Below are 133,803 nucleotides of genomic sequence, written 5' to 3' on the forward strand. Positions count from 1 at the left end.
AATTTTTTTTATAGATAAATCAAAATCGTGCATAAATGAACTCGGTGGTGATGAAAATGAGTTGACGCTCAAGTTGAAATTGGTTTGTGGGTTAACTGAAGTGTGGACATTGGACTCGAGGATTTTTCAAGTAATTAAATTTCATGGCCTGGTTGAAGCCTTAAATCAACATCAGTAACGACAATTCCACTCAACCAAACATTAGCAGACAAATGTGTCTCATCAATTCATATGTGTAACTTGTTTTCAGTCCACAAAATGTGGCGCTATTTATGTTGTTTGGTGAAATAGAATTTCTTTCATTATCTTTTAATTAATTATTTCATTATGATGAGATGGTGTGGTTGCTTTTATATATATATATATATATTTCTCCACATCAAAATATTAACTCAGTTTGTTTAATTAGTTGTTTGCAGCCATTGGGATTTTCTATTTTTTTGGTGGCCACTGGATTTTTATTTTTAATTTAAAGACATAGTTCTGAAACATGGTACAATTTAACATTGTGCATGTGATAATGTTTTTTAAAGAGAAGATGCGATGCCTAGGTTGGGCTTAATGATCATCTGTAATAATATTTAATATTGATAAAACTAATCGCATGCAACCATAATTAATCTTTGATGTTCAAAGCTGAAGGGTGTCTGTCTTGGTTTGGCTTTGCAATCCACATGTGCCATTGTTCTTTCCTTGCCCCAGTCCAAAGAAGCTGAAGAGAAGAGGGTTAAGAGGCCCCACTTCGTCCAAGATTCTTTTGCCACGATTTCTTTAATTCCTATTCCTTACCCTACTCAATAATACCCTGGGTTGCGAGATTGAGATTGTCCATTCGAAAATAGCCACGTGGTTTTGTTTATGGGGATGTAAACTACAGAATATTAGACAAAAAACAAAAAAATTACAGAACACGAGAAAAAAAAAATCTACAAAGAGAGGATTATTTTTTTTATTATGTAATTTATTAATTATAAAATATTTCATTTGGGTTGCAAATATGATTACTATAAGTGAGCTCCTAGATTTTATCTCCCTTTGCCTCTACTTTTTCATGCAAGTAAAGAAAATGAAACGTTGCAGGTGAACGGATATACGAGAAGCAATTATCTCTCTTTCATGATAAGTGCTTGTTTAATTAATTTAAAACCAAATCTTTACTCCATCTCACCAGTATTTCTTGCTCTTAAATTAACTGAAAATAAACCTAATAAAGACTTGAGCTTTACAAACTCAACTCCCTCATAAACCAGAAAAAGAAATGAATAAGATCAATGTAACAATCTAATTATATAAAAATATAATTACTGAAATGTTGAAAGATACTGTGGATGATTATTTTGTTGAAGTATACATACGCCAATAGTGATGAAAGTTGTTGATATCAATAATTGAAGTTGCAAGTGTAGTAGGTAGGCAGGACTACATTTAATAAAAATGAAAGTGGACAAAATGAAAACTATGCGAGTGTGAACGAATAAGAAATTTCATTTCAATGGGCACTTTGTTGTCCTTGGATGATCATTACTATTCGAGTTAGTTGCTATAATTAAAAAAAAAAAAATGTAAAATCATGTGAGACTGAAGAACGGGTCACCACGCCATCGATCGTGTTGGTATTAATTAGTAGACTGGTGAAATACCACCGCATTTTCTTCAATTTTAGGGCCTTTCACGCCTCCTTTGGTTAGGTAAATATGGGAAAGAAACACACAAGTGCACATTCATATTGTGGTGTCTGATGAGACTTCTAGTGGGTTCCTAACCCAAGTGGCAGAGCAAGCAGGAAATGAAGGATTATGATTATCCAAATGCAAACAAAAGGAGTCACGAGAACTTGAAGGAAATAGTTGAAAAGAATCCAACCATCCAATCACAAAATTTAGCTCTGACGTCCTTTTTTTTTTGTATTATGGACTTCAAGCAACATTTCTCCTTACTTCATCTCCGAGCTTCATTAAATTATCAAAGTCTCATCTCCGAACATCTCAACCGCTGATAAAAACTTCAATAGTTCTTTCCCATTATCATACGATAGTGAGCTATTAATAATTTTATTAATTGATCTTCTCGTTGGGCGACAAAGGGAGAGTTTGCTTTTTGGAATGAAATCGTCTCCTGCCACCGTACGTCATCTGACTCACATTCCAATTTCTCTTTTTTCACGTGGCTTGCCCTTCTCTTTCTCCTAATTTTGTTTACACAGTTAGTTTCTCATAAATCTATTTTTATGAGATTAAAAGAGTATTTTTCATTACATAACTCATGAAATCTTGAAATGTTGGTTGTTGTTATGGTGATGGTAGGGATCGTGACTGTCACATAAAAATTAGGAATCTCACTAAAACCTAGTTAATTACAGTGTGAATGCATCAGTGTCTGGCTATAATAAATATTGGGCACATGCATGACATGCTCTCCCAATTCAATTGCTATGCCTATCTTCAGATCTACGACGTCACAGTCCAGTCCACTAATTAATCAGTTCTTGCAATTTTTCAATGAGATTTTCTTTTGAATTTGTCAATCCACCAAAAGAATAAAGTCAAAGCATACAAGAAATCTGTCGCCATTTTATATTTGCTTAATTAAAAAGAAAATTTAGGCTATAGACAGCTGGAATTTTGGTCCTTTACTTCATAGAATCATATAAGCTGGCCTAAATATTTTAAAAAAATAATTTTATTTTATAAATAATAAAGAAATAGAAAGAAAACCTTTTCCAGAAACGTTTTCAGAAAGTCATTAGAGATAATCCAGTTTCCGGGAGTGTGGAAACCCTCCAGTGTATTGGATATTTAAAAAATTACCATACTTATGAAAACTACGGTTATTAAAGCATACGTTAAATCCTTAATCACACAAATTAAAAAATTAAAATTAATCTTAATTAAAAAAACCTTAATCTAATTCCATTGCGACCTCTTTTCCTTCCCTCTCTATATATCTTTTCTTCTCTTGTTTTACAGCTAAACCGAAACCCAAGCTGAAGTGGCAAGGCCAAGAAAATCCGAAAACAAGAAAACAAATTTGCCGACCCTTTTTCCCTCTCTCTTTCTCGCCGGAGCATAGAACGAAACGGAGAGATAAATTTCTTTGCAGCGATCCGGCTTTTATCTTGGATGGCTACCTCCCATTTCGTAGTGTTTTATAGTGTCTTGGTTTGAGAGAAGCCGGAAAGTGAAAAAGATGCGGAAGCGGAGATGGAGGGCGGTGCTGGTTTTGCGGAAGTTTCTAACGTGTGCTATATGCGTAATAACGATGACGGCTTTGCTCTCTGTACATGTGCAGGTATTCTCTTCCTCCAGAGCTCCTGACTTACCTGATCCGTACAAGCTCCCCACTACTACCACTCAGGTATGTAATTGTTTTCTCCCGCTCCTCTTTTATTCTCTTATTCTAAAGAATTTAGATTAGGGTTTATTCTGTGTCTTGCTTCAGAAACTTAAACCTGTTTCTTGTTTCCGCCGCTTGATTCATTGTGCCTGAATTTTCTTTTTTTAAAGATTTTTTTTTTTGCTACGGTTTTAGAGGTTTATTCATTTTATTTCTTTTTTTTATTTTTGACTCTTGAATTTGTTAACAATTCTTTTTATTGAAGAAAAGAACAATTAGCTTTCACATGTTGTTGTCATTTATTATTTTGCCTTTCAGTTCTTCCTGTTAAGTTTTATTCACATTTTCCGTTATTCTTTTTCTTTTTTTTTATTTTTATTTCACTGGTAGGATTTCATTTCATCAGTATATTTTGGTCTGGTCTTTGGGGCTGTGTTAATATGGAATTTTTGTTTTTCCCCTCCCTCTTTAATTTTGCTTATCTTTTTTTTTTTTTTTTCTTGAATTTGTGCATTTAATTTTTCCCATTTGACAATTTTTTTAGCAGCTTGATGTCAATAAATACTCAAGATTGGGCATTGAGCAAGAACAAAGCTGGAGCAGAGAGCAAACTCCACCCCATTTGTCCAAACCACCTCTTCCTTCTCACAAGGTCTTTACATCCTTCTACTTTTGCATCTTTCAGTTGATTTCTATGTACAGTGTAGAGTTATTATTATTATTATTATTATTAAATGACTAAGAAAACAAAGGCAATGCTGACAACAAAGGAAATAGTTCTACTTCTTATTACCTTTTCTCTATCAGTCTATCACTGCCATTTTACTACATATGGAGGCCTGCGCTTAGAGTACCATAGATCTAGGTTTATGTTTTGATACAAAGCAGTCATGCATCTTTCATGTTTTCACTCCTTTAGACTTGACAGTTGGATGGTGCTAGGGGGAATTTGGATTCCAAGCTATGGAAGCCTCCAGCAAATCGTGATTATTGGCCATGTGTAGAGCCTGGTCCTAACTATACATGTGAGTTCTGTTGCAAATTCAAATCTTTTTTGTTCTGCTGAATCTTTATACACTGATTTTTTCCAATTTTCTATTGTCTCTCAGCACCTGGGGAGTCAGAAGGTTACCTTCTAGTTCATACAAATGGTGGGCTCAACCAGATGCGAGCTGGGGTCTGCATTTATTTTCTTTTCACGTGAAATTATATATTGATACTTGTTACTATCCTTGCCAGCTGCAGATTTATTAAGCCAAAAAAATTTCTAGTTGTTTAAATCTTCTAGAGTGATAATTGTTGGGTCTGTTTAAATTTGTAATTCATCTTATGTTCTTTTAAGATAAAGAAGCTGTTATTATGGTTCTATGTTGCCTTTAGTGAGTCTCATGCAGCATCCTTCATCATTAAGAGAATCTTTCCTCAGTTATCGTACCCATCGCAATACTGATTCAAGTCTTATGCTTTTGTCTGATTTGTTTTGGTTCATTTTATCTTTTAATATTAATGTGAAAATGAAAATTTTAATTTATTAATGTCTATTTGGATGTTTTGATTGATTATTAGTTAACGAAATTATATAATATTCTGTTATTTCTATTTGAGCATTAGAGCAGTGTCATTGTTGAATTGCAGATTTGTGATATGGTAGCTGTTGCCCGAATAATAAATGCCACTCTTGTTGTTCCTGAATTGGACAAAAGGTCATTTTGGCAAGACACCAGGTAATTTCTATTCTATGAAAATTTTATATTATCAATGTGGCTCAGTTATTCGTGGTGCCATAATTTGTTTAGTGTTTGGTCTGCAGCAACTTTTCGGATGTTTTTGATGAAGATCATTTTATCAATGCTCTAGCCAGTGATGTAAAAGTCATAAAAAGGCTGCCTAAGGAAATGTCTAGTGTTTCTAAAATAGTTAAGCATTTTAGAAGCTGGTCTGGTATGGACTACTACGAAGGGGAGATAGCAAGCATGTGGGAAGATTATCAGGTATATGTGTTGAATGTTTCATTTCCTTTTGTTTTCTGATTCCTAGGGTATTTCTGAATGTAATATTTCATCATTAATTTTCTGGCAGGTTATTCGAGCTGCTAAGTCTGACTCTCGCCTGGCAAACAACAATCTCCCTCCAGATATTCAGAAGCTGCGTTGCCGTGCTTGTTATCAAGCCCTCCGTTTTGCACCTCGAATTGAAGAGATGGGAAAAGTAAAGAACTAATTTGCTTATGTTGATTCTAGACACTGGAGTGACTATTTCTCACAGCTTCTGCTACTGCTGTCAATAATATTTTAGTTACATTTGTGTTTTAGATGTTGGTGGAGCGGATGAGGTTATATGGTCCATACATTGCTTTACATTTGCGATATGAAAAGGACATGCTTGCCTTTAGTGGATGTACACATGGTTTATCTAGTGCTGAAGCTGATGAATTGAAGAAGATCAGGTACTATATATTTATGCCTTATGTTCTGCTACAGAGAATTCAATATTCAGGCTTTTTAGATATTTAACTTTATCTGTTACTTGCAGAGAAGAAACTGCATACTGGAAAGTAAAGCAGATTGATTCTAGGGAGCAGAGATCCAAAGGTTATTGCCCTCTAATTCCAAAAGAGGTTGCTATGTTTCTCACTGCACTGGGATACCCCTCAAACACCCCAATATACATTGCCGCAGGAGAGATATATGGAGGTGATTCTCACATGGTCGACCTGCAATCCCGCTATCCCATTTTAATGAGCAAGGTATGCACATGTAGGTAACTTTATATATTTTCTTGTTTTTCTATGTTCAAATAATTATTTGGCTCATATGTGATGACACATATTGTTTTGACTTTTGGGTGGAGATGGGTGAGAAATGCTACATGTTGACTCAATCGACCAAGTCTATCTCAAACTTGTTGGGCCCCTGCATGGATCCTTTTTGTACATTTAGCTGTTACATTTTAAGAAGGAAATGGTTTGATGACTAGCAATTTAATTAACATCTGCTGATCAATTTTTCCTGCTGATCATTTTGCAGGAAAAATTGGCTTCTGCTGAGGAGCTTGAACCATTTACTAATCATGCATCTCAAATGGCTGCGCTCGACTATATTGTTTCCATTGAAAGTGATGTGTTTATTCCATCATACTCTGGAAACATGGCAAGGGCAGTGGAAGGTCACCGTCGTTTTCTGGGACATAGAAAAACAATTTCTCCTGATAGGTATGAGAATTTCCCTTTTTTTCTCCCATATTTTAAAGTCTTCTTATCGAGTTTATTTCCAGCAGTTACTATGGTTCGAGTTGTTGCTGAATATCATCTGTTTGCCCATCAGGAAACAACTTGTTCGTTTGTTTGACAAAATTGAACGGGGAAAACTGAAAGAAGGTGAAAGTTTATCAAAGAATATCATTGAAATCCACAAAAGACGGTATGCATTTTGTGTATTTTACAATAATAACATGAGTGAGCTTCTGGTTCTTTGGGTAGTATGCAGTGACTGACATTAATAGTTCAGATTAGAAAATTGTGCGTGTTGAAATTTAACATGGTCAATTGTTTTTATTTTGAACCAGGACAAACTTTTTGGTTCTGAATTAGGTTATTTTGTATTTCATTAGCAATCTGTTATTTACTGTGATCTAGTGTCAAGTTTTTAGATGTTGGTTGGATGGAGGCCTTAGGTTGGAATAGATCTTCTTCCCTATCAGTACTTGAATTCCACTGTGCTAGTAAACACCACCATGCCACAACCACAAAGCCAATGGTAGGTGGGGGAGAGTTTTCTTCTCTTCTAACCTACCTACCTACTACTGCTATTAGTTCTTTTTCCTTACATAGTACTTGAATTCTTCTTCTAACCTACTAAGTACCATTGTGCCACAACCCACAAGGCCAATGGTAGGCAGGAAAGAGTTTTCTTCTTCTTCTTCTTCTTCTAACCTATTCAGTATGGGAATTCCTTGTCCTTCCTTTGCACATTCTACAAGGCCAGTGGTAGGCAAGAGAGAGGTTTGCTTAATTCCTTGTCCTTCCTTGGCACAGCCCACAAGGCCAATGGTAGGTGTGAGAGAGTTTTTCTCAATTCCTTTGTGCTTCCTTGGCACAGCCCACAAGGCCGATGATAGGTGGGAGAGAGTTTTGCTCAATAAGTTGGATTTCTGGGTATTTTCCAGGGCCATGGTCATGGTTATTCAACATATATTATGTAGACTCAAAAATTGCTGTGGGAGTAAGAAGTTATGAAGAGCTCATTTTCCATTTTCTTCTTCTTTTGTTTAATTAACTTTCATTAACCAATGACCTACCGAGCACTTGAATTCTGTGACCTTCATTTGTTGGAGGGCTAGTAATTGCAACTGTGCCATAACCCTCAGGGCCAATGATAGGCGAGAGAGAGTTTTGCTCAACAAGTTAGATTTCAGGGTATCTTCCAGGGCCACTCATAGTTATTCAACATTTATCATATAGAATTCATAAGTGCTATGGGAGTATGAAATTATGAAGATTGAAGAGCTTGCTTTTCTATTTTACCAATTTATAAATTTGTTGAATCACAAATTTCCAAAGTCCGACTTCTTTTCTATATTGGTTGCACAGGCAAGGATCACCAAGGAGGAGAAAAGGTCCCATCTCAGGAACAAAGGGCATGGATAGGTTTCGTTCTGAAGAAGCCTTTTATGTAAATCCCTTGCCTGATTGTTTGTGTCAGAGGCATTCACCGAATCTGAACATCTCTCTCGTGATCAAATAGTTTGGGTGCGGAAGAATAATTCCCTTTGGGAAAAAGTCCCTGTGATGGCAGGATACTGACAGTTTGACGAGTCAGCATCTGTAGAAGCTTTTACAAACTGGTTGTGCCATTAAGAGTTAGGGATGCAGATTCTGTAACCTTGAGTTTAGATGAAGGGATGAAATATTGGAGATTTAGATGAAAGATTATTTGCAGAATGCAGTTGGCTGCAAGGAGGAATGGGGAATACCTGTAAACAGGACTTGCTTCTATCAAGGAATATTGCAAGTGCTTGGACATTACTGGCAAAAATTTCATTTACTGGCGTTTGGGATTTCATTGGGGATGCGATGCTTGTGTTACTGCTAATCTCAGAAATGATGTTTCTTCTTTTTCCCCACTTTATTTTTTTTAATTCTTTTTTGATGTATCTATTCTATTGATGGTCATTCAATGCAATAAAATGAAAAAATTACTTGCCTTTCCTCCTCGCATAAAAATGTAGGGGAATCTGCCCTGGACTTAAATGATCAAGAATTTCTGTTCCTGTTGCTGCATTGTATCTTTAATACGGTATGAGAATCAGCAAGCTAGCTAATAGTTAGGTAGTTTATTCAAGAAATTTGAGATTGAATTTCACTTCAACTCAAAATGTATAACCTACCCTTTGAAAAAGGGAAATAAGAAGCTTGCTAATGTTATTAAAAAAGAGTTGAGATAGTGTGTGTTTGGAGGCGTTGCAAACCTTTCCACAATATGGCATGGATATACGATCAGAATTCTCACCAGAACGGATTAATCAATCGGGATTATTATCCATTTCCAATCCCTGAATGGGTGGGTGGGTGGGTGGGTGGGTTGGTGAGTCACTATCGTAATTCGAGATCGCTTCTATAAAACGATAGGATATCTCGCTTCTCATGAAACAAACATGCACAATCTCCACTCGTATTGCCACGTAAGCCCCTGTTATATCCTCTTCCCTCTTCTCGTTGTTTCTGTTTTCTTTTTCAAGTTGTGAAGAACGGAGGGCGGAGCTGAGGCAACTATGGGGGTTTCCTTCCTCTCAACTCTCCCTTCTCTGGTTCATCTCTCTCCTCTAAGCAACTCCAATACTGGCACTCACATATACCCTTCTCCTCGTGCTGTAAGTTCACTCATATCTTCGTTTTCGTTTACATAGAAAATGGTAGTTTGTATATAGGCATAGCATTGTAAGCGTAAACCAGCATTTGTTTTTGTTTTTGCACTTCAAATCAACAGGTTCCTATACGCTGCAATAAAATTGAAACTGATGTCACTGGTGGCGATAATGTTTTCCGGCGAAGAGACGTTTTGAAATGCTTTGGAGCTGCCATTAGCATGGTAAGAGAAAACCTGAAGTGGTCGCTGAATGCATACTTTTAGTTGCGAATGTGAAAAATATGTGCTATATTATTTGAAAGGAAAATTTGAATTAGGCATTTCGAGATATGATAATCTGTGATTTCGAATGATGTGATGATGAGTTTCTACCAGTTTTGATGTTATCTTAGGAATTAATAGCAATCTCAGGATCATTTGTTGAAATGGCTAGCGCTGCTGATTTGATCCAACGCAGACAACGTTCTGAGTTTCAGTGTAAGTCCTCTTGAACTCTGTAAAAGAAAAATTCCATACTAGAACTTGCTAGTATCTGCTGAATTGAAGTTTTTTCTTTCTCACAGCAAGTGTTAAGGAGACCCTTTACACAGCTATAAAGGTAAATCTAACCGTGATGCATTAATGTTTTTCATCACAATCAGCTGTCAAGTTCTTTACCAAGAACATATATATGCCATCCTGCATTGTTTTTGTTGTGTTGTTATCACTTGTCAATCTATATTCATTGCAGGGAAAACCCGAAGTTGTTCCATCAATTCTAACTCTGGCACTGAATGATGCCATGACTTATGATAAGGTCAGACCACAAACCTTACCTGTGAAAATGTTATCTGGATGTTATGGAACTCCTTTACATAGTCACGTCAGATTTTTGAATGGGAAAAATGGAAACAAATATACTGATCTCTTTCTGATTAAGTTTGTAGGCTACAAAATCTGGAGGCCCAAATGGTTCCGTACGTTTCAGGTATCCCCTATATGAAATATGCATGAATCTCATAACCATTATAGTCTACCATAATTAATTGAAATATGAAATTTAATTCTTTGCCTTCAGCCATGTTACGATAACATTTGGTCCATGCAAACTTGCTGTCAACAAAACCTCAAACCTCAAGGACAATATCTATGAAGAATTAACATAGAAAATTCTTTAGAAAGAAGCCCTGTTGCTATTTATCAAAAAAAAAAAAAAAAAAAAAAAGAAGCGCTGTGGCTGTAAATATATGATGATATGGGATTTTAAGTCTTCCTGGTTTTATAGCTTTTTGAAGCACATTAGCGACATGCCTATATTTTTTATTTATCACCTATCTACAACTAATTATTGTTTCTTGGATTTTTGATTGTTTTTGCCATTTGATGAACTATTTGCCTCCTCGCTGAACTGCTATCTTAATTTTTTTCTTCCTTCTATTTTTACTGCCTGAAGCTCAGAGATAAGCAGACCTGAAAACAAGGCACTCTCCACGGTTCTTGATTTATTAGAGGAAGCAAAGAAAGAGATAGATTCATATTCCAAGGGTGGACCGATCTCGTACGCAGATCTTATACAATATGCAGGTTACTACCTAGTTTGAACTATACTGCATATAATGGCCATTTCTTGAATGAGCTAAAGTATGCGGACAAATAGAATATGATTTATCAACAGGGAAGGGCCCTCACTCAATGTTCTTCATTCTGTGTAGCACAAAGTGCGATTAAGTATACGTTTCTAGCTTCTGCCATTCGCAAGTGTGGTGGTAATGAAGAGAAAGGGAACTTATTATACGCTGCATATGGTTCTAACGGGCAGGTTAGTCTTTCTAGTTTGGTTGCCTTGTAATGCACTTAATTGATCAGCACCTGGATTTATGATATATTTGAGCAATTATCCCTTTCATTTAGCTGCTTATTAAACTTTACCTGAAACAGTGGCCTCAATTTTTTTTTTTTTAAACGTTGAGTTATAGCTCATATTTGTTGGAGAAGAATTTATAGTTCACCAATGGCCTCTAGTGAAAGGGAGAAGCTTCATGATCATGGTCTATATAAAAATTCGTACAATGATTAACCCTAGAGAATCTATATAAATAAGGTTTTAATATTCTCTTATTCAATAGTGAAAAGCCAGACAAATTGTCTATGGATTTAGGCACAATTATTGTGTTTGTGTTTCTCTCTCTATTTGTCTTTTTTTTTTTTAACTCTGCGAGTGTGTTTATTGGTGTACTTCATATAAGAACATAGAATTTCTCAAAATGTAGATATGATATAGCAAAAAGATGTTATGCATGAAAATCTTGTTGAAACAGTGGGGCTTGTTTGATAAACAATTTGGACGGACGGATACCCAAGAGCCAGATCCAGAGGGAAGGATTCCCCAGTGGGAGAAAGCAACTGTACAGGAAATGAAAGACAAGTTCAAAGCTATTGGCTATGGTCCTCGCCAGGTATCTTCTTTTCTTCTTTACCTCAGCGGTTGCCCCTTTAGGCTTTTGTGCGTTAATAATTCCAAGTAGAAATTGCATATTATAGTTCAATAATCTAGTTCTCTCCTTCTATAATTGGCCAGCTAGCCGTTATGTCTGCATTCTTAGGTCCTGATCAAGCAGCTACTGAGGCCCTACTTGCTACTGATACGGAAGTTTTACCATGGGTTCAGAAGTACCAACGCAGCCGAGAAACAGTGTCTCAAACAGATTATGAGGCCAGTGTTTCAACTCAACTTGATCCGCTATCACATCTCTATATTGCATTTTTGTATTCTTATTGGAGTTTGGGAATTGAATCTTTTTCAGGTTGATCTGATAACCACTCTCACCAAATTAAGTTGCTTGGGCCAACAGATCAACTATGAAGCATACACATACCCTGTCCAAAAAATTGATGTGACCAAACTCAAATTATAGAGGAAGAAAAGCATTTTTAAAGAACCAGCAGCTATAACAATTCAAAAGTTATGATTTCTCGAGATTTTTTAGCAGAGGTTAAAACGATGGTCCTGTGTAGAGCAAAGCATGGATCCATGTAATATTATGCTGTGATTTACTAGTTGATAACTATCCTTTAGCAACCACGTCATTACTCAGCTATGTTACATTTTGCATAAGAAGATTGAAAATTTGCTTCTAAATTGATGGGACCAATGTGATATTTTTATCATCTACTATTGATTAATTTTCCACCACTGGCAGTGCAAAATTCATCTTTTTCCAAGACATAGAAATGGAGGGAAACTTTCTTGCTGTTTAATTCGTTGAAGCACAGTTAACTCGACGGAAGAAAACTCCAATTTTCTAAGTCAAGCACACCTCAAAGTTAAAGAGACTAGTACACTTATGCCTAAATCCTTGGAACGAAATGCCTGCCTTGTCATCAAGGGAGGTTGAGTAACATGCAGCAGACATTTAACAAGTTGAAATTTATCAAATAACATAAGTTCTAAAAAGCTTATGTTAGGGTTAAGGAACCCTAACAGAGAATTATAAGAGAAGTAGGGAAAATTAGAGAAGAGAGAGAGAGAGAGAGAGAGATAGTTGAGAGAGAATTGAGAATTATTATTTCTTTGGTAATTCTTGAATGGATCTACAAACTTAGCTTGTTTGAGAATTTATATCTCAACTCAGTAACTACTTTCTCTAAAGTCAAACATAGCCGTTACCAATTCTGTTACAGAATCAGTTATACACTCTAGCTTCCTTTCCCGCCAATATTCCCCTTCCTATTACTATTATACTTTCTTCTATAGTATGTAATAATACCCCTTCCTTCAGCACTTTCTTGTTCCCAAGAAAGTGGCTGTTCTGGAAATTGAGCAGTGATAAAACTTCTATCCTCCCAGGTGGCATCCTCTTTAGGCAATTGAAACCACTTAATAAGTCCTTGTTCCACATTCTGATCTCCCCTGGAAACCACTCTGGTCTGTAATACCTTCTCAGGAAAAACTACAAACTGATCTTCTTGCAGAATAGACAATTCAGAAATTGAAGTGATGCCCTCACCAATCGTTCTTTTCAACATTGAAACATGAAAAACGAGATGAATTGTAGAAGAAGATGGCAATTGTAACTTGTAAGCCACCTTGCCCATTCTAGCAATTACTTGAAATGGCCCATAAAACTTAGTAGATAATTTCAAATTCTGCCTCAGTGCTACTGAGGTTTGCCTATAAGGTTGCAATCTCAGATACACCCAATCTCCAACAGAAAATTCCCTTTCAGATCTGCCCTTGTCAGCTTGCTGCTTCATCCTGTTCTGAGCCTGTTGCAAATTGGCCTGGAGAAGAGAACTAAGCTCATGGATGAAGGTATTTACAGCTCCTACCTTCACACCATCAAAAGGAAACATATGTAACATCCTCATTGTAGCTAGTCCATACAATCTATTGTTCCGGTGACCAGTGTCGGTCCGGACAGCTAGAACGTTCGGAAAAATATTTAAACTAAAGTGAGGAACCAAAAATTAACTCAAATAATTAATAAAAAAAATTAATTAAAAAAATTTAGAAAAAATTATAAAATAATTCTTGGGACCCCAGAGAAGGGTCATTGAGGTTCTTATGACATTAGAATGCCAAGAAAATACTTAAAAAAATTTTTCAATCGGTAAAGACAATTTTGGCCCTTTAAGCCAAATGGAGGGCATTTTGGTCATTTCGTCTTCAGAGATAATTTTTTGGCCAACTTATCCAGTTAAATAAATAATTTATATAACATAAAAAAATGATTAAATATTGTTAAAATTTTAATTGAAATTAATTGGACAAGAAAAGGATGGAAAAATGAAAGAAATTGAAATTATGACATCATAAGGATGTCATTAAAAGTCTCCAATCCAATCAAGTGTTGACAGATGTCACCAAGGTATATAAAAGAGACTAAATGGGCAGAAAATGAAGAAGACAAATCAGACCTCCTCTCTCTTCTTCTCCTTAACGTAAAAACCTCTCCCACCATAGCCCTCCATAGCCAAGTTTTACCCAAGCTTGATTTCTTGGGTTTTCATCCATTAAAACCTAAATTTCCCAACACAAAAAATTGTTCTATCATCTTGGTGATCCGTTTGGGAGCAAAAAGAAAAGGAAAGGAAGAACTTTAGCTAATTGGAAAGCTCACTCCTTTAAGGTTAGTGACCTAACCATGAAATTTTCTTTAAATTCATGTTAAGAACTTTGAATATGTGTAAATTGCAAAGAAAAAAAATTGTTGAATACCATTTAGATGGAAACCCTAGATTTTTGGTAGCCATGGTTAGGGTTTGATTGTGTTGAGTTTAATGAAATTGAAAGACTATCATGGCTGCCCATAACATGTATTTACTAAGTGGATTGATGAAATGAAGTGAAAATGCATGTGGGGTAATGTTTGAGATGTTAGGGTTAGGGTTTGGGGTGGAAAAATGGGACTTTGATCATGTAGTGATGAAAGTGAGTTTTAATGGTCAATTAGTGACCATCTGATTATGTGTAAACAAGAAATGATGTGGTTTTATTAGTGGGAATGGCAGTTGGTGTGGCTGCCCATGGTGACCTGTAGAATTGGACATGAGTCCAGCAGGTTTGGGCAGCCATAACTTGAATTGTAGAGGTTCAATTGGTGCAAGGCTAATTGGAAATAAAACTAGACACATAATGGCACAACTTTGGTGAAGAAACCATGCCCATAAAACCAAACCAAGTGGACCAAAAGCTTGCCTTAATCCGGGTGACCTGCAGTCTGATTTTGCAGAATGACCAAATGAACAGTGATTGTTCATTTGGCCATAACTCAATGTAGAAGGGTCCAATTGACCTGCAATTTTACCATCAATAAGATGAGATATAGACCAACAACTTTCATGAAGAAACCTACCCCAAATTTTGACCAGAACCTATCTAAAAAGTGAGTTGCAGTCAGTGACCTGCAGTCTGATTCTGCAGAATGACCAAATGAACAGTGATACTCAATGTAGAAAGGTCCAATTGACCTGAAATTTTACCAGCAACAAGCTAAGATATAGACCAACAACTTTTATGAAGAAACCTACCCCAAATTATGACCAGAACCTATCCAACAAGTGAGTTTCAATCACTATTCACTGCACTGTAGATATGGTCAGCCCAGAAAAATTTCAATCCGGCCAGTTGTGGTTTTTGGACCATAACTTGAGCTACAAAACTCCAAATGGAGTGATTCAAAAAAGGAAATTCAACTAGACAAAATAAGGAACAACTTTCATGTTGATCATTTTGCCAAATTCCCACTGAAAAAATGACTAATGGAACAGTAAATATAAGGTATAAAAATTGAAAATTCTGCTCAATTAACTTTAAACTTAGAAATGGTATTGGCAACCAATACCAACAAATTTTGAATGCAAAATGTGGCATGTTGGAAGTATTAAAACCAATTTACCTATTGTCTATGCAAAAGTCAACATTTTGGTTGACTAATGAAGTGAATAGTAACACAAAAACTTGAAATTCAAAAATTGTAAAACTTAAAAATGTAATATGCCCTAGTATACCTAGCAAGATTGGTTTGGATAGCTTGGCATGCCAATAGGGTTCTGTTAGCAGTACTGCATATGGCTTCATGCCATTCTGTGTTTCATGGCTTTCCCATGCCATTCTGTGAAATAATAGCCTTTGGCTATGTTATTTGAGTTGATATGCTTGGGTTTTGACCCTGATAATTATTACAGCTTATTAGCTATTCTGTTGCACACCGGGAGACACAATGTGACCGATGGTATGATGGTCTGAGGTACTTAGTGCCCAGTGCCGGTTTACCCGTTTATCCAGTCCAGTCAACTAGTATGGGTTACTCGGGCAATGATAATAAACCGTATTAAATTTTAAGTGAATAATACTACAAACAATACCAGAAATTAAGTCTACCCAAAAAAATGAAATCATACACTCTGCATAATTATTTTATTCTATTTTATTTTATTTTAGATTGTCACCACTAAGCAGAATTGCTTAGCGCGTCGCTTTTGCCACGCGCAGGTACTGGAGACCTAGCTGGGGAGCCCAGCAGACATCAGAAGGGGTGAGTCCTCAGAGCTGCATCCGGGGTCCAGACTCACCTCACATCTGCACTGCATATGGTAGGACATTAGAACTATAGGTGGCCCTTTTGTATTTTTGCATTTTATATTAGTTTGGATTGTAACTATAAACTCCTATAATTATGTATTAATGTAAACATATGAAATTTCATATTATTGAGATTTTCTGTATTATGTATGTTGATAAATGAAATGTTGAGAATTATTTGTGAATATGCTTCAAGTGATGAAGTGAACAGAAAGGTTTTGAAAATAGTATTGTGATTTGAGATTGAGATTTTGAGATTGACTTGAATGTGTATAATGGAGTTTGGATTTGGAAATTATTTTGGAAGTGTTTTTAAACAGATTCAGAAGAACTGTTTTTCCAATTTACAGCCGGCACTCTGCCGGATTTTCTATAAAATTTGCGGATAAATTCAGATTTATCAAAATTGAAAATAAATGAATTATAAAGGGATAAATTGCAATAGAAACATAAATTGGTGCTCCGGCACACTGAGTGGCATAACTTGCTCGGCTACACTGTAGACGGGTAAGGGGTATCACAACATAGACAAGAATTGAGGGGCATACCCATATAGAGCCTCAAAAGGTGACATTCTGATGGCACTATGGAATGAAGAATTATACCACCACTCTGCTAGGGATAACCAGTCCACCCATGTTGCAGGTTTCCAGTGAACCATGCATCTTAAATAGGCTTCAATACACTGATTCACCCTTTCAGTTTGACCATCTGATTGAGGGTGATAAGCTAAACTCATAGCCAATTTAACCCCCAAACATTTGAATAATTCCTGCCAAAACAGACTTGTGAAGACTTTATCTCTGTCTGAAGTAATTACTTGAGGAACCCCATGAAGTTTAAAGACAGTATCCAGAAAAACATGAGCTACTGATGCTGCTGTATAAGGATGGGACAGAGAGATAAAGTGTGCCACCTTTGTCAATCTACAAACTACTACCAGAATAGTTTCTTTACCTCTTGACTTTGGGAGACCCTCAATAAAATCCATAGAAATTTCTTGCCAAGCTTGGGAAGGAATGGGAAGAGGCTGCAACTTCCCTAGATAAGGGCATGTTTCACCCTTACATTTTGCACATACATCACAAGACTTTACCCATTCCATCACTTCTTTCAACATACCAAGCCAAAAGAAATACCTCTTCAATCTCAAATAAGTGACATTAACCCCTAAATGGCCTCCCACAATAGAATTGTGATAAGTTTGCAATAAGGTATGCTTCAAAGTTGTAGAATTCCCTACATACAGCCTATGGTTGTAATATAGGACACCATTCTTCAACTGATAGCCTGCAACAGCATTAGGGTCCAAAGAGAGCTTCTGAATTAACTCTCTGACTTTATCATCCCCTCATAACTTTCCACCAATTGCTGCATCCAAGCAATAACTACCACAGATTGAATAACACAAGAATGGAAATCTGCAAGCCTCCTTGACAACCCATTTGCCACTTTATTTTCAATTCCCTTCCTATACAGTATCTTATAGTTCAACCCCAACAATTTAGAAATACCCTTCTATTGCAAATTAGTATGTAACCTCTGCTCAAGTAAGTATTTTATACTTTCATGATCAGTTTTAATAAAGAACTGACCCTGTTCTAGGTAATGTCTCCATTTACTCACTGCAAAAGTGATAGCTAGCAATTCCTTCTCATACACAGATAAAGCCTCACTCTTAGGCCCAAAAGCCTTAGAAATGAAGGCAATAGGATGCCCTTGTTGTTGCAACACCGTTACCATTCCCTAATTACTAGCATCTGTCTCAATTACAAATGGCTTAGAAAAATCTGGCAGAGCTAAAACTGGAGCTGTAGACATTAATTCCCTAAGCTTCTCAAAAGCCTTTTGAGCAATAGCATTCCAGTGAAATGAATCCTTCTTTAATAGATCAGTTAGAGGCTGACAAATAACCCCATAATTTTTGATAAATTTCCTATAATAGCCTGTAAGTCCCAAAAAACTCCTGAGATCCTTGACTGAAGTAGGAACAGGCCAGTTTACCATAGCAGCAACCTTTTTTGGATCAGTAGCAACCCCCTGTCTTGAGATGATATGCCCAAGATATTCAATTTTAGTTTGCCCAAAGAAACATTTAGATTGTTTAGCAAAAAGATGTTAGGCCTGTAGCACCTCAAACACTTGTCCCAAATGCTCCAAATGACTCTTCATATCCCTACTATAAACCAAGATATCATCAAAAAATACCAGTACAAATTTTCTTAAGAAAGGTTGGAAAATGTGATTCATTAAGGCCTGAAATGTAGCAGGGGCATTGTGAGCCCAAAGGCATCACTTTAAATTCAAAATGCTCATGGTGTGTCCTAAAAGCAGTCTTAGGAATATCATCCTCCTTCATCCTTATTTGATGGTAACCAGCCCTCAAATCTATCTATCTTAGAAAAGATCATGGCCCCATGCAATTCATCTAGCAAATCATCAATAATAGGGATTGGAAACTTATCCTTAACTGTCAAGTCATTAAGTCTCCTATAGTCAACACAAAATCTCCATGTCCCATCTTTCTTCCTCACTAAAAGAACAGGAGAAGAATAGGGGCTAGTGCTAGGTTGAATGATAGAAGAGGAGAGCATATCTTTTATCAATGTTTCAATCTCTGTCTTCTGGTAATGGGGGTATCTGTAAGGCCTAATATTAAAAGGCTGAGCATCATGCTGTAGAGGAGTAGCATGATTGTGACTTCTAAAAGGTGGTAACCCTTGAGGCTCTTAAAAAATGCCACTATATTTCTGGAGTAATTGTTGCAGTCTCTCATCACACCCAAAATTGGAAGTAGCTGATAGCAAGGAGTGGTCAGAATGCATAACACAGAACAAAAGAGTCTGAAAATCCTTACCATCTTTCCTCAATATATTGGCAAAATACCAAAGCCCAAACTGCAGCTTACCCTCTCCAATGCCATGCAAAACTACTGATCTTCCTTCCACAGTAATAGTAATTGTTGATGCCTCAAAGTCAAATAGTACTGGATTATGCTTCTTTAACCAATCCACTCCCAATATCATATCCAAACCCCCTAATTCTATAATCTTGAAATCAAAATTAAACTCATTATTGTCCATTTTCCATTTAAATTGCTGACATTGTAAATCACACCCTAACTTCCTCCCATCTACCATTGTAATAGCAGTGTATAGTGTTGAAACCAACTCCAATTTCAATTCTTTAGCTATTCTTTTGTCAAGGAAACTGGTGGTACTACCACTGTCAATTAATATCACCAATTGCCTATTTTTATGAAGCTCCAACATCCTTATTGTATCAATGCCATGACTACCTTCCAGTGCATGCACTGACAGAGTATTGTCTTCCATATTTTCCCTTTCCTCCATCTCCATTCCTGCTTCAAACCACTCCTCTTCACCTCCATCATGATCCTTCTCCACGGCACAAATTGCATTTAATGATTTCTGCTTACATTGATGCCCTGGAAAATACTTGTCCCCACATCTGTAACATGGTTTAGGCTGATTCTTAATAGGGTTTGAAAAAGAATTTGTTGGTTTATATACTGAAGATAAAGTAGAAATAGGTAGTGGATTGGGTGAGTTGGTACTGGACTGAGTTTTAATTATTGTAGGGCTAGGTTTGCCAAAATTTGGTGGTCTTGGAGGGTTTTGATAGGTCTGATATGGCTTGGCATATTGGTTTAGGTAATTAGTCTGATATGGAGTTAAAGGGACAGTAGATTGACTTCTAAAAGGTTTGGAAAAATTGCTTGTATTCTTAGGTTTTTTATTGACTTCCAACAATTGTTCTTGAAGCCTAGCTACTTCTATAGCCTGAGATAAGGAAACAGGTTTCATCATTCTAACAACCATCCTAATTTCATCCTTTAAACCCCCCATAAAAGCAAACAGAAAATAAGATTCACCTAATTCAGGCATTAATCTCTCAATTCTTATTCGTAATTCCTCAAATTCATCTTGATATTCCTCTAAAGATCCCTCCTGCCTTAGTTTTATAAAACCCTCTACTAAATCCTCTAGCCCTTCATCCCCAAATCTGCTGCAAATTCCCTTCTCAAATTCTTCCCAAGAATGTACTCCACCCCTATTCCAATTATGGAACCATGCATCAGCCCTATCCACCAAAAACAGGCTCGCTATTGGTACCTTTTGATCAATAGGAACCTTATAGATCTCAAAATATTTTTCACACCTTCTCAACCAAGCCCTAGGTTCTTTCCCATCAAAAGTAACCAACTCTATTTTGGGCAAAATCTATGGCGTACCTTCCATAAAAGAAAATTTTCCAAGGTTATTATAGTTACCTATATTGTGTAAATTCTAGATCCTTATAGGGTTAGGTAATAAACCCATCCCATTTCCCAAAATTGACTGAAATCCAACATTTTCAGATCTACTTCCACCTTCCCCAGAATTACTAACTTCCTTACTCCTTCCAGCACTCATGTAGGCTTGCAATTCTTCCAAGATAACATTCTGACCCTTAGTTTTCTTCATCATATCTTCTTTAAATTCCTTCAGATCTCCAGCAGTTCTTAAAGCCACTTCTTATAGGTTTCGAAAAACTTCTTGCAAATTCCTCACTTGTTCTTCCAGCTCAACAATCTTCACCATCTCAGGAGTCACTACAACTGATCTGGTCATATTTCCGACTTCCAGGAACCAATTACCCACTGATTCTTAGATCTGATTGCTCTGATACCAAATGTTAGGGTTAAGGAATCCTAACAGAGAATTATAAGAAAAGTAGGGAAAATTAGAGAAGAGAGAGAGAGAGAGAATTGAGAATTATTATTTTTTTGGTAATTCTTGAATGGATCTACAAGATTATCTTATTTGAGAATTTATATCTCAACTCAGTAACTACTTTCTCTAAAGTCAAACATAACAGTTATCAATTCTGTTACAAAATAAGTTATACACTCTAGCTTCCTTTCCCACCAATATTCTCCTTCCTATTATTATTATACTTTCTTCTTCCTATTATTATTATACTTTCTTCTATAGTATGTAACACTTTATTGGACATTAAAGTCAGCATCAAATGTGAAGTATCCATACGTAGATTATATAAAAAAAAGTTATTAAAATTATCATTGTTTTAAGAGTAATCTATTTTTGTCACTGGTTTCAACATCAGTTATTTTTATTACTAACCGACAGGATGTTTTATGTATTTAAAAAAAAAAAAATTGGGCGGTGAAGCAAGTCAAGTTTTGGTTTAATTCTACAATATCCGTACATTCACGGTGCGAAATAGTGGGGGTGACTGCCCGCTATTGCTACGCCATCACTCACCCCCATCACATGCAAACAATTGCAAAGCAGTGCAAGACATTTTCCTGCAGGACAAAAATGCTTATTCTTTTGTAATGACAAATTTTGACATTTTTCAGTTCTCTTTGTAGCCAAATGCATTAAAATGTAAAAATTTGTCAATAATTTTAGCTCCAAATATAGTTCCCAACTGAAAATCAAACAAAATAATCTACTCATCCTGTGGGAATTTAGGAGCTATACGTTCCAGCCCTCCAATGAACGGCCTCAGTGGCACAGGGATAACGACAGAACCATCTTTTTGTTGGTAGTTCTCCAACAAACATATTATCATCCGTGGAATAGCACAAGCTGTTGCATTTAATGTGTGAACAAACTTTGTTGGAGCAAGTTTGCCTTTACCCTTTTTAGGATTTGTTGATGATTCTGATGGACGATATCGAATTCCTAGTCGGCGACTTTGATAGTCTGTACAATTGGATGCACTTGATATCTGTTGGAGTAAATACTAATGTTAGAGAATTAGAAATTTCCAAAATTGCTTAATTGCAGACACAACCATTAAAGCAGAAACATATGCGAAGCAAAATCCATTAAATCAACAAGAAACAATTTCTTGAGGAGAAAGAAGTGGAACACATGATTCCATACCTCACCATACCGTCCTAAACCAGGCATCCAAGCCTCCACATCAAATTTTCGGTAAGCAGGTGCACCTAAATCTCCTGAAGCCATATCTATAGTTCTGCCCAAAAACCCAATGTTAAAACAGATAGAAACAAAAATAGTCTGACAAATTAATTGAGATTGGCAGGAGCACCCACTTATAATGTAACCCCAATGAAGAGAAGAGGTCTTCTTCAATTTTTATAAGTTCTTCATGATAAGATTCACTCTCTTCTGGTTGGCATAGAATGAACATCTCCACCTTGCTGAACTGGTGAACTCTATAAAGACCCCTGCCAAGAAATGCCATTTTTCCACCACTTTAATGCAACAAATTTTGAAGGATGGCATTGATTTTAATTTCCATGCGCAAGACTTCCAATGATCTTGAAGGAATGGACTGATCTTTTGAAGACTAGGATCAATAGTACAAATGGAGCATTTTCAGCGGCTCAAAAGACTTCCCAATACAGAAAAAATTCAAGAGATTGTGAAAGAAGAATCTCGAGCAATAGATTTTGTCACTTGTAATAGAAACTAAGAGTTTAAGACAGATGCCCAAAATATTACATCCGCAATGTTTGAAGATAACAATGATGAATGACCATGTGTCGGGTTTCTGAATGTAGGAATGCCACCACATGAGGCTGACATTCAATATTTAAACTACCTCAAAAACATTTGGGTGACATGAAAAGTCAAGTTGCACACATGTCAGGTTGATATACATCCAAAATGATTTATAGACTTGGAGGGATAAATTTTTGACAGGAGATTCTTCAAACAAAATTAGATAATGCTCAGACAAATACCTTGTTGCTGTGCCTGCAGCACCTGCCTCTGTACGGAAGCAATGGGAAAATGCCACGTACTTCAAAGGCAACATTGACTCAGCAAGGATAGAATCCATATGAATTCCTCCTACAGGAATCTCTGCAGTGCCAATCAGACATTGGTCACTACCCTCAACAGTGTAAACCTGTTAAGTATTACCAAATCATCATATTGCAGGAAATTTGAACAATCCAGAAGAAAAAAGAATTCATGAAATATCTGTTCGATTGGCTTTTCACCAATGAACCTAGACACTTGAGCGGTATAAAAGAATGAATTCATCAGTGAGGTAGAATCTAATGGCAAACCAGGCATATAATATCCAAATCATAATACCAAAATGTTTAAAGTAGATTAAAAGGCCACCAAAACCCAATGACTACAAACCTGGGTATTTTCTCCACGAGGCTGGAAGCCACATTTTTCAACAACAGAGGATCTTACAAGTTCAGGGGTTGTTAGAGGTGTAAAGCCCCTTTTCATGACTTCAGAGAGAGTCCAGTTAACGAGGGCCATCTCTAGCATAACTGCTTCATTCTTCAGATAATAGAATTTTGATCCACTAACCTGGACAGGCAAGCAAAGTATTAAATGCATGTGAAACAGAATCCATCCAGAGACTTAGTAGCTAAAACCAATGAAATTTTATTGAAGCTTTGATTCAGAGCAAAAGAAGTAAAAATCTTGTATGAGAATAAAGCTGCAACTTGCAATAAGCATTTGTCCAAGAACACCAAAATTGTGCTGCAGTCATCAATATGGTAAAAGCTCAATCATATTTTATGGTGATCTTATTTCAATTAAATGCCATTAACACTGAAGAACACCAATTAAACCATGTGAGGCTTAAGTCGGTCACTTTCTTGACCAATTAATATCAAACTCGTATTACTGTTCTGGTTAAAAAACAATTCAAGCCAACTTAATGCGAAAAATGGCAGTTGCAACAATGTCAACAGAAAGAACACAATATATGCCTAACTATATCATTAACTTTTATGTTACAATTATTAATAGTCCAGTAAATGCCTATAGGAAATGCTTTAATACCTTAAACTAAACAGAGTGAGTACCTCTGCAGCTGCATCAAACTCAAAGAGATCTAGTTCTTTCCCAAGCTGAAGGTGGTCTTTGACAGGGAAGCTAAATTCATGTGGGCTACCCACCTAGAAGCAGATAGAAAATGTAAAGAAGCTGCAGTAAAAAAAAACACAAGCACACACTTGGCTAACAAGAACTGAAATACAAAATTTTCAGGAACTAGTCCAAAGAATAGTATACCATCTTTCTCATTGTTGAACAATCTTCCTCTCCAATTGGAACATCAGGATGGGTCATGTTGGGTATACATTGTGCTTCCTGCTGAAGCTCATCGGAAAGTTTTAGCAGGTCTTCTTCCAAAGTAATGAGTCCATCCTTCAGATTCTTTCCTGAAAGCAAGAATAGATCAAGAATTATATCAACAGCACATTGCCCAATCGTGATTTTATAAAAACCAAAAGAACAATAGAAGGCATAATAAATTATTTCAACTGTACCTTCCTTTACGAGTTTTTGGCGCTCCAATGGCTCTAGCTTTCCTTTCATCTTGTTTGCTACAACATTCCTTTCCCCACGAAGCCGTTCAACTTCCTGCTATCTGGAAGTGACAATTAGATAAAACTGAGAAGCAAATTAATTTTTATCTAGTTAATTACCATTCTTCATATAATTTTTTTTTCTCCTTATTTTTATGCGAAACCAACATGCCTTTTGGCTCTAGTGCCCATTGGTGCAACAGACACTAGTTGACGAGAAAACCATAAGCAACGTGAACCTCTAAATTCAACTGTGTAGCATCAAGCTCATAGATTTGCAGGCTGCTCAAACTTATTTCCCATTTTTAAGAGCCAGCAGGGATGTAGCATACTGGAACATTCACCTAAAAGAGTATGCACTTGCCAAACAACAATGAGAAGCAGTTGCAAGCAGCCCTCTAAATGATTGGAAACTCCATTTCTAAACAATGTGTAATCAACATACAAATGGTAGGTCACAATTAAAACATGTCGTTGCGGAATCTACATTAAAACGGAAATCAAAACAAAGAAAGAAAGAAAGAAGCTGGACCATGGAATCTTTCAAACAGTGTATTCATCTAAATAAGAGCGACGGCAAAATTTCCAAACAATCATCAAAAAATTGCAGTGAAGAAACCAACTTTCTTAACAAAGAAAATTTTCCCAGAAGCCAAACAGGAAAAAAAAATCCAAGAAAATTTTGTAATTGTACATAAACAAAAAAGGAGGGAAATACGCCAAATCTGACCTTTTGGACAGCTAACATTTTCTCATACAGCTCAAGCACAAGTTCCAAATTAGCATTGGAGTTCCTGTTCTTTATGTTCAAAGCAACCGCATCCTTATTATCCCTTATCCACTTGAAATCAATTGCCGCCTTCCATTGTGGCTTCACCACTAAAATCCCCAACAAAAAAACAACAACTAAAATCACACTACGCCTTTCGACCTCGAAGAAAATGAAAAAGAAAATACAGAGGAAAATTGAGTCACCACTTCTATTTTCAACGCTCTCTGTGGAAGGCGCTGTCTGTTCAGCTGTTGAAGAGAATGCTTTGATTAGCAGTGTAAAAGGAGGTTTTTTTAGATAGTTAATACTACTACAACGGCGGGAAAGGGAATTTAGGGTTAGGGTTTTGGACAATGGCTTCCCAAAGATGAAACGTGAAGAAGATGAAGCAGGAATTACAGCCATCCTTAGGGTTTGTATGGTCGTCCCGCCAAAAAAACACTGCAAACCCATGTGGTGTTTAAGCTCCTTTCACCTCACTCTCTGTGTGGTCAGATTTTGAAGAAGAAGAAGAAGAGACGCTAATTTTTTTATAAAACAAATTAATTAATTTGGGTCCTCCCCCATGAGACGGCGTCGTTCTGGTACAATGCAGGCGCAGCCAGTTGAACGAAATTAGGAGGGATCGTGATGAATCATTAATCCGATTCGGACTGCAAAGCACACATCTCAGCCGTTAACCTGGCCATGAGAAAACACAACAAAACGGAGTGTTAACCGTCCGATTCCGTCCAGGTGAAAACACAGTGACAATCAATCGTGGCCGTCCGTTAATAAGTTGCTGTTTCAGTCCATGGATGATGAATTGCTCCTATAAATAGCGTCTAGAATTGGCCAAACTGCCCCTTAATAGCCTAACTTTTTGTTGGAGTTTTTGAGATTCTCTTTGGTTCGGCAAGGTACGCCATTCTATATTTTTTTCTTTCAATTCGTTTTTGAAAACTAGGGTTTTCTTTGATATTTTTACCCTTTCCACAATAATTTCGCTCTCTTAATCAATGACTTTGGGGTTCAAGTTGGATTTTTTGATCAAATTCTGCTAAACGAACCCTAGTATTTGTCACGGAGAAACCCTCAACTCTTCTTGACGGAGAAACCTGCTTATTTTACGCTTTTTTTCTTTTCTTCTTTGTTCTACCGAAGAATAATCTTGCTTCAGACCTGTTCTAGAATAGACTGTTTCTTGAGTTGGTTTGAGTTTTTTTGCATGTGAGGGAGATTCTCTAGTCTATGACTGTGTGGTGTTTGTTTTTCTAGTTTTTGTCTGATGGACCTCAGATCTGGCCTGGTTCCTTAAAGGGCTTATGTTCTCTGACATTACCCTCTTCGTTGAGTTTCAAGGTTTGTTATTATGTGGTTAAGATTTTTGAGTTTGGCGTCGGTGTTGCATTCTTGTGGAGTGCTGTCTTGTTTCTTGCCGGCGGACGGAGTGTGCTGTTTGTGCACTCGGTTTTTTCTCTGGACCTTGTATTTGCGCAAGTGTATAGTGTACCTTAGGGCTTACCCTTTATACTTGGGGCTAAGCAGTGGTTTCCCATGTCATTTACACCTGAAAATTGGTTAAAAAGTTTTACATGATAAACTTTGGCATTGGGTCTTTAATGCAAAGCTCCTTGTATAGAAATTGTGTAGGCTCATTATTTGAATTATAATTTTTTATAAATAAAATCTAATCGGCATCGTAATATCTATTGACAATATTCATGCAATTATAGATGGCACGTACTAAGCAAACTGCTCGTAAGTCCACTGGAGGCAAGGCTCCAAGGAAACAGCTTGCCACCAAGGTAACCTTTCTTCGTAATTCTTCAACTTTATGGCATTAAAACACAGTGTTTTTTGCGTTATTATTGTAGATTTTTTGTATTGTGAAGCAAAATTTTGTCCCTGGTGTTTTGTTTATAGGCAGCCCGCAAGTCAGCCCCGACCACGGGAGGTGTGAAAAAGCCCCACAGATACAGGCCTGGAACTGTTGCTCTTCGGTGTGTTTCAAATAACCATTTCATTCAATGCTTTTGCTTTTGTTTGAAATTCCTGACTTTGACATTATATGTACATGAATTTTCAGTGAAATCCGTAAGTACCAAAAGAGTACTGAACTCCTCATCAGGAAACTCCCATTCCAGAGGCTTGTCCGTGAAATTGCACAGGACTTCAAGGTTAGTGACATTGATTTGCATGCATTGCTGAAATAAAATTACCCTATTAATTTAATTTAGTATAGTTGCATCGAGGTTGGGGTTTCTTTAATTTTGGTAGCACATGTGAGATAGTCTGTTGAACCAATTTTGTATTTTTGTTTCTGCAGACTGATTTGCGGTTCCAGAGCCATGCTGTTTTGGCTTTGCAAGAGGCAGCAGAAGCATACCTTGTTGGTTTGTTTGAGGATACCAATCTGTGTGCCATCCATGCCAAACGTGTTACCATAATGCCCAAGGACATTCAGCTAGCCAGGAGAATCCGTGGTGAGAGAGCTTAAAAGCTCAAATTTCCTGAAGGCCAGCTGTGATTCTTCATGATTGGATAGTGGATGTGTTTGTAATAGGATTCTACTTTCTGTTTGTCCGTTCTTATTTTGTATGTCTGGTGGTTAGACTTAGGCTTGTCGTAGGGCACTTGAGTTGTGAATGACTGGTTTGGTACAGTGGAATATTGGTATTAAACTCTAAACAATCTAAATATTGTTGCTATGATTGTTATGGTGGTGTGTTGGCTATGAATTTGCTTGGTCTTATGGTTGTTTGAGCATGCAGCTTGCTTTCGGAGTGTGGACATAACGGCTTGTTAAAGGAACTGTCTATTAATATAGATGGAAATGGTGTATCACTGGTTCCAGACTTGCTGCTAACTTGAACGCACGCTAGGAAGCTCGTTGATATGACTTTACTTTTGAAGATCCTAGGCCTCTGAACGGTTTAGATTTCTCGGTAATTTGTAATCTGTCGCAGGCCTCTGATCGGTTTAGATTTCTCGGTAATTTGTAATCTGTCGCTGCTAACGTAGCCTAGCAGTGGTACCACTTAGGAAGAAGATACGAGGTAAAGAGAACTTTGGAGCACTATGGCTTCTGTCTCAAATAAATTGGGTTTGCTCGAGGTTTATGTGCCTAGTTCAAAGAAAGGGATATCTTCATCAACTGTCATTACAATTTTTCTTTTTGCATTGGTATGCCCAGCTCTTTCATTTTTTCGTTTATTGAAAAAAGCCCCCCAAAAGCTTAGGGAGTGTTAAAACCCCTGATTTGCTAAAATAGGAATAACTAGCAACTAAAAACGCCTAATTACAACAGTGAAGCCCACAAACAAATCCAACAACAATTAAAAGAAAAAGAGAACAGTTGCCCTAGACTAATTGGATAGGGCACTAGAAGAAAAAAGGAACATCCGTATCTTTTTACGTAGCAGTGTTGCTTCTCCTTGGTCGGCTATGTGCAAGGGAGTTAGAAAGTTTAAGTAGTAATATGTAAATTTCAGGGACTAAATGGGATATTTTGTAATTATTTTCTATTTATGTAATTTTAGGGTGTGATGGCTCAAGCATAGTGATGTCTCCTTCTGTCACACCTCGTTGTGTTCCTAATGCTCTTTAAGGGGGAGTGACTAGTTGACTACCATAAAGCAATCGGTATAGCTAGCCACTGGCATGATGAATATTTGTCCCGCTACTCCTTGTAGGTTCCCCCTGCCTACAAGTGATGTATGGACAACCAACTTAATTGTATCGATTATGACTAATGAATGAAAGAAGTAGCATGTTCTTGATATACTGGTGCCTTGTTCTTTATTATGCTTGAGATGCATATTGAAATGAGATGCTTGTGATATTTTTCCCAATTGGCTTGCCAAGCCATACTAATATATTCATCATATTGAACAGATTCTCTTGGCTGACTTGTCTTGAAAGAGTTCAAGCCAAGTGCCGCACGTTTCCAAGTGAGGGCTAAAACCGACCTGTGACAGTTGGTATTAGAGCAACCACCGATCCATGAATGGTGGAGAGTATGAAGGAATCTACTGTGCAATTATTGTCACCCTCGAGAAAAGGGATCAAAGTGATTTCACTAAAGGCAATGGATGCTTCGTTGATTGTCACGCTAAGCGCTCTAAAAATGAGTAGGCAGGGTGACTGAGTTCCTCCCATTGATTGTCACGCCAAGCGCTCTGAGAGGAGTAGGCAGGGTGACTGAGTTACACATTGGTTGAGAATGCGGGGTGCTGCACGCTCCTTTAGTTGCATCTTTTGGAGAGAGGGTAATGATCCCCAAGTGGGATGCTGCACACTCCATCAGCTGTATCTTTTGGAGAGAGGGTAATGACCCTATGACAATTTTGATGGGGCTGGCAATAGAGCTTGAGTCAGTCTGCCTCGCTCTTTGAGCAATGAGAAAATTGAATATCATTGGCTATTGTAGCCTAACTATATCGGGTGAGGGTGAGCCAATAGAGCTTGAGGCCATCCAAAATCCTATACTTGCAGGAAATATCTTTTAGCTATGATGGCTAAGCTTTCTAAGGGTGAGGGTGAGTCAATAGAGCTTGAGGCCTCCCAAAATCCCATGCTTACATGAGATATCTTCTGGCTATGGTAGCCATGCTTTTTAAGGGTGAGGGTGATGAGCCAATAGAGCTTGAGGCCATCCAAAATCCCATTTCTTTTACAGGAAAGGATTAATTGAGCAACTTGGAGAACATATGCGAGAGCTTAAAGTAGTGGCCTATCATGTAAAAAGGTACTGTGGAAAATTTAAAGTCTATTACCACTCCTCATAATTCTCTTGTAGGGACTGTGGTCGAGATTAGCAATGAGGTCGCGGAGACCAAGAACACAATTTTGAGGTGAACTGCTGGTAAGCACTATCAGTAATCCTAATGTGAGGAAATTTCGAAATCAAAGGCTTTAGTGGTACTCACAATGTGAGAGAGGTAAAATAACCTTTTATATGACATGAAATTATATTCCAATGCTACTCAAAATGATTTTCATGAAGACAGGTTAAAAAGATAGTGCCAATGTATTTAGATAAAGGAGGGCAAACTGTGGGGGCATGATAAAGTGGAAGGAATAATAGTAGAACTGGATCCACCATCCTTACCTTATACAGGTAGCACATAACACACAATGCGGGTTAATGAGATACAATAGATAGATCCAATCCAGGAATATGTGAGGACCTTTGTGACTCTCATGCTAAGATAACAAAGGTATGGTAAAGTAGACGTGAAACGTTGGCAAAGAATGTGTTAATGAGATGTAAGTGAAGGAGCTAAATAAGAGCTTGATCATGATAGAAAAGTTAAGACAACTACCCTAGAAAATGGGGCAAGGCTTTAAGTGGGGGAGTAATCCAAAAACAACTCTATTCTTAGAGAAATAAAGGGAGACAAGCTAATCAATCTGGGGAGAGAACACTATGGTGCAAGATTGTAGAGTAATCAATACTAGAGATCAAACAACTTAACAGTAGCTGAGCTTAGAATATCAAAAGTGTTTCTCTTTATGGGGAGTACATTGCATCTTATAATGTTCCTACAAAGGTGTTTAATGCCTTAAAAGGTCATCCAAGAAGAGGAGAAGGGTCCCAAAAGAGAGAACAAGGGAAGAAGATAGTGCTCCATTGATGATAGATACCATATGCTCTGTAAGAGCCTTGGAGAAGCAAAAGTTGAAACTAGCTATCGAACAAAAGAGACCGACCTTGTGCAATGCTTACAAGTTACACTACCATCTGCGAAAGGAAAGTGATATTGATTCTCTCCAATTCGGGGAAGGTGTTAAGCAAGCTTAAAGAAACTAATGTGTGTGGGAAGATTGAACCCAAAACCGCATGTGGAACACGGTATAAGTATCTTTAAACTTCTTACTGTACCTTTTTAACTAACAAATGTTTTGGATATCTTTGTACTTCAATGAACCAGGTATTTTACGATTATCCCGATAAGTTGTGGTGGTCCACCTTGATGATACCATGGCATATACGTACACTTTAGAGAAATATCTCTACTTAGCTTTGAGAAGGTGTAAGAGAATAAACTCTTTTACAAGAGAGAGAAAGGCATGTCAAAGCAACCCAAAGTCAAATTCTTCAGGCATATGTTGAACAAAGGCAAGATTCCTCAAGCATACAGACTTATGAAGAAGTGGACATATGCAAGCCAAGGACCATAAGCAGCTCACAAGTGCCAAAAATACGAAACCAATGCGTACAAGAGACTAATTCACAAGGATGAGAAGCCAATATCACTGATTATCGGGGTCGACCAGCTAACTTACAGAGCAAAGTTATCAAAATGGATGAAGATTCAATCACTTTGCCATGCTACTAGTACAAAGCAACATCATGCAGAAGAGATGGATCCTAGCTGTGATAAACCCGCCTGATTAGCTTTTGTTTACACAACACTAGTCAACCAAGCTGTAGAAGAAATCCTACCAGAGCAAGCTATCAAATCCACCAAGCATCAGGCATACAAGGAGTACCTCATCAAATTAGAAATAGACATCGAACCACAAAGGCAGTACAATAGAGAGTTCTTGTAAGTGCAATCTTGGTTGAAAATACGCACTGCACTCTTTTTCCTTCACCAAGGTTTTTTTCCACTGGGTTTTACTTGGTCAAGGTTTTTTAATGAGGCAGTATCCTATCGCGTATCTTACAACCACATACACAGAAGATTGAAGAGTTGCCATAAGCTTAGTCGACAAGGACGTCGACCGTTCAAGTGGGGGAGAATGTAAGGGGGTTAGAAAGCTTAAGTAGTAATATGTAAATTTCAGGGACTAAAAGGGATATTTTGTAATTATTTTCTATTTTATGTAATTTTGGGGTGTGATGGCTCAAGTATAGTGATGTCTCCTCCTGTCACACCTCATTGTGTTCCTAATGCTCTTTAGGAGGGAGTGGCTAGTTGACTACCATGAAGCAATCGGTATAGCTAGCCACGGGCATGGTGAGTACTTGTCCCGCTACTCCTTGTAGGTTCTCCCCTGCCTATAAGTGATGTATGGACAACCAACTTAATTGTATCGATTATGACTAATGAATGAAAGAAGTAGCCTGTTCTTGATATACTGGTGCCTTGTTCTTTATTATGCTTGAGATGCATATTGAAATGAGGTGCTTATGATATTTTTCCCAATTGGCTTGCCAAGCCATACTAATATATTCATCATATTGAACAGATTCTCTTGGCTGACTTGTCTTGAAAGAGTTCAAGCCAAGTGCCGCACCGTTCCAAGTGAGGGCTAAAACCTGGACCCGTGACAGTATGTCACAGAGGTGACTTAATCCCACATCGGCCAAGTATGGGGGAGTGACTGGGCTAATATGAAGAGGGTGGCCTTGCTTGGGTAGACGCGTTTTGGGTTGGGTAGAGGCTCTGCCCAGGAACAAAACCGTGCGGGCCGAGGCCCAAAGCGGACAATATCTACCCACATGAGACACCCGTTACATTTGGTATTAGAGTCGACCCATCTTGGTCGACTCACGCCAAGAGCACAGAGGTGTAGGCAGGGTGGCCGGACTGCAACGAGGTCGTTGCAGGATCGGGTGGGGGAGATGTCACAGAGGTGACTCAATCCCACATCGGCCAAGTATGGGGGAGTGACTGGGCTAATATGAAGGGGGTGGCCTTGCTTGGGTAGACGCATTTTGGGTTGGGTAGAGGCTTGGCCTAGGAACAAAACCGTGAGGGCCGAGGCCCAAAGCGGACAATATCTACCCACGTGAGACACCTGTGACACTATGGATCCCATGCAATTTTTAAGAGAAAACTCGACAGTCAAACAGAGAACTACTCTATCAACACGCAAACGGGAGTATCAATAGCTAGCAATCTTTCAGGACAGTTAACAGCAAGCAACCACAAGGACCAAGTTGTTCTACATCAACTAACAGCCTATGAAGGGAGGAGTTGAAAAATAGGAGGTAAGTCCATTCAGGAGGGCAGCAATACCTACTAATGTTGACTCTTAACAACCGTCGGGAAACTTCTACCCTTTCCCTCTACAAGAAAAGCCCGTTGATCCTACTGAAACCAACACTAACGGCGCACCAAAAGTACCAAAACGCACCTGCACAGGTGATTCAAAGGGCACTGTGCATCTAGCCCCAAGGAGCTAACACAAGCCTCCAACCCAAAGATCGAACACCTGCATGCAAAGAAAACCCAACAAGCATAGCATAGCAAGCCAATTTTTTGGTGGATTAAAAGAACCCTCAACTATTCTCATCAAATCCACCACCAAAAGAGAACTTTATTTATACACATGCCCCATCTAGAAGAAAGGAAAGGGTAGACTCACTGCGAGATAGGTAAGAATAATCACCCTTAAAATTTTCATACATTCAACAACAATTGTGTCAACTTCAAGGATGTGGATTAATTGATTTAGTTTTGAATTGAATCAAACAAAAAAAAATATAAAATTAAAATATATTTTATTAAATTAAAAAAATTAAATTAATAGAATAAAATATATTTTATTAAATAAGTTCAGTTTGATTTGATTCATCGATTTGTATAACCAATCTCAATAAGAGATGAACAATGTCAAGAACTAACAACCCATAATCAATCTAAAAACCAAACTCAAAATTTCATTATCAATCCAGGAAGATAGGAATAATAACACTTCATAATAAATCACCAACAAAATCTTGACATAATTGAACCAAAACTAAGAAATTAAATTGGAGAATAACAAAAATTACACATTCACAAATAGCTAAAAAAAAGTCGATCTTAAGTACCAAACTCAAAAACAGTAGTCTTAAGTTCAACTTGAATCAGAACTCTTAGCTTGAACTTGAATCAGTTGATTCAAAGTTGAGATTCTTGACAGCGATGATGGATTTTGAATCGATGCAGCGAGAAGAAGATGAGGACAGTCACACTCATACAATTACGACGACGCAAACATTTAAAAAAGGGCTGCAATAGGAAAGAAATATGAATATGGCCGTATGAGTCTATACAATTAAGGATTCCAGAGGAAGGGCGATAGGCGGTAGTAGAAAAAGAAACAAGTAAAAAAAATGGAACAAGTAGACAATAGCAAAAGCATCAACCATCAAACATTACAGAAGGAGGAGAAGAAGAAGAAGAAGAAGAAGAAGAGGGAAGGCAAGATCTAAGAAAGCGAGGTAAGGATTGATTTGAGAAATTTGTTTAGAAATAGGGATTCTGTTTGGAAATATATTTAGAGGATGTATGAAAAAAACATAGTATGGTAAGTGGGGTAGTAAGTGGGGAATTTCGTTTAGATTAGTTCAATTTTTTTATTGAATTAACTGAACTATAAAACAAAAACTTTTCAAAAATGCTAACTGAACTGAAATCGAAAAAACCAAATTAGTTTGGTTCAGTACAACTTTTTTAGAGCTGAAAATTGCTCACCCAAATCAAATTGTTGAATCAAGTGAAATATCTGTTCCGTGGGCTATCTCCTTTCATTTACAGGGATCACAGCTTTTTAACATAAGTTCAAGCAAACTGGACTCGGCCATGATAAAATAAATACTCTATCAATAATGACATAAGAATTGTTTTACTCTACGTTAATCCAGTAGCCTGACAATGAAACACAAATAACATTAGTTAATTGCTTGTGCATACTCATCCATAACCTTTAGCCTATGATCACAAACAGCAAGTTTGAAGGCAACAGTAGCAGAGTAGAATCAACATGTTTTATATGAAATAATAAGTGGAATATTTGGATAATCAAATCCCAGATGCTGATACCTTGCCAATAACTAAAATTGAGTTCTAAGTCCTCATCCAATAGCGCTGGAAAATAGACATTCATCAACAATTTTTGCCCCTTCTTTTAAATTGGCGGGATCAAGAAGCAGTATATCTTTTATTATGTAGAAAGTAATGCTAACAGTAACCATTATAGGACAGTTAAAAATGATGGGGAAATGATGGAGAAAGAAGCTTCATCATAAAGATGAAGTGCAGCAACATTCCCTCTAGTCAGACTTGAGCTGCAACTCAAATGGACAAGCCAAAATTTCTTATTAACTCACTGATCAAATAGGGCATTCCCTAAGAACATACTTCTCGTCAAAGAAATTCTTCTGGTGGTAAAAACATGGATACAGCAGAAAACCAACAGCACAAGGATCTTCAAACAAGAACCTTCTACAGGGGGCCTGGAAATGTTCCATTCTCCCTTTGCTCATTCCATCTCTCTATCTGGTACCCATAAACAAGCCAAAACATCAGCTCAAGTAGGTTACCAATGATACAGATCAAGGTCCAAACAAAATAGCATGCCAGGAAACCAAAACAAAGAAAAAAAAAACCAATGATACACAGCTCAACATTACAAAATTAATATCGCAGTAAGGTTTTGGAACATATAAACTAACAATCCTCAACAGGAGTAAGTTTCTAATATCATTGGTCTAAGCATTCTCCAAGCATAGAATAGAAGCGTATAGTTCCATATGATAGGGCAACTATAATAGGGAACAGCAGGAGCAAACCATCCTGTGCCCACACTATAAAACAGAAATTAAGCAGGCACCTGCTTGAACTTGACCTATCATCAAAATTAAACCCACCCCCACATATCTCTCTCTCTCTCACACACACAAAAACACACACACACACCCACACACATGCACAACAGAAAGAAAAGCCAACGCCTCAACGAGGGTATATGGAGGATTTCAGGCAGACTGCAGAGGCTGGAAGGTCCAAACAAAATAGTGAAGGTTTTAATCTGATAGCGGTTAGAGATTCTATTTTAAAAATTGCTTGAATAAATCACAGAGTCGATTGAGTGACACTGCAAAAGCTATTGTAAAGAAGAGGGCTTGACAAGGGATCAGGGTCAAGGATTCTGCATGCCATGGAATCAACTTGGCTGCCACAAAAGGGATGATGCAGCAGTAAGACACAATAGATTGCAAAGTCACAAGAGGTTGAAGTTAACAAAGACTAATGAAACATGCAGAGTAGAGAAGAGCCACAAAATTTCCTCTCTCTTTAATTCTGTTCCAGTTCTTGTCAATTAAAAATTTCTTTTTAGAAAAACATTGTAGATCATCAGATTCACCTGGTCTTCCATAGAAATTTCTTCCGCCATATCAATCATCAGCAAATTATAATATATCAATTATCATTAGCAATCACAAACTAGAAGTCCTAAGCCATCTATTCTTTCTAATTTTAGATTCAGACAGAATTTGTTATGCACAACAATTTTCTCCAATCTTCCATATCAGCAATATCAAATGTAAAATTCCATGCAGCCAGTCATTTGGAAAGTAAATACTATGAGCCACATAAACTAACAAACAGGGAACCTAAGCTCAGATTAATAAGCCTTGCATTCCTCTCCTCCCCCCCCCCCCCCCCCAACCCAACCCCATCCACATCCCTCCTTTTTTTTTTGTGGTTATCTCAGGAAGCTACTCACGTCCCATAGTTTCCTATTTGGATCTGACATTGCCACCACAATGCCATAATTCAGCCAACAACAATATTTTTCTTGTTGGAAGCTGCAGTCAGGCAACCATAATTGAAAAAAGAAACAAATATAGCTTAGTAACATACATTATTAGCCATGTAAATACACTGAACAGCTTCTTTCAAAATTAAAGAAGAAGAAGAAGATGATGATGATGAGGATGAGGATGAGGATGATGGTGAGGATGATAAGCTTCTTCAAGCCTTAGTTGAGAATGAAAGACAGCTAGCATGCTTCCTAGGATACCAAAAAATCCAAACTACATACCCATTCACTGGGGCAAAGAGAACGATAATATTTGCCAAATTTTTCGCACTCTGAAGCACCTTCCCCCTTGGCAGCTACACACCTGGAGAAGGTCATAAGAATCAGTATTATATCTCAAGGGGAAAAAAAAGCACATATGCCACAATGAAAAATGGAAAAAATTAAAAAGAAGAAGCATATAAGAAACAAATTAAACTTACCGATGATACTCAATGTATCTGGTAAAACAGTGCCTTGTCTGATTTGTAGTTGGGAAACGGAAATCAGCTGGTGCTGTCTCCAGCTGGATACCAAGCCATCCAAACACACAAGTGAATCCCGATGGAAGTAACACAAATACAATGTAATTAGAGGTCATTTGATAGCAAAAGTTCCCACTAAAGCCATACCTTTATCTCTGGTTTCTCATCAGCAGCTTCTTGTTCATCTGAGTTTTGCTCTTCGGTAGTTTCACTGCCTTCTGTCTCAACAGCAGGAGCATCTTCACCATTGTTTTCAGAAGCAGGATTAGTTTCAGTGATCTCTTCAACAGCAGCAGCAACAGCATCTTCCTCTTTCTCTTCAGCAGCAGCTGTTGGTGCTTCCTCAGCTTTCTCTTCAGAAATAGCAGTTTCAGGTTTCACTTCTTCGTTTACTTCCACAAGTTTTGAACCTACATCAGCCTTCTCCTCTTTCTCCTTCAATAAATATTGCTACATTTCAAAGTATTAGACAAAAAGTTCTATCAGCATTCATGCATAATAATTTCAGGCAAGGAAAGAAAGAAACGTTGACTTGTTGAGCATACCTTGCCCAAAGGCAAAGGTCCAAAAACTAATCACAGTCCAAAAGGGGCCGGCCATTGTAACAACACTGGAAAAGGATATTTACATAATTGAAAGGCAAACTTAACCAGAACATCTTCAGGATACAAAGTATTTAAAGCTTATTTTGATTTTGTATGAACAAGGTCAAGTTGAATGAGAATTGCAGAATATTAAAGACAAGCTAAGCCATCATTGTTTGGTCAAGTCTTATTTGTATCTTTATCATTTAGTATTTTGATTAAGCAACTGAAGCACACTGATGCAGTTCAGTCGATGCTGCATCATATGTGATTTCAAAAACAATTCCTCTATTGTTGTTCCATCAGTACCATAAGCATTTGATTTTCAAGTTTCTTAGTCAACTGTCGGTGAACATCAAATCAGGCCAATCTTTAACTAGGCTTGGTATGCAATCATGCGGCATTCAGTAAACTGAAAAGCAAGTATTAGCATGCCTAAGGTACTTATTTGGTGAAGCATGACCAATTCCTAAACAGTTACACTAAACAAAAAAAAAATAGCTAATGCCAATATTTCTAATCAATAAAACGAAATTGTTTTTGATACCAAAATCATAAGTTCAGCTATTAAGACCTTCTATTCTAGATAGATACTTCCTCTTTTTCTCTTCATTCAAAGAAAAAAAAAACATTAATCTTTTACAAAATTACTCGAACAAAATCGTAGAGGAACTAAATTCATAATCAAACAAACTAAAATGTTCCCTAAAAAAAATACAGAGAGTTCCAAAATTAAAAGAAAAATCAATAAATCATTAGCTCGATTTAATCCTTAAAAAGTCTACTTTCTCCAATAATTTTGTGCAACCATGACAACTAATTTCATTGAACTAAAAACGGAAGATCCGAAACAATCCAATCAGAACAAAAACAAAGAAAACAGAGAAGCTGCACAGATCTAGGTAAGCAATCAAATCATTCGATCCAGAGAAACTGAGATATTTTCAAATAGTTGGAGAAGAAGAAGTAAAAAACGATACTTCAGATAGCGAAGGTATCTCGATTGTTGCAGCTTCCGCCATTGCTGGAAAAGGGAAGGATGTGCTAGCTGACTGAGTAGTCGGCCTCCAAGTACAACGGAATAAAAGAGGGGAGAGGAAAAGAGCAGCGCTCCAGCTTAGGTTAAGACCGAAAGAAGATTTACTGCGTTACTGCGGACGTAAAAGTGAGAGCCGGAAACACGTGTCCACGCATTGGAGCCTCATTTCAATTTTTGGATTTGGTGAAGAGCCACCCATCGGGGTAATATTGAGAAGCCGCTGGTTAACTCATTGCATTTCTGGAGCGTTGAGAAGACAATAGAATTGGGCCTGGCCTTAAAATGTCAATTCGGCCTAGAAATTATTTAATGGGTCACCAATTTTTTAATTTATTTTTTAATCAATTGGTTAAAATTTTATCAAGGTCTTATTCAACGATTTTAACTATTCTAATAGCTCTCAATTGTTTTATTAGTTATTAAATAGTAATTATTAATAATTAATTATTTATATAATAATTTAAAATATTTATATTTAATAAAAATAATTATTACATTAATCGATAAATATAAATAAAATAATATCATTCAATTAATTATGATTAAAATATTTTTATAATTTCTAAAATTAAAAAATTAATTTTTTATATGTCACTCCTCTAATTTTTAAATACTATTATAAATACTAAATATTACATTACAAATTATTAACAAACAAAGCTTAACGAATTGATTTCAAATTTTGAAAATTTAAATATGCTTTTTATCTCATATGTTATAAATAGCTTGTATGTTAGATAGTATAGAGAAAAAAATTTTCTATATTGTTAAAATATAAGAAAGTGAAGGAATGGCAAGAGTGAAATATGTATAGAATTATATATATATAATTCAATAGATATTATTCTATTATGGCACTTAACAAGTAGATGTGTCTGTTAATAGACAGACATATCAATTCTATACAAACAGTCACAACTGTTTGTATAGGTATCTGTTAATAAACAGACATGTCTATTCTATACAAATAGTCACAACTATTTGTATAGGTATCTTTAATAAGCATATGTCTATTACATAAACAGTTGTATCTATTGGAGATAGACAGATGTGTCTATCTAGTAAAGGTGCCATGACTTTTCATTCTTTATAAATATGGATGAGTTTTTTCAATCCATATATACTACTTCTACTTCTTCTTCTTTTCTTCTAATCTCTCTAAATTCGTTCATATAAAGAGTTCTTAAGGGAAATCTTGAGAGTTGTCTGCAGATTTCAGCTTTGTTGTATCCTGGAGGTATATTGCCATAACCTTGCAAAGAATCTAGTGGGGCAATTAATACCTTAAAGATAGTGATTCATCACGCCTCAAAGCCTATTCTACACCCACGCCTCAACAATTTTAAGGTATTAATCGCAATGGAGTCCAAGATTTTCCGTGATGAATCAAGAGTTTGTGAAACTTGATCGCTTTGATGGGACAAACTATGTTATTTGGAAAGACAAGATGCTATTCTTACTCACCACATTGAAGATTTCTTATATACTTGATCCAAATCTGCCTGCTATTTCACCACCAACTCCAGAAGATTCTGAACAAGTGAAAGCAGATCGAGACAAACGTGAAGAAGATGAATTGCTATGCAGAGGTCATATTCTTAACAACTTGTCGATAGGTCAGTATGATCTATTTACTTCACCAAGTCTCCAATGGAAGTCTGAAATCACCGGAGTTCAAATACAACTCGGAAAAACAAGGTGTGGATAAATTTCTCATCATGAAATATTTTGAATTCCAAATGGTTAATAATATATTCATATGGATCAAGTCCATGAGTTACATGTCCCGGTTTCAAAACTTAAAGATTTGAAAGTGATAGTTCTGAATCATTGCAAGTAGGAGGAATAATAGCAAAACTTCCTCCTAGTTGGAATGATTATAGGAAGAAATTCGCATACCACGTAAGATTTTTTCTTGAGCAGTTGAAACACTTGCGCATTGAAGAAGAGACAAGAAATCGTGATAAGAAATTTGTTTCTGAATCTACTACAAAAGTTAATTTTGTGCAAGGAAGTCAGAATTTTCAAAAGAAAATTCTGGAAGTAAGAGAAAGTTTTCAAGCAAGATTAGTTATGGCAAAGAACAAAGAAATCAAAGAAAGGAAGAACTTGTTACAATTGTGGCAAGAAAGGGCACTACAAACGTGAATGGGTTTCTAAAGAAACATAAGAAAGAAGATACGAATAATAGTGCTCGGAATTCCAATAAAGCAAATATAGTTGAACAAACTATCGAATTGATTGCAATGATATCGATTTGCATATTGGAATGGTAATGAACTCAATATGGCTACAACAACCAAATCCAATGATTGGTGGTATGATTCTTGGGCTACTGTTCATGTTTGCAATGATAAGACTCAATTTAAAAATTATGAAGAAGTTGTAAATGGGCAGAAAGTTCTAATGGGCAATCATGATTCCGCTAAAGTGGTGGGAAAAGGAAGTGTTGAATTAAACTTCACTTCTGGAAAGAAGCTATTATTAGTAAATGTGTTGTATGTGCCAGAAATAAGGAAAAATCTTGTGTCTGCTAGTCTGTTGTGTAAGAAAGTTTATAAGGTTACGAGTCCGATAAAATAATTGTGTCCATAAATGGACTATTTGTGGGAAAAGGTTACTCATGTGATGGAATGTTTAAACTCAGATTAATAATAATATGAATATTTCGCTTATACTGTTGAGTCATCTTTATCTTTATGGCATGATCGTTTAGCACATATTAGTTTTAAATCTTTAAAATTTATGGCTAAACATGGTTTAATTTCATATATAGATGATAATAAAAAATCTTGTGAAATCTGTATTCAAGCAAAAATGATTAAGAAATCTTTTCCAAAAGTTGAAAGATCTTCTAAGTTATTAGAACTTGTGCATTCTGATATTTGTGAATTAAATGGAATATTGACTAAAGGAGGAAATAGATATTTTATAACTTTCATAGATGATTTCTCCAAATATACTTATGTTTATTTAATGAAAAATAAAGATCAAGCATTCCAAATGTTTCAGATTTATAAATCTGAAGTTGAGAATCAAAAAGGAAAAAAAAATCAAAATTTTGAGAAGTGACAGAGGTGGTGAGTATTTTTCCAATGAATTTTCTTCATTTTGTGAAGAAAATGGAATTATACATCAAATAAGTGCACCTTATACACCACAACAAAATGGGTTGGCAGAAAGAAAGAATAGAACCTTAGTGGATATGCTTAATTCTATGCTTGTGAAATCTAATTTGCCAACAAACTTATGGGGGGAAGCTTTACTTACTGCTTGTCACTTACATAATAGAATTCCTTCTAGAAAATTTAAAATTTCTCCATATGAATTATGGAAAAATAGAAAACCTAACTTGAACTATTTAAGAGTGTAAATGTTTAGCATATTATAGAGTTTCAGATCCTAAAAGGACTAAATTAGGTCCTAGAGCTTTGAAAGGAGTTTTCGTTGGTTATGCCGAAAATTCCAAAGCTTATAGAATTTTAAATTTAGACTTAAATGTAATTGTAGAATCTAGGGATGTTGAATTTATTGAAAATAAATTTCATAATGACCCTATACATGAGCCCATGAATAGTTCAAGTCAAAGCAATGGTTCTAGTATTGATATTAATTTTGAATCGACGTCTAGCAACAAAAGAAAGTTAGATTCTTCTAATAAAATTAGAAGAAGTCAACGTATTAGAAAAGAAAATAATTTACATCCAGATTTTATATCTTCTCAGGCTATTGTTTTTCTGGTAGAAGGCAATAGGTCAGTTGTACTTAACAAAATACCAATTTTGTTAAATGTAGAAGATGATCCTAAAACGTTTCAAGAGGCAATGACTACAAGGGATGTGGCCTTTTGGAAAGAGGCAATCAATGATGAAATGGATTCATTATTATTTAATAATACATGGGTTCTAGTTGATTTGCCACCTGGTTCTAAACCAATAGGATGTAAATGGGTTTTCAGAAGAAAATATAACACAGATGGATCGATTCAAACTTTTAAAGCTAGATTGGTTGCAAAGGGTTTTAAACAAAAAGAGGGAATTGACTACTTTGATACATATGCACCAGTGGCTAGAATAACATCTATTAGAGTACTTTTATCTTTAGCATCAATATATAATTTATATGTACATCAAATGGATGTTAAGACAGCCTTTCTAAATGGTGACTTAGAAGAAGAAGTTTATATGGAGCAACCAGAAGGATTTGTTTTACCAGGGAATGAAAGAAAAGTTTGTAAATTAATTAAATCTTTATATGGTTTAAAACAAGCACCGAAACAATGGCATGAGAAATTTGATTCTGCAATTTTGGAATATGGCTTTAAACATAATAGTGCTGATAAATGTATTTATTCCAAATTTACAGATCATTTTGGTGTGATAATTTGTCTTTATGTTGATGACATGCTTATAATTGGAACAAATATGGAAGGTGTGAATGATACAAAGAAGTATCTAACCTCAAAATTTAAAATGAAAGATTTAAAAGAGGTAGATACAATCTTAAGTATCAAAGTAAAAAAACATAGTGGGGGTTTTGCTCTTTGCCAATCTCATTATATTGAGAAAATATTAAATAAATTTAATCATTTAAAAGTCAAAGAAGCAAAAACTCCATATGATGTTTCTTCCAAATTAACTGAAAATTCTGGCAGGACAGTTGCTCAAATTGAGTATGCTAGTGCAATTGGTAGCTTAATGTATGCTATGCATTGCACTAGACCTGATATTGCTTTTGCAATATGTAAATTATCAAGATACACTAGTAAGCCTAGTATTGAACATTGGAAAGCAATTTCAAGAGTTCTTGGTTATTTAAAAAGAACTATAAACTTTGGTTTATTTTATAATAAATTTCCAATTGTGTTAGAAGGTTATACAGATGCTAGCTGGATAACTAGTATTAATGATAATCAATCAACTTCCGGTTGGGTTTTTACCTTAGGAGGATGTGCTATTTCTTGGGCATCAAATAAACAAACTTGTATAACCCATTCTACAATGGAATCAGAATTTATAGCTCTAGCAGCAGCTGGTAAGGAGGCAGAATGGCTGAGAAATTTTTTATTAGATATCAAGTTGTGGCCACAACCGATGCCTGCTGTTTCCTTACATTGTGATAGTCAAGCAACAATGTCTAGAGCTTATAATAAAATTTATAATGGAAAGTCTAGACATATTAGCTTAAGACATGAGTATGTGAGACAATTAATCTCTGATGGAATTATTACTATTACTTATGTCAAATCTTGTAATAATCTGGCAGATCCGTTTACAAAAGGGCTCTCGAGAGATATGATAAAAAATACATGTGCTGGATTAGGATTAAAAATATTCCATTAAATTTACTAATGATGGGAACCCTACTTTATAGTATTATTACTAAATAAAGTTTAAAGGGTAACAACAAGTCATTAGTAAATGTTGTAATTAAGTACTTAGTGTATTAAGTTAATGGAATGAGGATGAGTATTTATACTCTTAATGAAGTTTAAAATTATTACAAAGGAAACTTCACCTATATGAACATAGGAAGTGGTGCCGCTTCAACAAAAGTGAGAATAACTTTGTAAATGTTCATGAAAACAGGAGGTAGCATAAGGCCATATTCGTGCTAAAATTTTGGTGAACTTTTTAAGTCGAACTAATTGATTCGTGTGTAGTATTTAAGGTTCTATTTAATAGGAATCTAGGTTTAAGCTAAGGCCACCATGATTTCTTTAGAACTTTGAAATACTTACACTAAGGAAAAGTTTAAATCGAAAGATACTTTTCATTATGCATGAAACAATGGGATCTAACAATACAAGCTAAGTGGGGGATTGTTATAAATAGCTTGTATGTTAGATAGTATAGAGAAAAAAAATTTCTATATTGTTAAAATATAAGAAAGTGAAGGAATGGCAAGAGTGAAATATGTATAGAATTATATATATATAATTCAATATATATTATTCTATTATGGCACTTAACAAGTAGATGTGTGCATTAATAGACAGACATATCAATTCTATACAAACAAATACAACTGCTTTGTATAGGTATCTCATAATAAACAGACATGTCTATTCTATACAAATAGTCACAACTATTTGTATAGGTATCTTTAATAAATGTACATGTCTATTACATAAACAGTTGTATCTATTGGAGATAGACAGATGTGTCTATCTAGTAAAGGTGCCATGACTTTTCATTCTTTATAAATATGGATGAGTTTTTTCAATCCATATATACTACTTCTACTTCTTCTTCTTTTCTTCTAATCTCTCTAAATTCAGTTCATATAAAGAGTTCTTAAGGGAAATCTTCAGGAGTTGCTGTCTGCAGATTTCAGGCTTTGTTGTATCCTGGAGGTATATTGCCATAACCTTGCAGCAATCTAGTGGGGGCAATTAATACCTTAAAGATAGTGATTCATCACGCCTCAAAGCCTATTCTACACCCACTGCCTCAACATCATACACTATAAAATAAAACACCCAATATTTTTAACTATGAAAAAAATAATAATAATAATAAATAAGCAACTCGACCTTAAAGACAAACTAAATTTTAGTAAATAAATTTAATTGATTGATTTAAAGAAAAATCCTGAATGATTTCTCAACAAGTGATTTTATTAGAAAACAAAATCTAATTAAAGAAGGAATAAAGTGGTAAACAACAAAAACAAGACATGATAGGCCATAATCCACGAGTGCCATCATATGCAGTAAGACAATTCTTACAGATAATTATTTAATTATTGATGTTCTCTATTATAATTTTTATTTAAGGGAGACATGTCTTTAAACAGGAACATGTATCATCATCTTTATATATAAGAAGGAAATGTAATTCAGCTATTTGTCCATCCATATTACGCATCTCAGGCTCTTCCCTCCAAGAAGCAATTCAAAGGCTTTATTGATGTCCTTGAAGCTCACTTCATGTGTTATGAACTGCTCCAAATTAAGCTCCTGCAGTCAACCCAAGCAAACGCCAATGCTTAGTTAATTGTTTCAAGGATTGAAGCAGAACATATGTTTTTAAATTTACGTACTTTGTCTATATATTTCTCGGCCAGAAGTGGAATATCAGATTTGGGCTTTAGCCCTCCAATTAGGGCGCCAGCGACGCTTTTGCCTCTGAGAAGCTCATAGGGGTTCAGGCTTAATGGCGAGCCATGCATTTCCACTCCAAGTATCACTGTTTTGCCCCATCCCTGACGTCTCCAAACCAATAGTACAATACCCACATACATACATATATATAAATGAAATTAAGCACAGGTATCTTATGGAAAGAAGAAAAAAGAAACACGCAAAAGGGACAGATTTTTTTTTAATCTGAAAATAATAATAATAATAATAATCAGTCCCTTTTGCATGTAACAAACACATGTAGCAAGAATTGGCCAAATTTGTTTGCTGTCATTAAACAGCACAGACCATACCTCTCGGCTGCTTCTGAAGGCCTCTGTCATTAATGAGGCCAATCCAACGCACTCGAAGCAATAATCAGCACCTCCCTCTGTCATTTCCTTAATGACCTGATCATTAACAACGCATGAGAATTATTAAATTAATGAAAATTGGAAAGCCTGTAGACACAGCCTTTTGTCCTCTTCAGTTCAGGCATATAATAAAAACCAGGCAGACCAGACACTAACTTGGCTTACAGACTTTTCCCCACAGGTTGAAGGGTTGACGAAATCAGTTAGCCCAAATTTTATTCCTGCAATCAGGGCAACACTTTTTGAAATCTTTTCTTGGATTGAATCAATGCAAGCTTTTTGTTTTCGTTTTTTAATGAACATATACCTAACTCAAACTTTTCAGGATTCAAATCCACTCCAATAATCTTGGAAGCACCACGTAGCCTAGCTCCTTCTGCGACCTGATAAATCATTCATGGCAGGCCAAGCCATTGCGAATATTTACTTACAGTAATTAGATACAAACCAATGAAGCCTATCCAAATTTTGGTCAGTGCTGTTAACTAGTTTAAGGAAAATACCGCAAGTCCCACTGCCCCCAATCCGAATATAGCCACGGTGGATCCCTCCTCCACTCCTGCCAACTTCCACGAAGCTCCTATCCCTGCACTCACATGAGACAATTAAATCAATAAATTATAATAAAATATTCTTTAATTTAATTAAAGATAGAAATATAATTAATAAAAATTAATTAATATTTTTTAATTTTTTCAAAACAATAGATAATTTTAAATAAATAAACGTGGATGGATGAAATAACAAGTCAATACTCAATAGTTCTCTAATTAATATCTTGCCTTTGTTAGTAAAAACCGGATTCTTTTGTCTTTGGCTGCCAACTTTTAACATTCACTCATGCGAAGATGATGACCAGCCTGCCTAAACTCAATGGTCAATTAATTAAGATGAATATATAATGTTTAGAAATAATTTTTAAGGTGATATGTAATAGTTTGATCATAATTAAAATATTTTTTTTATTTATATTATTTAGTGACATAATATTATAAATTGAGAGTGGTTTATGAAATGTTATCTCTCTTAATTAATCACTCTCAATTTTTAAAAATTAAGAGAATGTTTTGACATAATTAAAATATTTCTTTTATTTATATTATTTAGTGGCATAAAGTGGTTCATGAAATGTTATCTCTCTTAATTTTTAAAAATTAAGAAAGTATTTTGATTATAGTAAAAAAAATAATATCACTATTTTTACATTAAACAGTTCAAACACTTTTATTTTAAATCATTATATAAATAAGTCTATTAATGATTAATATCCAACTGTTAGCGGTTAATAAAATAATTAATAATTATTAAAATAGTTAATATCACTAAATAGCCCTAAGATAAACTTATCATATATTATTGATTAATTAATTAATTAATTGCGATTCGGTATTCCGTGAATAATAATAATCTCACAGACTATTTAGTTAAATTAGTTTCTTTGACAAAAACTTAAAAGACTTCTTGACTTCCATCTCCAGCCTTAATTTCCAGGATTCCCAAGAAAACCCTGCCTTGAAAATGTTGCTAATTCACCAATAGATTAAGAGTTATGTAATGGGCTATTACATGCCTTGTAGTGGAGGCAATACCTAAAAAATCAATTTTTTTTCTCTCTCATAAAAGAAAAAATTTAAAAAACAGAAGCAAAACTAGAAAAGGTAAAAGCTAAAGAAATGTAAGAAACAAACAAAACACTTACCTGTTGAAATTCCACAGCTTAGCAAGGAGGCCTTGTCAACTGGGATGCCATGGCTGAGCTTCACCATATGGGCAACATCCACCACAGTATACTCAGTAAAGCTTGACACACTCAAGAAATGGTGCAAGACCTCCCCTTTCATGTCTCTGAATCTGCTTGTTCCATCCCTAGGCATGCCGAACTGACCAGAACTTACACTAAATTTGGAGCAAATGTTGCTCTTGGTTGACCTGCAGTCCCTGCACTCTCCACAGTCTGGAGCAAACACAGGCAACACCAATTCTCCTTCTTTTACTTCTTCCACATGGTCTCCAACACTCTCAACAACGCTAAAAAAAAAGAAAGAGAAAATCAAAATTTAAAATCATAAAAAGATCCTGAAAACCGATTTTATATGGAAGGCATTGAATTGTGATGGTGTCGAATTACCCAGTGGCCTCATGCCCGAAAATTCTTGGAAAGTCTGAAAGAGGGCCCTTTAGGGAGAAAAGTTCAGAATACATATGAGAAATCTTTTTAGGGATAAAAGTTCACAATACATATGAGAAATCTTTCTGAATATCTAATCTCAGACAAGGGTGTACTAAAGAGAAATTCTGAATTTTGTAGAGATCTTACTGGCTTCATTTTCCAGAAGGTTATATCACTATGACAAAGGGAGGTGCATAGGATCTTGATGCGAACCTCCCAAGCTTTTGGAGGGTCAACTTCAATCTCTTCTATAATAAGCGGCTCCCCAGCGTTTCTACATATTGCAGCTGTTTGTTTCAAAGCATATAAAAGGAAAAGTAAAAACATGATCAGTAACTAACATTAATTGTAGCATATTGTTAATCAATATCTATATTAAACTGATTGATCAAAGAACACTTGAAAAAAGTGGAGAAGGGGGGAACCTTTGCATCTTATAGCTTTTCCTGCTGTTGTAGACTCCTTGTTGCTGCCCATGTAAAAGATAAAAGTGAGCGATCCTTCTACGAGTTAGAACCCTTCAGAGATCAAAGAAAAGATAGCACAGAAGCAAGTAGCTATATACAAAGTCAAAGAGCTGTTGGATAATATTATAAAATTGTAATAACAGCAAGCAATGTCTGGTTGGTTGGTTAATTGCTATGTGTGACGCTTCATTATTTTCTAATAATTAATTTTTTTACATATTGCACCCAGAAGAAGCAACAAGATAGAAAATCCACTTCAAGAGGCAAACAGAGAAATTTCAAAATTGCTAATCATTTATTTTGTTTTGGTGGAGCCATGATTTTATTGGACATAATTTCACACAAAATTGTCTCACACTTTTTCTTTATAATTTAATAGTGCATATTGAAGAGGTTGTGTTGTGTTCCCAGTCAACATTACTACCTAAAGATTGCTTAAAAATCAATTATGGAACGATAAACTTTTGAATTTAAGTTAAAAAAAAAAAAAAAAAAAAACTTATGCCTTAAAAAATATGGGATTGATAAGTTTTTGCATTTTTTTTTCTTTCCTTTATTTTATTTAACTCCTAATTTCATTTCTCCTAATGGCCGCCAGAAAGAATATTTGCTTATAATATTCTGAATCATGAACTAGTTAAATAGTTTGTGGTTGTGATTTGAGATTCCCTTGGCACTATTAGTTGACCATTACTATTGGATTCATGTCTTATTTGTTTGGAGGTAAGTACACTAAGAAATTTTAAATTCCCATGAAGTGTCAAAATGACACTTGTTTGATTGATCATTTTTATAAGGTTTCTAAACTTTGTTTGAAACTCTCTACTTGAAGAAGCTTTTGAGAAGTAACTTACTCTCACTAAGTTATTTTATTAAGAAGTGAAGAAAATTATTTTTTTAATTGTCAATCAAACAAAATAAAATTTTTATACTTTCCCCAATCAAACCATACCTCCTAATAAGTAATTTCTCTAGAAGTTTACCTTATTGAAAAATATACCATTTAAACCAGAAGACTTGCTAGTTTGATTACTAATATTTTATTTATTAAATTATCATTTAATCCCTATAATTTGTTATAATTAATTTGTTATAATTTCCGAAATTTCCTTCTCTCTCTCTCTCTCTCTCTCTTCTCTATCCAGTTCTCTGTGTTGTCGGAGCCCTAAAATTGCCCTCACCTTACTTTGCTTCACCATCACTTAGCTTGGCCCAATTGGAAATCCCCTTTCACTTTAACAGCTTTATCATATGTTTCCTCAGAAAGATCGCTCCTTCGAACGCCTACAAATGTGGAAGCGAGATGGGAATCTCTAAGCAGACACTTTCCTAGCTGGCTTCAATGGCTTGAAGATCCAACACGTAAATCGGAGCTTCCTCTTCCTTGGCAAAAGTGATCGAGCCCACAAATCACTGGTGACTGGCTTGGAGTTGGGTTGGGGAGGGTGGTTTAGATGGTAGCAAGGTGGTACGTGGATAAGGTGAAAAGGGTAGGTCGGGAAACAAAGTGTGAAGGATTAACGAGAAAAAGAAGATCATCATTAGTGGTCTGTGGTGAAGAGATTTTTTGAGGCAAGGGCGATATATAAACAAAACATCTTCCTTACACTAAAATATTAAATATATTTATTTTTACATAGATTAATCATAATTTTAATTAAAATATAATTGATAATTAATTAAATATATATATTTAATATAAGTAGTAGTCACTTTAAAAGGTTCAATCTCTCATTTATCTAGCATGGTTTACATCAAATTTCAAAATAATTGAATGGAAAGATGAAATCATTAATTAAATTACACTTTAGGGATAAAATAACCGAGTTTTCAAATCATAAAAACATAATCATTAAATGATAAATTATAAAAGCGAAATAATAATTTATCCTATTTTATTTCTTCACCACTTGTATGTAAACAACTGGGTTGTTGGGATTATTTTGGCTGTGGAGGTGGATTGCAAGACTTTCTTATTCTATATTTCTAGTAAAGCAATTGGCATTGATATTTTACAGAGAAACTCATAATAATCCCCCCCTAGTTTTTATAACTAGTACATTTCTTCAGATTAATTACTCACGTTGATACATTAGATTAACTACTCATGAATTTGGTATACTGCTAACTAAATCAACTTAGAATGAAGATTGAATATGATTCTAGTCCACCGTAATATATATATACAGCAGGAGACTTCCTTAATTTATGCTTTTTTTTCGCCTTCTTATAAATTGTCAGTCCTTTTGAAGATGGACAACTTAATTGAACTTAGATTTTGGATCAAAATGTTGCTTGCTACCTTTAAGGTCCCTGTGCTCAATTTGATTTCCTCTATCATTTCAATTAATTATACATCTGCATTTCATATTAGATGTTTTCAAAATCATTAAAATTTGGCCTGAATTTGATATTTAGTGGACTTATGCCTGCTAGACTACACTATTTTATACACTTAATAATACAATTGTTTTATGCTGTATCAGTTATGGGAATGTCTGATTGCTTATCAAGGTGGCTAACTCTGCATCATTCATTAGGTTTCAAATAACAAAATATCATGTGTATGTTATAGTTGCTTTTCAATTGACTATGTTAGAGTCCATCTCCAATTGGAATTAAGAAGTATAATTAGTTTAGAAAATTTAGTAAAATTTAAATTGTGAAGTTTAATAATTAGAGTTATAGAAGGATTAGATTTTAGTGGCCTATATATATGAATAGTTGATTGGCCATTATATAGAATGTATTGTAGAAAGCCCGCAAAGTAAAGAGGTGTGTTGAATTTCTTAAGTTTTTGTCTGAGTGATTTTAAGGTGAGAAAAATAATTAGTGATTGTAATTATTTTTCCTTGATAGTAGATTTGTTTGGTGGAGTGGGCTTACGCTGAACCACGTTAAATTTTGTATTCTTTATTTTATGGGCGTGAATTTTCACAATAAGTGGTATCAGAGCCTGGTTCAAGATGTCAAAAATGGCAAGCACAAAATTTGAGGTGGAGTCATTGGATGAAAAAAATAATTTCAATTTATGACAAAGCACCGTAAAAGATGTTATTGTAAAGATGTCATTGTACAAAAATGATTAATTAAAGCATTAAACGAAAAGAAATCAGCGACCATGAAAGATAATGATTGGGAGGAATTTCAACAAAGGGCTGTGAGTACGATTAGATTGACGTTAGCTGAAAATATAAAGTAAAATGTCTTGGAGGAGACCTCGCCTGTTATTTTGTAGAAGAAATTGAAGAGTCTGTACATGTCAAAATTACTCACAAATCATTTGTACTTGAAGAAAGAGTTGTACCAACTCAGAATAGATGAATATATTGATGTGAATGATTATCTTAATATTTTTAATAAGTTAATTATCCAATTGACTAGTGTTTGTGTGAAGTTGATGTTTAACCTCTCTCCCACACTCTTATAAAAGCTTGGTGACAACTCTAACAGTTGGGAATGAGACTTTTAAGGTGAAGGAGGTTACCGCAATTATCATGTATGATAAAAAGTTCAAGAAGATAGGTAGTGGCAAAGAAAGTGGAGCTTTTGTTGCTGGTCATGGTAGAAGCAATTCACGTGGAAATAATTGGAGAAGGAATAGTAGATCGAGTTCAAGACCACGAGTAAACCATGAAGATAGAGAATGCTACTATTGTCATGAGAAGGGCCACATTCAATACCATTGTATGAAGATAAAAGAAGATTTTGTAGAATTTAAACAATTTAAAAGGAGTCACAGAAAAGAAAAAGAAGGAACTGCTGCAATTGCAATGGATGATGATAAAGAAAAGGCAAAAGATCCATCACAAGATAAATGGTTAATGGATTCTACTTGCCCATTTCATATTTGCTGAAAGAATTAGAGGTTTGATGTGATTGAAGAAAAGAAATGAGAAAAAGTGAAGTTAGCTAATGGGAACAAGATGAAAATTGAAGGCATTAGAAGAGTGAAGATCAAGCTGTATGGTGATCAAGAAAAAGTGTTCGATGAAGTGAGATATGTTCCTAAATTTGAAAGGAACATAATTTCCTTGGGTAAATTGGATTTTTTGGGGTATGGGTATTTGATTCATGGTGAAGTCATGAGAGTTAGCCGAGGTGCTCTTTGTGATCATGAAGGGTGAGAAGATTAGTACAAATAATCTCTACAAATTGAAAAGAAGCACATTAATTAAAAGAATGCAAGTGGAAGAAAGATGCAACATCAACAATCAAGAGTGCAAAGAAGTACCCAAGTGAAAATTAACTTTTACAGAAATTGTGAAGACTAATTCCATTTGACTTGGAAATTGAGATTGTTAGAATTCAAGTCCAATTGGAATTATGAAGTATAATTAGTTTAAGAAGTTTAGTAAAATTTAAATTGTGAAATTTAATAATTAGAGTCTTAGAAAGACTTGATTTTAGTGGTCCATATATATAAATAGTAGGTTGGTCATTATATGAAATGTATTACAGAGAGTCCACAAAGTAGAGAGGTGTGTTGAATTCTGTGAGTTTTTCTCTAACTGATTTTGAGGGTAAAAAAAATAATTAATAATTGTAATTATTTTTTATTAATAATGAATTTATTTAATTGAGTAGACTTATGCTGAAACATATTAAATTTTATATTTTTTATTTTATAGGTGTAATTTTTCATAACAGACTACATGTATATAGTATCAAAATATGGTAAATCTCAACATGTTTAAATTTAATATCCTCTTCTACGATGAAGACAAACAAAATGCCTGCGCTAGCTGTTATGTACACTAAAAGAAATTTGTTGCAGAAAGGATATGTTGGTCAGTATTCACTAGTCATGGTTGGTGTACGGCTGCTTACTTGTGCCTCTTGAGTCCTGAGGCCCATTGAAAGATCCCACTTAAACCAAGAATTGAATGACCCGTGAAGAGATTAGCTTCCCACCTTGCAGAAAGCAACTCTCTAACCTTCTTCTTTTTACATCCATGCCTACCACAAGAAGTAGTCAAAGATAAACAAAAGAAATCAATACACTGCACGAGATCAATTTTCATAGAATATTCAAAATGGGGTCTTAGTTTTCTGTGTCTTTTCATGGTTTGGCATCATTCTCTCTCCCGGAGACAAACAGAACTTGATGTTGCTTCTTGTATAATAAATTAATAATTTATAGATGATCAACAATAAAAGTCATAAAGCATTGGTATTGGCAGTAAGAATTTGCACTACATGCCAATCAGGTAATTGCTTTTACCAGAGAAAACTTGGCTCATGAAGATGAACCCATTTTTTACACTAATTGAACATAGTCAATCTTTCAAATCATAGATCTTGGCATGAATTTTTTTAATCTCATGTTTGTTGGACTTGCGTATGGCACTGTATAAATTACACCTTTATTCCTTTTTTAATGTGCAAAATATAAGTGGAATGACATGAGGAAGAAACTTCTATGATAGATTTGGAATGGCCTCAAAATTGAAAGAGGTAATGCTTCTGCTGCTACCAATGGCCTTGCAAGTTGAAAATGCTTTTCCAAGGTAAAAAGAACTCCGGGACTTGCAGTCCTCCTTTACTCCACTGGAAATTGGAAAAAAGAAAAAGAAAAATGGAATTATAGGCTGTGCTAAAATTCAAAAGTGCTCCACATTATAATTGTATGAAGCTTTTGTTTTTGATGCAACTTGTTTGTTATGGAAAAAGTGTAAGTGTGATTAACGGGCAATAACCTGGTTGGTTAGGCTATAAAGACATTTACAATTTTGTTGACTAAAATAGTGACTCTTGAGAATTTATACCACCTTATATTAATACTTGAAAATTTAACTAATCACTTGAGGATCATTATGAATCGTTTTATTTATTAAAAATTGGTGGATGAGATTAAATATTTATATAATTATGTGGAAATCTGAGATTTTTTTTTTTTTATAAAAAAAATAAGTCACAAACACATATAAATTAATGACAGAAATAGTGCAGAGTCATTTGCAAAAGCTAAGTAACGGAAGTTTGACTACTAAAAGAATTCCAAGAGAAATGTAATTATTACTGGAATGGAAAATTGGCCATTGGCAAGTACAATCATTTTCAGTAGAGAAACGAAAGCGGCGATTTCATTACAGTCCCCCAAATAATCCCACCCCTTTGTTGAATTATGCTTCCCACCAATTATTCCATCATGTTCTTGTTTTGAGAGGTAAATAAAAGGAAAAGGAGGTTCGCTTGGGATCCATGGGATGAGTCAAAAAGTTTGACTAGAATATGAGATGTAATATAGACCATTCGATTGGAAAGTAAAAAAAAAAAAAAAGGGTTTTTAATGTGAGTATAAAAGAACACAAATACTGTCCCTGCTGGAAGCATCAATGGGTTATTTGACCAGAAAAAATAAATAAAAAATAAATTAAGCTGACGCAAAACATGCAGCACTTGAACTTGGTGACGAAAACATCAGAGAGAGGAAGGAAGATAAGCATAAATGATGAGAGAGAGAGAGAGCTGCGTGGCTTATTTTATAGGTGATGTGCTTTCTCTTCTTTTAAGCCTCAACCCAAAATAAACCAAAATATTACAGGGGGACGCATTCCTTCTTTTCTTTTCCACATCTCTCTATAAGAGATAACAAGTAGTAGAAGAGCTTTCAGTTTCAGACTATTAGCTTTATTAATCTCAAAGATATTTGTATTTAGTCTGTGTCTGTGACCCTACTGGCCTACCCACAATCACAAACACTATCAAGAAGATGATGTTTCCCCACATACACAGACAGCTCCGCTGTTTTGCCCACCTATAGATGCATACTTGGTAGATCTGTAGACGAAGGAGAGAGAGAGAGAGAGAGGGTTTTGTTTCTGTAATGGATAAAAGCTGTCAATCCTCTGGTGATTCTACCATCACCAGTGGTAGCAGCAGCAGTAACACCACCGTTAGTAGCACCAGAGATCAGTACCTCAAAAACCTCAATAAGCTTTCCCATAAGATCTCCAAACCCATCATCACCAAGAAGCCGCTGCCACCACCTCCTTTTGATAATCACAACTTTAACAACATTAATTCTAATGCCAATATTACATCTCAACCGCAACAGCAACCGCAATCGCAGCAGCAGCAGAATCAGCAGGCACAGCAGCAGCAACATCAACCACCGGTGTACAATATCAACAAGAATGATTTCAGAGACGTGGTCCAGAAACTCACCGGATCCCCGGCTCATGAGAGGTTCTCCACGCCTCCCCCTATTCACCCACCCAAGCCTCCAAGCTCTCGCTTGCAGCGTATACGCCCGCCTCCCCTGGCGCAGGTCGGCAACCGCCCGCCTCCCTTGATAAACAGCGCCATCCCTCCTCATCAACTACCTCCTCCACCTCTTAACGCCTCCATAAACCCTCCCATGCCTACTGCTGCAGCGACCAACAATTTCATCCAACGCCCATCAGCTCCTCTGTCACCGTTACCTCCGTTTCCGGCGGTCCACGCGGCGGCGGAGTCTCCGGTTTCTGCTTATCTGCGATACCTTCAGAACTCCATATCTGCCGTCGATTCTAATAGGCAATTTTCGGGATTCTCGCCGCTAGCGCCCCTGGTTTCTCCTCGTTGGAATAATCTACCTCAACAGCCACCTCTGCAACAGAACCCACAACCATTCGATCCGCTGCAGCCGGGGATACTATCGTCGCGGACATCAGGTATGATAGCATCACAGCCGCAGTTCCAGTTACCAACGTCACCGCTGCCGTTTGGGTGCTTGAACTCGCCACGATCACCGTACCCTTTGCTTTCACCAGGTCTATTGCTCTCACCATCTTCGTTTCCGCTATCACCGACATTGCCAGTGCCTAGCCCAAGATGGAGAGCTCTTTGAGAGTTTCATCTTCTTCTTCTGGTAAGTGTTTTCTGTTTTACACAACGTTGTCGTTTAGGGTTAAGATAGTTAGGGTATCAATGAATTATGTTTTGTACATAGTTGGGGGCTAATTGGATTACCATTGGTTGGATTGGACAAGCGTCTGACACTGGTTATTTAGATGTTTGTTTTTCTGTAAATGGAAATTAAAACATGTGAAACAGGAAAATCCTATATTTGTTTTCCCCCTTTCTCTGTGTGTGCTTTTTTTTGGATTTTTTGGGGCAGACGGTCACAAGTTATTGAATTGTAGTTGGACTATGATGCTGTTATTTAGTAAATTTTGACATTTTAGAATGTTTCTGTAGTCTCTAGTTCATTTCTATTTGTGTTTGTGTACTAATTGAGCACAATCATGTATTCTTTGGAGAAATCTTGTTGGGTAATTGATATGTTGAGCAGTGTGTATGCCTTCAATATTTGTTATTACAGTCCAAACGGATTTATGATGCTGGGAAGTCTTTTGCTGCCCTTAACTTGAATAGTTATATTTTCTATCTATGGTGTTTTGCCGTGATTCATGTAACTTTTGAGATGATAAAGTGAACATGTACTTTTACCTCAGAAGTTGGAAGCAAGCGCCTTTGATGGAATTGTTTTTCAAATAAATATCAGTAGCGTAGTTTGTTACTATAGTTTCTTCTGAATTTTTGAAAAGCGCATTCATTAAAAATAATTAGATCGGTTAAATTGATTTACTACTGGAATTTCCATATGAAATCAGAAAATGATTGTAGGACATGATGCTTTGGCAAATTCTTACTGAGATATGGTAGATGCCCACTTCTGTGACCCTTTGGAAGAGTATTGCTCTCTGGACTACACTTCTTTCTTTTTGAGAAGCTTTGCTAAATATGGCTTGAGATCACATTCAATAGGACATTGTGGTCGATTCTTGAAGTGTGCTTAGCCCTGTCACAAGAATCTACCATTTTGGTTCAACCATTTTTCGGAAATAATGATTGATTCTTTAGATTGGATGCTCATGGTATCTAATTCACCTACACTTTAGAAGCCTTAGACACAAAATATGTAGTTTAAAAGAAAGGGGAAGAGAGAGAGAGAGAGAGAGAGAGAGAGAGAGAAGCTTTTACTCATTTGTTTTCAACAAATTCAGATTTCACTACTTAATTGTTGAATGCTAATTACTCGGTTGTATTTTGGTACTTGGTTTCCATTAGCATTTTTGTCAATTGTTCATATTTCTTTTTCACTGTATCTAAGTACTTCTGTATGCTGAGACTGACTAGACTGGTTCACAACTTAAAAGTGCTCTCTCTGTCTTCCTCACCTTACCCACTTTTTTCTCCCTTAAAGTTGGGGGGTTTTCGGCGGTGGGGTGGTTTCTTAAGCTGGTAGAGGCAAATGCACTTGCGCCTCCCTAACAGTAGGGAGGAGGACCAACCTTCACGTTTTGGTGGGGAAGAAAGAAAAGGATGGAAGGTGAAATTTTTCTCTGTTTGATAGTGGAAGTGAGAGGATGTAGAATGTCAAACAATATTATTTACCCAAGCCCCTATTTTCCTTGTCCTACACCTAGTCTGCCGAAAAAAAAAAAAAAAAAAGAGTGAAGAAGTAGAGAATGAATGATAGCTGCTAGAATTTACAATCAAATATTAAGAATATTGTTTGCTGCATGGGGGTATTTATAAAGATACATGGCAAACTTTTAGATGGACAACCTCAAATTGGTTTATAGATTTTTTTTTTCTGGTATTGAATTTCAGTGTACTGTTGATGTTGATGTTGATGTTGATATTAGGAAAGTTGCATTAAGGGAAAAGAAAATTGTACAAGGGCTGGCCCTTTCTGAGATTGATAGCACAGCCAAGATTGCTTCTGGTAGGATGATATCTTTCTTTATACACTTTAAGTGGGGACAACCAAAAACTAATTTTTGTTGCATGTTAGATCTTGCCCAACTTTTATTACAATGGAATATTGTGAACTGTCTACCAATATGTATTCTTGGTGGTTCTGTAGTTGCAACTACTCTCTTACTTATTCTAATACTGGGATCATTGTAGCACTAGAACACCTTTATAGCTCGCAACTTTGTTTTATAAATTTAACTGAAGGTCTAGATGATCCATATTTTATACAGGAACGCACGAGAATACTTTTTTCAAGATCCTTACACTTATTGCATATGCAATTAGATCACCATGGTATGATCTTTGTATGATTTCAGTCTTTGAGCTAAATGGCAAGGAATATTTTCCTATCAAAATCAACCTCTGAAACTAATAAATATATTACTGGCTGTTTAAATAATTTCGGGATTGATTTTGCTCGATGATTAGCAAGTTGTAAGTTTAGGATTACTTAAAATTTTCCGCAACGTTACACTGAAGTCAAGGTTCGAACTGTAATTCTACAGCACATACTCTAGCTTCTCTTCTTCATAGTTACAGTAGCTCACTCTAGCTTTTCGAGCTCTTCTTAGTTAGATTAAGTGTTTTTTGTTTGGACTCTCATACCGATTTAGCTGTCATGTTTAATCTTTGATTTTAAAGTCCTTTTTAATAGAGAAAATCAGAAGAGGGTTATATCATTCATTTGAAAAGCCACAAGGATCACATCTTACATCACATGTTTCTTATTCGTGGGTTGTCTCGCATGAAAACTGTAATGAACGAGGACGAGATCCCTCTCCTAACTGAGTGCTTCTCCTCCATATTTAATTCAAGGGGCTTCTATCGCTGTCTAAAATAGGTGAAGTGGAGGTGTTGATTTTTCGTTAAAAAAGAATAAAAAAAAGGTGTTGATTTCCAAAAAAAAAAAAAACGGGTTTCTTTTCTTCATATTGTCAAGGACAAAGGAATCGTAAATTATATGGCAAAGTATTAGGTGGATCTCACCATGTTGGGGGGCTTTGGTTTGCATATTTATTATTGTCAAAGTTCAAACCAAACCCAATCATCAAGTGTCAGCTTTATGAAACGAATCCATTAAAATGATAAATCAGGGAAGTTGGGAGTAGTTTGGTTTGGTTTCTGTTCATTAGGGTTGGGGTAAACTCCAAACCATATGGTGGGCAGACTTTGAAAAGCTCAGCAACTTCTAAAGGCTTGCCTGTATGCCGTTTTATGAGGTTGGCTCGGTACTGTACTGATAATATTAATGAAATATGATTATTTTCACAGAGAAAAAAAATACTAGAAAAAATAGAGAGAGAAATCGTGTACCGATCATTTAACCATTGACGCTGAAGATGAAAAATCTCTTTCAATTTAATTATAGAGCCAAAGAGGTAGATCTCCTTGTTAAATATTCGATAGCGCCCGAGTCCTGATAATAATGCGGAGAACAAATCGACGGACTTCGTTTCCAGTTTACACGCGTTTTCATATCTTTTAATAGGCCTCGTTCACAAAAATGTTATTTAATTATTTAAATAATTAATTTTAAAATTTATAGTTAAATTTTAATTCGAATAAATTTCTTGTATCAATATATTTTATATGCATAAGACTTCAATAATAAAACTATATCATTTTTTAATCACATGAAAAATAATTAAAGAATTACACGTCACAACTATATTTTATATTTTAATATGAACCCAAAAAAAAAAAAAACAGGATTACCACAATTATGCATCTCAAAATGAATAATTTTGCGCTCTTCATTTCCTAATAAGATGAACATTTTCATTTTGTTTTCAAGATGTTCTACCTTCACCTGTAGATGTAACAACGGCCACCGACAGATCCAATTCGGTAACTCAGGGAGACAGGGTCACATCAGTTGTTTGTTGTAGCATCTCAGTCACCTATATGGTCCTTTTTATTGGCAATTTCGATTGGGCCCTTTTGTTTATTCATTTTTTTGATTGGGCCCTTTTTGTTTTTTTTTTTTTACGAAAAGAAAATAAAAACGGCCCAATCAAAATTACCTACACGAAGCAGAAAATTTTACAAGTTCCACACGTCATTCTGAGACACAGCAGTAAAGGTATGCAGAAGCTTCGTGACATAGACCCCTCGTTGTTCACGGAATTAATAATCAAACATAAATCCGATTACACGGCAATCTTTCAAGAACTAGAAAACCTTCTGTTCAAATACCAAGCCACCTACACTCATTTCTTCCGTTTCCATTCCCAGCAAAAAACAGTGAAAAGCAAAATTCGAAAGAGTGGCATTTGAAACATCTAAAAATAAATGATAGCAGGCTAGAATGGCTTTTGTAGGTGCATTCCTCGATGAAAATGTAAGCATTCAATCAATCTTTACTAGAAGTATGGCAGAACTTTAACGCTAAACGCATATAAAAGGATTCAATAGCATCAAGAAATTAAGGGACATTCAAAAGCACAAATTGATAAGACAAACTAAAAAAGAAACAAGGTTAAAAAAATAAATGAAAAATGAAGCTTGGGGCGTCCACAATTCATAACCAATACAAGAATACCTAAATCTCAGAATAGCAAGCAAATTAGCAACAAGCACCTTCTCCTAATAAAAACATATAGCGGAGTTGAATCCTAATTTGCAGTGAAGCATTCTCACTGCTGTTCATCAGTGGGTTTAGATGCCTCTTTAATCTCATCGGCTCCATCATCCTGAATTTAAAAAAAAAATGTTATAAAATAATTACATAGAAACAATGATGCAGTTAAACATGATAAAATAAAAAAATGTAGTTAAACATAGAACTGAACAAAAACTATAATCATTACCGGCAAGTCGGAGGTCCACAAAGTGAGATTGTCACGGAGAAGTTGCATGATCAAAGTGCTATCCTTGTATGACTCCTCTCCCAGAGTATCCAACTCAGCAATTGCCTCATCAAAAGCCTGATAAATTCAAGAAATAAAATTAGGGGAGGGGGAGAGCATACCATGATAAGCAAACTGTAAATCCACATAAATAGTATAAAATTATTCAACCACCTTGAAAAGCCAAATCATTAATTAATCGAGTACTACGGATTTTGGTGAAAATGGGATTATGTCGTAAATCTAACGAAAACATCCTAGAAGCCAAATAATATTAATATTTTCAATTTGGAAATGATAACAGCTGGAAATCATATGATTCTGACAAAGAAGTAACTCTTGTTTTCACTTGACATTCTCTACACCAAACAAGAGGATGCAACAATTCCAACGAAAGATACATATTGAAGATCACAGTACAATTCACAAACCTGTTTAGCGAGATTGCAAGCACGATCAGGAGAATTAAGAATTTCATAGTAAAACACTGAAAAGTTCAAAGCCAACCCTAAACGGATTGGGTGAGTAGGCGCAAGTTCTGCATTTGCAATATCCTGCAATAAAGAAATCCACGGTAAATGGAAAGTAAATGACAACATATTCCAACCAATCCGAATTAGTCAATGCAAACACAGTTCTAGGTCAGTTCCAACACCATTCCAGTAATAATGACTACTCAGAACCAAAGCTATCGATATGCTCTCGAGCCAAAGTAAATAGAAAAACAAAATGCATATAACCAAATATACAAGCCAAATGCAACCCGTGAAGCAAACTCTAATCCGCAAAAATACAAAATTCTTGGAAAAAAAAATAATCTCATAGCAAATTATCTGGCTAATCCACAGATAAAGTGAGGAAACTAACAAATCTGAATCGAATCACCAAATCACATAGCTAGGCATATTAAGATGCCAGGAACAAACCTGTGCAGATTTGTAAGCAGTGAGGGTACTCTCAGCAGCCTCCTTCCTCTCAGCTCCAGTCTTGAATTCGGCTAGATACCTATGGTAATCTCCCTTCATCTTCAAATAAAACACCTTAGAATCCCCAGAAGATGCAGAGGGAATCAACCTAGTGTCAAGCAACTTCAAGATCCCATCACAGATTGAGGAGAGCTCAGACTCGATCTTGGCCCTATAGTCCCGGATAATGGAAACGTGGTCCTCGTTGCCGCGGCTCTCCTCCTTCTGCTCAATTGAGGAAATAATACGCCAGGAGGCTCGCCGAGCTCCGATGACGTTCTTATAGGCAACGGAGAGGAGGTTCCGCTCCTCGACGGTAAGCTCCTCGCTGTCGACGGAGGCGGACACCTTCTCCATAAACTCGACCATCTCCTCGTAGCGCTCGGCCTGCTCGGCGAGCTTGGCCATGTAGACGCTCTCCTCTCGAGCGGAAGGTGCTGCCGCCATCGTTGAAAGAAGAAGAAGAAGAAGAGAAAAATGTAAGAGAGAGAAAGAGGGAGGTGTAGATCTGGTTTTTGAAATTGCGCGCGCGAGAGAGAGAGAGAGAGGAGTTAAATGGAGGGCTAATTTTGGGGGCTTGTGGGAGAAGGGGGGGGGGGGGCGATGATCGCGTTGGGGAAGATGGAGGGATTTTGGAAAGATGGAATTTGGACCGTTGGATTAGAAAAAGGAAGAAATCGGGTAGGGGGGCTGTCGAGCATGAGTTTGGTGATGTTGAAAATTCTTCAATTCGAAAGTTTGATAATTGATGAAAGTCAAAAGAGCAGAAAACGTTAGATCTCTGGTGTTCAGCGCTTGGCAACTGGCGAGGCAAAAGCTTGTACATTAACACTCTAGCAACCTTTTTTTTCCTAATGCTCGGACTCACTTGGAATAATGAGCTGTTTTCTTATCTCTTATGTGCCTCGTAACAAATTCCCGTTGAAGAAAATTCACTCCATCTTCTAGATTTCGGTGGTTTATCTGTTATAATCAGAAGCCCGTATAATTAATTATTTTGGCTTAATTTGAGATTGTCAAATTTGTGTGCACCACGAAATGCATGATAATCATGGGGCTTCGTTATTGTTATTGACTTAATTATCATTTTATGAAGTTAATTGCTTTCTTACCGATGAAGATGCATGGTTGTTGTCTTATATTTAACATGGGCATATGAAATTTGCGTAAAGAATATGAAAAAATAATAATAAACAAGCAATCAATTAGGATATATAATTTCAACAACCCTTTATCTCTCCTAAATCTAATAAATATTTATATAATAAGTAATTAAGTGAGATAAAGAGTAATTTATTTAATTACTAATATATTTTTATAAATAAAATTATCCGAGAATAATCATCTTACAAATCCTAAATGCAACTATTGATTATCCTTGAATTGACCGATTATTATTTTCATCATATATTCAAAGTAACCTCAATTACAATAGTAAAACTTCAAAACATTGATTTATTATATAAATTAAAATTAAAAGAATAATAATATTATAATTTTCACTAACTTAAAAATAATTATTAAGGAAGGCTTAAAATTAGTTTCATGGTTGTAATTTGTATATCATTAAAAAAAAATGTGATTGATAACGTAATATTACTTAAATTTAAAAAAAAAAAATAGCTAACTTAAAGTTCACGCAGCAATCCATATATGTCATGTTAAGTGTGCAAATGGGATCAGTTAATGCGGTTTGAAATGTGAGTGGGTAATCATAGGATAAAAAAAGGTCTAAGTCTTCCAATTCTAGAATGTGGTTTCGTGTCTCAAACCAGACATGCCAATTTTAATTTTTTTTTAATTTTTAGACTAAATTAAATTTAAATTAATTTAAATAAAAAATTAAAAATAACTAAATAAACTTTATCAATAAGTGCAGAATGAAACTAAGCCTTTAAAAGATTGGGGTGAGTTGTGACTAGCCATTGCTAGTATATGCAAGAGATCAAAGAAATCAAGGGACAAAGCAGACCGTTGGTACGCAATTAATAAAATATTATATAAAATGTTAAGAAAATTAAGCCTCAGCCCTCATGTCTTCTTAATTAGCACGACACAGTAGAGAGATTAGCTTTTGTTTTCCAGCTGCAATTAGACTGATTAATTTTTTTTTTTTTAAGTTTTTTTTTTTCAAGTCGAAAATACTTTTCCGCAATCTTTGTGTGAAGTGGATTTCGTCATAGTTTGTGTTAGCCCCTAAATTCTTGTTGTGCACTAATAGTGAAAGCTATTGGATGAACAGGTCCATGAAAACCAGTGACACGAAACCAGCTTGAAAGTTAAAAGGTTAAAGCGATGTCTCTGGATAAAATTGCCTCTTAATTTCCTATTTGAAACAGAAGACAGTTGCTGTGGTTTCCAATTTATACACATCAGCATGATAATGACTTATTTGGGTCTATTTGTCGTTGTTGAATTGTCGTTGAGTAAATTATTCTTTTAAATATATTAATTTAATAATATTAAAAAATAATTTAAAATAAAATTTAATAAATTTTAATTATAAAAATATTAAAATAATAAAATAAATTTTCTCAAAATATTTTTTTTTATAATATTTAAAATAATATTTTTATTAAAAAAATAATTTCAATCTTTTAAATGTAATGCTAAATAAACACTTTATCCATCTTTGATTTTAGCTACTCCATAGTCCAATACCATTGTGATATTACCATATGAATGCTCTTGTTATTGGATGCCACGACTGCATATTATCTTTTAATTGGAAATTTAAAATGCATTGTATATATTAAATTTTTTTATATAACTCATTATAAAATTTTATAATACTTTTCTTTATTATGTACATTCTTTTATGTTGACCTGATATGTTTAAAATAAATAATTTTAGATTGTAAACTTGTATACACGTGTATGAGTTGGGTCAATAATTTAATTACAATTACGTCTTGCAATTTATAAATGGTATAATCACATTTCTTTTATATCGTAGCCCATTTACATACATACTCCAACCCATGGGGCAGCTGCTGTGTGTACAAATTGCTTGGTTCAAGGATTCCAGTGACCTACAACTCCAAGCAAACCAATAACAGCAAACAAGCCCACTGTAAGATTTTTTTTTTTTAAAAAAAAGTCAAGAATAAGCCCCCCGGTTTTACAAGACAGGATTGATTGCAATGCCAAATTAGCATAGTGCACGACCTCGCTTTCTCTCTCTCTCTCTCTCTTTCTATATAATAATAGGAAACTGTAAAGGACTACAAATTCTATGATATAACAGACAATGGACTTGGACATAAAGGTGGAGGTGGAGATGGAGATGGAGGGAATAAGCAAAGTGCAAAGACTATGCGATGCCTGTAACCACGTATTTGCACAAAAGGAATTGCCTACTTTTCTACAAATTCAGTCACTCAAAAATCTCTTGGGTACTAATCGATGGGATAATTTTTGGTTTTCACCTTTTCATATGATCATATTAATTAATTATTAACTTCTTGTTATCAAATGCAGATACTTTTGAAGCGGCTGATGTGGGCATTGATGAATTCAGCTTGCCTGGATCTCCATCTTCAAGCCCGGAAGGGATGAAGGAGTTGATTTGTGGGCAAGGAGTACCTGAAATCACTTACATTCACATCCATGAATGTGACAGTTTCTCTGTAAGTACAATTTTTAGCTTATCAGTTCATAGATACGTCTATTATTTGTTCGCTGAATGCATATACACACATCATCACTTCTTAATTACGAGCATGTGAACTTGTGTTTAAACAAGGTTGAGATTAATATAAGGGGATTTAATTTGTTTTTTGAGCAGATTGGGATATTTTGCTTTCCGGCTGGAGCGATGTTTCCCCTTCATGATCATCCCGGAATGACAGTTCTCAGCAAGCTCCTCTATGGATCTGTATATGTCAAGGCCTATGACTGGGTGAAGCTGGAAAATTCTAGCAGCCGGACAAGTAAGGACCATAGCTTGTTAGCTTTCTAGTTAGTAGGTCAGAGAAAGAATAACAATTCATTTGGCTAATTAATCATCTTCAGTGATCAAACTAATCCGGGAATTGATTTTCTTATTTAATCATCTTACATGCTGTGGGTTTGTATAAATCTATTGTTAAAAATACTGTGGATGCAGTTAGACTAGCAAGGAATGTAGTGGATGGAATTCTAAGGGCACCATGCGAGCCATCCATCCTATTTCCAAAAAGTGGAGGAAACATTCATTCATTCGCTGCATTGACACCCTGTGCTATCTTGGATGTGTTGTCCCCTCCTTACTCTGAAGATGATGGGAGACCTTCCACTTACTTCTCAGAATTTCCCATTCCTGCTCTTCCTGGTAATCCCCACTCTACCTACATATTAAAGTTAATAATTAAAGGAATTTTTTTTATCCATTTGTTGTTCATTAATTGTTCTATTATAATTGGGAAAAATGGTAAAAGAAAATGCTTATTAGTGCATTAAATGAGTAACAGATATATGTATAGCTGCTAAACTTGCAAGAATTTTACTGACAATGGGTTTCCTGCATCCTTATATATGAACCAGGTTATGCTATGCTCGAGGAGAGAGAACTTCCAGATGACCTAGTTGTTATAGGAGCACCATATCTTGGCCCTCCTCTATCGTTACCAGAGTTGTAGAAATAATAGAATACAAACTCAAAAGCATGTATGCAGAGAAATTATAGAATACTTCTCCAGTGTCATGCTCTCTTGCTCACAAAGTATGGGTTCTTCATAAAATAAGGAAAGTAAACCCACATAATTATTAATCAAAAACATATGTACACAGAGAATACTGGAGTATACTGAGAGAATACTGGAGTGCTATTGAATAATCTCTCCATGTATATATATACATATATATATAGAGGTTTTGTGCATAGAAGAGTTTGTTTGCTTGTTTATGTCGACATATAGAGTGATGACAGATTTTCAGTTTAGTTGGTTAAATTCTGATGGATTTCACCTTTAAATTGAGGAATGTTTGAACAACGAAAACAGTTAGATATTGAAACACTAATTACCAATTGTAGTTTAAAGAAAAGGAAGGCTTTGGCCTTGGATTTCATACCCGAGAAGGAAAAAGGTTTTTGATAATTCAGCTATTAAAAAAATAATAAAGAAGGTGCGGTCTGATTTTGCCGTTGGCGTCACGGAAGATTGACTGGACTTTAAAAATAATAAAAAAAAAAACCGAAAATGTATTGTCATTATCTGGAGAGAAACAGGGGAGGTGGGCTATTGACTGGACTTTTGGGTGCCAAACTAGTAATTCTACGGCATTTCCTAGCATGGCAATGTCTAATTGACCAACTTTTTATTATTATTATTATTATTTTCGGTGGGTGGAGATTGCTAGTTTTCAAATCACTTATTTAATTTCTTTTTGCAATTGGGAAAGCGGATTTATTCCATTGGATTTTTTTAACATGGTTTCAAAAATATATGTTGTTTTTTTCCCCTGTATTTAATTTATAGTGTGAAATGCAAGTGGCATTGAAATATATATTGTTAAATTATATGATTATAAGGCATATAATTTTATTAAATGAATTAAAATATAATAATTAAAAGAAAATAATAAAAAAATTGAATAATTATTAGAGAAATTTATCTGTGAAATATAACTTAATGACCAACTACTATAATAAAATTTATGTTTTACACACGTATATTAATCTAATTAGAAAATTTATTTTTTAATTATTATATTAGTAATTCAATAATGTACTTAATCTTTAAAAAAGTTCAATATACTAAAGAATATTTTAAATTAACTCTGGATCCTTATTTATATAATCACTATCTTAGTCCAGTTAAAAAAGAAATATAACCATTATCTTAGCTTATTTTAAAGGCAAAGTTTTAACTTCATAACAATAATAACTGTCATTTTATATATCTATAATTATTTAAATAATATATATTTTTTAATAAAGAAATTGAGGGTATATGAGAATTCTAAGATGACTTTGTTAGATTAATAATATATCTTTAATTATTAAATCAGCCTAGACTAAGTTACTTTAAAGATTATTTAATGATAAGTAAATGGCTAAATTTTATTATATTTGCAGCAGGTCATTTTAATATAGTATTTAGTTTAAATTATTTTTTTATATAAATTTTAGTATAATATAATTTAAAATATAAAATTCAATTAAATTTCATATAATTTATGTTTTCAAAATTAAAATTTATTTCTTATCATTCCCTGGATTGCCCTTAAGAGTAAAATTAAAAAACTACAATTTTCTACATAATTCAGAAAATCTTATATGTAATAAATTTATAATTAATAAACATATAAATTAATAATATAATAATAAATATAAAATAAATTTACATATCTCATAAGAATTTAAGCAGCACTTAGTTATTTTCTTTTAAGATTCAAATCATTTTTTTAATTAAGTAATGTACTTAGTGATTGTAGTAAATTTTATTGATCACGTTAAAGACTAAAGTTTCAAAATAAATAATTTAAACGTATGAGTATATTAAAAAATGAATGATTAAGAGAAAATTTTTAATATAGATATTTTAATAAATAAATATTATTTTATAAATTTTGTAAAAGTTATTTTAAACTTTATAATATAAATTAGATTTAACTGTAATCAATTTCTATAATTTATTTTTTTAATCAAACATAAAATTTAATTGAATTCCACCAAAGTTTGCAGAATGCAATTAAGCAAAGTATAAGGGATAAGCACTCCAAGTGCGTGGGCCTGCCCATGGCTCTTCGGTTGCAGGTAACGAATCTTACCGCCTAAATTTTGGCGTGTAGCTCTCTGGTCACAGTCTTTTTGCGACGTGGACTTCCGGATGATAGTCTTTTTTTGCTCGCACACCTTTTCTCCTCGAGGAAAGCAATTTCTACCCAGTTCAACCGGACCACACCGCCTATTTCTTCCCATTTCAGCCCCTCCCACTTTTTTACTTTTCCTTTCTTCCATTGGCTTGTCTCTTCTGTTTTTCTCTCTCTATACCAAATCCAATCTTCACCGTTCTTTATACGCCCCTCTCTCTCTCTCTCTCTCTCTCTCTCTCTCTCTCTCTGTATGAAGTTAATAAACTGCGGTCAAAAGCTGAGGCTTTACCCTCTGCAAGATTTTCTATTTCGATAACTTGTAAGACTCGGTCAGTGTCACCAACTTTTTTATGCTCTGTTTTTGGAAGTCAGTCAAAAGAGAAGAATAGAGAAACTTGTAGACAACAGAGGAGTCAAGTTGGAGATTGGAATAAATTGTTGCTACTTGCTTCTTGCAACTATGGAGCGTTATGAGATTATCAAAGATATTGGGTCTGGGAATTTTGGGGTCGCCAAGTTGGTCATAGATAGATGTACTAAAGAGCTCTTTGCTGTTAAGTTTATTGAGAGAGGCTTAAAGGTCTGTTTTTTTCTACTTTTTTTGTGCCTATTTTTTGAAATTCAATTCGTTTTCTTTTGGTTTTGCTCTCACCATCTAGGTTATTCTCTTTTTTCATGTGGGTGTTTTTGTGATGGGACAAGGGGTGATGCATGATTCTTTTGTGGTTGCAGATTGATGAACACGTGCAAAGGGAAATCATGAACCACAGATCATTGAAGCATCCTAATATAGTTAGATTCAAAGAGGTTTAGTAATTTTTTTTTTCTTTTTTTGTCTTAAAAGTGCTAATTTTTCCTCCATTGTGTTTGAGATTGACTGATTATTGTATGCTGCACTAGACAAGAGCCCTGTTTTGGTCAATAAAGAAGGGTTTACGCTTTTAAAGAAGGATTTGTCCTTAATGAAAGGGGGATAGTCTATAATTTGCGATGCTATCATTGCAGGTCCTGTTAACACCTACTCATCTAGCCATAGTCATGGAGTATGCTGCAGGAGGAGAACTCTTTCAGAGAATATGTAATGCTGGTAGATTTTGTGAAGATGAGGTGAACTATAGCAGAAAACCCTTTCAAAGTTTATTATTACTCGAAAATATGAGGTTTCTGGATATTTGACGATGGAAAAGAAACGTCTAGCAATTGAACATACCTAAGTTTTTACTTTATGCAAGTTGATTTCATTTGTTAGAATGTAATTAAATTGATGTTTTACATTTGAATCAGGCAAGGTTTTTCTTTCAGCAATTGATATCAGGAGTTAGTTACTGTCATTCAATGGTATGAACTTCATCTCTCCATTCATCAATTTTTCTTGGTCTTTCTAAAATGCTTCTTCCTTGTGTAATAATCTCTAATAGAATCTGATGCGAGGGATTTCTATGCTGCAGCAAATTTGTCATAGGGATCTTAAGCTTGAAAATACACTCCTAGATGGCAGCGCTGCACCGCGTGTCAAGATATGTGACTTTGGGTATTCAAAGGTAAGCAAGTAATGGTAAATGATAGTTTTCAGACATAAAATTTGATGAACTCTTGATTGCTAATTATCTCGAGTTATTGAGTAGTCAGCTGTGTTTCATTCTCAACCCAAATCTACAGTAGGAACACCGGCTTACGTTGCACCTGAGATTCTGTCCAGAAAGGAATATGATGGGAAGGTAATATCCTCATCTTTCTCACCCTTCTTCTTTATGTGCTTTTCTTTTAGTTGCTTGAGAGCCATTTGCACCATAGCTAATCCTCAAGATTTATAGGTTGCAGATGTTTGGTCTTGTGGAGTTACCCTATATGTGATGCTAGTTGGGGCATATCCCTTTGAAGACCCTGATGATCCCAAAAACTTCAGGAAAACAATTGGGGTAAGTGGTTTTGCAAAACCTTTAGTGGATAAAATTTACATTTAGCGCAATTGTTTAGGGTCTGCATAATTTATATTGGAGTTTCTTATTGAACTACCATTATTTGGTCCTGTTAAATTACTTTTGCTTATTGCAGAGAATACTGAGTGTCCACTATGCAATTCCAGATTATGTCCAAGTTTCTATTGACTGCAGGCACCTCTTATCTCGAATATTTGTGGCAAATCCTGAAAAGGTAACTTGGCCTTTGGTTTAGGCGGAAATGTAGGTGTGTCAACTGCTATTCACTAAAGTGGAAGAGGGGAAGAAGTAGAGATTGTATTACATCATTATACTTCTCACCGGTATATATAGGGTGCCTAAATGTTGTTAATCCTGAGGGCCAACTAATAAGGGACATTGAAGTTGTTGATGCTTTATTTTTCTTTTTTATTATCCCTGACTTGTTTTCATGTGGTTTGTTCATGTTCGGTTTGTTGTCAGAGAATAACCATCCCAGAAATTAAAAATCATCCATGGTTCTTAAAGAACTTGCCCATGGAGCTGATGGAAGGAGGCAGCTGGCAAAGCAATGATGTCAATAACCCATCTCAAAACATCGGAGAAGTTCTCTCCATTATACAGGAGGCAAGAAAACCTGTTGAACTGCCAAAGATTGGAGACCATACTCTTGGAGGGAGCATGGATCTTGATGATTTAGATGCTGGTGTTGATTATGAAGATATTGAGACTAGTGGCGATTTCGTTTGCCCTTTATGAGCAAACTGAATAAATAAATCATACTTTCTTGAGTTATTGTTTCATGATTATGAGCATCAGAATCAGATTTCTGTTAATGGATGATTTCCTTTGTGTAATATCTTTGTATAGACACGTGGCGTATCAATCCCTTTTTGTAAATCCTCTGATACTTCATAGTGCAAGCTACTTTATAATATAAAATTTTCTATGCAGCGTGTTGCTTGATGTCTTCTCGGATATTGCATCAGCAATGATGTGAGATATATTATAGGAATATTAGAGATGTATTGACGTGTAGGTGCATGATTCATACAGTACACTTCCAGAAATAAATTGCTGCTTGTTTTTGTTAATCAGGATTACTATATATAATACAATGATGTTACTGGTTTTCTACCAAAGCCACGAACTCCGGATCTGTTAAGCTATTTAGTTATTATATAAAGAGATTTGGTCATTATTGTAGGCACTAAGTTGGATGGGAGATTTTTTACTGTGGGAGAGGTTGGGAGGATTGGATTGGAGTAGTGATTAGTTCCTTTTCCGATGCATTTTGATTCAATCCTATGGTTCTCTGATTCTCCAAACCAGCAAGGATTTTAATATTAATTTTCATATATATATTGATATTCTAAAAATATAAAAATATTGATGGAAAATCAAAGAGAAAAATCGAAGAAATACTAAAATTTATTGAAATATTTTAAAAAATAAAATTATTATTTGATATAAATTTTTTAAAATATTGAAAAATATTAGTTATGCTAGGAAGAATCATAAATAAAATATCATATTTACATGTTTTAGAATTTGGAATGCTGCTGTAACTAAAAAAATTCTTGGAATACCGACGATGAGAAAAATGCATGAAAATTACAGTACATGCAATTATGCAAACCGGCTCTGAACGTATGCCTTGCTCAGAGCAAGAAAATCACGGCAAGCATCCGTGGGACTGGAAGGACAAGAGGCAGAGCCATGACTTGACTTCTAGTTTATTATTATGTTTTTTTCACTTAAATATATAATCACTTAAATTATAATAATTTTTTTAATTTAATTTAATTAATTAAATTACAATTAATACACTTTAATTTTTTAAAGTAATAAATAATTTTGAAATAGGAATGAGCTACCTTAGACTGTTAGTGGGCATTTAGAAAACAAAAAATCATTTTATACCAACTTTCTGGAGTAATGCCCAATTGTAAAAATCTTGTTTTAAGATTTGCTTCGTTCCTCACTACCTTTTATCTAAACCTCCAAGAAGATTTGCTCCATGAATAAATTTGATTTTTATGATGCATGGTTACCCTTTATATCATTATTTTATTCAATTATTTACTATTGACTAAGAAGGCCGGTCAAAGCCTTTGTTCCAAGTAAAATAAGTATTGAATTGACAGACTTTGAATGCCAATACCCAAAATAATTTTTATGAGAAGATTAATTCAAATATTAACTTGGTGGTTAGTCAAACACAATTAACAGAAAACCAATGTTGATACTTTGTCAACCCAAGTTCATCAATTATATGTGAACCTCCAATCTCTTATCAATCAACTTGATAAATATCTGAACGTTTGTCCAATGCTTCAAGGAATAGCTTGTTTTTTCAACATCTTTGACAGGAGATAAGTGTATCGGACACATGTGAAATAAAGTCTTTTAGATAATTAATAATTTTAAAAAATTGTGTTTATTTAGTTGTCAAATCCTTATTTAAAAACTTTAATAACTCCTGAGTAATGTGGGTTTTAGAATAATATTTTTCATATTCAAATTGCATTCCCATAAATTAAATGTTGGTTTGAGCCAAGTAAGTAAAAATAAAAAAAAAATAGTAATTTTTAAGGTTTTGGCTTTGATAACAATCACGAGTTACTTTGATTGGAGATTCAAATATATAATTTAATAGAGGATGTCTTTAAGGTCTCTTGAACACCCTTTACTTGAAAACTCAAATTATTTGAAGATTTATCCTTTAAAAATAATACAATAATTTTAAAACCATTTAACCTAACATTTCAAAAAAAATTCATTATATTGTTCTTAAAAAAAATCATTACATATGATTTAAGGAAAATTGAAAAAAAAAAGTACAAAGTTGGCATATGGGCGACTTTTTAAAGAAAAAATAATTTACTAGTTATTATCCGAAATTGATCAAATTTATCATTTTAATTAGTTATTTCGCTGTGCATTGCATGAATTTTTTATTTTTTATTTTTATTTTAATAATATAATTTAATATATATTTTATTATATTTTATATATTTTTAATTATATCATAAAAAAATTTAATTAATTATAATTTAATTACTAAGTAAATAAGTTAATAATAATTTTTTTATTATTCATTAAATTATTTTACATACATTATAAATTAATTAATTAATTAATAGATTATTATTTTATTAGTCTTTAAATTATTTGACATACACAATAAAAGAATAAATAAAATAAAAAAATACATATGCAATTTGGCCATTTTTAAAATATTATTATTAAAATTTTTATATTTTAAATGTAAGAAATATTTTTAAAAATATATATTTAAATTTCCCAAATAATTTTTTAGCCTCTCTATATGTATATTAAAAGTAATTCATCCTTATTTTTTAATGTAATTAAAATTTTAATTAAAAAAATATTTGACTTTAGGAATATATAATATGATGAATATAGTTTTATAATATTTGAATTTATAAATTTAAGAAATTTTTAAATTTTTTAAGAAAAGTATTAAAAAGAATTATATATTTTAATAGTTAAAATTTTAAAATATTTATATGAAAATTAATATTTAATATGATAAATTAATTTTTATATATAAATTTAAAAATAAAGATAAAAATGTGCCACAAAATTTTTTTAATCATTCTTATTAATCTATGTGATACACTCTTATGAAAATATTTTTAGCACATTGTGGCACTTATTTAAATTATTTCAAAATAAGTTAGCGAAGAAGATCTCAAGATAATTTATCAAATAAGAGAATATACATGGGTGGGACTAAGAGAAGCAATATAGGCTTGACAAGTCAATTGTGAAAATATCACAAGTATCATACCTAAGCAAACATTTTAAATATAATAAATGATGAGACATAAATATATAATAAGTGATGTACTTATTTTATTAATATATTACAATTTATATAATTAGATCTGCTCTTGTTAAATCACTTGTAAGTAAAAGAAAAATCTATGAGGGGCAGTGAGATGAGAATTCATTACATCAGTGATTAGTACTATAATTTTAATATTTATAATAATTTATTTCTTAAATTTAGATAATTTATTATTAACTAATGATAAAATTTAATAGAAACATTATTATGTTAATAATAGATTACAAATTAATTTATCTTTAAAAATTAAAAAATTAAATTATAGTTTTATCATATTTCCATTAAAAAAATGATAATCCTTGATTTTGAAACTAAGCACGGTGACATTGAACTGGAAACTCTGTATTTTTCACATACACAAATAGAACTTTTTCTTTTTAAAGAAGAAGATACATTTTAATTTATAATTAAAATCGGTTCAATTTTAAATTAATTAAATTCGTTTTTAATTAAAGCCGAATTTTGGGGTCGCCAAGTTGGTCATAGATAGATGGACTAAAGAGCTCTTTGCTGTTAAGTTTATTGAGAGAGGCTTAAAGGTCTGTTTTTCTCCACTTTTTTTGTGCCTATTTTTTGAAATTCAATTCGTTTTCTTTTGGTTTTGCTCTCACCATCTAGGTTATTCTCTTTTTTCATGTGGGTGTTTTTGTGATGGGACAAGGGGTGATGCATGATTCTTTTGTGGTTGCAGATTGATGAACACGTGCAAAGGGAAATCATGAACCACAGATCATTGAAGCATCCTAATATAGTTAGATTCAAAGAGGTTTAGTAAATTTTTTTTTTCTTTTTTTGTCTTAAAAGTGCTAATTTTCCTCTATTGTGTTTGAGATTGACTGATTATTGTATACTGCACTAGACAAGAGCCCTGTTTTGGTCAATAAAGAAGGGTTTACGCTTTTAAAGAAGGATTTGTCCTTAATCAAAGGGGGATAGTCTATAATTTGCGATGCTATCATTGCAGGTCCTGTTAACACCTACTCATCTAGCCATAGTCATGGAGTATGCTGCAGGAGGAGAACTCTTTCAGAGAATATGTAATGCTGGTAGATTTTGTGAAGATGAGGTGAACTATAGCAGAAAACCCTTTCAATGTTTATTATTACTCGAAAATATGAGGTTTCTGGATATTTGATGATGGAAAAGAAATGTCTAGCAATTGCATATACCTAAGTTTTTACTTTATGCAAGTTGATTTCATGTGTTAGAATGTAATTAAATTGATGTTTTACATTTGAATCAGGCAAGGTTTTTCTTTCAGCAATTGATATCAGGAGTTAGTTACTGTCATTCAATGGTATGAACTTCATCTCTCCATTCATCAATTTTTCTTGGTCTTTCTAAAATGCTTCTTCCTTGTGTAATAGTCTCTAATAGAATCTGATGCGAGGGATTTCTATGCTGCAGCAAGTTTGTCATAGGGATCTTAAGCTTGAAAATACACTCCTAGATGCCAGCGCTGCACCGCGTGTCAAGATATGTGACTTTGGGTATTCAAAGGTAAGCAACTAATGGTAAATGATAGTTTTCAGACATAAAATTTGATGAACCCTTGATTGCTAATTATCTCGAGTTATTGAGTAGTCAGCTGTATTTCATTCCCAACCCAAATCTACAGTAGGAACACCGGCTTACGTTGCACCTGAGATTCTGTCCAGAAAGGAATATGATGGGAAGGTAATATCCTCATCTTTCTCACCCTTCTTCTTTATGTGCTTTTCTTTTAGTTGCTTGAGAGCCATTTGCACCATAGCTAATCCTCAAGATTTATAGGTTGCAGATGTTTGGTCTTGTGGAGTTACCCTATATGTGATGCTAGTTGGGGCATATCCCTTTGAAGATCCTGATGATCCCAAAAACTTCAGGAAAACAATTGGGGTAAGTGGTTTTGCAAAACCTTTAGTGGATAAAATTTACATTTAGCGCAATTGTTTAGGGTCTGCATAATTTATATTGGAGTTTCTTATTGAACTACTATTATTTGGTCCTGTTAAATTACTCTTGCTTATTGCAGAGAATACTGAGTGTCCACTCTGCAATTCCAGATCATGTCCAAGTTTCTATTGACTGCAGGCACCTCTTATCTCGAATATTTGTGGCAAATCCTGAAAAGGTAACTTGGCCTTTGGTTTAGGCGGAAATGTAGGTGTGTCAACTGCTATTCACTAAAGTGGAAGAGGGGAAGAAGTAGAGATTGTATTACATCATTATACTTCTCACCGGTATATAGAGGGTGCCTAAATGTTGTTAATCCTGAGGGCCAATTAATAAGGGACATTGAAGTTGTTGATGCTTTATTTTTCTTTTTTATTATCCCTGACTTGTTTTCATGTGGTGTGTTCATGTTCGGTTTGTTGTCAGAGAATAACCATCCCAGAAATTAAAAATCATCCATGGTTCTTAAAGAACTTGCCCATGGAGCTGATGGAAGGAGGCAGCTGGCAAAGCAATGATGTCAATAACCCATCTCAAAACATCGGAGAAGTTCTCTCCATAATACAGGAGGCAAGAAAACCTGTTGAACTGCGAAAGATTGGAGACCATACTCTTGGAGGGAGCATGGATCTTGATGATTTAGATGCTGGTGTTGATTATGAAGATATTGAGACTAGTGGCGATTTCGTTTGCCCTTTATGAGCAAACTGAATAAATAAATCATACTTTCTTGAGTTATTGTTTCATGATTATGAGCATCAGAATCAGATTTCTGTTAATGGATGATTTCCTTTGTGTAATATCTTTGTATAGACACGTGGCGTATCAATCCCTTTTTGTAAATCCTCTGATACTTCATAGTGCAAGCTACTTTATAATATAAAATTTTCTATGCAGCGTGTTGCTTGATGTCTTCTCGGATATTGCATCAGCAATGATGTGAGATATATTATAGGAATATTAGAGATGTATTGACGTGTAGGTGCATGATTCATACAGTACACTTCCAGAAATAAATTGCTGCTTGTTTTTGTTAATCAGGATTACTATATATAATACAATGATGTTACTGGTTTTCTACCAAAGCCACGAACTCCGGATCTGTTAAGCTATTTAGTTATTATATAAAGAGATTTGGTCATTATTGTAGGCATTATATAACACCCCAAAATTTTAAATTTACGAGCATTTTTTGTATTTTAATTTTATTTAAATTTTAGGAATTTTTTTGAGATTTTTCGGATTTTAAAAATCGGGTTCGATTTTCCGAAAATATAAACTTTGATGAATTTTAAAAATTAATTTAAAGACAAAACTAAAAATATATTTGGAGTCTACGTATTTTGAGTTTTTGAAATTTTTCGAATTTTTGGACCTCGTTAGTAAAAATTCAAAATTTTGTATTCTAAATCGAAATCGAACCGGATCGGATCGGACCGGTCTTCTTCTCTTTTTCTTCCTCCCGCGCGCGACGTTCCCTCTCCCTTTTCTCTCCCTTTTCTCTCTCCTCCCCTTCTCCGCCAAAACGGCATATCCGCCACCAATTGACCGGTCTTGTGTCTAAAATCATCTACTCGACGAGCTTTCCATAGACACCAAGAACGCCAAAATCCATCGAGCGGTTTGTCCGATTTTAAGATTTTAGCCCATTTTGACTTTTGGGCTAGATTTCGAAAACCGTGAATCACGAGAAACCGAGGGTGCACGCTCCACTCGTCGAGGCGACATAAATTTTAAATTTTTCCGACAGGTCCAACTCGTAGTATTTTGCATTTAATGAGCTTAGAAAATTCTGAAAATTTATGTACTAACCCCGTGTTATGGGCTTCGTAGGTATTCTCGATTCGTCGTTGATTGGCAAGAGATGATGAATTAGGCGACCAGGACCAATTCTGGAAAAATCTCGAATTGGACCGAGGTTTTGGCTAGCCCCATTGTCAAGTCGGAATTGGCAAAGGTAAACCCGAACCTTGCTTTTTCGTAATTTTCTAGTGCTTAAATAGGATTAAAAATCCATAAAATATTCGTGGTAGCTTAGAAAATTATGATTCTTTTTGCAATAGCCTAGTAATATTGCTAAGGACAAAGTTTTAGAATTTTTAGAGCTTATTTGGGCAGTTTTTGCAAAAATGGTCAATTATAGGACTAAATTGAAATTTTACATGTTGTGATGGATGATTGATTTGATGGGCCCAGGAGGGGCTGTGTGATATGATTGAGCTATGGATATATGAATTGTAAATATAGAAGTGAGTTTTGAGCTTTTTTGTGTTGGTAGGTCACAGGTATATAGGAGACTCTCAGATTTTTTTGTACGACTTAGGACGTATTGGTCTTTTTCTTTGTTTGTATTGAGTCAAATTTATTAAATGATTGTAATAAAATTGTCCCTTCTTCCTCTGACCATTGAGTAAAATATTAATTTTAATTGTAATTTCGATATTATTATATGTTCAAGATGCCCATGCATCACTTATATGCATATATTTATGTAGTTAAACTCTAGGCACGATTTATGTTGCATTCATAATCATAAAGTGCCATGAATGTTGTTGCGGTAATTTGGAGCAAAGTGCGTTGGCGTGCGTGTGATGCGGTATGGACTATGGATAGGACGGGTAGTCACGGCTTGAGTTCTTCGTTGGGACCCGATCTTTCGAGGGGTAGTCACGGCTTGAGTTTTGACCTCGATTTGGTTATTAAGTGGAAGTCAGTTCTTGTTGGATTTAAGAGCCCATATATTATGATTGATGTTACAGTGCGTGAGTGCTCCAAATTACCTTTTGATGTTATGATGTGAAAATGTTGTTGCATTTCACTCCAAAGTTGCATTAGTACTAGATAGTTATAGAGATTATGGTTAAAATTGATATTTTACTTTCAAAAATTTGGAGGATACTTTTTGAGGTTAACTCGCTTTCTTCCTCGCAGTCAATTATTTTGTATAAAATTGTTAAATCTTAGAATTTCCGCATAGAAATGTTTATTTGATTTAAACTAATTATTATTTCGACTGTAAACTTAATATGCTATGCATGTTTGATGGATTGGATGAGCCGAGCTCCCATTTATTATTATGTTGATGAGTATGTGGAGGGTGAGCGAGCTCCCAATTGACTATATATTGTGTTGGTGAGTAGAAAACTCCACGATGGAAAGTCCATTTTATGGATTTGTTTTATTGAATTTGGGCCCAAATGGGCCTTAGAGTTTGGTTAATGAAGGGCTTACGGCCTCTGGGCTTTTTTAGCGGCCCAGTCCCCTAGTTTGGTCCGGCCCATAGGTTGGGTCGTGACACACTAAGTTAGATGAGAGATTTTTGACTGTGGGAGAGGTTGGGAGGATTGGATTGGAGTAGTGATTAGTTCCTTTTACGATGCATTTTGATTCAATCCTATGGTTCTCTGATTCTCCAAACCAGCAAGGATTTTAATATTAATTTTCATAGATATATTGATATTCTAAAAATATAAAAATATTGATGGAAAATCAAAGAGAAAAATCGAAGAAATACTAAAATTTATTGAAATATTTTAAAAAATAAAATTATTATTTGATATAAATTTTTTAAAATATTGAAAAATATTAGTTATGCTAAGAAGAAACATAAATAAAATATCATATTTACATGTTTTAGAACTTGGAATACTGCTGTAACTAAAAAAATTCTTGGAATACCGACGATGAGAAAAATGCATGAAAATTACAGTACATGCAATTATGCAAACCGGCTCTGAACGTATGCCTTGCTCAGAGCAAGAAAATCACGGCAAGCATCCGTGGGACTGGAAGGACAAGAGGAAGAGCCATGACTTGACTTCTAGTTTATTATTATGTTTTTTTTCACTTAAATATATAATCACTTAAATTATAATAAAAATTTCTCTAATTTAATTAAATTATTTTATCTCATTTAAAAATTAAATTTAAAAAAATAACAATTAATACACTTCAATTTTTTAAAAGTAATAAATAATTTTGAAACAGGAATAAGCTACCTTAGGCATTTAGAATACAAAAAATCATTTTGTATCAATTTTCTAGAGTAATACCCAATTGTAAAAATCTTGTTTTAAGATTTGCTCTATTTATCACTACCTTTTATTTAAACCTCCAAAAAGATTTGCTCCATAGAGAAATTTGATTTTTATGATGCATAACTACCCTGTATGTCATTACTTTATTCAATTATCTACTATTGATCCAAAAAGCCAGTCAAAACTTTTGTTCCGAGTAGAATAAGTATTGAATTGGCAGAATTTGAATGCCTAAGACTCAAAATAATTTCTATGAGAAGATTAATTCAAATATTAACTTGGTAGTTAGTTAAATACAATTAACAGAAAATCAAGGTTAATACTTTGTCAACCCAAGTTCATCAATTGTATGTGAACCTTCAATCTCATATCAGTCAGCTTGACAAAGATCTGAATGTTTGTGCAATACTTCAAGGAATGGCTTGTTTTTTCAGTATCTTTGATATGAAAGAAGTGCATTTGGATACATGTGAAATAAAATCTTTTAGATAGTTGATAATTTTAAAAATTTGTGTTTGTTTGGTTGCCAAATTTTTATTTAAAAACTTTAATAACTCCTGAGCAGCGTGGATTTCAGGATAATATTTTTCATCTTCAAATTGCATTCCCATAAATTCAATAATGTTGGTTTGAGCCAAGTGAGAAAAAATAAACAAAAATAGTAATTTTTAAGGTTTTGGCTTTGATAACAATCACGAGTTACTTTGATTGGAGATTCAAATATATAATTTAATAGAGGATGTCTTTAAGGTCTCTTGAACACCCTTTACTTGAAAACTCAAATTATTTGAAGATTTATCCTTTAAAAATAATACAATAATTTTAAAACCATTTAACCTAACATTTCAAAAAAATTTCATTATATTGTTCTAAAAAAAATCATTATATATGATTTAAGGAAAATTGAAAAAAAAAGTACAAAGTTGGCATATGGGCAACTTTTTAAAGAAAAAATAATTTACTAGTTATTATCCGAAATTGATAAAATTTATCATTTTAATTAGTTATTTCGCTGTGCATTGCATGATTTTTTTTATTTTAATAATATAATTTAATATATATTTTTATAATTATATCATAAAAAATTTAATTAATTATAATTTAATTACTAAGTAAATAAGTTAATAATAATTTTTTTATTATTCATTAAATTATTTTACATACATTATAAATAAATAAATAAATAAATTAATATATTATTATTTTATTATTTTTAAATTATTTGACATACACAATAAAAGAATAAATAAAATAAAAAAATACATATGCTATTTGGCCATTTTAAAAATATTATTATTAAAATTTTTATATTTTAAATGTAAGAAATATTTTTAAAAATATATATTTAAATTTTCCAAAAAAATTTTTAGCCTATATATATATATTAAAAGTAATTCATCCTTATTTTTTAATGTAATTAAAATTTTAATTAAAAAAATATTTGACTTTAGGAATATATAATATGATGAATATAGTTTTATAATATTTGAATTTGTAAATTTAAGAAATTTTTAAATTTTTTAAGAAAAGTATTAAAAAGAATTATATATTTTAATAGTTAAAATTTAAAAATATTTATATGAAAATTAATATTTAATATGATAAACTAATTTTTATATATAAATTTAAAAATAAAGATAAAAAATCTGCCTCAAAATTTTTTAATCATTCTTATTAATCTATGTGATACACTCTTATGAAAATACTTTTAGCACAGTTTGGCACTTATTTAAATTATTTCAAAATAAGGTAGCGAAAAAGATCTCACGATAATCTATCGAATAAGAGAATATACATGGGTGGGACTAAGAGAAGCAATATAGGCACGGCAAGTCAATTGTGAAAATATTACAAGTATCATATGTAAGCAAATATTTTAAGTATAATAAATGATGAGATATAAATATATAATAAGTGATGCACTTATTTCATTAATATATCACAATCTATATAATTAGATTGGCTCTTCTTATATCACTTGTAAGTAAGAGGAAAACTGTAAGTAAGAGGAAAACCTACGAGGAGTAGTGTGAGATGGAGATTCATTATGCCAGTGATTAATATTATAATTTTAATATTTATAGTAATTTATTTCTTAAATTTAGATAATTTATTATTAAATAATGATAAAATTTAATAGAAACATTATTATGTTAATAATATAGATAACAAATTAATTTATCTTTAAAAATAAAAAAATTAAATTATAGTTTTATCATATTTCCATTAAAAAAAATGATAATCCTTGATTTTGAAACTAAGCACAGTGACATTGAAGTGGAAACTCTGTATTTTTCACATCCACAAATAGAACTTTTTCTTTTTAAAGAAGAAGATACATTTTAATTTAGAATCAAAATTGATTTAATTTATAATTAAAATCGGTTCAATTTTAAATTAATTAAATTCGTTTTTAATTAAAGCCGAATTTAAACTGAATTAGGTATTGCAAAAACCAAGTAACAAATTAAAACAAAAAATAATCATATAAGAGTAATCAACTGTGCCCAATCGATAATCAGATGACGATGTCTACTTTGTTATTCCACGCGTACGGCCACTAAAATGAAAAGGACAGAGAAATTAATGTTGTGGACACATATTAAAATTCCCTCGAACCAATAAATACCGCGTTAAACTCCATACAAAAACCCTAGAAGCAGAAGGCAAGCGTAAGCTTTCTTTTCCGGGTCTTACTTTCGGCATAGCCGCCTCTGCTCGTACCGGACCAAGATGAAGGTTCCGATCTTTGAAAATTTTTTGGCTTTCAATTTAATAAATCCAAATGAAGTAAACCCTTTTGTTTTATTTCACGATTCTCAATCTCATTCCCTGTTTTTATCTCTCTATTTTGTTTAGTTCAACATTGCCAACCCCACCACGGGATGCCAAAAGAAGCTGGAAATAGACGATGACCAAAAGCTGTAAGCTCTTATTTTTATTCTCGAAGTATTTGTTTTTATATTTTCCTTGCATGTTAAATTTGTATAAGCTTGTTGCATGTTCTCATAATGATCTTGATTTTCACTTAGTTTAAGCTGCTAATATAATGCCCTAAATTAGGTATAACAAATTTTAGTGATAAATATGATGGACAGGTGGCCAAAGCCGAAGGGTTGTGATAATTTTGAATATTGAACTGCTAGCTTGTTTTTTAGGAATTTTAGGTTGAGGTGGCCAATGGTTTGCACGAAGGAGATATTTTAAGTAGTTGTGCCTTGGTTAGGATGCGAGTCAAGTAATCAATGGAATTGGGTAAACTGATATCTAGTCCAGCTTTTCTTTCTTAAGGCACAACGTATAAATGAGACTGTGAAAAGCTGTTTGCTTAATGTGAAGTCAATTTGGATTTAATGGATTAAATGTCTCATTTTGCCTTATCATTAACATAAGGGACGATGATAATTATGTTAATGATGGAATTGATGGGAAGATATTTCTTGATTTCGTAAGTCATAATACTGTCTTTATGCCTGGCAGAAGTTCTGTGAAGGTAAAATTTGTTATTGTAATCCAGATATGGAGAATATTTTGTTAACTGATATTGGTAGAGTTGATTAATGAATCAGCTTAAGCATTATCTACATTTTTTTGTTAATATCTTTGTTAGGTATCTATATCAGCTCTGTTGTCATGTTTGATCGTCTATTAGTCCCTAAACTACTTTCTAGTATCACATATTACTAAGTGATAATCTATGGAGATCCCAGTTTTTCAACAACATAGGAAATTCTTCTCATGGTATCATTACTTAATCTTTAGCTGATTCCTTACCCTTTACTCCCTTTGACTCTGTAGCCGTGCGTTTTTTGACAAGAGGATCTCACAAGAGGTCAGCGGAGATGCACTTGGGGAGGTATGCGCACAATAAGTTTGGCATATGTTTAATGCTTGTGTCATATGTGTTCTCTGTTTATTTATTGTTTTCTCTTTTCCTTTCAAAGGAATTTAAGGGCTATGTTTTCAAAATCATGGGAGGTTGTGACAAGCAGGGGTTCCCCATGAAGCAGGGAGTGTTGACTCCTGGCCGTGTTCGTCTCTTGCTTCACAGAGGTTGTTGGATATTTATATTTTAGAATTAACACAATCCTTGAATGTGTAAACTTGTTCTGCCAATGCATATTTCCTGAACCCAATGATAAGAAGTCATTAATTTTTGTCTGTAAAGGAACCCCTTGTTTCCGTGGATATGGAAGGCGCAATGGAGAACGTAGGAGGAAGTCTGTGCGTGGATGCATTGTGAGCCCTGACCTCTCTGTTTTGAACTTGGTAATCGTGAAGAAGGGAGAGAATGATTTGCCTGGACTGACTGATACTGAGAAACCAAGAATGAGGGGACCAAAGAGAGCATCAAAGATCCGCAAACTCTTTAATCTCTCAAAGGAGGATGATGTTCGGAAGTATGTGAACACTTACCGAAGATCATTCACAACAAAATCTGGTAGGCTTCTTTCCTTTTTTTTGTTTTCCTTTTTTTTGTCTGACATTTGTTTTATTTCGAAGTGCTGCTTTTCTTTGTTTTTAGTCAGGTTATATTTTGTTGTAAAATGGAATTTTTGGTGCAGGAAAGAAGGTTAGTAAGGCACCCAAAATTCAGAGGTTGGTTACTCCATTGACTTTGCAAAGGAAGCGAGCAAGAATTGCTGACAAAAAGAAAAGAATTGCCAAGGCAAAGGCAGAGGCTGCAGAGTACCAGAAGCTGCTTGCCACAAGGTTGAAGGAGCAGAGAGAACGACGAAGTGAGAGCTTAGCCAAGAAAAGGTCCAGGCTCTCTGCTGCTTCAAAGCCATCTATTGCAGCTTAGGCCCCTCCTCTAGGCTCTAATCATTGAGTTTTGGTAGCAAGATGAAATGTCACCGAGTTTTTCTTATTTGATTTTCAATGTGTTGAAATGTTTGATTTCATGGTTATGAAAGTGCCTTAAAAACTTCTTACCCCATTGAATTTTATGTTATTATGACCTTTCCATAACTTTATGGAGTATTATTGAATTTTGCTTCAATGGTAACTCTTTATTTTTATTTAGCTAAATACATAAAAATTGCGCTTTTTGTGCTTTGTAAGCGGCTCGACATTTTAAAATTTTATTTTTTTATTAAATATTTGAGATTTTTTAATTTTATATCTATTAAGCATAAATTCACAAAGTTAATGAAGTAGAAGAGAAAATAATTGTTTTTTTAATAAATATGTATTTATTTGATTACGAGAATGTAATGAATATGCTCCTCTCATGATGAGATAAGGGCCCTTTAAGAGCTGTTTTCTTGCATCTGCGCGATGATGCGTTACGAGGTTTGAGTGTTGCATTTTTTTCTTTTGTATAAAAAAAAAATAATTATAAAAGTATTGATATAACGTTTTACATTGGTGGAAAGGTACATACATACATCAAATGTCACCTCTAAATCAACAGTTCATGATATTAATTTAAACTAAAACCTTCAAAATGGGCACCACGCCAAGAGAATTTAGTCATCCTAGTGGAAAATGCAGGAGGCCCAACGAGATATTATGCTGTGGTCGTGATATTGGAAAATGACATGCCCGCTTTTACCTTAAATCCTATTCATTTTACTGTTGTTCTTTGCTTAATGCTAGAAAGCATTTAATATGTTCATGAAATACTGTGGAACAATCAACACGTTTTTGAAGGTGATCTGAGCAACCATGATATAATGTTGAAAGATGAAGAAATCACTCGTTCAAAAGATTGGCATGGCGGAAATGAAAATTTTAAGATGAATTGTTGAAATACTAAATTTGTATGATTAATGTGATATTAAGTAATGGGATATGGAAACGAGTTAAACCAGTGACTTTCTGGCCGTTTGATTCATATATGTCATAGCCTCACATTGCAGAAGTTTCAAGCTCTTTCATGTCACAGCTCATGGAACTTCTGCTGTTATCTTTGCTACGTGCTACTCCACACCCAAACCTCACATACTTTTGCTTGTCCAAAGTCCACCTTTCATAATAGAGTCCTTTAGTTCAGCATGGCTTATCTCTTCACGGACTTCCTACGCTACCTTCATGGATTTTAATAGAATCATATTGTATTCAAATTTCAATTTTATTTTCTTCAAGTTTTTGTTGCTCTACATGCAAACATGTCTTTTTTAGTTGATTAAAAATGAAAGTACAGCATAAAGAATGAACTATTACCATTCACTTTATAATTAATTTTAACAATTAAATTAATTAAATAATTTAATTAATAAGAATATTAAAATTATTAAATAAATTAATAAAATAAAATAAATAAACTACAATTAACAATATATAAATAAAAAGAATTCAATAGTTTATCAATTGATGAGTTTAATTAATTTTAAATAAATTCATTATTAAAATTAAAAACAATATGAAAAATTTATGATTAAATTAATAAAATTTAAAGATTTAACTAAAATTAATAATTAACATAAAAATTTTGATTTTTTTTTTTTTACATTTAGTCTGAGTATTAAGATTATATTTTTATTAAACAATATTATAAAATTTTACTATTTAAAAATATAAAATCACAAACTGCACATCGCGCAGATTCACGACAAATTTATTTGTAAATTCACACTTGAGATATTTAGCATGTAGAAAATTTTACATTAAATTTTTTCCGTAATTTTATAAAAATGGTTTTGCTTTATCCAAAGTTAACAAAACAGAGAGGATCTGCATATGAATACTTTAATACAAAAAAATATTAAAAATATCAAACATAAAAATTTTCATTTATAAATGAAATGAATTTAATGCTCATGTGTTACAGACGTAAGGTAAATGATTGTTACAATACATTATTGTGTCAACATTTTTGTAATGTCAAGACAATTGAGTAATGATTCGAATTTCTAATCACACGTTAATTGAATTTTGGAGAGGATACCTATAATTTAATTACAAAAGAAAAAGAATACAATGACCATTCTATCAGGTATAAATCCAATTGTTAAATTTATCAGAAACTGTTAGTCACCCGATTAAACGAGCAGCAAGCCATCAAGAGATGCCCTTGTAGTCGTTTAGTTCCCCCCACACAGTCAGCTCAACCTCCTCCCACGAATTTGCCATTCTGAGTTCCTTCCATATACTGAAAATAGCCCCCAAGACATTCTCTTCGTGCAAGACACAGTAGCACCTGGAGAAATGCAACCACCCAACTGAATTACATGAACTATACATTCTGAAAACTCATGCTGCAAGTACCAAACACTGACTGACCAATGCAAAAGCATGCAGCGAACAAGGAAATTGCTGATTTTATAACTAAAAGAAAATTCCTAATTAGCAGCCAAGATTATAACCATCAGTCACCAGATATATTTTTAAGCATTTTCCTTCATTCAAGTACAAGGAATGACCACAAACAATGCCGATAAAAGCACCTGAATGCGCACAGGGCATTCACTGCTTGATTCATAAAACATCAATTAACAATGATACTGTCAAGAACAAAACAGAGAAGAAGGAAAGCCCAAGCATAAAAATCATTAGAAATCATGCACTTACATGGCATGATATGAAAGTCGTCCAAACTTGTTACTGCTCTTCACTGATTCATACTCGCTTGTCAACAAAGGTAGTTTATAACTCTCCAAAAATTTTTTAAGAAGACTGGAGTCACCTCTAAATACATCCAAGTATACAGGTATCAGGTCATAAATGCGGTCACCTGTAGAAGAAATAAATCAATCTGATTAAAGTGACAATGTCGTATTTCAAAAGGTGAAAGTGCATCATTCCTATTTTTTTCTACTTTTTAACATGAAGAGCACATAAAGACATTAGGTGCAACTCAAAACTTGATGGTTTGAAGTTGAAGTCCCTGGAAGATCAATTAATGCAAGATATTCTCCGCAGCAAAGGTAAAATAGATAGTTTAGAATTCAAAAAGTTCAGGGATATAAGATTATATAGCATTGTGATACGGAGATTTTACACATATTTCAGAAAATAGATATTATAGAACATATTGAATAGAACCCAAAATACTGCAGATAACATTTCAGGATGGAATGGTAACCAATAAGTGAGAAAGCACTCACCAACAGAAAGATCACTAAAATCAAGAATGTAGCTGGGACTCCATGACTTATCATCTCTAACATCTTTGTAGCCATTCGAGTCACTATCCATCAGACAAGCATCTGCATTGTTTCCACTCAAGCAATAGCTAACACAATTTGGTTCCATGTGAACATTGTCATCCATAATATCCGAGTGTATCCAGGAGCAAGGTTTACAGATTTTGCACACATCATTTTCATTCTGAAATCAACTAAGAGTAACATGTTATAAATCATTAATGACTCGTTATCCAATTACATAAGAGGTTTTACCATGGGATATTTTTATCAAAATAATATCAATAATTGTGACACAATGAAAAAAGATGTGGTAAAAACCTGGTATGAATCCACCAACTTCCTAAAATCATCAGGGATATATTCATGAACTTTCTGTATGAGAGTTTCTGGGATTGGATCTCCCCTGCAAAATGTAAATGAATATTTCAGTGGAGTACTGAGAAGCAGCTTCATGTCACAAAGGTTTAGTACTAGCATATTATATATATATATATATATATATATATATATATATATATATGTATGTATGTATCTATTCTGTGATAGATATGGGCATACCAATTTGTCAACCGGCTTTTGATATTCCTTTTCTTCCTGGATAGAGTTCTGATGAAGATTTCCCATTCTGCAGGAATGTCAGATTTATAGGGAGTATCCTCTGTGGAACCATTAGCAAAGGGCAATTCCATTTTTTGTTTAATATCTGAGAAAGTTGACTTATTGATAGATGGATAGGGTAAAAGATGAAGGTTACGCAGCTGCTCTCCCAGAAAGCAAGCCAAATTTAGAGTATCTTCCGATGACAGTCTCTCTCTTCTGCCAAGAGAGAACATATGAGTCGGCACTCGGTACCAATAAGATCACATAAATGCTATTTCTAGTACAATTAGAAGAAACAATCAAGGTTATGACAACTTACAATTCAGCAAATATCTTTCCCTTGCATCGCTTTGTGATGATAAATGGCCATATCTGTGTGCATCCAGCTGAATTTGTCTGTTCATTTATTGACATCCCAGCTTTTATGCACTCATACTGTTTCTTGGCCCACAAACCAAAAGGAAAATCATCCTCTTTGCAATTCACTGGAATAAAATTGCATTTTCCAATCACATTAGGCACTCCTTTGCCATCCCAAGGCACAATTTTGTAAGTTCCATTCTCAAGGTAAAGAACTCCACTCGCCAAAATTTCAGGAACATGAGTTTTCAGAGGAGAGTTGACTTTATGCAACATAGAGTAAAACTCAAGCTGCAAACAAGCAAATGTAAGAACTGGAATATTCTGCAAGGTAATTGACCAGGAGAAACAGAGAAATAGATATTATAAATGTACCTCAGTGCCTAAACCATACATTGAAGCTTCCAGACCTCCTTCAACAAAGATTTTAACTGCTTGGTCAGCTAAGAGATAAACCTGTTGTCAAATGGGACAGTTTACCAACAGCTCAGACAGAACTACTTACAATATAGTGAACAAAAATTTTCTATCAATAAGCATATTTATGTCCTAAACATCAACCAGCGTAAAAATTTCATCACACCTTATGATATTTACCATACAGCCATACGACCGGCTATGTTATATGGTAGTGAGTGTTGGGCACTGAAAAAGTCGTATGCGTCTAAGATAAGAGTTGCAAAGATGAGAATGTTAAGGTGAATGAGTGGCCATACTAGACTAGATAAAGTCCGTAATGAGAGTATTAGAGAAAAGGTAGGAGTGGTGTCAATTGAAGATAAGTTGAGAGAAGTGAGATTGAGATGATTTGGTCATGTGAAGCGTAGACATACGAAGGCTCTAGTTAGACAAGTAGAGCACGTTAGGTTAGAGGATAAAAAGAAAAAAAGGGGTAGACCTAAATTGACTTGGAGGAGAATAGTACAACATGACCTAAAAGCATTATACATTTCTGAGGATTTAACCCAAAATCGTTTAGAGTAGAGAAAGCGAATCCATACAGCCGACCCCAAATCTTTGGGATAAAGGCTTAGTTGATTTGAGTTGTATGTCCTAAACATCTAAACCGAGTAGTTAAATTTCAAGCAACTCCAGGATACGTAGAAAAGCTCTGAGAACATAGCCAATATATGTGAATACATCAGACATCATTATTTCCTAATGGCTCACAAACAGAAGTCAAAATACTCACTGCAGAAGAGCCCACTTCTTCCAGTATTAAAATCTTAAAGTGCCAAAAAAAAAAAAAAAAACCTTAACATGCCCTAGCTGCTTAAACCTAGAAAGTACATTTGAGTCTAATAACTCCAGCATATTACTGTCCAAAACAGTTGCTCTATTCTGCATGCCATGTCCTGGCATGCACACAAGGCTTAAGGTGGAGAAATTTGTTATGAATTACCATCCCATATTTGATAATGTGACAAAAAGATCCATGGTGTGTTTGGTAGGCTGAATGATCTCAAAAGTGACTCAAGCCAGCACTTTTGGGCAATCAACCTATGCTGTTACAATAAATGACTCTTGCTTTTAGCATTTGAAGAAATGAGTACAAAGTGGCAGGTTTGACTTATAATGGAAACCTCAAAGAAACTAAAGTAAAATAAGAGCAGCTACAACAAGAAAAAGATTGATGATGGTGATGATAATGATAGTAAAAGAACTGAAATTTAAGAAAACTATGCTTTGTTTCATAATTGATAAACACACTTACAGGATTGCTACCCGTGCCAACAGGAAGCTTTTCATCATCTGTGGGAAGAGGCAAATTGTGGAATGCACAAATTTCTGCTAGGCAATTGAACCATTTGTCCGCATTTAGTGCTAGACATGCTCCCTAAGACAATTCAGAACAAATTAGAAATAGTTAAAGAAAATATTTGTTATTTAAAGGTGTTTGGCACCTCTACTATTCCAGTTAAGCAAGATAAGCTTGTGATTGTAGATAACCTTGCTGAAATTATATTCCTTTTTGCATAGAGTGAAGCACATCTGAAGAAACTATAACCAAGGCCTTCATTAATGAAATACTATATTATCTTTTCTTTACTGTCCTAATAAACAAATTCCCATCATTTCTGTTTGATACTGAACTGATTTAACTTGTAATGGTAACCCAGCATGAATGCTTTAATTGGATTGAAATTTTCCATGAGGCTTTGAGCTATTTCTTAAGAATCCCAAAGTTTAGTTTTGCACAATCTCCATGCACCCGTTTGGAATTTAAATGAAAATGAATGAAATAAAACAAAACAATATCATAATGTACCAGATATATGATATTAATATTCTAACACCAATGAAAATAATATGGCAGCTATATAATACAAATAATAAGATAATATTTCAGTCAACGTAATGAATATATTTACATCACATGATATCATGGATGCATTGTGGCTACTTGTAACCAAATAAATCATAATTATTCGAAAAAGACAAATCAATTAATTGGCTTCTTTAATAATTTGTGTCTGATTGCTCAATATGATGGAGTTGAGTCTATGAGCAAGACCTTCGACTTCACTCTTGCCTCATTATGATTCTTACAATTAAAAAGAGGAACAAAACACGAAAGATCTCACTACTTTTGGTCAATTAGTAGGCTACAGTATTATCATAGTAGATTTCTCAACCTACTAAGCTTCAAATTTCAGGCTTGCCAATAGAAAATTGTTTCTTTGTTTGATAGATAGGATTGCCAATTGACAAGCATAAAGGAAGGTTAGTTAGAGATATATAGTACCTTCCATATAAGCTCTCTTATTCCTGTTTTTCCGATCCAAAGCTTGGATAGCCATTCTCTCATTTCTCGTTGTCCAATGGAATTTCCTGGGCTCCATAGCGAACTATAATGGTCTTTCTCCTTATCCAAGAAGATGCCTAAGAATTTTATATCATAAGAAAAATCTCGTCTCCACAACTCATAAATTTTAGAGTCACCATGAGTAGTTGTCTCTTGTTCAGGATCTTCTCTGAGTTTTTGAATTCTGACCCTCTTTTCTTTCCTTGTCAGGTCTGGGTAACTTAGATCATCTTCATGATTCACTGCATTCTTTTCAACGTCTCGTAAAATGTCTTCATCAACAGCCAAAAATCCAGCACGGCAAATTCCTTTATGACGATAACCTGGTGCCATATCCAGACATACATATTCAAAGTTTTTGGAATTTGCAAAGTTTTGTGTAACAGCAATAGTTGTTTCAAGATTTAGGACACAGTGCCACCATCCGCTTGGAACAAAAATTGTCTCCCCTGGAAGCTGGGTACACTCTATTGGCTTGTCTTCATCAGCAAGAAGTGGATAAAAATCTAGCCACCACTGTATACACAACAAAAGACCCAGGAAGAGCGACTTCAAACTCTTTCATAAGGGCAAGAAGAATCACAAAGTACTAGGATATCTTAAACAAAATACCTGCAGTGATGATGGAGTATCAATATTTATATCACCATCTTCTTCATTTACATGTACTGTGACACCCATGGGTACCCTACCAGGGGGATACAAAGCCCACCTATTCAAACACAATTGAGAAATGGACATCAGCTACATAGCCACATTAAAATACAGGTTTCCTGAGTTAAAAGGGTGTAGGGGAACAATAGTGATGGAGTGTCATATATGTTCAAACAAAGTTTCCTTATTGTTTTCTAGCCCTGTGCGTGTGTGCGTATTATTTTCAACAATTTAAACATGAGTTTTACCTTTTACGACCATATAGAAGAGTATTCCAGGCACTGGTGAGTGCAGGATCAACATGCCAAGATGCACCAGACCTCTCTGGTCCAATAATAAGCCATCTAAAGGGTGGTCGCTGTTCTCTATCTAGGACCTCGAAAAAGTCTTCTAGAAATAGATGAGGCACACAGTAATCTTTCAATAAGCCGGGTGCAGTTTCCCCAAACTGCAAGAGCAGAAACTCAAGCTTAAAGACCTTATGAAAAGAAACACCCACATACAGAGCCATATGCAGTTCCTCAGTACCTTCTCATCAAAAATATATAGTGGATCCTCATCATGCTGAAAGTTCATGTATGAGACATAATCCTTGAATTTCATTGAAACTTTCCGAGAGCTCCTCTGAGAAATTTTAAAAGCTTTATCTCCATATTTCATTGACAGCTGATCAATTGTCCATGTATTCCTCGCTGGCCAATCGTCAGCCAATCCGGAAAGTAAAACCTGGTACATAGTTTGCCACAAGCCCCACATACAAAATTTAGAACAGGAAAAAATAGTGCTATCTGTTTGTAGTTGCCAAATCACAAAATAAAAATAAGAAAGAACATTTACAATAGACAATCAAGTAGCATTTGAGACTTTTTCATCGTTTTTAAAGGGAAAGTAGAACAAGAAGAAACAAGCAGCTGCTTTGGAAATTCTGATGCATTTTCTCATATTTTCATGTTAAAAGACGTGTTTTAGAATGTGTATCAAAAACAAGACAAAGGAAAACTGCAAAGTTAGGTATGTGTCATACTCCTAGTAAAAATGGGAGGTCCAAGTATGAAATCATTACAAGAAATAAGACCAATCGATTAACAGGAAAAACAAAATTATGGACAAAGGAAAAACAGTAGAATTCCCTCAACCATAATACTCTACAGAATTAAAATATTATTCTCCTAACACCAACTAATCTGTAGGATACAAGACTGAAGAATTGTTACTATACCGGTTTTGTCCCATCATACTGAGAGAAAAATTCTTCTGAAGAGAGGCCTTTCTTTCTTTCCACATTTCCAACATCAAATGAAAACTCACGCAATGTGATATTGCACCTGTAAAATCTTCTATACAAGAATAAAGAGTTGAAACCTGCATAAACGTACAGATGCACTAGAGATAAGTATGCGTCCCTAAAAGTAATGGTCACCATAGAACACCAAGAAACTGTGCCATAAGAGCCCTACCATCAAAATGAAGTTGTTTTCCACAACGTTCTTTATATTCATCTGGCACATTCTCTCTGGATACCATTAAAAAAGAAACAAACATCTATATTACATTTACTAGGAACTAAAATGCAAGCAAAAGGATATAGATGGTTAAACTGTTAAGCAGCAAAATAAGTTTATAACAGGCACTCTAGAAAAAATTTTCAAATCTCAACAAATAATCCTTAAAAGAAAAAAGCCAGCAAATTCAAAGCACTACTACTGAGACATACAAATGCAGCGTTGTTTTCTTCCAGGATCCTTCGTACTCAAGCGGACCATTAACCTTGTTGAGGCATAAACTCATCCATAGCGGTTCTTCATTGCATAATATATACATCACACTGCAGAGGCCAAAAAAAAAAGGAAATGAGAAATAAAAGAAGAGAAAGACTTACGCCAACACCAAACACAAAAACCAGAAAAATCCACTATCATCCTGTCCAGTTAACTATATATAAGTTAGGGCACTGTTTGCCAACAACAAATAGCATTGAAGAATCTAATTGAACAAATAAGAGATTTAGAATCTAATGTCTCAAAAGCTAAACCAATCAGGTTCAATTCTGATAAATTGGGAGAGCAAATTAAGGAACTAGAAATCCACAAATTAGAGAACAAGATTAAGAGAAAACAGCAAAATATGTAGATGTCATGTAGACCTGCTGACGCAAGAGAGACGAGCGACATCTCGAGGAGTAAGATTCTCCAAAATAGCACAGACGAGCTCATCGGGAAGGACTTTGAGGTTGCCGAGAGCGTCGGGTCTGCGATCCCTTATCTGAAAAGCTTGGAGTTGAGAATTATCCATTGATGGAAATAAAATTATCAGAAATTGGCTAGCTTTGCAGGTTTGGGTACTTTATAAATGTTTGCACTGGAGAGAAAACGCGGCGGGCGACCTTGCCGTTTAGAAAAAGCGCGCCTTCTCTCCTCGCCCTCGCAGTCCAAAACTTAGGAACCGCGTTGCTTGTACTCGGGAAATACCGTGTGCGCGCCACACGTGCACCCGAGTCCCAGCACGGGTGTATTTTATAGTTAAAATTAGTTTGTTAAAAAATAAGATAATTTAATAAAATTTTATAATTCATCTTATATAATTTTTATAAATTAATATTTTTTTATTAAATTATTATTTATGAAAATTTTATTAATTTAATAAATAAAATATAATTTCTTAACATAAGAAATACATATATAATAATTTTTTAAATTTCAAAAAATAAATTATATGTAATAAATTTTATTAAAAATTTTAAAAATAAATTATTCATTCATTATAGTAAATTATGTTAAATTAAAATAATTAATTATATTATATATTTTTCATAATAATTATTTTTTTCATTCAATTAATAATCTTCATAATTGACCATTTAAAAAAAATATTAATTTATAAAAACTATATGAGATGAATTTTTGTAATAAAATAATTTTACTTTATGATAAAATAAGGTAACCATAACTATAGAATATGCCTAGAATGATTATTAAAAAAATATGAATTATAATTTTATTTCTAAAATTTAATAAAATCTATATTTTAGTTTTTATATTTTTAAAATAATTTAATATTTAAAATTTAATAAAACTTACAATTTAGTCCATTCACTTAATTTTTCATCTAATTCATTATTAATTATAATAAAAATTATTAAAATATTATTAATTTTATATTTTTTAACTTAAATAATTTAATCTATAAATTATGAACTAAATTATTTAGGTTAGAAAAAACACAGAGTTAAAAGTATTTTAATAATTTTTATTATAATTAATAATAAATTAAATGAGAAAAATTAAATTGTAAATTTTACAGATCAAATTATTTAATTTTAAAAATATAATAACTAAATTATATAATTTTTATTAAATTTTACAAATTAAATTATAGCTTATTCAAAAGAAATTTGGATCCAAAAGAAATGTGGATGGATTGATGGTACGTTATGGTTCAACTTCTTTTTTTTTTTTTTGGGGGGGGAAAGAACCTTTATGGTTCAACTTCTAGTTCTAATCTTTTGCCTAGTAAATAAAAAGTAAAAATTATTATTTTTAAAATTTTATAATTAATAGATGCTGCTAAATTAAAAAAAAAAACCTAAATTGAATATATAAAGTCAGTTTAATCTTTTTTTTTTAGTTTAAAAAATTTAATGTAAAAAAGGATTTATAACTTAATGGATAATATGAACATGGACGGCTAGCTTAAATAATAAATTCTTCATCACTCTAAAAATGCAATTAAAAAAAATAAAAACTATAATTTTTAAAAATATATCTTTTGAGAAATTTTTAGATACATTCAGTCTTGTATATTATTTGAAAATGAAATTATAATTTTATAATTATGAAATAATAATTGAATTGTAATCAGGTTTGCTATTATATAATTTCTCGTCGTGGTTGCTGTTGTCTACTGCCTCTGCTATTATGGATGATGAATTGATGATAGTATACCTATTCCTTACCCTTGCTTTGAAGCAGAAGCTACATCCAAAACTTGGGCATCATTTAAATATCAATGCCTCGGGTTTTTTTTTTTTTTAACTTGCCCTTATTAAAAATCAATATCCTTGTCCTTGAGTTCTAGTCGATAAATTAAAATTTGTTTTTGAGTTTGATTGCAGATTTTTTATTGTGGAATTTGAGTTCATTGTTGGGCTTACATTCTTCAAGAAGCATAACTGTTCACAAATAAAAATCCATTGATGAGTTTGTGTTCTTAAATTTTGATTTTCACACTTTTTGATTTTGATTAATTTTATAAAAAATATTTTTTACTAATGGAAAGTAAAAGATTTTTTTTTTCTAAAATTAAATCTATCTTAATTTAAGAAAAAAATTGTGAATTTATTAGTCCGAAAGTATCATTTTTTTGGCTTAATTGGACATTTCTTATAATCGTCCTGAACTTATCAGTATAATATTATAATTATTTAACTTAAAAATGTAATATAAAACTCCTTTAACTTTTTAATTTAAACAGTAAAATTCCTCAAACCTCTAATTATCAATTTTTCAGTTAGACACTGACCTAAACAGCTCTAACGTAAAGCTTAATCAATATTAAATTGAATCCTTTTTATCACTGTATACAAAATGAATTTTCAAGTGCAGAGAGAATAATTTTACAATTTGAATAAGAGAGGAGAGAAAAATATTGACTAAAAGCCATATGAGAGCTGTTCACATCACATCAGTTTTCACCTAAAAAATTAATAATTGAAAGTTAGAAAAATTTTACTGTGTAAAATTTGAAAATTTAGGAACTTTTATATTACATTTTAAAATTTAAAGACTATAGTATTACAGCCATATAAGTTTAGGGATAATTATTAAAATTTACCAAATGGGCTAAATCAGTTGAACTCATTAAAGACAGAAAATCAGTTTCTTCATAATACTAGATCACTGATTGAAAACATAAGCATCAGCCAGTTTGCAATGAGATTATATACAATTTAATCCACTCAACTACCAAATTTTATCATATTGGGATGCAGCCTTTAACTCTCCATTTATTCATTTCTCTGTTCAAAAGTCTCAAACATTACCGTCTTCAAGTATACACATACAGCACGACATAAATTAACTCCCAACTTATGTAAGTTCTATTAATACAGGCTTTAATAACTAAATGAAAAGAACAAACATATTGGTGAACCTTCACAGCCATCTTACAGGCTAGTGGAGGCAATTTTGGGTTGCGAATTGATCCTCCTCTTTCTAAGACGCTCTGCAATGATGAATGCCAGCTCCAGAGATTGTGAAGCATTGAGCCTAGGGTCACAGTGGGTGTGGTAGCGGGAACTCAGGTCATCAAACGTCACAGTACGTGATCCCCCAATGCATTCTGTCACATTTTGGCCAGTCATCTCTAGATGAACTCCTCCAGGATGGCTTCCTTCTTGTTCATGCACATCAAAGAAGGCTCTCACCTCCGCCTGCTCAAATAAAAGATAAAACAACATTAGATGATTTAGAAGAATGATAATATTGCTGTGAAACTATTTATGGTTCATTTAGTATTATTGTTGAGAAAAATATTTTCTTAAATTTATTTGTTAGAACACATTAAAAATTGATTTACAATTAAATTTGACATGGAACACTAAAATAACAAAACTTTTTTCAAACTGTTAAATGATGTTTTCTCTAAAAATGTTTTTTTTGCCCCCTAAAACTTAATGCCAAATGGGCCCTTACATGTATTTTCAAATATACAGGAACCATAGTGGAAACTGGAAAGCAACATTTTAAGAAAATGAATATTCTTCTAGCGCAAAATGGATTTTGTCAACTTGCAGGTAAAGGCGGACATTACCACCTAACCACATTCACCTACCCACTAATTGCATTTCTGGCTTAACCATTGATTACATACTTCAGGAATCTCAATTTGCTATTCTACCCCAAAGACCTTAGAAGTAGTCCTTTTCCCACCTACCACAACTAGTTTTATTTGCCTTCAAATCTGTCTATTTCTAAAAATCTTCTTAAGAGCTAAAGCATACCCCTCCATGAGCAACTGTGAGCTAGGGCAACTTGTTCAACAATGGTAAATCTTAAATGTCCATATACAACGTTATGCAAATAGACATCACATTAATTGCAAGCACTGATTGGTGAGTGCATCACATGTTATGATAAGAAGAAAATTTTTTCTTCAATGGTTTACCACCAAAGCTGATCACAAAAGGCTAATTTAAACTATTAAATAATAATATGATGAAAGGTAGGTCATCAACTAAAACTGTCATTTATTTGGATTTTGGATACAAATTAACAATTTGTTAAGAGAGTCCTATCACTACTTGTACTATCAATAATTATATTATCATTTACACTGCTTCATACATATTATGTTGCTGGGTGCTAAAAGACAATTTTTCTTTTTCTCATTCTCCTATTTAGTTCTAAGCCCGCTACTAACTTTTTCTTCTTTTATTCCTTAATTTTCTATTTTCCCTTAACATATAATTTAAACAACCAAGAATTCCTGCCTCACATAAAATGAATTTACAAAGAATTATATGCTTTCAAATCAAGTAAAGATACGAGTATCATACCCTGATGGAATCAAATGGGCGAGTTTTTAAACCGCAAGGAGCCTTTATGGTGTTTCCATGCATAGGATCACTGACCCATGTGACAATTTGCCCAGCCCTGCGTACTGCTCGAATTAGATGGGGAAGTTTCACTCTCATGTTCTCAGCTCCCATTCTGGTGATAATTGTTATTCTCCCTGGTTTGTTCTGAGGATTCAGAATCTCAATGAGCTTAACTAGCTCATTAGGATCCATCTTATCACTCACCTACAGCAATGTAGACAAATCACATAAGAACACCAAAAGCACCAAATACAATTGTCAATCACATATATATCAAATTAAAAGTTATTAGTGTTGCAAAAAACCATTCGAATTCAGTTGATTGCCAAGTTACAATTTCCAAGAGAATTCTGTAAGACGGGAGAAAAAAAAAAGTGATCATGAGAAAAACAACTTGGCCCAACACTAAAAATATGCAATCAATCAATTTATGGTAGCTGATCTTGGCAAACTTTTTAAGATCAACCCTTCAGTTGATTACTAGGTTCAAATTCAGGTATATGAAGTACATAAGAAACAAAGTTTGACCAAGACACCCACAAACAAAAACCAGCTTCTCACATTTTGAATAGAAGGATTTATTCATCTGTTCATCCTAATTTAGCAAAAAACAAACATGAATTAGATAAAGTAGAGAAGAGTATGTTACCTTGATGCCAAGGGGATTAGCAACTCCTCTCAAAAACTCAACATGAGCACCATCTAGCTGTCTGGTACGTTCTCCAACCCAGAGAAAATGGGCAGAGCAGTCATAGTAGAGGCCAGAAGTTGAATCCAGCCGGGCAAGTGATTGCTCATATGGCAAAAGCAAGCACTCATGGGATGTCCAGAACTCAGTTGTTGTCATGATAGGATGGTCAACAGTGAGACCAGCTGCAGACATGAATCCAAGGGCCTCATCTACCCGGTGTGCAAGTTCCCGGTACCTACCACACCAAGAAAAAAAATATGAAGACATTTTAACCCAAAAAAAAAAAAAAAAACTAACGCAGCATCTAAAATCCAACTAGAATTAGAGAATTGGCGACCTGCCAAACTCACTTCCATACAAGATTTTTGTTAATATTTTAGAGAGCCTATCAAAACGAAAATAATTGCTGGAGCAATATGTCCCCATGTACTCTTGATGGGATAGAAATAGTTAAAAACGTAGCAAATTGACAAATATATGAAAAGCTTACAATAGATTCCAGTTATGCAAATTCCAAAAGGCCAATCAAAGCTTACACCATACATGTAATTTGAGGTATAGAAAATTTCGAAAATGAATATTGCCAGCAATATTAATCAATTATACTTATGGGGTGAATTACTAAATTTCACCATCTCATATTCTCACCACACAATAAAACTTTAAAAGAGCACCAGACGTAAGGCCTGTTTGGGTTTCAAAGCCTGAAACTTTTTTTTCTGAATAAAAGCAAAGATTTAGATGCTGCCAAGAAAAAATAATTTGAAAAAAAAGTTATTTTGTTATTTTACCGTTTTTACGATTAAAACTGATCAATTTTAATTTTTAATTATTTTTTAATATTTTCTTACTATTATATTTAAGAAAGTGCCAAACCCATAAACATCTAAAGATCAATTAATCTTCAAAAGTAAATCACTTGCCTCCAACCAGGAACTACCACCCAAAGAAACAAATATAAACAGCAAGTATTATCAAGTTACCTAAATTGAATTATACCTGTCTCCCTGCTCACTATGCTCTGTGAAATCCAGATTCCACTGATTAACCCTCTGCATAGCAGCATATCCACCGGTGGCAAACGCTCGAAGAAGATTCAAAGTTGCTGCTGATTGGCAGTAAGCTCTAATCATCCTCTGTGGGTCGGGAACTCTTGACTTCTCGTCGAAAGTATCACCGTTCACGTTGTCCCCTCTGTAACTAGGCAACTTCACTCCATTCTTTTCCTCAAAAGGCTCCGATCTTGGTTTCGCAAACTGACCTGCCATCCGTCCCACCTATAACGACACAAACCAATTCATGAATTAAAAGAAGATTTTGAAAATTTGCAGGACTATCCAGGGGGTTCTGAAATTATAATAAAAAGTGTTTTATGTTATATTTTCAGCACCATTTTTTTTAACATATCAAAACAGCAAAATGATGGAAGCAGAGGTTAATATTAAACTAAGCACACCTTGACAACGGGCATTTGGCCACCGAACATCAGAACAGCACCCATCTGGAGAAGAATCCTGAAAGTGTCACGGATGTTATTGGCGTTAAACTCCTTGAAACTCTCAGCACAATCTCCCCCTTGCAACAAAAAAGCATTGCCCATTGCAGCCTCACTGAGCCTCTCCTCTAAGCTCCTAGCCTCACCAGCGAACACAATCGGAGGGAAAGCATCGAGGGTCCTGAGCACCGATTCGAGCTCTTCCTTATTCGGGTATTCCGGAAGCTGCAAAGCCTTCTTCGATTTCCAGCTGTCCACGCTCCATTTCCCAGGAACCACATTGGTAGTCGGCGCCGCCGCAGCTGCTGGTGCCGATGTTGCCGCTGCTGATGTGGATGTTTTCGTCGTTTGTTGTTTCCCTGATTTATCGGAGACAATGGGATTTTTAGAAGGCTCGGAGGAGTAGACGGCGGAGATTTGGAGGACGGATCGGGACGGTGCCTTGTTGGCTACGAATGAAGGTTGGTGGGTTTTGTTAGAGGTAATTAAGGCTTTGGTGGGAATAAGGGAAGTGCTTGTGAAAGACATTTTGGGTATTTTCTATAATGGAAAAGAAAAAGAGGGTTTGTGATTTGAGATTTGAAAGGTCCCTGAATGGGCAGAGGAAGAGATGAAAATGTTTTTATAAGGGAAGGAGCGAGGCCATGGGCCAGGGTGGTGGTGTCTGGTAGAGAGACGTGCTGGTGGTAGTAGTTGAAGAGAAGGGTATGTTGGGGAATATATTATGAGAAGGGGGTTATTTAGGGAATTTCGATTTTTTTCTGTAGAGCCAAGTCAATTTTAATTGATTTGTTTAATAATTACGATTGCTTCACCTACTCCTAATCGCCACTTATCACAGCCGACGGCGGCTCTATAGGCTCGTAGCCGAGCCAGCTGAACGGTTGCGTTATTTTTCTTACTGTTTCGAGCGTTCGTCGTCGGGGTTTTTAACAGTTACTGCTCAGCGCTCACTTCACTGCCTTAATAAAATTTTATTTCTGGTTATTGCAGTTATTTTGCGTTTTCTAATAATTTTTTCATTTTTATTTTCCAATTTACTACTCTAGTTTTTTTTTTAAATTAAATTTTAAAATAAATGTCTATATTTATGTCATCCAACTAATATAAATTGGTTTTATTTAAAAGAATTTACGTAATAAATGTCTACATTGTTTTTTTTTTTTTCTCAATTTTAGCACAAATTTTAATTAAGGTTTTGTTCTAAAAAAGTAAGATTTAATTAAAGTATATCAGTCAAGCTCCTTTTAAGCACAATTAAGGTATATCTATCTCAAGGAGTCGAATTCGTTTTTAGAATAATTAGATGCTTATTAATTATTATGAAACAAATTGTTTTAATATCTATGTGCATCACTTTATTAAAACACTTATAAGAAAAAGAAATCACACATGCAAATGCAATTAACCTAAACAATAGTTTTGTAGGAGATAGCCAGTTTTAGCATTACATTAATATTTAGTTGGTTTTAAAAAGAAAAACAAAAAGTTAATTGAATTGTTTTTTTTAAATAAATAAATTACTTTTATTTGTAAAAAAATATATTTTTTTTTACCTTTCAAATAACATAATAAAATTACTATCTCATATAACTAATAATTATAACTTAAGTCGATTTTAAAATCAAAATATTTTTTTGAACATAGCTACAAAAAATTTTAACTCATATGCAAATGATCTTATTAATTATTAGATTAAATATTTATATATAAGTTTGTATTCTTTGCATACACATACTTTAATTAATTCTATATAAATCTGAATATAAATATTTAATTTATTAATTATTAAACTCATTTTTATATAAATTTAAATTTATAATTAATGTGCCCTTTAAATAATATAATAGATCAATATTAGCAAATTGTATCAAAATGCTAAATTTAAATAAATAAATCACAATTTATCTATCTCTAAAAAATTAGAAGCTTTTAATATAAAGAGAAAAATTCATATAAAAAAAGATAAAACTCAATTAAAAGAAATAAAAGTACATAATTTCTACGAAAAAGAATTCTCAACTATAAACTAAAACCAGATACAACTTTAATACAATTTCCTCACATTTTTAGATACTTTTTTAGAAATTATTTAGAGAATGCATGAACCACATGTATATAAAAAAAAATTATGTTCATATATAAATATGATAAGAAAGAAAAATCAGATATTGACATTATGTAGCATAGGCCGGTTTGTATTATTATTACATTTAATTTCAGAAAACGTAGCTATCCGTTGTTGGTCCAAGCAATATATCAAATGCTCTAGCATTTTCTTAAGAAAAACTATACAATAACTAGCTGCTTCAAAGCAATTATTTGTTGAAGTTGGATTTATAATAATTCTAGTTAGAGCAGGTAGGCAAGTTCAATTGGGACCAAAAACAGAAACGAAGCCAAGCCAAGAAGGAGAAGAAGCTGAAGATTGAAGAGATCACCTAACCAAGTCATTTGGTGGGTATGCCATCAAGAAAATCAAAGCGCAAGATATTTGTGGTAGAATTACAAGCAGACCCATTTATCAAAATTGAGAAAGTCAAGTGGGGTTAAAGTTCTATTGAGTTAGAAATGAGAGACACGTCCGTTTCACACCCACCTACCCTCTTCCACTTCATGCGCCATTCTCCTCTCCTGCCCTCTTTCTTTCTTCTTCGTACACAAACACAGACACCTCCATCAAAACCTTCTTCTTTCAAAGCCAGGTTTCCTGCCCATTGGCATTAGGCTTGGCATATTCTTTCTCTTTTCCATGCCCTGAAATTCTCAAACAGAAACAGGTGGTGATCATGCAGGAAGGGTTGCCCAAATCAATTTAAGTCCCACGTAAATCTGTCACGCCACCCTTTTAAATAAAAAAAAAAATAATTACAAAAATTTAGCATATGAAATCTCAGCTTCAATTAATTAATATCTTTATGTTTTATATGTTACAATTTTAAAATAAAATAAAAAAAGTTTTCAATTTTTTAATATATCTAAAAGAAATAATAAATTTTGAATCTTTAATTTATTGGATTATGAAATTTGATTTACTATTTGAATTAAGTAGTAAATTTGCGTTTTGGATAAGTTTGTTGGCTCTCTATTATAAGCTGGTTTATTTTTTTGTTAATGATTAATTAATTAACAAATAAGAGCATAGTGGCTTTTAATTAAATAAGACTCTTACCTACCAGTTGAGGGTTAAGCGTACTTTTGAATCAAACAGTAACATGTGCTTTAATTTCCTTCAAAAGTTTTTCAAATCACTTTATTTATTTATTTTATTAAACAAACTTTCTTTTTTTTTTTTTAATCATTCTTTTTTATTAGGCACACGTCTATTTCATTTTATCTTATAATTCAACATGACCTGCTTTAACTTATACTTTTATATATTTATATTTTAAATTCATAATAAATTAAATTTGGATAATAATTTTATTTTTAAAATAATAAACTTATAATTTATGAATTTTAAAAATTATTGAATAAAATATTTGTATATATTTTCTTTTTTTTTAAATAATTTTATTCAATCCCACACTAGAATCAAGAGTAAAAAATTTATATTTGTACCATCTCACTCAATTATACAATTAAATATATTTTAGAGTTATAATACAGCAAAAACTTATATATTGTCAATATTGATTAAATTATATTTTATCAGTCTTAACTGATGATTTAGATGTGTGTAATTTTCATTTTGTGCATAGAGATTGTAATAGAGCAGCTCAATTTATTACTTACAAAATGCTTTATAATGATACTTTTGCTTATAATTTTTCAAAGCAATTCAACTTTATACTATTTTCTTTACGTGTCTAAGGTTTAATAGATTTGCATTTTTTAAAAAAAAAAAAGTGATAATATTAAATTAATAAATGATAAATTTTTAAACCATTCCTAAACACTGTCCTCAAAATGGCAGTGCTATGATCACTCTTGTGTTGCAAATCATGGAGATGGGCCAGGCCTAATGGGCCCCATTCTATTGATGAGTTCCAAACCAACCTCTTGAAATTTGAATCCTTGAACTCATATCCTTGTTGGTCCACTGAGTGTCTTGTCCCATGAGAAGCTGTCCATTTTAATTCAGCTTCACTAGTCACTACCTGAGTCAAGCCCAATCTCTTCTCTCCCTTCTCTTAAAAACAATTTCAAAGACTTGGGAAGGAAGGAGGGACAGAAGATAAGCCTCTCTTATAGCAGGGTCTGGTTCTAATTCAAGTCTTCGAATCAGCTTCATGTGCATCTGCTTATTCTGTGGTAGGGCATATCTGCGAGAGAGAGGAATATGAAGCATTATGGGGCAACCCATAATTTTAAACATTGTCCACATTCCACTGCATTTATTCCTTCAGTTTTACCCTTGGAAAAGGATAGATACCCTACAAATTGATATAGTTGGTGGAGTTTATTATTTTAGTTGTGACCCATTACCACTTTAATTCCTTAAATTGTATCCAGACAATTTAGATATCTTCTGCTGGGCATTTATGCTTCAAAAAGCTTATGCCTTCATAAATCATTATCATTAAAATGATTTAATCATTAATTATTAATTAAAGAGAATATCTTTTGGATAGTAATAAAAGGGTTTGAAAAGCCTTTTTTTTTTTTTTTTTAAGTAGAATTTGAAGCATTTAAGCTTGTTGATAAATATAAAAAAAATAAATTTAAAATTTTAAGTATTGAAATAAATATATTTTTTAAAACCACTTAAATTAGTGTTTAGGTGTAACCTTTTTATTTATAATAATATGACAAATTTATAAAATAATATATATATATATATTTTTTTTTAATTTTGAAAAAGGTATTACTGATTTATAAAAACATTTTTATCTCATAAATTATTTGTAAATGCTAAAATAAAAAATACTTAGTAACAATATTTAAAATTTAAATATTTTATATAAATTTAAAAAAAATTATTAAAAATATGTAAAAATACAATGTAATAAGTATTGAAAGTTTAATATTAAAATTTAAAATTAATTAATTAAATTTACGTTATTTATTTAAAATTAATTTAATAAATATAATATTTAATTATTTATTTTTATAATTCCCTAATTGAGTTAGTAGTTTATTAATTAAACTAAAAGTGATATACCTCAAACGTCAGAATCCAACCCTATCCCTCAGCCATATCAAAATCCGAGCCAGATCTGATAACACTGCCGAAAGTTAAAAAGCCTAACTTTGCTCCTTTAGTTACCCTTGAAGTGACTGTCCAAAGGAAAGAGAAGCCTAAGCTTGTGGAATACAGATAGCGTTTGAATTGAATTGGTTTAACGTTGTTTGCTCACCTGGGCTCAATGAACAGACCAATAATTACCCTCTAAAAATATCTGAGAGCCAATTCCTAGGTCCTAAATTATTATTTATTATTTAAGAGAGACTTTAGGTAGCTAGGGAGAGACACAAAGCATACAACTTCATTCCTATTGAAACATACATATTCATAAAGCATGAAGGAAGCACCCTACAAATAACAGAGAAGTGAATAAATGATACTATGGAGATGGAGGCCAACCATATAATTCAGCATCCTCAATTCCTTCATAGAACCTGAACTCAAGCTCCTCCAGCCTTTGCTCATCATCCCACATTTCATCAATACTGAGCAAAGCGCTCAGCAGCGTCTAAATCCCAGTCATTCATATCGTAATGCTCTAGTAGATGAGGCCCCAAAAATCTCACTTTTGGGAACTTCTCCTTGAGGAAGTTGCTATCAAGTTTCACATTCCTGCATCCTGTCAAATTCACAAACTCGAGCTCAGGGCAGCTTGAAAGGATCTTCAACACGCTTTCATTGCCGATGAGGAGATGGTAAGCAATTTCTAAATGCTTCAGCTTAGGCATAGTGGCAGCAATGGCATGAGCCTCATCTTCTAGTGGGAACTGGTCTGCTGAAGATGATAGCTCCATGTTCCGGTACAGGACCAGAAGCAATTTACAATGTTTTCCAATGGTCTCTAAAGCTTGAGCACCGATTTTATTGCAATAGCTCACATCCAATAAAGTGATTGTTGAAAGTTTTCCAGCAATCTGCTCAACAATTGAATCGCTTATTTCGCTTCTTGGCACTTGCAAATTCTCAAGGGATCCAGCACTTGCAAAACCAAAAAAGAAAAAACCCAAGTCACTAGGTTTCTGATTAGAGAATGCCACCATTAAAAGTCACTACGCCTAATGATGATACAATGCCAGCTCCACAGATAGCAATTACAACGAGGAACAGCTACAATAAATACATTTGAGCATTGCAAACATAACAAACAAATGAAGATCAAAACGAGACATGTTTTCACATCTGCATTGAGAAGATCCTAAATGAACACAGAATAGAGAAGCAATCAAGATGACCTATTAAGCAAACCGCGCTGCCCCTAAACTAGAAATTGCGAGTAGATTACAAGATTTCATGAAGAGCTTAGCAATTGAAAATTGAAGTTTGATCAAACAAGTTTAGTTCAGCTTACTGCTCAACGAGGAATGAGAAAATAGAATTATTGGAAATGCCAGTGACAGAGAGCTTGCGGAGGGATCCACAGCTTCGAGTGATCAACATTCGAAGCATGCGATCAAGGTGGTGAGGCTGGCGACTTTTACTCCATTCCTCGATGTCTATCTCTTGCCAACAATATGGCCCTGAAACTGCTCTGCCCCATGATTTGCAAACCCTTGGGATCACTGTTAGTATCTCTTGTAGAGAAAGATTTCTAAAGATTAGAGCAAGGGCATCTGGTATCAGCTCATCCCAACAGCGATAATCACTTGCCTTGTCCATATATTTTGCCTGTAGAATCAAATAACACAAATGTAGGGGAAATCCAGAGTTAATCCAAGCATGACACAGACCTCTTGAATCTCATTTATGCATATCATCAGAAAGGGTTAATCCTACAAGAGAACTTTGAAGGGAAATCTGCAGAATTCAAGAATCCAAAACTAAAAGAAAAACACAAAAGATCTGAGATACACGCAATTAATTTTCAGTAACAAAATATCTTTTAATTATCAAACATAAGAGAAAAAAAATCGACAATGATATTAGTAGGTTACATGCAAGGGAAAGAGATCAGATAAGGAACTAAATTACCAAAAAAATGAGAAAAAAATAACAAAGCTTGTATATTTATATTAACCATTCAACATCAGTAAACCAAATGAAGACATTAGGACCCAAAAGATTAAAAATTTCCAATTACAGTAAAAAAAGAGGACTAAAATCTGGATAAAACGAAAGAAACGGCAAAAAAAAATTGATCTGGAGAGGGAAATCAAGAAATAAACTGCAAATCAAAGCACGAATAAGATGTACGCTAAGTAGCTTTACAGATCCATGAAGCTAGACCCACACAAGAAAACTGGTTAGAAACATCATTTGCATGTATATTACGGCGGGAAGCGAGCGGGTGATGATGAGTTTAAGCTAAAACTCTGAATGGTTGAAATGAATGAGAAGCAAAAGACAAGAAATTGCATGTTCTTGCAATTCAAACAACCCTGAAACAGAGTGTGTTTTCTGGGGTAAGCAACGGACAAAGAAAGAGAGATATAAAGTAATAACAAGTCTCGACGTATTTGCATAAACACCTTGAAGAAAAAGAAGCAATTTTTCCCCCCTTGGAAGACTCTGGCTTTCTTTGTTTCTCTGTGATTTGGGTTCTGCAACAGGGTCACCGATTTATCCCCCCACAAACGTAGGCAAAAATAAAACAGAGAGAGAAGAAGGCGGTGGGGTAAAAAGAAACAGAGAAAGCTACAAAATTAGTGGAGCCCCCATCTGCCCACCTAACGATACTGCATCAATGCAAGCAGCGAGAACAAGAACCAAATGGTAAAAACAAAGCGTGTAAAAGCAAAATACAGCGGGAAGTATAAACGTACGAGTTAAATACCCACCAGAAAATGGAATATTTTGCAGCAAGAGAAAAAAACAGAGACAAAAAGAAAAAGAAAATATCCAATGGGAGCGTTTTATTATAGAGATACTCAAAGCTCGTGCTAATTACAGTTTTGTTTCACAAGCACTGTTTTAGTATATTTATTTCTCCTCTGAAATATAGGTTTGAACTTTGAATAAGACTCAAGCCGCTTGACATTTGTGCAGATTTTGTGCAGATTTTAGCGAATTGCGACATGAATGTTTACAAGTTCCAAATGGGTCTTGTAGAACCGTGAACTGGCAGGGTAGGGCATTCCACGGAGTTCAAGATGACGTTGGTCTAGGCCCATGACCATGAGATATTTGGACTTTGGTTTTTTAGCCTTGAAAAAGTTGCATTTCAGGTGCCAACTTCCAATGCGACCTGCCATTGGCAAGATTTGAGCTCAGGATCAGGATCCACCAACTGCTCATACTTTACACCCTACAGCTACACCACCACCTCCACCACCATAACACAGAGACCAAAAACGTACGGTATCCTGCTGGGTAGCAATAATGATCGTAATCTACTACTATAGATTTCCCCGTTATACGTACTTGTGTACGCGTTTGTTTCATTGATTTGATGGTGGTTGGGCCATGAGGATCCAATCGTCTTTTATGTCAACATCATGTCACGGATAAAGCTAATGTAGTTTTGATCTCATCCTGAAAGTTTTGGTACCATAATAAACATGATTGATTTCGACAAAAAAAATAATAATAAACATTAATGATACACCAAATTGTTACAGCCAACAAAACAAACACACGTTCTATTAAACGATCTCAACCTCATAAATAGATAAGAAATAATGTGATAATATCATGTTAAGTGTGAACACAAAAATTTATTTAAAATAATTTATTTAAATAATTTATTAAAAATTTAGTAAATTTTCAAAGTAATATCCACAATCATAAATGGCAACACAATTCATATTTAACTCAAAAAATCAAATTTTCAAGGATCATATATTTTAAAAAAAAAAATTACTGTGCACAGACCTAACGTGAGTCGCCTCTAGGCCTTGACTCAGTCTCTCTGAGCTTCCAAGTCTTTTTCAACTAAAACACACAGTTTCATAGTGTTTCAGTGCCATATCTTAGCATAAATCTAAAAATAAATTTAACTTCACTTTTATCTAGCTTTATTGTGCTAAACTCGACGTTCTCGAAATTTTTGTGTTTCGGGTTACTATTTACTACACTATTCAAGTCAAATTATTGACTTTCTAAAGCTTAATAGGTATGGGACTCCAACTTCACCCACATACCACATTTTGGTCATTAAATTTGTTGGTTTTGATCATTTTCTCAAAGTTTAAGTCCTTTAGGCAAAATTGTCAAATTTTCAGTTTTGGTGCTCATAGTTGCACTGTTCCATTGGTCATTCTACTGTTGGAATTTAGCAAAACTTCCCTCATAGAAAATGTTCCTTATTGTCTTAAGTTTATTCTCATTTTTGGATCACCCCAATTAGAGTTTTGTAGCTCAAGTTATGGCCATTTGAACCATGGCTGCCGGATTGGACACAACCCAGATTTTCTGGGCAATTTTGGTGCTGGCAGTTTTGGGTCACCAACTTGGGGTGGCCAATTGGCTTGGTTGCTGGTAGAATTTGGGTTTGTGTTCTTCATGAAAGTTTTAGGTCTATATCTTATCTAACCACTGGTAAAATTTCAAGTCATTTTGACCTGCCTAGCTCGAGTTATGACCAAATGAACAAAATGTTGTTCATTTGGTCAGTTTGTACAGGGCAGCCTGCAATTTCTCAACTTTAGTCAATTTGTTCACTAGGTTTTAATCACTTTTTGGGCATGCTTCCTAAATGAAAATTGTGTCATTTAGTGTCTATTTTCATCCCCAATTAGTCTCATACCAATTGGACTTGTAAAATTTCATTTTTGGTCCTTCAAAGTTGACTTGGTCATGCTGCCAGCAGCATGACCACACTCCTTTCGAATTTAGCTTTAATTCCAATCATCCCAACACAACTCATTTGGTCATAAATGACCATTTTTCACTTCACAATAGGTCAAAGACACCATTTACTCATTTCTTACATTTTTTGTTCATAAACCCTAAGTCCCAAAACCCTAACTTACTAAATTGTTGTATTTAACTACATTTAATGCTTTTAACTATAATCACTAAGTTAATTGGGGTTTATATACTCATTCAAATCCATCAAATTCATGCACACACATCAAAACCCTAGCTGGATGAATTTTGCTTTAATCCTCCAACAATTAATTTCTTTTCATTTTAAGCATAATTCTAAGTTAATTGAACTATAAACACAATTAATTCAACTAGAAATTTCAAGTTTAGCTTACTAACCTTTCCTTGAATTTTCAATCTTCAAATCTTTCACTTTCTTCACTTTTTTTTCCTTAGTTCTCCTTTCCAAGTTGCAAGAACAAGGTGTAATCCATAATTTTTGGAGAGTTTATGGGAAAATTTGGGGTTTTAAAAGCTTACACATAAGCTTTAATGGAGGATTAACTATGGTGAGGGAGAGGGAGATGGGAGGCGGCAACAAGGAAAAAAAATGACCCAAAATGATTTTTTTTCTTTTTATTTCTTTTATCTATTTTAGCTTATGGAAGACCCAAAAAAAAAAATCTAATTAATTAAATATTAATTATAACATTTATGGCATCATGCATGATGTCATCTCCCTACACCTTTTTCATTTTCTTTTTTTTTTTCTATTAGTTCTTTAATTTAATTCTTGATTCCGAAATTTTCTTTTCTCCGATTTTATTTGTGATTAGGTCGAGTCACTCTCAGGTCAATTGACCAAATTGCCCGTCACGGCTCATCTCGGTTTGTAAATAATCCAATATTTCTTTGGCTCACGACATAATTATTTGGTAGCTTAATGATTCTTTTTCGTGATTTTCTCTTTTCCACTGTGTTCATAAGGGTCCTAAGGACCGCAGCGTCACATTTTACGGTTCAAAATTTGAGTTTAAAATGACTTCGCAGTCCTTCCCGAGAAGGTTACCCATCGCTGTGACTCTCGGCTCATTTAACTTCTTATATTCTTTTTTTCTTATTTATACTTAGCTAATTGGCAATTACTAATTATTTGTATTTATAGCTTCTCTAGTTGTCTTAAGTGTGGTTCTAATCCCCTTAATTGTTTGGACCGACACCAGTCACCGGAAAGTGAAATATAACAGGCTATACAAATAGGGGTGTTACATTTTAGATAGTTATAGAGATTATGGTTAAAATTGATATTTTACTCTCTGAGTCGAATGCTCACTCCTGTTCAATATTTTTCTAGGCCACAGGAGGATATTTTTGAGGTTAACTTGCTTTTCTCCCTCGCAGGTCGTTTACTAATGTTTGTATAAATCTGTTAACTCTTAGAATTTTCGCATGTGGTAGAAATATTTATTTGAATTGGGTCTGTAATATAAATTGTTATTTTGGACTTGTAAACTTATTATTTTATGCATGTTGATGGACTGGATGAGAGAACAGAGCTCCCATTTATTTTATGTTGTTATGAATATGTGGAGGGTGAGCTGAGCTCCTAAATGATTATACATTGTGTTTACAGGTCGGGTGAGTCAAAAACTCCTCGTTGAAAGGTCCACTTTATGGCTGGACTCTGTCCGGTTGAATTCTTGAAATTGAGCCCAAATGGGCCTTAGAGTTGGGTTGAGGAATAGTTAGGCTTACTACGGGCTTCGGGGGCTTTAGGCTGGCGCAGGTCCTAGCGCCAGTTCGGCCCATAGGTTGGGTCGTGACAAATAAATTGTATCAAAATGCTAAATTTAAATAAATAAATCACAATTTTTCTATCTCTAAAAAATTAGAAGCTTTTAATATAAAGAGAAAAATTCATATAAAAAAAGACAAAACTCAATTAAAAGAAATAAAAGTACATAATTTCTACGAAAAAGAATTCTCAACTATAAACTAAAACCAGATACAACTTTAATACAATTTTCTGACATTTTTAGGTAATTTTTTAGAAATTATTTGGAGAATGCATGAACCATATGTATATAAAAAAAAAAAAAAATTATGTTCATATATAATTATGATAAGAAAGAAAAATCAGATATTGACATTATGTAGCATAGGCCGGTTTGTATTATTATTACATTTAATTTCAGAAAACGTAGCTATCCGTTGTTGGTCCAAGCAATATATCAAATGCTATAGCATTTGATTAAGAAAAACTATACAATAACTAGCTGCTTCAAAGCAATTATTTGTTGAAGTTGGATTTATAATAATTCTAGTTAGAGCAGGTAGGCAAGTTCAATTGGGACCAAAAACAGAAACGAAGCCAAGCCAAGAAGGAGAAGAAGCTGAAGATTGAAGAGATCACCTAACCAAGTAATTTGGTGGGTATGCCATCAAGAAAATCAAAGCGCAAGATATTTGTGGTAGAATTACAAGCAGACCCATTTATCAAAATTGAGAAAGTCAAGTGGGATTAAAGTTCTATTGAGTTAGAAATGAGAGATATGTCCGTTTCACACCCACCTACCCTCTTCCACTTCATGCGCCATTCTCCTCTGCTGCCCTCTTTCTTTCTTCTCCATACACAAACACAGACACCTCCATCAAAACCTTCTTCTTTCAAAGCCACGTTTCCTGCCCAATGGCATTAGGCTTGGCATATTCTTTCTCTTTTCCATGCCCTGAAATTCTCAAACACAAACAGGTGGTGATCATGCAGGAAGGGTTGCCCAAATCAATTTAAGTCCCACGTAAATCTGTCACGCCACCCTTTTAAATAAAAAAAAAAAAATAATTACAAAAATTTAGCATATGAAATCTCAGCTTCAATTAATTAATATCTTTATATTTTATATGTTATAATTTTAAAATAAAATAAAAAAGTTTTCAATTTTTTAATATATCTAAAAGAAATAATAAATTTTGAATCTTAATTTATTGGATTATGAAATTAGATTTACTATTTGAATTAAGTAGTAAATTTGCGTTTTGGATAAGTTTGTTGGCTCTCTATTATAAGCTGGTTTATTTTTTTGTTAATGATTAATTAATTAACAAATAAGACTCTTACCTACCAGTTGAGGGTTAAGCGTCCTTTTGAATCAAACTATAACATGTGCTTTAATTTCCTTCAAAAGTTTTTCAAATCACTTTATTTATTTTTTATTAAACAAACTTTCTTTTTTTTTTTTATCATTTTTTTTTATTAAGCACACGTCTATTTCATTTTTTTTGATTTTTTTTTTTCGATACTCAATGTATATTCAAGACATAAAATATATAATAAATTTATTTATTAAATATATAAATATATATATATATATATATATATATACCAAGAAGACCCAAGAATCGAAAGGGGGATGAGCTAACAGGGAAGAAGCAATAATCTAGATCTTGAACAATATATAAATAACTAAAGAAATAAACAAAATGCACAAAAAAGGAAATCTTCAGAAATGAAAATTTGTAAATTGAAGAAATATATATATTCTATAGGCGACAGAGCCAGTCCGTTAAGAATATATATACTTAACAAAATAAAAATTAAACTTTGAAATTTAAATATGAATATACATGTATATACTCAATATGCGGCAGAGCCAGTCCGTTATGAATATATATACGTATATTTATGCAGTTCAGGCGGTTGAACCGACCATATGCATGCTAAAGCAATAAATTTGAAACTTTGTAAAAGAAATTGAAGAAAACTTACTTCAAAATCTTATAAATTTTTGTAAGATTTGTACAAAGGTTTGGAGATGTAATTCCGGGTAGGACTTACAAAGGTTGCTCAACGCATGAGCTTCCTAAGATCTACTACAAGGAAGTACAGGGTTTGTAGATTTGTAGGTGAGGTAGAGGTAGGGCTAGATGGGAAGTGAATCGACCTTCTTGCTCCTTCTGAACCTCGGCGAGAACTCTCTAGGACTTGAGATGCTTGGGGATGGAGAAGCTTGGAGAGGCTTTGGCTCCTTTGTAAAAGCTCTGAAGTTCCAAAGAAAGCTCCCTCCTTTGCCTTGGATGAATGCCTCCTTAAATAGAAGGGTCCAGGGGCATTTTTGTAATTTCGAAAAGTTTGAACAGTGTCTGCCACTTGATGCCTTCACGTGTGAACAGTGATTTTTGTCTCCTTCACATGCGAACAGTAAAAAGTGAACAGTACAAGATATGACAGGTGAACAGTGTCCTGTCTGGTTTTGAAATAAAGTAAAAGGAAACAAAGTAAAAATGATTACAAAAGAGAATAAAGAGAAAGGTAAAAGTTCAAATTTACAAAGAGTAAAAATAAAAGTAGAAAAGAGAATAAAAGTAAGATAGATAATTTTGCCGCCATAAATTTCTTTTGCCGGTCTTAAATTTTTTCTTTTCTTTTCTTTTCTTTCTTTTTCTTTTTCTTTTTTTTTTCTTTTTCTTTTTCTTTTCTTTTATTTTTTTTTCTTTTATTTATTTATTTTTTTTTATCGGAGTGGAGCTTGGACCACTCGTGTTAGCCTTCCAACATATTTTGTAGGTTGTGCCATGTTTCCTCATCATCACTTGTTTCGTCATCGGACGAGACAGAAGATAAGTCGTAGTAGCTTTCATATTGAACCATGTAATTTTCATACTGGGTTTCAATGTGAAAGGGTTTTGGATTCGGCAAATGTTCGTAATGAACGAATATCCGAGAATATGTACCTGTATGGACTAGTATATACTCTGGATATCTATATTTTCGCCAGTTGTCAACAACTGTCTTTGCTCGCCATTTGTTGAGTTGGACGAAATAATCTTCATGATTGCATGGCCAATCTAGAAGATGATAGAGATGAGGAAGTTTTGTATCCAGGTAGAAGTAATGGACTGCTTGTTGGAGTTCTCCATTTGCTAATACTTCTGGAGGTGTTGAAATTATTTGTAAGTTGACTGGTTTCTGGAGTAATAATAGTCTTCTGACTTCTTGAAGGACTCTATTTCCCAAAAACCTTGTCATTTCACAATCAGATTTTGTAACTCGGACTCCAGCTAACATACCCCATTTGAATAGTTCTCGGGCGTCTAGATACCGGGTACCAGACATCTGAGTGGTTTTGAAGCGGGGAATGCTGAAATCTAAGCTGTGTTCACAATTTGGATAGCACAGAGGTCGCAAGTTGTGACGTTCCTGAGTGTAGTGAAAACGGGGTTTTGAGTAGTACTCCCATTCCCATGACCATCCATTTTGACCTTGCTGATTGCTTTTTGTAAAGTTGAGACCTTTTTGGAAAACATCCAGCTGTTCTTTGATTCTGGACTGGATGATATTTTGTAGGATCTGCTCGCGGATCTCTTGAGGAAGACCGTTGAGAACTTGTTGTCTGAATTTCTTCGAAAGACAACGGGTTTGGAAATGTGCTAAGGACCTATTGGCACCAAGTGAAGCAAAAAGGACTTCACTGTGGTGATAATTTTTCACATTGACCAGTGGGGCCAATGGTAATTTTACACTAGAATCCAGTGGGGATCCTAGGCCTTCAGTCCTTCGCCTTTGAATTTTTACACTAGAATCCAGTGGGGATCTTAGGCCTTCAAATTCCTGTTTTTGTAATTCAAGGTGATGATTTTGGTTAGAAGTGGATGGATCTGATGGACTAATTCTGGATGTAATGGAATTGTATAAAATTTGGTTTTGTAAAAACTCAATGAATGATTGAGCTACCATGATATGATCCTCATGATATTTAATTCTGCTAAGGAGGTCAGCCACATAATTATTAGCTTCTTCAAACTCAACACAAAGTGCATTGAGAGCTGAAACTCCCAATCGTTTGTTTTGTATTAGAGTCCAAAGATTATCTAATAAACATTGGTGCCTCTCGAGGAACATATGCGATTAGCTACATTAATTCTGAATTTCTGAGCAGGAGTTTTGGAGAGGACTATTGGTCCAAAATGGACTAAATCTCCATTGTTGGGTGATTCTGTCATCTGCAAAAACTCATGAGGGTTAGTTTGTAATAAGCAGTAATCAAATTGATTTTTGAAAATAAGCTTGTTTAAAAAGAATATTTTTTTGTAAATGTTGTCTTGTTTCCTGTTCCAAAACATTTATTTGATTATCAAAAATGGAATGAGCTTTGATGATATCCAAATTCTTTGTTTTGGGTTTTTCAACAAAAGGAAAAACAAGATTTTGATTCTTTGTTTTAAAAGAAATACTATCATAGTTGACTTTGTAGGGAGTAATCAAATTAATGAAAGGAGTCCCTAAGATGACACTATGACTGATATCTTTTATTAAAACAAATGAAGTTTGTAGAAGAAGATTTGAACTGGCTATTGAAGCCTCTGTTTTGTAATTAATTTTGATTTTGGAATTGTTTGCAGCTGAAAGATTTTCAGTAGTTTTTTCTTGGAATTTTTCTGGAACAATGCCTTCTTTAATACAATTGATATCTTTTTGTATCAAATAAGGCAATTGTATTGATTTTGAAATCTTTTGAAAAAACTATTGAAATTCTTATCAAATATTTTCTGAAAGAAATCTCATTAATGATGAAGAGAAATTATTTTGTAGGTTTTTCAATGTTTTGAATTTCTAAAATATTTTCTTCATCTTCTTCTTCGATTTCTTCATTGATTTGTTTTGAAAGTAATTTTTGAAGTGTTTCTGAGTCCTGTGCCTGTTTTTCTTTAAGTTCATTAAGCTCAATCTTAACAACTTTTATTTCTTCCTGGAGGCTTTGGACTGAAACAGTTGATTGTTTTGAAGTCTTTTTTCTACCCAATATGGCCGTAAGGTCATATGTGTTCTTGCTGTGAGAGAGAATAGAAGGTTTTTGTATTGGTTGTTCTTCAAAGGTTTTTAAAAGTTTTCCTAAAAATTCCTTTTGTAGTTGAGAATCTTCAACCTGTGTAAGGATTTCTAAGAGTAACTTCTGGTCTTTGGAAAGAACATTGATTTTTAATTTTGATTTTATAAACAGTTCATTTTCTATTTCAGAATCTGAACTAGTCATCAACTCATCAATTTGTAATCCTTTTTCATTTTCTGTGGGTTCAGAATTACTGGACTCACCTTCGGTTTCAATTAGGAGAGCAGTTATTTTATTAATAACTTCTTCTTCTAATTGCAACTCATGAAGTTTTTTGTTTAATTTGCAAAAATTTGCAGTGTGGCCTTTGTTACCACATTTGTAGCAAGTCCAATTTTTGAACTTTGTTTTGGATTGAGGACTAGGTTTGCTAGTCTTTTTTGAAGGTTTTTTGTAATAGGAATCTTTTTCTGGTTTTGTAGAGTCTTTGTATTTTTGGGATGATTTTTTGTAAGGTTTTCTCTACAACTTCCTCCTGATGGAGTAGGGTTTTGGGTTCCTATTTCAAATTGTTTGCAGAAAGATCCTAACTCTTGACGAGTTTTTCTCATTTCCCATTTCAAATGTTTTTGTAATTTCAAATCTTGACAGATTTTCAATCCTTCCTTTTGTGTGAGACTGACTAGTTCACCATAGGTTAATCTATCATACGGGATTTGATTTCCAAATGCTTCCTTAATTTTATTCCTAACCTTTTCTCCTAAAAGGATCGGAAGTCCAGCAAGGAATTTTTCTTTCCAAAAGGGTTGATTAGAATCTTCTCTAAGCATTACCCTAGTAAGAAAGGTGGTTTTGTAATACTGAAAATCACTCAGTTTTTTGCATCTAAGATTTGAAAGGAGTTCGGCATTTTTATCCTTAAGATGAGATGGGTCACCTACGAAGTGTAAGGAAATTGTTACAATTAAGGTGGCTACTGCATCTGGGATTGGTTGGCCTAACTCATCAAGAATTGGCACGCCATCTTCTTGAGTTTGTATGGATTCTAGAATCTCAGATTTTTGTAGGTTCGTGAGATGATAATCCCACCATCCTTTGAGTATCCCGAAAATCCTGCAATGAGGAGTTCGGAATAGCTCTGTCTGGGTTCAGTTTGGTTTTTGTAAGCATTTGATGACATGGTCATTTGCTGAAGCAAATTCAAGATGTTGTATTCAGACATACCATCTATGTTCCATTCATAGACAGTAGAGGCATTGAATTTAGACTGGGTCAGGATTTCAGATCTATTTTCTATGCCTAAGTCTGGAGCTGTTATTGGGAGAGGTGTTGCTACCCGCGGCCAATAAAGTCTATTAATTTGTAAAGGTTTTGAAGACTGAATTTCTTCAGTTTGAATGGGCTAATTTTCCTGGCTTTGGATGTCTGAATCTGAACCTTCCTCAATTATATTGACACTCCTTTGGGAAGTTTGAGGTGTTTCAGGTGCTACTGGAGTAGAAGTCGAAGCTTCTAACCTAGTCTTCATGTCTCTCAAAGCTTGGATGAATTCAGAATTGTTGTTGTTTTGTAAATCCTTTTGACTGTTTTTGGAAACTTGGAATGGTTTGAAAATTGGGTTTTTCAATTTTGTATCTGGCTTAGTTTCAATTTGGGAAACTGTAGCCTGTTGGTTTTGTTCCATCTTTTGTAATTGCTTACCTATGGTATGCAAATGGGCATTTGTAAAGTTATTCTGTAAAACAATATTTTTTTATGTTCACAGAATCACTTTCATTTGGAATTTTGTAAGGGGCTGCTTCTACTGTTTGTTCCAAGTGGGGAATTTTTACTATCCTAAGAGGAGGATGTTCAGACTGTATTTTTCTACCATCTGAAATTTCCCATTCAGGAACTTTGTTTCTAACAAGAATGTGGATTAATGAGCTTTTTCTTTTACTGCTTAGCGCATGCTTTTTCTTACGCTTGTTTAGCGCATGCTTTTTCTTCTGCTTTCTTTAGAAGATCTTTTAGAGCTGCAATGAACTCAGATTGATTATCTTCTGGCTCCTGCTGTCTAGGTTTTGTAATTTGAGAAGGTTTTGTAACTGGAACTGATTTTTTGAAAGTTTTTGGAGTTTTTGAAAACGGATATGAAATGTTATGCTGTTTAGCATACATCTCAAACCAATCAAAGAAAAGAATATGAACCCTGTGTTGGTGTACAAAGTTATAATATTTCTTTTGAATTTCTTCTCTTTGATTATCAAAATTTTTGAAAAACCATATTTGCTTTTTATGATTTTTAGGAGAATAAAAATTATCACGCAAATATTGTTTGTTTACTTCAAATTATTTTTCAAGCACATTAAGTTCATGATTTACATTTTCTGTAATGGCTGAAAAAGTAGGAGAAGTAGGTTCTGACTCTGTTTGGGTTTCATCCTGAACAGACTCGTTTTGTAAATTTGTATAAACTGGGTGTGGAACATTTGTAGAGTAGTTTACGTTTTGTAAAGTGGATCTAGGTATTTCTGAAGTAGAAAACCTAGAAGGGCTAGGTAAGTCTGAGGTAGAATACCTAGGCTGTATATTTTGTATTTCAATTGGTTTTGTAATAGGCAAACTAATGACAGAGGGTATACGGGATACTCTCCCTATGTCAACAGTACTGGATGTTGAGGAATCATCTGAAAACCTAAGGCTTCTGTTAAAGCTAAGGCTGACTCTTCCATCGTCATACTGGGTTACTTGCCTGAGTTGAACGTTTGGCTCAACTATTTTTGAAGATTCTGGTTCTACTGCACCTTCTAAAATCCATTCTTCTGGTAGGGTTATGTCCTTCCATTGGATAGATCTAGGAATTACAGTATTGGATTCTGTAAGATCAGTTTGTAAAAGCAAAGTTTCTCCTTTTTTGCTTTGAAACTTATGTTTTGTTGCAAAAGCAGAAATCATGGCTTTGTAATGAATTTTGTAAATCAGTGCAAGAGGAATAGATCCTTCAAGCATTTTGTAATTGTGAGTTTTGATTTGTAAAACAAGAGATTTTGTAATATTACTGTCGTTTAAGGAAACAGTAAAATTTGGATAGCAATCAAAAGATATTGGTCCATTGCACAAACTAGACTCGACTGAACTAAGCAAGGAGTCCTGGAAATTTATGAACCTAGTATCTCTAAGAACTGCTAGGATGGAGGTGTTCAACCCTTCTTTTGTAAGCGGTTTAATTCCAACTTGGACTAAACCTATGTGGATGTATTTGTATTGTTTTTCACGGTGTTTTTGTAAGGATTTTTGAGACAGAAGAGAAATCGTCTCAAAAGGTTTTGTAATCTGAAGATCTCTTTCTTCAGTTTTGATTGTGAAATCAGTTTTGAAAAAATTGAGTTTTGTAGTCTGATAGATTTGATCCTTTTGTACTTTTGGAATTTCCCAATTATCTATACATTTTTCAAAATTTTCGATTACTATTTCTTCACTATTAACTATCTTTCTCGACTCGGAGGACGAGGTAGAAGAGTTTGAAGAAGAAACTGTCCTACAGAAAATTGGATTCATACTTAAAGAATTTTACCAGGTTGATCTTTTGAGTTAATTGAGGTAACCGCACCAGGAATCACTGCCCTAAAACGCCCTCTCGGCTAAACACGGGACTTACAACCCAGGCCTATTTACACCTCTAAAGAAGCTGTCTTATCACCTTAAGATCATCTTACCAACCTCTCAAAATGTTTAAATGTGAATCCGAACCTTAAATAGAACCTTTTCCCCCCAGGCTCTGATACCAAGGAGACCCAAGAATCGAAAGGGGGATGAGCTAATAGGGAAGAAGCAATAATCTAGATCTTGAACAATATATAAATAACTAAAGAAATAAATAAAATGCACAAAAAAGGAAATCTTCAGAAATGAAAATTTGTAAATTAAAGAAATATATATATTCTATAGGCGGCAGAGCCAGTCCGTTAAGAATATATATACTTAACAAAATAAAAATTAAACTTTGAAATTTAAATATGAATATACATGTATATACTCAATAGGCGGCAGAGCCAGTCCGTTATGAATATATATACGTATATTTATGCAGTTCAGGCGGTTGAACCGACCATATGCATGCTAAAGCAATAAATTTGAAACTTTGTAAAAGAAATTGAAGAAAACTTACTTCAAAATCTTATAAATTTTTGTAAGATTTGTACAAAGGTTTGGAGATGTAAGTCCGGGTAGGACTTACAAAGGTTGCTCAACGCATGAGCTTCCTAAGATCTACTACAAGGAAGTACAGGGTTTGTAGGTTTGTAGGTGAGGTAGAGGTAGGGCTAGATGGGAAGTGAATCGACCTTCTTGCTCCATCTGAACCTCGGCGAGAACTCTCTAGGACTTGAGATGCTTGGGGATGGAGAAGCTTGGAGAGGCTTTGGCTCCTTTGTAAAAGCTCTGAAGTTCCAAAGAAAGCTCCCTCCCTTTGCCTTGGATGAATGTCTCCTTAAATAGAAGGGTCCAGGGGCATTTTTGCAATTTCAGAAAGTTTGAACAGTGTCTGCCACTTGATGCCTTCACGTGTGAACAGTGATTCTTGTCTCCTTCACATGCGAACAGTAAAAAGTGAACAGTACAAGATATGACAGGTGAACAGTGTCCTGTCTGGTTTTGAAATAAAGTAAAAGGAAACAAAGTAAAAATGATTACAAAAGAGAATAAAGAGAAAGGTAAAAGTTCAAATTTACAAAGAGTAAAAATAAAAGTAGAAAAGAGAATAAAAGTAAGATAGATAATTTTGCCGCCATAAATTTCTTTTGCCGGTCTTAAATTTTTTTTTTTTTTTTTTTTTTTTTATCGGAGTGGAGCTTGGACCACTCGTGTTAGCCTTCCAACATATTTTGTAGGTTGTGCCATGTTTCCTCATCATCACTTGTTTCGTCATCGGACGAGACAGAAGATAAGTCTTAGTAGCTTTCATATTGAACCATGTAATTTTCATACTGGGTTTCAATGTGAAAGGATTTTGGATTCGGCAAATGTTCGTAATGAACGAATATCCGAGAATATGTACCTGTATGGACTAGTATATACTCTGGATATCTATATTTTCGCCAGTTGTCAACGACTGTCTTTGCTCGCCATTTGTTGAGTTGGACGAAATAATCTTCATGATTGCATGGCCAATCTGGAAGATGATAGAGAGGAGGAAGTTTTGTATCCAGGTAGAAGTAATGGATTGCTTGTTGGAGCTCTCCATTTGCTAATACTTCTGGAGGTGTTGAAATTATTTGTAAGTTGACTGGTTTCTGGAGTAATAATAGTCTTCTGACTTCTTGAAGGACTCTATTTCCCAAAAACCTTGTCATTTCACAATCAGATTTTGTAACTCGGACTCCAGCTAACATACCCCATTTGAATAGTTCTCGGGCGTCTAGATACCGGGTACCAGACATCTGAGTGGTTTTGAAGCGGGGAATGCTGAAATCTAAGCTGTGTTCACAATTTGGATAGCACAGAGGTCGCAGGTTGTGACGGTCCTGAGTGCAGTGAAAACGGGGTTTTGAGTAGTACTCCCATTCCCATGACCATCCATTTTGACCTTGCTGATTGCTTTTTGTAAAGTTGAGACCTTTTTGGAAAACATCCAGCTGTTCTTTGATTCTGGACTGGATGATATTTTGTAGGATCTGCTCGCGGATCTCTTGAGGAAGACCGTTGAGAACTTGTTGTCTGAATTTCTTCGAAAGACAACGGGTTTGGAAATGTGCTAAGGACCTATTGGCACCAAGTGAAGCAAAAAGGACTTCACTGTGGTGATAATTTTTCACATTGACCAGTGGGGCCAATGGTAATTTTACACTAGAATCCAGTGGGGATCCTAGGCCTTCAGTCCTTCGCCTTTGAATTTTTACACTAGAATCCAGTGGGGATCCTAGGCCTTCAAATTCCTGTTTTTGTAATTCAAGGTGATGATTTTGGTTGGAAGTGGATGGATCTGATGGACTAATTCTGGATGTAATGGAATTGTATAAAATTTGGTTTTGTAAAAACTCAATGAATGATTGAGCTACCATGATATGATCCTCATGATATTTAATTCTGCTAAGGAGGTCAGCCACATAATTATTAGCTTCTTCAAACTCAACACAAAGTGCATTGAGAGCTGAAACTCCCAATCGTTTGTTTTGTATTAGAGTCCAAAGATTATCTAATAAACATTGGTGCCTCTCTGAGGGAACATATGCAGTTCTGGCTACATTAATTCTGAATTTCTGAGCAGGAGTTTTGGAGAGGACTATTGGTCCAAAATGGACTAAATCTCCATTGTTGGGTGATTCTGTCATCTGCAAAAACTCATGAGGGTTAGTTTGTAATAAGCAGTAATCAAATTGATTTTTGAAAACAAGCTTGTTTAAAAAGAATGTTTTTTGTAAATGTTGTCTTGTTTCCTGTTCCAAAACATTTATTTGATTATCAAAAATGGAATGAGCTTTGATGATATCCAAATTCTTTGTTTTGGGTTTTTCAACAAAAGGAAAAACAAGATTTTGATTCTTTGTTTTAAAAGAAATACTATCATAGTTGACTTTGTAGGGAGTAATCAAATTAATGAAAGGAGTCCCTAAGATGACACTATGACTGATATCTTTTATTAAAACAAATGAAGTTTGTAGAAGAAGATTTGAACTGGCTATTGAAGCCTCTGTTTTGTAATTAATTTTGATTTTGGAATTGTTTGCAGCTGAAAGATTTTCAGTAGTTTTTTCTTGGAATTTTTCTGGAACAATGCCTTCTTTAATACAATTGATATCTGCACCTGTATCAAATAAGGCAATTGTATTGATTTTGAAATCTTTTGAAAAAACTATTGAAATTCTTATCAAATATTTTCTGAAAGAAATCTCATTAAGGATGAAGAGAAATTCTTTTGTAGGTTTTTCAATGTTTTGAATTTCTAAAGTATTTTCTTCATCTTCTTCTTCGATTTCTTCATTGATTTGTTTTGAAAGTAATTTTTGAAGTGTTTCTGAGTCCTGTGCCTGTTTTTCTTTAAGTTCATTAAGCTCAACCTTAACAACTTTTATTTCTTCCTGGAGGCTTTGGGTAAAGCAGTTGATTGTTTTGAAGTCTTTTTCTACCCAATATGGCCGTAAGGTCATATGTGTTCTTTACTGTGAGAGGCGAATAGAAGGTTTTTGTATTGGTTGTTCTTCAAAGGTTTTTAAAAGTTTTTCTAAAAATTCCTTTTGTAGTTGAGAATCTTCAACCTGTGTAAGGATTTCTAAGAGTAACTTCTGGTCTTTGGAAAGAACATTGATTTTTAATTTTGATTTTGTAAACAGTTCATTTTCTATTTCAGAATCTGAACTAGTCATCAACTCATCAATTTGTAATCCTTTTTCATTTTCTGTGGGTTCAGAATTACTGGACTCACCTTCGGTTTCAATTAGGAGAGCAGTTATTTTATTAATAACTTCTTCTTCTAATTGCAACTCATGAAGTTTTTTGTTTAATTTGCAAAAAATTGCAGTGTGGCCTTTGTTACCACATTTGTAGCAAGTCCAATTTTTGAACTTTGTTTTGGATTGAGGACTAGGTTTGCTAGTCTTTTTTGAAGGTTTTTTGTAACAGGAATCTTTTTCTGGTTTTGTAGAGTCTTTGTATTTTTGGGATGATTTTTTGTAAGGTTTTCTGCTTCAACTTTCTCCACAGTCTGGAGTAGGGTTTTTGGTTCCTATTTCAAATTGTTTGCAGAAGGATCCTAACTCTTGACGAGTTTTTCTCATTTCCCATTTCAAATGTTTTTGTAATTTCAAATCCTGACAGATTTTCAATCCTTCCTTTTGTGTGAGACTGACTAGTTCACCATAGGTTAATCTATCATACGGGATTTGATTTCCAAATGCTTCCTTAATTTTATTCCTAACCTTTTCTCCTAAAAGGATCGGAAGTCCAGCAAGGAATTTTTCTTTCCAAAAGGGTTGATTAGAATCTTCTCTAAGCATTACCCTAGTAAGAAAGGTGGTTTTGTAATACTGAAAATCACTCAGTTTTTTGCATCTAAGATTTGAAAGGAGTTCGGCATTTTTATCCTTAAGATGAGATGGGTCACCTACGAAGTGTAAGGAAATTGTTACAATCAAGGTGGCTCTCAGATCCGGGATTGGTTGCCTAACTCATCAAGAATTGGCACGCCATCTTCTTGAGTTTGTATGGATTCTAGAATCTCGATTTTGTAGGTTCGTGAGATGATAATCCCACCATCCTTTGAGTGTCCCGAAAATCCTGCAATGAGGAGTTCAAAGAATAGCCTGTCTGGGGTTCCAGCTTTGGGTTTTGTAAGCATTTGTCGCCATGGTCATTTGTCAAGCAAATTCAAGATGTTGTATTCGACATACCATCTATGTTCCATTCATAGATGAGAGGCATTGAATTTAGACTGGTCGATTTGAGATCTATTTTCTATGCCTAAGTCCGAGTCATTATTGGAAGAGGTGTTGCTACCCGCGCCAATAAAGTCTATTAATTTGTAAAGGTTTTGAAGACTGAATTTCTTCAGTTTGAATGGGCTGATTTTACTGGCTTTGGATGTCTGAATCTGAACCTTCCTCAATTATATTGACACTCCTGTGGGAAGTTTGAGGTGTTTCAGGTGCTACTGGAGTAGAAGTGAAGCTTCTAACCTAGTCTTCATGTCTCTCAAAGCTTGGATGAATTGCAATTGTTGTTGTTTTGTAAATCCTTTTGACTGTTTTTGGAAACTTGGAATGGTTTGAAAATTGGGTTTTTCAATTTTGTATCTGGCTTAGTTTCAACTTGGGAAACTGTAGCCTGTTGGTTTTGTTCCATCTTTTGTAATTGCTTACCTATGGTATGCAAATGGGCATTTGTAAAGTTATTCTCAGAAACAATGTTTTTATGTTCACGTAATCACTTTCATTTGGAATTTTGTAAGGGGTCGCTTCTCCGCTTTGTTCCAAGTGGGAATTTTTACTATCCTAAGAGGAGGATGTTCAGATGTATTTTTCTACCATCCGAAATTTCCCATTCAGAACTTTGTTTCTAATAAGAATGTGATTAATGACGCTTTTTCTTTTGCCTGCTTAGCGCATGCTTTTCTTCTCGCTTGTTTAGCGCATGCTTTTTCTTCCGCTTTCTTTAGAAGATCTTTTAGAGCGCAATGAACTCGCATTGATTATCTTCTGCCTCGTTGTCTAGGTTTTGTAATTTGAGAAGGTTTTGTAACCTAATCGATTTTGAAAGTTTTTGGAGTTTTTGAAAACGGATATGAAATGTTATGCTGTTTAGCATACATCTCAAACCAATCAAAGAAAAGAATATGAACCCTGTGTTGGTGTACAAAGTCATAATATCTCTTTTGAATTTCTTCTCTTTGATTATCAAAATTTTTGAAAAACCATATTTGCTTTTTATGATTTTTAGGAGAATAAAAATCATCACGCAAATATTGTCTGTTTACTTCAAATTATTTTTCAAGCACATTAAGTTCATGATTTACATTTTCTGTAATGGCTGAAAAAGTAGGAGAAGTAGGTTCTGACTCTGTTTGGGTTTCATCCAATGCACTGCTTTGTAAATTTGTATAAACTGGGTGTGGAACATTTGTAGAGTAGTTTACGTTTTGTAAAGTGGATCTAGGTATTTCTGAAGTAGAAAACCTAGAAGAGCTAGGTAAGTCTGAGGTAGAATACCTAGGCTGTATATTTTGTATTTCAATTGGTTTTGTAATAGGCAAACTAATGACAGAGGGTATACGGGATACTCTCCCTATGTCAACAGTACTGGATGTTGAGGAATCATCTGAAAACCTAAGGCTTCTGTTAAAGCTAAGGCTGACTCTTCCATCGTCATACTGGGTTACTTGCCTAAGTTGAACGTTTGGCTCAACTATTTTTGAAGATTCAGTTCTCTCGCACCTTCTAAAATCCATTCTTCCGTAGGGTTATGTCCTTCATTGGATAGATCTAGGAATTACAGTATTGGATTTTGTAAGATCAGTTTGTAAAAGCAAAGTTTCTCCTCTTTTGCTTTGAAACTTATGTTTTGTTGCAAAAGCAGAAATCATGGCTTTGTAATGAATTTTGTAAATCAGTGCAAGAGGAATAGATCCTTCAAGCATTTTGTAATTGTGAGTTTTGATTTGTAAAACAAGAGATTTTGTAATATTACTGTCGTTTAAGGAAACAGTAAAATTTGGATAGCAATCAAAAGATATTGGTCCATTGCACAAACTAGACTCGACTGAACTAAGCAAGGAGTCCTGGAAATTTATGAACCTAGTATCTCTAAGAACTGCTAGGATTGAGGTGTTCAACCCTTCTTTTGTAAGCGGTTTAATTCCAACTTGGACTAAACCTATGTGGATATATTTGTATTGTTTTTCACTGTTTTTGTAAGGATTTTTGAGAAATAAGAGAAATCGTCTCAAAAGGTTTTGTAATCTGAAGATCTCTTTCTTCAGTTTTGATTGTGAAATCAGTTTTGAAAAAATTGAGTTTTGTAGTCTGATAGATTTGATCCTTTTGTACTTTTGGAATTTCCCAATTATCTATACATTTTTCAAAATTTTCGATTACTATTTCTTCACTATTAACTATCTTTCTCGACTCTGAGGACGAGGTAGAAGAGTTTGAAGAAGAAACTGTCCTACAGAAAATTGGATTCATACTTAAAGAATTTTACCAGGTTGATCTTTTGAGTTAAGTGAGGTAACCGCACCAGAATCATCGCCTCTAAAACGCCTCTCTGGCTAAACACGGACTTACAACCCAGGCCTATTTACACCTCTAAAGAAGCTGTCTTATCACCTTAAGATCATCTTACCAACCTCTCAAAATGTTTAAATGTGAATCCGAACCTTAAATAGAACCTTTTCCCCCCAGGCTCTGATACCAAGGAGTACCCAAAGATCGAAAGGGGGATGAGCTAACAGAAAAGAAGCAATAATCTAGATCTTGAACAATATATAAATAACTAAAGAAATAAACAAAATGCACAAAAAAGGAAATCTTCAGAAATGAAAATTTGTAAATTAAAGAAATATATATATTCTATAGGCGGCAGAGCCAGTCCGTTAAGAATATATATACTTAACAAAATAAAAATTAAACTTTGAAATTTAAATATGAATATACATGTATATACTCAATAGGTGGCAGAGCCAATCCGTTATGAATATATATACGTATATTTATGCAGTTCAGGCGGTTGAACCGACCATATGCATGCTAAAGCAATAAATTTGAAACTTTGTAAAAGAAATTGAAGAAAACTTACTTCAAAATCTTATAAATTTTTGTAAGATTTGTACAAAGGTTTGGAGATGTAATTCCGGGTAGGACTTACAAAGGTTGCTCAACACATGAGCTTCCTAAGATCTACTACAAGGAAGTACAGGGTTTGTAGGTTTGTAGGTGAGGTAGAGGTAGGGCTAGATGGGAAGTGAATCGACCTTCTTGCTCCTTCTGAACCTCGGCGAGAACTCTCTAGGACTTGAGATGCTTGGGGATGGATGGAGAAGCTTGGAGAGGCTTTGGCTCCTTTGTAAAAGCTCTGAAGTTCCAAAGAAAGCTCTCTGCCTTTGCCTTGGATGAATGCCTTCTTAAATAGAAGGGTCCAGGGGCATTTTTGTAATTTCAGAAAGTTTGAACAGTGTCTGCCACTTGATGCCTTCACGTGTGAACAGTGATTCATGTCTCCTTCACATGCGAACAGTAAAAAGTGAACAGTACAAGATATGACAGGTGAACAGTGTCCTGTCTGGTTTTGAAATAAAGTAAAAGAAAACAAAGTAAAAATGATTACAAAAGAGAATAAAGAGAAAGGTAAAAGTTCAAATTTACAAAGAGTAAAAATAAAAGTAGAAAAGAGAATAAAAACAAGATAGATAATTTTGCCGCCATAAATTTCTTTTGCCGGTCTTAAATCTTTTCTTTTCTTTTTTTTTTTTTTTTTCTTTTTTTTTTTTTTATCGGAGTGGAGCTTGGACCACTCTTTTTACAACAGATTTTGTATTTGTGAAGAGGTACCACAACCTTCTTCATCATCATCTCCCAAGTCTATGATGGGTTCTGAGTCAGAATTGGCTGCAGAAGAATTGGTTCTGTTTTGCAATAATTGTTCCATTATTGCAAAATATTCTTCATCATTTTTAGCTCCTGCTAATCTTGCCATAGCATGTGATCTTTGGGCCAAAAATAATTGATTTGAAAAGTTTTATATAGGAGTTGGTGGCAAAAGGTTTTTTCCCTTAAGCCAGGTTTTTACTCCTTGGTTTGTAATTGTTTCTGGGATATTAAATGAATCCCACCATTTTACCTTGAACCTTCTGATGATTGTATTCTGTCCATCTTGGGGTCGAAATTCAAAAAACCAACCATGAACTTAATGTGCTTGAAAAAGAATTTGAAGTAGACAGACAATATTTGCGTAATGATTTTTATTCATCTAAGAATCATAAAAAGCAAATATGGTTTTTCAAAAATTTTGATGATCAAAGAGAAGAAATTCAAAAAGAATATTATGAGAACTAGTCATTCAAAATTTGAGTACTAATTCTACAACTTCCTCTTCAAACTCCAACCAGGAGTCTGAAAAAAATGTGTCTTTACAAAAAGATGGATTAATTAATAATTCATCCAATTCAGAATCTAAAATTGAATCTGAAGAAAATACAAAAAATGTTCACATGCTTTTAAAAAATCAAGAATTAGTCTTGTAAGCGGTTTAATTCCAACTTGGACTAAACCTATGTGGATATATTTGTATTGTTTTTCACGGTGTTTTTGTAAGGATTTTTGAGACAGAAGAGAAATCGTCTCAAAAGGTTTTGTAATCTGAAGATCTCTTTCTTCAGTTTTGATTGTGAAATCAGTTTTGAAAAAATTGAGTTTTGTAGTCTGATAGATTTGATCCTTTTGTACTTTTGGAATTTCCCAATTATCTATACATTTTTCAAAATTTTCGATTACTATTTCTTCACTATTAACTATCTTTCTCGACTCGGAACAAAATCTAGATCTTGAACAATATATAAATAATTAAAGAAATAAACAAAATGCACAAGAAAGGAAATCTTCAGAAATGAAAATTAAACTTTGAAATTTAAATATGAATATACATGTATATACTCAATAGGCGGCAGAGCCAGTCCGTTATGAATATATATACGTATATTTATGCAGTTCAGGCGGTTGAACCGACCATATGCATGCTAAAGCAATAAATTTGAAACTTTGTAAAAGAAATTGAAGAAAACTTACTTCAAAATCTTATAAATTTGTAAGATTTGTACAAAGGTTTTGGAGATGTAATTCCGGGTAGGACTTACAAAGGTTGCTCAGCACATGAGCTTCTTAAGATCTACTACAAGGAAGTTACAGGGTTTGTAGGTTTGTAGGTGAGGTAGAGGTAGGGCAGGATGGGAAGTGAATCAACCTTCTTGCTCCTTCTGAACCTCGGGTGAGACTTCTTCAGGACCTTCTTCGAATTCTCTCGGCTTGAGAAGCTTGAAAGGGAGAAGCTTGAAGAGGGAGAAGCTATACAAATTCCATCCCAGACTTTCTAACCATAGAATTTCTTCAAAACAGGCCAATGCCCAGAAAGAAAAATACCAAGGCTGAAGCCTCAGCCTCTACAAAACCAGCCTCAGCCTCTACAAAACCAAACCCTACAAAACCAATCATCTCTTCTGCAAAACCTATTCAAACTTGGGCAGACATGGTCGAAGCAGAAGAAGAAGATCAAACAAAATTCATTGAATCTCAGGCTCCAGAAACAGATAGCCAGATTCAAAAATGGATAGAATCACTGTCCAAATCTCCTGAAGTTCTTCAGGCCCTACAAAACATAACTCAGGCCAATCAGGCCCAGAAAGGTAAATAGACAAAACCTATTTCCAAAACCCAGGAGAAAGGAAACATCTTGCTGTAAATACAACAAGTGTTGCCTTTTTCCCTCTATTAAAACATTAATCTCATTATTATAAATGGAACAAGCTTTTATAATATTGAGATTTCTTGTTTTTGGTTTTGTAACGAAAGGGAAAACAAGAGTCTGTTTTGTAGTTTTGAAAGAGATACTATCATCGTTAACCTTGTAGGGAGTTATCAAGTTAATGAAAGGAGTCCCTAAGATTACACTATGATGAATATCTTGAACAATTACGAATGAGGTTTTGAAAAGAAAATCACCATTAGCTATGGAGGCTTCTGTCTTATAGCTAATAGCCATTTTTGAATTATTTGCAGCTGAAAGTTTTTCTGTGGTTTTTTCGTGAAATTTCTTTGGAACAATTCCTTCTTTAATACAGTTCAAATCTGCTCCTGTATCAAATAAGGCAATTGTATTGATTTTGAAATCTTTTGAAAAAACAATGGTAATTTGTATCAAATATTTTCTGGAGGTGATCTGATTGAGGATGAAAAGAAAATCTTCTGGAGGTTTTTGAGTTATGAAAATGATTTCAATGAAAAACAGATACCTACAAAAGTCAGACCAATCCAAATGAATGCTGAACTAGAACAACACTGTCGTTCAGAAATCTTGGATTTAAAGAAAAAATGATTAAT

The 133,803-nt window shown here is 34.1% G+C and overlaps 15 protein-coding genes and 1 pseudogene across 28 annotated transcripts; 8 read left to right on the forward strand and 8 right to left on the reverse strand.

Moving 5' to 3' along the window:
• The first annotated feature begins 2,894 nt into the window (after positions 1–2,894).
• On the forward strand, positions 2,895–8,535 carry LOC110636703 (O-fucosyltransferase 7). Of its 5 annotated transcripts, none has more exons than XM_021786515.2 (12): positions 2,902–3,354; positions 3,878–3,985; positions 4,262–4,358; positions 4,443–4,510; positions 4,969–5,057; positions 5,144–5,324; positions 5,413–5,541; positions 5,646–5,779; positions 5,866–6,079; positions 6,360–6,544; positions 6,657–6,752; positions 7,922–8,535. In XM_021786515.2, exons 1-12 carry the CDS (start codon positions 3,187–3,189, stop codon positions 8,073–8,075), a joined length of 1,623 nt encoding a protein of 540 aa, XP_021642207.2. In that variant the 5' UTR covers positions 2,902–3,186; the 3' UTR covers positions 8,076–8,535. The 5 variants fall into 5 exon arrangements, with proteins under 5 accessions (XP_021642211.2, XP_021642207.2, XP_021642209.2 ...); XM_021786517.2 differs by having other exon boundaries at positions 4,276–4,358; XM_021786516.2 differs by having other exon boundaries at positions 2,903–3,354; positions 3,881–3,985.
• Positions 8,536–8,978: 443 nt separating this feature from the next.
• On the forward strand, positions 8,979–12,315 carry LOC110636716 (thylakoid lumenal 29 kDa protein, chloroplastic). Of its 2 annotated transcripts, XM_021786532.2 has the most exons (11): positions 8,979–9,201; positions 9,318–9,419; positions 9,590–9,674; positions 9,761–9,795; positions 9,928–9,993; positions 10,124–10,164; positions 10,630–10,760; positions 10,889–10,995; positions 11,495–11,632; positions 11,755–11,889; positions 11,981–12,315. In XM_021786532.2, exons 1-11 carry the CDS (start codon positions 9,103–9,105, stop codon positions 12,089–12,091), a joined length of 1,050 nt encoding a protein of 349 aa, XP_021642224.1. In that variant the 5' UTR covers positions 8,979–9,102; the 3' UTR covers positions 12,092–12,315. The 2 variants fall into 2 exon arrangements, with proteins under 2 accessions (XP_021642224.1, XP_021642225.1); XM_021786533.2 differs by lacking the exon at positions 8,979–9,201 and having other exon boundaries at positions 9,573–9,674.
• A 6,290-nt stretch (positions 12,316–18,605) lies between these two features.
• LOC110636696 (uncharacterized) lies at positions 18,606–20,750 on the reverse strand. The gene is made up of 3 exons (XM_058130547.1): positions 20,600–20,750; positions 19,118–20,488; positions 18,606–18,988 (listed from the first exon to the last, which is right to left on the reverse strand). Exons 1-3 carry the CDS (start codon positions 20,748–20,750, stop codon positions 18,606–18,608), a joined length of 1,905 nt encoding a protein of 634 aa, XP_057986530.1.
• Positions 20,751–21,587: 837 nt separating this feature from the next.
• On the reverse strand, positions 21,588–25,984 carry LOC110636690 (serine--tRNA ligase, chloroplastic/mitochondrial). 4 transcript variants are annotated; one of them, XM_021786499.2, is made up of 10 exons: positions 25,583–25,984; positions 25,335–25,483; positions 24,566–24,659; positions 24,309–24,457; positions 24,101–24,193; positions 23,415–23,594; positions 23,006–23,172; positions 22,352–22,486; positions 22,179–22,272; positions 21,588–22,020 (listed from the first exon to the last, which is right to left on the reverse strand). In XM_021786499.2, exons 1-10 carry the CDS (start codon positions 25,827–25,829, stop codon positions 21,739–21,741), a joined length of 1,590 nt encoding a protein of 529 aa, XP_021642191.1. In that variant the 5' UTR covers positions 25,830–25,984; the 3' UTR covers positions 21,588–21,738. The 4 variants fall into 4 exon arrangements, with proteins under 4 accessions (XP_021642191.1, XP_021642190.1, XP_021642192.1 ...); XM_021786498.2 differs by having other exon boundaries at positions 25,580–25,984; XM_021786500.2 differs by lacking the exon at positions 25,583–25,984 and having other exon boundaries at positions 24,566–24,666; positions 25,335–25,475.
• A 150-nt stretch (positions 25,985–26,134) lies between these two features.
• Positions 26,135–28,075, forward strand: LOC110636691 (histone H3.3). 2 transcript variants are annotated; one of them, XM_021786502.2, is made up of 5 exons: positions 26,135–26,275; positions 27,092–27,163; positions 27,282–27,358; positions 27,445–27,535; positions 27,685–28,075. In XM_021786502.2, the coding sequence occupies exons 2-5, from the start codon at positions 27,092–27,094 to the stop codon at positions 27,853–27,855; spliced, it is 411 nt and encodes a 136-aa protein (XP_021642194.1). In that variant the 5' UTR covers positions 26,135–26,275; the 3' UTR covers positions 27,856–28,075. The 2 variants fall into 2 exon arrangements, with proteins under 2 accessions (XP_021642194.1, XP_021642195.1); XM_021786503.2 differs by having other exon boundaries at positions 26,273–26,717.
• A 7,124-nt stretch (positions 28,076–35,199) lies between these two features.
• Positions 35,200–39,147, reverse strand: LOC110636710 (cytochrome c oxidase subunit 6b-1). Its single transcript, XM_021786528.2, has 5 exons — positions 38,931–39,147; positions 37,514–37,816; positions 37,325–37,407; positions 37,125–37,206; positions 35,200–35,575 (listed from the first exon to the last, which is right to left on the reverse strand). The coding sequence occupies exons 1-5, from the start codon at positions 38,970–38,972 to the stop codon at positions 35,522–35,524; spliced, it is 564 nt and encodes a 187-aa protein (XP_021642220.1). The 5' UTR covers positions 38,973–39,147; the 3' UTR covers positions 35,200–35,521.
• Positions 39,148–45,673: 6,526 nt separating this feature from the next.
• Positions 45,674–50,665, reverse strand: LOC110636689 (alcohol dehydrogenase-like 2). 2 transcript variants are annotated; one of them, XM_021786496.2, is made up of 11 exons: positions 50,305–50,665; positions 49,082–49,125; positions 48,804–48,943; positions 48,615–48,661; positions 48,186–48,514; positions 46,990–47,072; positions 46,794–46,869; positions 46,643–46,707; positions 46,427–46,522; positions 46,034–46,195; positions 45,674–45,950 (listed from the first exon to the last, which is right to left on the reverse strand). In XM_021786496.2, exons 3-11 carry the CDS (start codon positions 48,810–48,812, stop codon positions 45,834–45,836), a joined length of 984 nt encoding a protein of 327 aa, XP_021642188.1. In that variant the 5' UTR covers positions 48,813–48,943; positions 49,082–49,125; positions 50,305–50,665; the 3' UTR covers positions 45,674–45,833. The 2 variants fall into 2 exon arrangements, with proteins under 2 accessions (XP_021642188.1, XP_021642187.1); XM_021786495.2 differs by lacking the exon at positions 50,305–50,665 and having other exon boundaries at positions 49,082–49,416.
• Positions 50,666–55,529: 4,864 nt separating this feature from the next.
• On the forward strand, positions 55,530–57,416 carry LOC110636712 (VQ motif-containing protein 9). The gene has a single exon (XM_021786530.2). The coding sequence runs from the start codon at positions 55,953–55,955 to the stop codon at positions 56,955–56,957; it is 1,005 nt and encodes a 334-aa protein (XP_021642222.2). The 5' UTR covers positions 55,530–55,952; the 3' UTR covers positions 56,958–57,416.
• A 3,838-nt stretch (positions 57,417–61,254) lies between these two features.
• Positions 61,255–63,376, reverse strand: LOC110636698 (14-3-3-like protein). Its single transcript, XM_021786509.2, has 4 exons — positions 62,649–63,376; positions 62,154–62,276; positions 61,684–61,800; positions 61,255–61,566 (listed from the first exon to the last, which is right to left on the reverse strand). Exons 1-4 carry the CDS (start codon positions 63,132–63,134, stop codon positions 61,510–61,512), a joined length of 783 nt encoding a protein of 260 aa, XP_021642201.2. The 5' UTR covers positions 63,135–63,376; the 3' UTR covers positions 61,255–61,509.
• Positions 63,377–65,901: 2,525 nt separating this feature from the next.
• On the forward strand, positions 65,902–67,553 carry LOC110636699 (plant cysteine oxidase 1-like). The gene is made up of 5 exons (XM_021786510.2): positions 65,902–66,082; positions 66,168–66,316; positions 66,475–66,619; positions 66,796–66,999; positions 67,212–67,553. Exons 1-5 carry the CDS (start codon positions 65,938–65,940, stop codon positions 67,304–67,306), a joined length of 738 nt encoding a protein of 245 aa, XP_021642202.2. The 5' UTR covers positions 65,902–65,937; the 3' UTR covers positions 67,307–67,553.
• Positions 67,554–69,926: 2,373 nt separating this feature from the next.
• On the forward strand, positions 69,927–72,357 carry LOC110636697 (serine/threonine-protein kinase SAPK2). The gene is made up of 9 exons (XM_021786508.2): positions 69,927–70,065; positions 70,218–70,292; positions 70,491–70,592; positions 70,770–70,823; positions 70,934–71,026; positions 71,111–71,203; positions 71,300–71,404; positions 71,541–71,639; positions 71,888–72,357. Exons 1-9 carry the CDS (start codon positions 69,946–69,948, stop codon positions 72,161–72,163), a joined length of 1,017 nt encoding a protein of 338 aa, XP_021642200.2. The 5' UTR covers positions 69,927–69,945; the 3' UTR covers positions 72,164–72,357.
• Positions 72,358–75,744: 3,387 nt separating this feature from the next.
• On the forward strand, positions 75,745–78,112 carry LOC131171311 (serine/threonine-protein kinase SAPK1-like). Of its 2 annotated transcripts, XM_058131014.1 has the most exons (9): positions 75,745–75,820; positions 75,973–76,047; positions 76,246–76,347; positions 76,525–76,578; positions 76,689–76,781; positions 76,866–76,958; positions 77,055–77,159; positions 77,296–77,394; positions 77,643–78,112. In XM_058131014.1, exons 2-9 carry the CDS (start codon positions 76,000–76,002, stop codon positions 77,916–77,918), a joined length of 870 nt encoding a protein of 289 aa, XP_057986997.1. In that variant the 5' UTR covers positions 75,745–75,820; positions 75,973–75,999; the 3' UTR covers positions 77,919–78,112. The 2 variants fall into 2 exon arrangements, with proteins under 2 accessions (XP_057986997.1, XP_057986998.1); XM_058131015.1 differs by lacking the exon at positions 75,745–75,820 and having other exon boundaries at positions 75,968–76,052.
• A 5,739-nt stretch (positions 78,113–83,851) lies between these two features.
• Positions 83,852–86,255, forward strand: LOC110636713 (40S ribosomal protein S6). Of its 2 annotated transcripts, XM_021786531.2 has the most exons (6): positions 83,852–83,992; positions 84,113–84,177; positions 85,052–85,109; positions 85,198–85,306; positions 85,422–85,694; positions 85,819–86,255. In XM_021786531.2, the coding sequence occupies exons 1-6, from the start codon at positions 83,987–83,989 to the stop codon at positions 86,055–86,057; spliced, it is 750 nt and encodes a 249-aa protein (XP_021642223.1). In that variant the 5' UTR covers positions 83,852–83,986; the 3' UTR covers positions 86,058–86,255. The 2 variants fall into 2 exon arrangements, with proteins under 2 accessions (XP_021642223.1, XP_057986999.1); XM_058131016.1 differs by having other exon boundaries at positions 85,052–85,306.
• A 1,707-nt stretch (positions 86,256–87,962) lies between these two features.
• On the reverse strand, positions 87,963–96,199 carry LOC110636704 (lysine-specific demethylase JMJ21). 2 transcript variants are annotated; one of them, XM_058131017.1, is made up of 16 exons: positions 95,910–96,196; positions 95,481–95,591; positions 95,224–95,279; positions 94,986–95,128; positions 94,295–94,492; positions 94,015–94,214; positions 93,725–93,824; positions 93,053–93,628; positions 92,021–92,143; positions 90,682–90,762; positions 90,266–90,597; positions 89,905–90,162; positions 89,665–89,749; positions 89,305–89,527; positions 88,769–88,931; positions 87,963–88,397 (listed from the first exon to the last, which is right to left on the reverse strand). In XM_058131017.1, exons 1-16 carry the CDS (start codon positions 96,056–96,058, stop codon positions 88,259–88,261), a joined length of 2,937 nt encoding a protein of 978 aa, XP_057987000.1. In that variant the 5' UTR covers positions 96,059–96,196; the 3' UTR covers positions 87,963–88,258. The 2 variants fall into 2 exon arrangements, with proteins under 2 accessions (XP_057987000.1, XP_057987001.1); XM_058131018.1 differs by lacking the exons at positions 87,963–88,397; positions 88,769–88,931 and having other exon boundaries at positions 89,380–89,537; positions 95,910–96,199.
• Positions 96,200–98,748: 2,549 nt separating this feature from the next.
• LOC110636688 (phospho-2-dehydro-3-deoxyheptonate aldolase 1, chloroplastic) lies at positions 98,749–103,192 on the reverse strand. Its single transcript, XM_021786493.2, has 5 exons — positions 102,509–103,192; positions 102,052–102,329; positions 101,011–101,287; positions 100,320–100,565; positions 98,749–99,194 (listed from the first exon to the last, which is right to left on the reverse strand). Exons 1-5 carry the CDS (start codon positions 103,073–103,075, stop codon positions 98,928–98,930), a joined length of 1,635 nt encoding a protein of 544 aa, XP_021642185.1. The 5' UTR covers positions 103,076–103,192; the 3' UTR covers positions 98,749–98,927.
• A 4,766-nt stretch (positions 103,193–107,958) lies between these two features.
• LOC131171312 (F-box protein FBW2-like) lies at positions 107,959–109,896 on the reverse strand (annotated as a pseudogene).
• Positions 109,897–133,803: the final 23,907 nt, after the last annotated feature.

This window comes from Hevea brasiliensis, chromosome 12, assembly GCF_030052815.1.
Source record: "Hevea brasiliensis isolate MT/VB/25A 57/8 chromosome 12, ASM3005281v1, whole genome shotgun sequence".
In the NCBI taxonomy this organism is placed as follows: Eukaryota; Viridiplantae; Streptophyta; class Magnoliopsida; order Malpighiales; family Euphorbiaceae; genus Hevea; species Hevea brasiliensis.

What these genes read in the sequence shown, in the direction of transcription:
- LOC110636703 (XM_021786515.2), top strand. Translation starts at nt 3,187, where the DNA reads ATGCGGAAGCGGAGATGGAGGGCGGTGCTGGTTTTGCGGAAGTTTCTA. An exon ending in GATGAATTGAAGAAGATCAG is followed by an intron (nt 5,780 to 5,865) that starts GTACTATATATT and finishes TGTTACTTGCAG; the next exon opens with AGAAGAAACTGCATACTGGA. An exon ending in AAAACAATTTCTCCTGATAG is followed by an intron (nt 6,545 to 6,656) that starts GTATGAGAATTT and finishes TTTGCCCATCAG; the next exon opens with GAAACAACTTGTTCGTTTGT.
- LOC110636716 (XM_021786532.2), top strand. Translation starts at nt 9,103, where the DNA reads ATGGGGGTTTCCTTCCTCTCAACTCTCCCTTCTCTGGTTCATCTCTCT. An exon ending in TTGGCTATGGTCCTCGCCAG is followed by an intron (nt 11,633 to 11,754) that starts GTATCTTCTTTT and finishes ATAATTGGCCAG; the next exon opens with CTAGCCGTTATGTCTGCATT. An exon ending in TGTCTCAAACAGATTATGAG is followed by an intron (nt 11,890 to 11,980) that starts GCCAGTGTTTCA and finishes AATCTTTTTCAG; the next exon opens with GTTGATCTGATAACCACTCT.
- LOC110636696 (XM_058130547.1), bottom strand. Translation starts at nt 20,750, where the DNA reads ATGATGAAGAAAACTAAGGGTCAGAATGTTATCTTGGAAGAATTGCAA. An exon ending in AATTTTGGGAAATGGGATGG is followed by an intron (nt 20,489 to 20,599) that starts GTTTATTACCTA and finishes TGCCCAAAATAG; the next exon opens with AGTTGGTTACTTTTGATGGG. An exon ending in CAATATATTGAGGAAAGATG is followed by an intron (nt 18,989 to 19,117) that starts GTAAGGATTTTC and finishes GCATTTTTTAAG; the next exon opens with AGCCTCAAGGGTTACCACCT.
- LOC110636690 (XM_021786498.2), bottom strand. Translation starts at nt 25,829, where the DNA reads ATGGGTTTGCAGTGTTTTTTTGGCGGGACGACCATACAAACCCTAAGG. An exon ending in CCAAAAACTCGTAAAGGAAG is followed by an intron (nt 24,458 to 24,565) that starts GTACAGTTGAAA and finishes TCTTGCTTTCAG; the next exon opens with GAAAGAATCTGAAGGATGGA. An exon ending in GTTTAGGACGGTATGGTGAG is followed by an intron (nt 22,021 to 22,178) that starts GTATGGAATCAT and finishes TTACTCCAACAG; the next exon opens with ATATCAAGTGCATCCAATTG.
- LOC110636691 (XM_021786502.2), top strand. Translation starts at nt 27,092, where the DNA reads ATGGCACGTACTAAGCAAACTGCTCGTAAGTCCACTGGAGGCAAGGCT. An exon ending in CCTGGAACTGTTGCTCTTCG is followed by an intron (nt 27,359 to 27,444) that starts GTGTGTTTCAAA and finishes ATGAATTTTCAG; the next exon opens with TGAAATCCGTAAGTACCAAA. An exon ending in AAATTGCACAGGACTTCAAG is followed by an intron (nt 27,536 to 27,684) that starts GTTAGTGACATT and finishes TTGTTTCTGCAG; the next exon opens with ACTGATTTGCGGTTCCAGAG.
- LOC110636710 (XM_021786528.2), bottom strand. Translation starts at nt 38,972, where the DNA reads ATGGCGGAAGCTGCAACAATCGAGATACCTTCGCTATCTGAA. An exon ending in AGATACCTTCGCTATCTGAA is followed by an intron (nt 37,817 to 38,930) that starts GTATCGTTTTTT and finishes TTTGAAATGTAG; the next exon opens with CAATATTTATTGAAGGAGAA. An exon ending in CTCTTTGCCCCAGTGAATGG is followed by an intron (nt 35,576 to 37,124) that starts GTATGTAGTTTG and finishes TATGGGTACCAG; the next exon opens with ATAGAGAGATGGAATGAGCA.
- LOC110636689 (XM_021786495.2), bottom strand. Translation starts at nt 49,133, where the DNA reads ATGGGCAGCAACAAGGAGTCTACAACAGCAGGAAAAGCTATAAGATGC. An exon ending in AAAAGCTATAAGATGCAAAG is followed by an intron (nt 48,944 to 49,081) that starts GTTCCCCCCTTC and finishes TGAAACAAACAG; the next exon opens with CTGCAATATGTAGAAACGCT. An exon ending in AAGCTGTGGAATTTCAACAG is followed by an intron (nt 47,073 to 48,185) that starts GTAAGTGTTTTG and finishes ATGTGAGTGCAG; the next exon opens with GGATAGGAGCTTCGTGGAAG.
- LOC110636712 (XM_021786530.2), top strand. Translation starts at nt 55,953, where the DNA reads ATGGATAAAAGCTGTCAATCCTCTGGTGATTCTACCATCACCAGTGGT.
- LOC110636698 (XM_021786509.2), bottom strand. Translation starts at nt 63,134, where the DNA reads ATGGCGGCAGCACCTTCCGCTCGAGAGGAGAGCGTCTACATGGCCAAG. An exon ending in CTGCTTACAAATCTGCACAG is followed by an intron (nt 62,277 to 62,648) that starts GTTTGTTCCTGG and finishes TCTTTATTGCAG; the next exon opens with GATATTGCAAATGCAGAACT. An exon ending in CTTGCAATCTCGCTAAACAG is followed by an intron (nt 61,801 to 62,153) that starts GTTTGTGAATTG and finishes TGAATTTATCAG; the next exon opens with GCTTTTGATGAGGCAATTGC.
- LOC110636699 (XM_021786510.2), top strand. Translation starts at nt 65,938, where the DNA reads ATGGACTTGGACATAAAGGTGGAGGTGGAGATGGAGATGGAGGGAATA. An exon ending in GTCACTCAAAAATCTCTTGG is followed by an intron (nt 66,083 to 66,167) that starts GTACTAATCGAT and finishes TATCAAATGCAG; the next exon opens with ATACTTTTGAAGCGGCTGAT. An exon ending in TCCCATTCCTGCTCTTCCTG is followed by an intron (nt 67,000 to 67,211) that starts GTAATCCCCACT and finishes TATATGAACCAG; the next exon opens with GTTATGCTATGCTCGAGGAG.
- LOC110636697 (XM_021786508.2), top strand. Translation starts at nt 69,946, where the DNA reads ATGGAGCGTTATGAGATTATCAAAGATATTGGGTCTGGGAATTTTGGG. An exon ending in GTAGATTTTGTGAAGATGAG is followed by an intron (nt 70,593 to 70,769) that starts GTGAACTATAGC and finishes CATTTGAATCAG; the next exon opens with GCAAGGTTTTTCTTTCAGCA. An exon ending in TTGTGGCAAATCCTGAAAAG is followed by an intron (nt 71,640 to 71,887) that starts GTAACTTGGCCT and finishes GTTTGTTGTCAG; the next exon opens with AGAATAACCATCCCAGAAAT.
- LOC131171311 (XM_058131014.1), top strand. Translation starts at nt 76,000, where the DNA reads ATGAACCACAGATCATTGAAGCATCCTAATATAGTTAGATTCAAAGAG. An exon ending in TTAGTTACTGTCATTCAATG is followed by an intron (nt 76,579 to 76,688) that starts GTATGAACTTCA and finishes TCTATGCTGCAG; the next exon opens with CAAGTTTGTCATAGGGATCT. An exon ending in GAAAGGAATATGATGGGAAG is followed by an intron (nt 76,959 to 77,054) that starts GTAATATCCTCA and finishes CAAGATTTATAG; the next exon opens with GTTGCAGATGTTTGGTCTTG.
- LOC110636713 (XM_058131016.1), top strand. An exon ending in TCGTCTCTTGCTTCACAGAG is followed by an intron (nt 85,307 to 85,421) that starts GTTGTTGGATAT and finishes TTGTCTGTAAAG; the next exon opens with GAACCCCTTGTTTCCGTGGA. An exon ending in ATCATTCACAACAAAATCTG is followed by an intron (nt 85,695 to 85,818) that starts GTAGGCTTCTTT and finishes TTTTTGGTGCAG; the next exon opens with GAAAGAAGGTTAGTAAGGCA.
- LOC110636704 (XM_058131017.1), bottom strand. Translation starts at nt 96,058, where the DNA reads ATGGATAATTCTCAACTCCAAGCTTTTCAGATAAGGGATCGCAGACCC. An exon ending in CGTCTCTCTTGCGTCAGCAG is followed by an intron (nt 95,592 to 95,909) that starts GTCTACATGACA and finishes TGGCCTCTGCAG; the next exon opens with TGTGATGTATATATTATGCA. An exon ending in TATATATTTTTGATGAGAAG is followed by an intron (nt 94,215 to 94,294) that starts GTACTGAGGAAC and finishes CTGCTCTTGCAG; the next exon opens with TTTGGGGAAACTGCACCCGG.
- LOC110636688 (XM_021786493.2), bottom strand. Translation starts at nt 103,075, where the DNA reads ATGTCTTTCACAAGCACTTCCCTTATTCCCACCAAAGCCTTAATTACC. An exon ending in GCCAAATGCCCGTTGTCAAG is followed by an intron (nt 102,330 to 102,508) that starts GTGTGCTTAGTT and finishes GTGTCGTTATAG; the next exon opens with GTGGGACGGATGGCAGGTCA. An exon ending in GCCCATTTGATTCCATCAGG is followed by an intron (nt 99,195 to 100,319) that starts GTATGATACTCG and finishes TTATTTGAGCAG; the next exon opens with GCGGAGGTGAGAGCCTTCTT.